Genomic DNA, 144,179 nt, shown 5'->3' with positions numbered 1-144,179 from the left:
GGAAAAGCATTATTTCAAAAGTCACGCACAACAGGTGGCCAACGTCGGGTCAAATTCCAAAGGGAACATCACCTTGTATCCGACTCATAATGATGATGTTTGTTTGCGTTGGTCCTCTCCTCTTCCTTTACAGGGCAGGTGCACCTTTTGCTCTTTATGCTAATGGCAATATGAAGGAAATGGAAAAAAGGTAAAACATATGCTTTCCCGAACCTTATCGTTTCAATTGGCTGTGAGTATTCGTTGCTCTCGTCGTCAGCAAATAATAGCACGACTCCCATCCCCCACCCAACGCGACAAAGCAGTCACATTCTTCAACTGTGCTGAAGGGCAGACTGTGATTATAATAGCATTATCATTATATACGAGCGCGTTGTAGGATCCCTTGCCATGGGACAATTTCAGGTTGTCTTTCCCAGGGGAGGAAACTGGTAAAAATGCTTACCCTTTCACAATGGGAGCTTCATGAAACCGAGCACGCAACCATAAAGTCACGAAGTCATGGCTTACAGCGACGGGATACCGTGGAAACTGGTGCGGAAAACAAATGAAAACAAATTAAATAATTGAGACGATAATGAGCGATAACGAGCGTTAAATGTTTGTGGCTCGCAGTGGAATTTCTCCTCCCTGGTGCGGGTTTGGGGTTGAAACATAATTGAAATGTTGCCTCGTCGAGGATGGTAAGGGAATGGGAAAAGTTTTAATCGGTTGATTTCGTGGATTATTGAGAATTATAAGATATCTGCTGAAACTGATTTAGAAGTAGCATCAACTAGTTAATTTTAAGGGTATCAACAGGCATGTGAACTAAGATCATAACAAAACCACGTGCAATGTTCTACAAAATGGTAACGGAAACTGTTACCCTCGTAAACATTCTGCTCTCTTCCTCTAACCGAGAAAACATTTTACCGGCGTTATTCCATACTACTACGGCATCACACAATCGAAACATCGATTGCTCTTTCAACAGCCTGCTCAATCTACAGTCCAGTAGCCATCAAAATGAAATACTCTTTGGTGCAGTGGCCACTTTGACAAACTCCGGCAACCATTTATTTGCATTGGCACTCAAACAACCCATCAGAGAGATCCACAATTTATCCATACACATCACAGCAATTGCGAACAGTATATCGGCTTTGTCGAGGGCGGACAACCTTCCGACTATGCCTCAAAGGATTCACCCGATACGAGTAAATGATGGAAATGGCAATGATGCGTCATGGATTTAAAGGCAGTATTGGAAGAAGGTGGACGAACTAGTGTGTGTATAAATAAATTATCAACGCTCATGGGACTAATCAAACTGACGCGTCAATTTTCATTTAATGTACAGCAAATTAGAGTCTATACATGGATATGACAAATGTAGAATGAAACGACTGTAGTAGTAGGCTGTCAGTCTACGATGATGCGATTTAGGATCAATATACTGATTAAGAAAAATACTAAGTTCCGGCATAAAGTCTATGCATTTAGAGGTCAGACAGAAACAATTTCTCAAAGAGTGATACTAACAAAATCTTTTCCTGTGGAGAAATGAGTGCAGAAACGAACTGGAAAATTTTGTGCAAAAGTGCTTGCGAATTTTACGCAACTACAGACGGTGTGTGTGTGTTTACGATTAGTTTTGAAGACCTTTTAACAAATTTCGCAGTCTAAAATGATTTACACTACACATGAGACCATTTGCATTCTGCTACTAACGCAGAAATTAATAGCATCCAATCAATGCTATTCTTCTTTACTTAACTTGTGAGCACTTAGTTCTCTTAACTTTTGACTATCTTTTATACAACCACAGTACATTATGATAAAAAAAGAACCGGAATTTTCATTTTAAAATTCCCGCGCTTGTCCAATCGGTAAACTTTTATTCTCTCAACGTTGGCAACACTGTTATGCACATTCTGTCAAATTTTGACGCATATCGTACGATTAGTTTTTGTTTGGCGTCTATACAAAGAAGTTGAAAAATTTTCGTGTGGCGATTTTTATAATGGATGGTTTCGGCTCGCCTTCGAAGCGCCATTCGATCGATTGTTGTGCGGTTTCGACGTCATATTCATAGATCCACACCTCATCACCAGCTATGATGCATTCGATGAACGCGGGGTCACTATCTGCGTTGGAAATCATCTCTTTGGCCACATCAACACGTTGCTGTTTTTGAATGAAATTCAGCTTTTTTGGCACCAGCCGAGAAGCGACACGTTTCAAACCCAAAACATCAGTTAAAATGTGTTCGGCTGATGCATAAGAGATGCCCAACAACACAGCAATCTCTTTAATCGGTACAGAACGATTTTGCAACACGATTTGCTTCGCCGATTCAATGTTTTCTTCAGTAACAGATGTTGTTGGGCGGCCAGGGATCTCATCATGATCCAAGCTTGTACGACCACCTTTGAAGCGTTTATACCACTCGTATGCCTGTGTTTTTCTAGACACGATTCACCAAAGGTATGACATAATCATAAATATTTCAAAATTGAAGTTTTCTGACATTTCAGTATCAAAGATAATCAAAGAATAAAACTTATGACACCAAGTAAAGCAAATAGTAGTAAGAGTAAAGCAAGTGCATCATTTCGGTCGGTTCAAGTCCATAGCTCAGTTCCAGTGTCGAAAATTCAGTTCAGTATTGAATCAATTGCGGGACGTTCGCAGAGCCACCTTTCCTTCAAAGAAGTTCGATTGCGTCACCCTGCTGCTGGTCGTTTGCATTAGAGCAAAATACAACGAAAAGTGGATAACGATGGGAACATTATGCTAAATCGGCCCTTCTAATGACTCCACATGTTATCTAAAGAAGTATAAAGATTGCTTCTTTGCAAATCGGAGATTAAAATCATCAGTTTAGTGCAAATCTAGAATAATTTGATTACTTCCAGTGCGAAATTCGCTTCAAACGAGCATTTGACTGTTTCGTGTTTGAGAAAAATGCTTTGAACAATGTTCAATATCGTAGGATATTCCACAATTTGACCTTCTGAATGCCAGAAACGAACCCCGTACTAAATGTTTATAGTTTAGTTCACTGAAATATGCAAATCAAAAATGAAAAAATCAACATGAAAATTCTTTATTTCTCTTTTTTTTCATTCATTTGCTCCGCGTTATATAATTCTTTGGTGGAATATATTTGCCGCAGTTAGTCCATTTTTTTGTACAACTGCACCGCTACAATTCTGGGAGCGAAGCAATTAAAGTTGCGAAAATCACACAATCAACTAATGCGAACGATTATCATTTTTGTTCGTATTCACGTCCTCCAGTTATGTCTGTGACATTACTCACCCGCCTTTTTGCTCAGTCTACGCCTGTCTTCATGCAGAGCGGATGGGTGAAATATTCGCTGCTTTGACTTCCGCTTGATGAAAAGTCAGCAAAAAGGCTCAGTTTGCAGTGTTTAATATCGAACCGACTTGGATTTAGTGCGGTTCGATAATGCCGTAGAGAAGGTTACTTACACATATCACAATGTATTGATTGTAAGACTTGTCATGTTTCGTAATTTAGTGTAATAAATTCGTGTATACTGTCTAGAAGATAAGTGATTTATGTAACAGTGAGCAACCAAACACAACACCTGATAGTTCATCCACGTTTAGCAGTTTCCACCACCCACCACTGGTAGCACATATCGAAGGAAGTAGACGGTCATAGAGGGTTGCGATAACTAAAATTAGTTGTACAATGGAAGTTAGTATGATGGCAAAAGGGATTGCATAGGGACCAATAGCTTAGGTGCAGAGTTAAAAAATTTACATTCGCTGGCTATTAGTCTGATTACTGCCAAACCAAAACGACGTGAAAGTTAGAAAAAAGCACGAAAAGTAAAGCATTAGACGAAGTGAGTAAAGGTTTTCGTTGAGTAGTTAAAAGCTATGAAAAATTACACAAGATAACGAGAATTAAAATCTCAAAATTGTCTCATAATTGCTAGGCTTCATCAGGATGACCAGTTATAGCAAATAGACTTTCTAAGGGTTTATTGTATGTGTAATTCGCCAAGTAAGAGACACTATCACGATCACTCTACTGCAGTAAACCTCACACTTTGATACACAAAATTCGCTGACGTACTTGATGGACAGCATTAAGTTTTTCTCTTCTTCGTTTCTCCTTCAACCGAAGCTCAGCTTATCCTCCGTCAGTTGATCTCTTGAAATAACAAAATATCTCTTTCAATTGAATAAGAGAGCAGCCTTCTATTCTCGTTCTCGTGAACATGAGTCATGATAGCTGAAATATCAATAACAAAATGAACATAAATTATTTCCGTCTCAAATAGCAGAAAATTATCGAATTAAACTTGCTGGTGATAATCGAAAACTCAAATAAGTATCGCTACCCTTTGATTATAATTCTGGCCGGAGAGAATTTTAGTTATCGAGTTGATGTCCATACCTATTCATTCGAACTTACTCACTAGGGGAAGATGGGGTTAAATGTACCCCCGGAGCAAAACGCATTACATTTTTAGAAGTTATCTAATTTTTACGAAGCAATTTTATTGAAACTGAAAGTCTAAGATATAACTACAAAAAATTAAAGATATATTAGGTGTACAGCTTTGCTTCCGCCGTTTTTTTTTCCAAAATTTAAAGCTTTATTGCGAAAAAGTGCTTACAGATGTATTATTCAAAGTATCGTCCGTCGCTAGCGACAACTTTCTCCCATCTTTCCGGACATTTTTGGATCCCGGTTCGAAAAAAGGAGTCCTTTTTTGACGCTATCCATGAAGCAATCCATTTCTCCAACTCTTCGAAGGATTGAAAATGTTGATCTGCCAGGCCGTGTGCCATCGAATGGAATAGGTGGAAGTCAGAAGGGGCAACATTTGGGAAATACGGCGGGATGGGCATGACTTCCCATTTCAGCGTTTCCAGGTACTTTTTGACCACTTTTCGTGTCGTGTTGGAGGATGACTTTGCCATGTCGCTCTTGATACTGTGGCCGCTTTTCTTTTAGCGCTCGTAGTAAATTGTTATTTATCTTTGAAGGTTTTTTCTCTTCCACAGATCATGTTTGTCTTCGACATCGAAATCACCAGTTTTAAAACGTTGAAACCACTCCCGACACGTTATTTTACTCAGAGCAGCATCACCGTAAGTTTCTAAAAGCATTCGATGCGCTTCAGCTGCATTTTTTTCGAATTGTAACAGAAAAGTAAAACTTCCCGCAAATGGCGAGAATTGGGCACATAAACAGACATTTTCGAGCGTGAATAATACGAAAACAAGAACAACTGTCACTGAAACGGCGATGACAATTCGTTAGGCACTGTACACACTCACTTTAAAGGCATTATCATCTATGTATTCTAACCAGCCTCAGCCGGTACAGTCACCTATCGGAAAACGGCGGAAACAAAGTTGTACACCTGATAACTACAAAAAAAATTGCTATGTGGATATGTGGAAAAATACACAAAAACTAATTATGTCGTTATTATATGTATGTTATGGATTAAATCCATATTTTCTAGTGTTTTGAAAACGATTCTAACTATGTAACCAGTGAACTTCTGTTCCAATCTTCAGTTTTTTCTCAATTTAGTTCTAATACAACTGATGTACTTGCAATTCAATTGAACAATCGTCAAAGATTTCGTCTCATTTTATTGGGACAAAATGATTCGAATTTTTTAGGTTAATATGCTTAGGAATTTTCCTACAAAAGTTATACATATGTTATCAGTTTAATCAATTATAGCAAACTTTACAACACCTGGAAAAAAATTCTTTCACGAACAGACTAAAACCTGTCTTTAAATTTGAAGAGAAAGCTTTATCATATTTTTTATGTTTTTCACAATCGGGCCTTTTGTCCCACGCTTATTTCGAAGTTAAAAAGCGTTTTCAAAGATTAGATATTTCATTATTTTTTCAATGTATACTGCAAATATCTGTTCGCAATTATGAGAAATGATGGTGACTGAAGATAGTCATGCATGAAACTTTAACGTTTTATTTTCATTAAGTAATTAAGATATATAAACTTCAGTGGGTGTGCATGGGAGCGGGTCATTTCGCCGAAAGCCAATTCGCCGAGAGTCGTTTCGCCGAATGCCATTTCACCGAAAGTCATTTCGCCGAAAGGGATATTTCGCCGAAATTGCCATTTCGCCGAAAGGGTCATTTTTTTAGGATCAAAAATATTTTTTTGCTTTAAATCTCCGCATGTGGCGCAGCCACATAACCTCGCCGTCGGAAGCGGCGGCCTCTGTTTTTTTCACTTCAGTTAGGTCCGAACGAGCGGTAGTGAGGTCGGATAGTATACGAACAAAACTATGTAGCCGCATTAGATATTTTTCCATCTGCACTCATTTATCGGAAAACTTCGCACACAATTGCCTGATAGCTACACTAATAAAGTCAACAAGTTATTTTGGGAATTCCGTTCTGAGGATCATGAATAAACCTACAAAAATGATTCAAGTCTCTGGATCATATCAGAAGTACGATTTTGAGTCAACAAAACGGGAGTAACCATAATCATTTTTATTTGTCTTCTTTTATCAATTCCAATTAGGATATTAAGACTAATGACGAATTCGGTAAAATTACCTTTTCGGTGAAATGACTTTCGGCGACATGACCCTTTCGGCGAAATGGCTTTCGGCGAAATGGCTTTCGGCGAAATGACTTTTTCGGCGAAATGGCATCCGTCGAAACGGTTTTCGGCGACACGACCCTGATCCGGTGTGTATTACCCCATTTTCCTAGACCAACAACGAAGGCAATGAAGCAAGTAGACTATTCGGTTTTTTCCGTCACTGCTCACCTCAATCGGATGAACACATTTTGACAGTTCAGCAGTAGAGTTTTTTTTGTTTGACTGTTGTTCACGACTAGATACGGTTTGTTTTTGAGATTTATTAAATAATGTTTTTCGATTTTTGATTAAGCTTGTTTGTAAACAATACCGCTGAACTGTCAAGGATGAATGCATGTTCATTTGTAACGTCACGACAAAAAATCTAATTTGGCGATTGAAACTGAGCAAGCAAAACTTCTAATGACTAGGTACGATAATTCAATTGACAATGAATTCAGGGAGCTTCATTTGAGTATGGTAACAAAAGTTAAATGAATGAAGAGGGATATACTGACAGTCAATGGCCATAAATTTCATTGTCATCTAATAATATGCGATTGAAACTAAATAAATCTGTATTTTACAAATTCTTCAGATAAATTTTGGACCAAGATTTTTGAGTATATTGAAAGACTTTTGAGTATATTAAAAAAAATTGTGCTGGTTTTTAACGTATCAAAATCATTATTGTGGTGTTCGCATGCTTCTTTTGTGATAGTATTGCACTATGTACAACACTATCCCTTTTTTTAACTAATCCCTTCTATTAATGTAGGTTTTACTGTGTTTACTATTTCTTGCCATTATTATAGCGTAGTTCTTTATGTTTTCTAAAATCACTTTTGATAAGTGATAGATGATGGCCTTGATCATAAAGTAAGGTAGTTAAAAAGGAACAATTGAAAAAATCAATATTTTTCATCAAATCATCATCCCGAAGCACTCCAATGCAAAAAATCTCTTGTAACGATCCCCGGTGAAGGACCAAAAAGGTTAAAGCCGGATTATATGAAAAAAACTTCCGACGTATTATCGACTACAAAATATCAAAAGTCAGACGAAGAAAAGTTTTATTTTTTAAAATTCGGATTCTAATGACTTTTTTCTCACGTTGTCTTCAAATTTCTATTCAATAAAGATTTTTGTTCCCTCTTTACAGATATACAAATTTTCCTGTACTGAAAAGTACATATTTAAAAGTTGCAATCCAATTACTAATTTACACTTGGTTCGGTTGGATAATGCCGTAGAGCAAAGAGGTTGCTTCTGCATTTTCAATGCAGGATGACATCGGTGTCATTCTCGTAAACAACTCAACTTATTTTTCAAGATAAGGAGTGTATCAAAAAGTAGTTAGCAACATTGATTATTGAATAAAAAAGTGTAAAAAACATATTTTGACATCAGTTCTCGATATGTTGTAGAAAAATTACATTTTTATGCATTTCACTGATTATATTGAAGAAAATCCTAGTTCCTGTGAAACGCTCGCACTTTGGACTTGACATTCTTCATTAAACTCTGCACAGTTACTTTTGTGACTTTCCTGGTGGCAGCTGTCCAGTTTTTTTAACTTCTGCATGTTTTGGGACACTGTACCTTCCTTCCGAAAGTGCCGCTTGACAATTGCCCAATACCTATCAATTGGCCGAAGATCAGGGCAGTTCGGTGGGTTGATGTCCTTTTCCACGAATTGTACATTATTTTTTGACAACCACTGTAGAACGGAGTTGGCGTAGTGGGCTGAAGCCAAATCCTGCCAGAAGAGAGGAGGAGCCTTATGCTTTCTGTAGAGTGACAGCATTCTCTTCTTCAAACATTCTTCCTCGCACACCTTGGCGTTAATTGTGCCCTTCGTGAAGAGAATCGACGACCGCAAATCACAGGTACAAATTGCTTGCCAGACCAACACCTTCTGCCCAAACTTTTCCATCGCTACCGTGGTGTCAGCGTCGTCCAGGTCCTGGTACACCGATTTCGTATAATATTGCGGTCCGGGCAGCGCTCGAGAGTCTTCCTTGGCGTAGGTTTCGTCGTCGATCAGAATGCATTCGTCTTTATTCTGTAGATTCCGGTTATACAGTTTTCGCGCTCTTGTTTTGGCCTGAACTTGCTGTACCAGGGACTTTTTCGGCACCTTCTGTTTTCAGGGAGTTCCGAACTTTGGTCCGTTGAATCATCCCGAAGCTGGTGTTGAACTTTGGCCAAATCCCGCGTAGACGCCGATGGGCTTTTCTTGATGTACTCAACCACTTTTAAGTCCCGGCCGGGCTGGCTGGGACCCGTTTTCCTACCGGATCGGGGCAAATCCTTCATGGAAAGGGTCTTACCGAACTTCTTGATAATATTTTTGACACTGGTGTGGTGCACTTTCGCCCGATTTGCAATTTCGTTGAACGTGATACCACTTTCTGAGCACCAAGTGTGCAGTATTTTCTTTCGCGTTTCCGGATCAATTCGACTCATCATTGAAACGATAAACCGTACCGAAACCAATCGATTGCGCAGCTGTTATTGACATGTAAACAAACATGTCACCGCAAAACACGCTGCAAAAAAATTAAGCCAACTTAACTGCTTGAATGTTGCTAACTACTTATCGATACACTCCTTATATTTATTAAGCCACATTTCGTTAACTGTATAATTCAAAGGGCTCTACTTTATAACAACTTTGAAGATTTCATAATTTGTAACATTGCTCGCTGGATTTGGGTAGCGGTGAGTAGCTCTGGAGAGTCCAACCTCCAGCTGGTGATCGACAGTGAATGGTGGATGAGATCTTGCATAAGGAGCTGTACAGGTGTCGGTGGAACGTAGCATGCTTCTTTTCGTGTGGGTCCACGAGAAACACCCCCAGCCTACAAAGACACGTCGGGTGGCTCGAATGTTGGTCATCGACTGGAGCGGCCCTCGGTGAGCGATGGCGATGAGTTTTGTGGAAGAGGGGGAAAGAAATACAGAGAAGTTTATGTTGAAGCAAAAGAGATTAAAGAAGGGATAAAAGGAAGCAATCAACGAAATTACTTTGATCGACAAAAAGATCTAATAACTCGAATTAGTCGATGCAGAAAGGTCTTGTTAGGTCTGTTGAACATGGTGGACATTGATGTATGATTATGGGCTTTGTAAGTTACGGTGGTAATGAAAATAAGAAACTTAACAAACAAATGTGCACTTCATGTAACTCATCATAAGAAAGGGATATATCTTTTTGGTATCAGAATTATAAAAAAAAATTCAATGCATGCATTCGTTTCAGTGAAAGTTTCATGGTTTAACTGTTAGATGTTACTAGCAATGTGCAGGGCCACCAAGAGAAAATGGCGGGGTAAGGGATTGTAATATTATGGGCTCCTCTGTGTATTTCCCACACCAAAACGCGACCCTCACGTGAATTGCACTTTAAGGCCTACCCGCATTCGGCCAGTGACTTTCGGCTTTGACTGAGCGTGCTGTTGGTGCATGTATTGGTAGGATAGAAATTCCGGCAAAATTTGTAGATCGGTCACAACGATACAAAAAATTGGATTAATAAGTATTATTTTATTATGAAGAATAAGAAACTCTTTTAAATCTTCAAATTTCCGGTGGTCCTGAAAAGGTCCGGGCCCGGGGAGAATCTCTAACTTTTGAAATCTCAGTTGAAGATTTGGCATTTGAAAAGCTTAGTATAACTAAAATAGATTTTCTATTAGTATTGGCGTAAATTTTCTTATCTACCATTATCATCTGCTCTCTATTTGAATATGCACCGGAGATGAAGCAATTAATAAAGTACTCCAAATATTAGACAACCAACGAAAATTCAGTTCATTTCTACTTGCTTCAAGTACAAGAAGTGGAAACAGTAACGATAAAATTAATTTGATAATAAAAATAACGACTATATAAATCGTTCCTTTGAGCTATTGATGGTGGAACTCTCTTTCGATGAAAATTAGCCCCAAAAGACCGCTTCCGCTTAGGCCATTTTCAATTTCTGCTCATCTTAAAGTGTCATCTGTACGGATTACGTCTCGGAGAAAATTCAATATTTGTCCCCCTTACAGAATACACCTTTCACCAATGCCAAACGTCGCACATCGGTCTGCAGTAAAAGGGTAAGTAGCTTTCTTACTTTCCGCTGCCATTGTGTACCCGTGTGATAGTCCCTGGCAGGTGGACGTGGAGGTTGCACAACACTAGCCAACGTCTCCTGCTTGAACCACGCGGACACAATACCCGAAGTGCTGCTGACTACAGGAGGAAAGTAGAGGAACTTCTGACTGGCGTTTGCTCCCAGCGCCTGATGGAAGAATGGCCCCTCGAGGTGAATTTTCCCTTCACAGTGCGATTTTCTGTTTTGCTGATTCCACTCTGCCTCTGTGTCTTGGTGGTCGATTATGTGTCGGCCCCAAAGGCGCTACCCTGCTGACTGCATAGCGCCTCGATACGGTTGGTCACCCCTTAAACTGTGGCCAGACTGTTGTAGTCCTGCTCCAGGAGAGGAGGCTTGCTCACTCCGTGCTGGGACACAGCAGATTTTCTTTTCCCCAAACTGAGGATTTTTTCGAAGAAAGTCCATTCATTGGTAGCTCTGAGAGGTTACAGGATTCATTGAGTTTCACTGGAGGACGATGCTTGGGTTGGTTGCGTAGAAAGCGGCTAAGGTGAGCCGTATGAGCTATTTTCAGCATGAATAACTGGTTTTGGTTGGTTTTCCTATTATGCAATCATGGTTTATGATCTAACGGTGAGAATGATATATGAGTCGACAATGAACTGGAAATCATCTCGAAAGTCAAGGCGAATATTTTCTTAAGCTACGTATTTTCATCGTTCTCATGCCAACTTCGGGAGAAAAGTCGTGTAATAATTATTATTTATTACATATTCTGCTATTATTGTGATATTATAATTAATTTTCATTTATTGTACTCTTCGACCGTCAACTCATAGACAACTTACTAAACAACAACTGGTTTCCGTTGATGGCCAGATTACCATCACAAAATTTTTAAATTGTTTTTTTTTTAAACATGACACCTCGTAGCAAAAAGTGTTTTGCAAATGGCATTAACTTACGTTTATTCCTGAGCGGTTTATGTTGAACCGTTAGGCTGCGTTAACAGTTCAACATAAACAGCTCATCATTAAGGGGTTAACCTTTTTTGTGCATGGGCCACATAACCGATTTGTAAACTTTATGCTTCGCCTTCGACTCTTCAGTGCATAACAGTTTATGTTGAACTTTTATGCTATCAAGCAGTTCAACATAAACCGTATTATGTCTGCTCAGCGGTTTATGTTCAGCTGCTTGGTAGCACTAACGAAAAATTTACATAAACAGCTAATGCACTTGTTAAAATAAACTCATTAAATGACAAATTTGATTATATAAGTATAAAAATAGATTGCGATGTAATCAATCGAAGACCAAAAAGAAACAAAAAAAATAACTCAAATCTTTACGTAAAATTAACAGCTTGGGATTCTAACGATAAAGGCAGTATTTCAAAAATGTGTGATTGTTGACGAACAGTTGTTTGATAACTTTCACTATTAGGCATGCAATACATGTTTAATTTTCAAAATTATGACAAAAAATCTAACGCGACTAGTTCCAAATTTTTAATTGACACCTAGTCCCGTATAGTCATTTTTAATGATAAAAGACTAATTGTTTCAAAGATGAGTTTCAGACCGGCAAATTACTTTATTTTGAACTTCTGAAGCAATATTGAAACAAACCCAGCGTAACTGATTTCACGATTTACTTCAATAGTGTTATATAAAAAAATGAAGATAAATTTTCTGGAAAAGTTCAACCATTCAGAACCAACAACTACTTTTACATTTATAGTGAATCATGACAACACGAATAGTAACGGTGGATGTCTGAGCCACTTAGTCAAAAAATATTATTTTTTATTCATGAACTATTCGTTGTTTTAATGGGAATATATTGGCTCTTTAAAAAGTTGGACTTTTATAATAAAGCGTTTTTTTTTTGCATTTTCGTTTCAAAAGGTTTCCGTCCCTTAATTTACGGGAATAATAGAATTTCAAACAATGGGATATGCCGCACCATTAGTATTATCTGTCATTATCTGATATCGTTCTATAAGAATTTTCTGCTATTGTAGTATTTCAGATTCCTCTCATATTTTCGTTAACAATTGAACCGAGGAGACGACACCCAAGAAGAAGCAGTAAGAGTAAAAAATTACAGCTGATGAGGTGTATAATGCCTGCAAAAAGTTGACAAAAAAGCAGAACCGAAACAATACAATTCATCACAACGAGTGAGATCGAGTTACTTACGGGCGATGAGTACGAATGACATATGACTGGCGGCTCTTTCATTTGCAAAAACTTGTCCGAATAAACTACATCGACTTCTCACCAATTTTTAAATGTTTCATACTTTTCAAATTTAAATTTATAGATAAAAAACATTTAGTGGAAAAACCGGAGACGGAATTTTTAATGCAAAAATCATTTAAAAACATTGTTATGCACGGAACGACAGAAATTAGCTCTGCGCCTAATTCGTATTACTGTTTTTGAATTAGTTGATTTCAACAACAAAATTTCCAAAATAACTATGAAATTAAAAGTTAAAGTTGTGAAACTCTTATTTTTAGAGAATGTGTTTAGTTGGCGAATATCCTGGACACAAACCAGCAATATTTCAATCCAACACGAAATTCTCATAGACAACTAATTTTGTCAATAAAATCAGAAAATTTGTTTCTATTTATCTATCACCATCATCACATTACATTGAAAATAACGTTTTATTTCTCTAATTCAACTAAAAAAACAGTTGAATGGAAATGGAGTGTGCCTTAGCTAAGAAATGACAGCACGTTTAATTGATGAATTCAACAAAAAATAGCCATTTCAACAAATATTACAAATATTTTTTTATTACTAAGGGAATGAGAATTAAAAATTATAAATTAGCGAAGGTAAGATTTGTTTAGTTGTCTTGAAAAATAACTAACTAAAATCAGAAAATCAACTAATCTTTTCGCCGAAATGCTGATTTCGGTCTTTCCGTGTGCAATAATTGGACAGATAAACTTTGAATGCAAAAAAAACAGATACGAGGTTTGTTACCTATGTATTTAACCTAGAAATGAACACATATTTGATCGGAAATGGTTTAGTGTTTTTCAAAATATTCCCCTAGATAATCACTACACTTCTGCATACGTTTGAATTAATTTTCATAACATTTTTTCCACTCTTCTTGAGGTACCCCCAAAACATCGTTTTTGAACGCCTCAACAGCTTCTTCAGGAGTATTGAATCGCTCTCCAAGCAGTATATTCTTCACCGAAGGAAACAAATAGAAATCGTTGGGTGCCAAGTCAGGGCTATACGGCGGGTGACCCATCAACTCGACGTTTTGGGTGCTCAAATATTCGGTTGTTTGAATCGATATGTGAGAGCTTGCATTATCGTGATGAAAAATGATTTTCTGTTTTGCGTTTTGCCTTTCTCATATAGAAAGGTAATGCAATCACTTGAAAAACCGACCAGTGAACATTGGCCCGGAGGGCCAAGTGTCATATTCCATTCGACTCAGCTCATCGAGCAGAGCAATGTCTGTGTGTGTGTAAATGTATGTGTGTGTGTGTGTGTGTGTGTATGTGTCAAATAATCTCACTAGGTTTTCTCGGAGATGGCTGAACCGATTTTGACAAACAAGGATTCAAATGAAAGGTCTCGTGGTCCCATACAGAATTCCTGAATTTCATCCGGATCCGACTTCCGGTTCCGGAATTATAGGGTAAAGTGTGTTCAATATTGTACACCGTCACTTTAACCGGCGAAAAAAAAACCTGTTTTAATCCACCTAGTGGTGTAATGATGCCTTTCTCATGTACATATAATATTGTGGTATTCCATTCAAAATTTATCTCTTAGATTTTTGAAACAAACCAAGAGATTGTTTGTGCATTAACTAGTATAACATACAGAATAAAACAATGCTTTGATTGCGTGAGTCATCCACATTTCCACAAACCAAAGAACCGACCACCAACTAACATGACACATAAACTCTTCTAGAACGCACTCTAAATTACGTTTGTTTGTTGTATTCGAAAATATTTTAAGTGACGGTGTACAATATTGAACACACTTTACCCTATAATTCCGGAACCGGAAGTCGGATCCGGATGAAATTCAGGAATTCCGTATGGGACCACGACACCTTTCATTTGAATCTAAGTTTGTGGAAATCGGTCAAACCATCGCTGAGAAAAGTGAGTGAGATCTATTTTGGTATATATGACCACTATTTCCGGTACTTCCGGAACCGGATACCGGGAACCAGGATAGCCGGAATTGGTTTGCTTAGTTGCCTACTGATAATGACTTTCGATTTGTGTAGTTTTGAGACCAGTTTAGAAAATTTTCTACGTGTTTTGTTTCGCCGGTTTAAGTGACGGTGTACAATATTGAACACACTTTACACTATAATTCCGGAACCGGTTGTCGGATCCGGATGAAATTCAGGAATTTCGTATGGGATCACGACACCTTTCATATGAATCTAAGTTTGTGGAAATCGGTCAAACCATCGCTAAGAAAAATGAGCGAGATCTATTTTGGTATATATGACCACTATTTCCGGTACTTCCGGAACCGGATACCAGGAACCAGGATAGCCGGAATCGGTTTGTTTAGCTGCCTACTGATAATGACTTTCGATTTGTGTGGTTTTGAGACCAGTTTAGAAAATTTTTTACGTTTTTTGTTTCGCCGGTTTAAGTGACGGTGTACAATATTGAACACACTTTACCCTATAATTCCGGAACCGGAAGTCGGATCCGGATGAAATTCAGGAATTCCGTATGGGACCACGACACCTTTCATTTGAATCTAAGTTTGTGGAAATCGGTCAAACCATCGCTGAGAAAAGTGAGTGAGATCTATTTTGGTATATATGACCACTATTTCCGGTACTTCCGGAACCGGATACCGGGAACCAGGATAGCCGGAATTGGTTTGCTTAGTTGCCTACTGATAATGACTTTCGATTTGTGTGGTTTTAAGACCAGTTTAGAAATTTTTTTACGTTTTTTGTTTCGCCGGTTTAAGTGACGGTGTACAATATTGAACACACTTTACCCTATAATTCCGGAACCGGAAGTCGGATCCGGATGAAATTCAGGAACTCCGTATGGGACCACTACACCTTTCATTTGAATCTAAGTTTGTGGAAATCGGTCAAACCATCGCTGAGAAAAGTGAGCGAGATCTATTTTGGTATATATGACCACTATTTCCGGTACTTCCGGAACCGGATACCGGGAACCAGGATAGCCGGAATCGGTTTGCTTAGTTGCCTACTGATAATGACTTTCGATTTGTGTGGTTTTGGGTCCAGTTTAGAAAATTTTTTACGTTTTTTGTTTCGCCGGTTTAAGTAACGGTGTACAATATTGAACACACTTTACCCTATAATTCCGGAACCGGAAGTCGGATCCGGATGAAATTCAGGAATTCCGTATGGAACCACGAGACCTTTCATTTGAATCTAAGTTTGTGGAAATCGGTCAAACCATCGCTGAGAAAAGTGAGTGAGATCTATTTTGGTATATATGACCACTATTTCCGGTACTTCCGGAACCGGATACCGGGAACCAGGATAGCCGGAATTGGTTTGCTTAGTTGCCTACTGATAATGACTTTCGATTTGTGTGGTTTTAAGACCAGTTTAGAAATTTTTTTACGTTTTTTGTTTCGCCGGTTTAAGTGACGGTGTACAATATTGAACACACTTTACCCTATAATTCCGGAACCGGAAGTCGGATCCGGATGAAATTCAGGAACTCCGTATGGGACCACTACACCTTTCATTTGAATCTAAGTTTGTGGAAATCGGTCAAACCATCGCTGACAAAAGTGAGCGAGATCTATTTTGGTATATATGACCACTATTTCCGGTACTTCCGGAACCGGATACCGGGAACCAGGATAGCCGGAATCGGTTTGCTTAGTTGCCTACTGATAATGACTTTCGATTTGTGTGGTTTTGGGTCCAGTTTAGAAAATTTTTTACGTTTTTTGTTTCGCCGGTTTAAGTAACGGTGTACAATATTGAACACACTTTACCCTATAATTCCGGAACCGGAAGTCGGATCCGGATGAAATTCAGGAATTCCGTATGGAACCACGAGACCTTTCATTTGAATCTAAGTTTGTGGAAATCGGTCAAACCATCGCTGAGAAAAGTGAGTGAGATCTATTTTGGTATATATGACCACTATTTCCGGTACTTCCGGAACCGGATACCGGGAACCAGGAAAGCCGGAATTGGTTTGCTTAGTTGCCTACTGATAATGACTTTCGATTTGTGTGGTTTTGAGACCAGTTTAGAAATTTTTTTACGTTTTTTGTTTCGCCGGTTTAAGTGACGGTGTACAATATTGAACACACTTTACCCTATAATTCCGGAACCGGAAGTCGGATCCGAATGAAATTCAGGAATTCCGTATGGGACCACGAGACCTTTCATTTGAATCTAAGTTTGTGGAAATCGGTCAAACCATCGCTGAGAAAAGTGAGTGAGATCTATTTTGGTATATATAACCACTATTTCCGGTACTTCCGGAACCGGATACCGGGAACCAGGAAAGCCGGAATCGGTTTGTTTAGTTGCCTACTGATAATGACTTTCGATTTGTGTGGTTTTGAGACCAGTTTAGAAATATTTTTACGTTTTTTGTTTCGCCGGTTTAAGTGACGGTGTACAATATTGAACACACTTTACCCTATAATTCCGGAACCGGAAGTCGGATCCGGATGAAATTCACGAATTTAGTATGGGACCACGAGACCTTTCATTTGAATCTAAGTTTGTGGAAATCGGTCAAACCATCGCTGAGAAAAGTGAGTGAGATCTATTTTGGTATAAATGACCACTATTTCCGGTACTTCCGGAACCGGATACCGGGAACCAGGATAGCCGGAATTGGTTTGCTTAGTTGTCTACTGATAATAAATTTCGATTTGTGTGGTTTTGAGACCAGTTTAGAAATTTTTTTACGTTATTTGTTTCGCCGGTTTAAGTGACGGTGTACAATATTGAACACACTTTACCCTATAATTCCGGAACCGGAAGTCGGATCCGGATGAAATTCACGAATTCCGTATGGGACCACGAGACCTTTCATTTGAATCTAAGTTTGTGGAAATCGGTCAAACCATCGCTGAGAAAAGTGAGTGAGATCTATTTTGGTATATATGACCACTATTTCCGGTACTTCCGGAACCGGATACCGGGAACCAGGATAGCCGGAATTGGTTTGCCTAGTTGTCTACCGATAATAAATTTCGATTTGTGTGGTTTTGAGACCAGTTTAGAAAATTTTCTACGTTTTTTGTTTCGCCGGTTTAAGTGACGGTGTACAATATTGAACACACTGTACCCTATAATTCCGGAACCGGAAGTCGGATCCGGATGAAATTCAAGAACTCCGTATGGGACCACGACACCTTTCATTTGAATCTAAGTTTGTGGAAATCGGTCAAACCGTCGCTGAGAAAAGTGAGTGAGATCTATTTTGGTATATATGACCACTATTTCCGGTACTTCCGGAACCGGATACCGGGAACCAGGATAGCCGGAATTGGTTTGCTTAGTTGTCTACTGATAATAAATTTCGATTTGTGTGGTTTTGAGACCAGTTTAGAAATTTTTTTACGTTATTTGTTTCGCCGGTTTAAGTGACGGTGTACAATATTGAACACACTTTACCCTATAATTCCGGAACCGGAAGTCGGATCCGGATGAAATTCACGAATTCCGTATGGGACCACGAGACCTTCCATTTGAATCTAAGTTTGTGGAAATCGGTCAAACCATCGCTGAGAAAAGTGAGTGAGATCTATTTTGGTATATATGACCACTATTTCCGGTACTTCCGGAACCGGATACCGGGAACCAGGAAAGCCGGAATTGGTTTGCTTAGTTGCCTACTGATAATGACTTTCGATTTGTGTGGTTTTGAGACCAGTTTAGAAATTTTTTTACGTTATTTGTTTCGCCGGTTTAAGTGACGGTGTACAATATTGAATACACTTTACCCTATAATTCCGGAACCGGAAGTCGGATCCGGATGAAATTCAGGAATTCCGTATGGGACTACGAGACCTTTCATTTGAATCCAAGTTTGTCAAAATCGGTTCAGCCATCTCCGAGAAAACCTAGTGAGATTATTTGACACATACACACACACACATACATACACACACACACAGACATTGCTCAGCTCGATGAACTGAGTCGATGGTATATGACACTTGGCCCTCCGGGCCAATTTTCACTAGTCGGTTTTTCAAGTGATTGCATAATCTTTCTATATGAGAAAGGCAAAAACGTAAAAAAATTTCTAAACTGGTCTCAAAACTACACAAATCGATAGTCATTATCAGTAGGCAACTAAACAAACCGATTCCGGCTATCCTGGTTCCCGGTGTCCGGTTCCGGAAGTACCGGAAATAGTGGTCATATACACCAAAATGGATCTCACTCACTTTTCTCAGCGATGGTTTGACCGATTTCCACAAACTTAGATTCAAATGAAAGGTCTTCCGGTCCCATACGGAATTACTGAATTTCATCCGGATTCGACTTCCAGTTCCGGAATTATAGGGTAAAGTGTGTTCAATATTGTACACCGTCACTTAAACCGGCGAAACAAAATACGTAAAAAAATTTCTAAACTGGTCTCAAAACTACACAAATCGCTAGTCATTATCAGTAGGCAACTAAACAAACCGATTCCGGCTATCCTGGTTCCCGGTGTCCGGTTCCGGAAGTACCGGAAATAGTGGTCATATATACCAAAATGGATCTCATTCACTTTTCTCAGCGATGGTTTGACCGATTTCCACAAACTTAGATTCAAATGAAAGGTCTTCCGGTCCTATACGGAATTCCTGAAATTCATCCGGATCCGACTTTCGGTTCCGGAATTATAGGGTAAAGTGTGTTCAATATTGTACACCGTCACTTAAACCGGCGAAACAAAACGTGATTAATCCACCTAGCAGTGAGATGATACCTTTTTTTATAAATCCGCATGTGTTTTTTGCATGAATATTCTTCGGTGTTTAAGTTTTCATTACATTATTTTAATGACCGTCGTTTTAAGCAACAATTTGAGATTATAATCACTCATTACTCTGTAATGTCGGAACTGCAAATACAATCGAATTTAAATCTAGAAGTGTGATAATCGATTAAACATGCCATGATATGTAAGTTCCACTTTAGAGTTTACGGTAATTTAAGGTACTTCCAGAGCCGGTATTCAGGAACCAGCATAACCCAAACCGATTCGTATGGCCATATGACGAATAAATTAAAATTTTGAGTACAACTTTGAAGCTTAATTGGATAAAATTCATTAATTTTTGTATGTATGTATAAAACTAATTAATGTTGTATATAAGTTTAATTCAATTTGAATTTTTGTTTCTGAAATTTGATTAGGCTTTTTTGAGAAAACGATTGAGCTTTGAGAAACGATTTTATATTGGAACCGGAATTCTAAAATCGGTATGGCCGAAGTCAGATAAATTCACCTGAATAGCTGTATAGTTTATTTATTTTTTTTTTATTTTCAAAATATTTGAAAATCAGTGAAGACATCTTTGAGAAATCATAGCACGAATTAAATTTTTAGGTGCCTTCTGAATCGACAACTGAATACCACTAAAACTGAAAAAAGTTAATTTTTTTATCGACTATCCAAATCTGCTAACCAGATAAACCTGATTAATTTATGTGGAATAGACATTTTTATACTAATCACCCTGTATCACCGAAACCGGAAGTTGGATCTGACTGAAGAGCAAGATGTTTTAAAGAATCTTGAAACTTTTCATTTGCATCTTAGATGATTCTTAGATTTCATTTGAATCTTAGATCGGTTCAGCCATCTACGAGAAGGATGAGTTACACAATTTTGATTTCGTTTCATATATCATCCTGTAGTTCCGGAACCAAAGGTCGGAACCAAACATAATTCAGGAACTTCAGTTTGGGAGCATACGAATTTTCGTATGAATCTGAATTTGTAGAAAAGAAATTTTCCGAGAAAATTTAGTGAAATTATTTGTCACACACGCATTTGCTGATCTCGACGAACTGATTCGAATGGTATATGGATGTTATGTTCTTCCAGCATTTATTGCTGTAAGTAGTTTAAAACAATATAATTAAAAAAAAATCTGCCATCATCTGGTTTATATATGTCATATTCGAACGATTATGTTGCCAAAAACGAGCCGTGCTAAAATCGGCCCGAGGCAAATTGTCATGAAAAAGGATGCTGTACACAGTCTTTTTGGTACTTAGAAACAATTGTATGTAACAGTATAAAAAATCGTGTTCTACGTTGCTCCCAAGCATTTATTTGCCATACAGCACTCAAAAGTTCTACTGCTGGAATAAAGGGAAAAGTCGCTTACACAAAAATTACTATATCGCCGTTAAAAATGGACGGATTTTAACAATCTATGGCTTGTTGAATAGGTATTATCGTGCGGAATCTAAGTCTGAAAACATATTCTGTTTTCAAGGTCAATTGTGATAGATACTGTCAAAAAACTGAAAATTTTGACATTAAACTTCGAATAACTCAAAAAGTAAACATCCGATCTCAAAACCATTCAATAGCGTTCTGGGTGACGGGGAGACCTTTCATTTGCGACTAATTTGATCAAAATCGGTCCAGCCATCTCTGAGATCTCGACCCCTTAATTGACAACACACATACAGACACACACACATACACACACACACACAGACATTTGCTCAGTTCGTCGAGCTGAATCGATTGGTATATGTCATTCGGCCCTCCGGGCCTCGGAAAAATTTTCGAAAGTTTGAGCGAATTCTATACCTATTTTTTATATATATAAAAACGTGATTAATCCACCTAGCAGTGAAATGATACCTTTTTTTATCAATTCGCATGTGTTTTTTGCATGAATATTCTTCGGTGTTTAAGTTTTCATTACATTATTTTAATGACCGTCATTTTAAGCGACAATTTGAGATTGTAATCACTCATTACTCTGTAATGTAGAAACTGCAAATAAAATCGAATTTAAATCTAGAAGTGTGATAATCGATTAAACATGTCATGATATGTAAGTTCCACTTTAGAGTTTACGGTAATTTAAGGTACTTCCAGAGCCGGTATTCAGGAACCAGCATAACCCAAACCGATTCGTATGGCCATATGACGAATAAATTACAGTTTTGAGTACAACTTTGAAGCTTAATTGGATAAAATTCATTAATTGGGGGTGTTTCCCGCGGACCCACACGAACCGAAAGGAAGCGGCCATATATAGCACCATTTGGAATTCATGCAATATTCAATTCACCGACACCTGCCGAATACCAGCTAAAAGCTTTTTTCAAAAATTCTAGACGACATAATCTAATGATACTATTCTAGTTTTAAGTTAGTCGTTAATTAAGATTAGGAAATACCCTTGGCATCTTAGAGCTTAAGCAGTGTGCCTGAAAATATATATTATACTATTGAAAAAAAAAAAAAAAAAAATTCATTAATTTTTGTATGTATGTATAAAACTAATTAATTTTGTATATAAGTTTAATTCAATTTGAATTTTTGTTTCTGAAATTTAAATAGGCTTTTTTGAGAAAACGATTGAGCTTTGAGAAACGATTTTATACTGGAACCGGAATTCTAAAATCAGTATGGCCGAAGTCAGATATATTCACCTGAATAACTGTATAGTTTACATTTGTTTCAAAATATTTGAAAATCAGTGAAGACATCTTTGAGAAATCATAGCACGAATTAAATTTTTAGGTGCCTTCTGAATCGACAACTGAATACCACTAAAACTGAAAAAAGTTAATTTTTTTATCGACTATCCAAATCTGCTAACCAGATAAACCTGATTAATTTATGTGGAATAGACATTTTTATACTAATCACCCTGTATCCCCGAAACCGGAAGTTGGATCTGACTGAAGAGCAAGATGTTTAAAAGAATCTTGAAACTTTTCATTTGCATCTTAGATGATTCTTAGATTTTATTTGAATCTTAGATCGGTTCAGCCATCTACGAGAAGAATGAGTTACACAATTTTGATTTCGTTTCATATATCATCCTGTAGTTCCGGAACCAGAGGTCGGAACCAAACATAATTCAGGAACTTTGTTTGGGAGCATACGAATTTTCGTATGAATCTGAATTTGTAGAAAAGAAATTTTCAGAGAAAATTGAGTGAAATTATTTGTCACACACGCATTTGCTGATCTCGACGAACTGATTCGAATGGTATATGGATGTTATGTTCTTCCAGCATTTATTGCTGTAAGTAGTTTAAAACAATATAATTAAAAAAAATCTGCCATCGTCTGGTTTATATATGTCATATTCGAACGATTATGTTGCCAAAAACGAGCCGTGCTAAAATCGGTCCGAGGCAAATTGTCATGAAAAAGGATGCTGTACACAGTCTTTTTGGTACTTAGAAACAATTGTATGTAACAGAATAGAAAATCGTGTTTTCCGTTGCTCCCAAGCATTGCTTTGTCATCCAGCGCTCAAAACTCCTACTGCTGGAATAGGGGGAAAAGTCGTTTACACAAAAATTTCGATATCTCCGTTAAAAATGGACGGATTTTAACAATCTATGGATTGTTGAATAGGTATTATCGTGCGGAATCTAAGTCCGAAAACATATTCTGTTTTCAAGGTGAATTGTGACAGATACTGTCAAAAAACTGAAAATTTTGACATAAAACTTCGAATAACTCAAAAAGTAAACATCCGATCTCAAAACCATTCAATAGCGTTTTGGGTGACGGGGAGACCTTTCGTTTGCGACTAGTTTGATCAAAATCGGTCCAGCCATCTCTGAGATCTCGACCTCTTAGTTGACAACACACATACAGACACACACACATATACACACACAGACATTTGCTCAGTTCGTCGAGCTGAATCGATTGGTATATGTCATTCGGCCCTCCGGGCCTCGGAAAAATTTTCGAAAATTTGAGCGAATTCTATACCTATTCTTTATATATAAAGGGTGATTTTTTAAGAGCTTGAGAACTTTTTTAAACAATAAAACGCATAAAATTTGCAAAATCTCATCGGTTCTTTATTTTAAACGTTAGATTGGTACATGACATTTACTTTTTGAAGATAATTTCATTTAAATGTTGACCGCGGCTGCGTCTTAGGTGGTCCATTCGGAAAATCCGCTTTTTTATCGACAAATTTTGTTCAGCGATGAGGCTCATTTCTGGTTGAATGGCTACGTAAATAAGCAAAATTGCCGCATTTGGAGTGAAGAGCAACCAGAAGCCGTTCAAGAACTGCCCATGCATCCCGAAAAATGCACTGTTTGGTGTGGTTTGTACGCTGGTGGAATCATTGGACCGTATTTTTTCAAAGATGCTGTTGGACGCAACGTTACAGTGAATGGCGATCGCTATCGTTCGATGCTAACAAACTTTTTGTTGCCAAAAATGGAAGAACTGAACTTGGTTGACATGTGGTTTCAACAAGATGGCGCTACATGCCACACAGCTCGCGATTCTATGGCCATTTTGAGGGAAAACTTCGGAGAACAATTCATCTCAAGAAATGGACCGGTAAGTTGGCCACCAAGATCATGCGATTTGACGCCTTTAGACTATTTTTTGTGGGGCTACGTCAAGTCTAAAGTCTACAGAAATATGCCAGTAACTATTCCAGCTTTGGAAGACAACATTTCCGAAGAAATTCGGGCTATTCCGGCCGAAATGCTCGAAAAAGTTGCCCAAAATTGGACTTTCCGAATGGACCACCTAAGACGCAGCCGCGGTCAACATTTAAATGAAATTATCTTCAAAAAGTAAATGTCATGTACCAATCTAACGTTTAAAATAAAGAACCGATGAGATTTTGCAAATTTTATGCGTTTTATTGTTTAAAAAAGTTCTCAAGCTCTTAAAAAATCACCCTTTATAAAAAAAGGTAAAAAAGGTAAAAAACGTAAAAAAATTTCTGAACTGGTCTCAAAACTATACAAATCGATAATCATCATCAGTAGGCAACTAAACAAACTGTTTCCGGCTATCCTGGTTTCCGGTATCCGGTTCCGGATTCCGGAAAGTGCATATAATAGTGAACCCATTTCGTTTTCTTGAGGATGGCTTACGCAATCAAAGTACTGTTTTATTCTGTATGTTATGCATAAACAATCTCTTGGTTTTTTTCAAAACTCGAAGAGAATTTATTTGAATAGAATACCACAATATTATATATAGATGAGAAAGGCATCATTACACCACTAGGTGGATTAAAACAGGTTTTTTTTCCTTATTTCACGAACAACTTCTGCAAACCAATTAAGTTAAAGTTATTACATTTAGTCAAAACAAATAGTTTTCACTCCGCTACTATACAACCCATTTCATCAAACCACATCATAATTAGCTCAAATTAACTCTGCGGGAATCAAATCATATAAGATATTAATTAACCGGAAAATTAGTTGTCTGAGATACCGATAGATCCTCACCCCCAAGTTTTAAACCTCACGTACGCTGGAAGTGAAACGAGACTTAAAAGCAGGTGCTAGCACATGCAATAAAATTCACCAATCTTGCTGAAATAAGTGTTGTTGTTTTCCACAAGAAGGTAATTTTGACGGGTTAGTTCCTGGTTTACAAACTATTTATAAACTTTAGAATGAAATACTGCTCAGAACTGACCAACTTCAACCGCAAAGCAAATTTCCGATATTGTTTCAGACTAAGTTATTCGATGAAGCGCAAAAATCAATACGGGAAAGCTGTTTCGCTTTTCCAGAAGCAGCACCTTCTTCGAACAAAATACAAAATTGTATTTTTTTTTGCGAATACTTTTGCATACCTTCACTACCCCTGAGGTACATAGCTCATAGCACAACAACCCCAGCCCAGGTTGAATCTTTCACGCCATTTGGTTTGTTATACGAAAACGAAATCGAAACATTCATTGCTCGCCCTGTCGGCGCATCTTGTGCCACGCTCAGGTCGAATGTAATACAATGCAAAAGTATAGAAGTTTTCCCTCACCGGGAACGAAATCGACACTTTCCTCGCTGCACCTCCCGCGTTGTAGTGAAATATTAAATTATTATGCAAAACACTTCCACATTCTTTTCCCCATTTTGCTCTCCTCGATCGTGAGACTACTAGTTGTACCACGAATGTTGTGGAAATTATCGCACAATGCATCAGTTTGACAAAATCATTTTTTGGAAGAGAACAAATCCTATTTTTGTAGTACTAAATCACAACACGAAGTGATCATTAGTGAACTAATACTTAATACTTAAAATTGAGTAAAAACCAATTATCATCACGGATACAAATAGTCTGCCAATTCAAATCACTTTATTGATCTAATAAATTAGCATATATCAAGTTAATACAAAACAAAAACATAAGAAGATAAAAATTAAAAGAAACATTAAGTTTCCTCATTTCCAACACCCGATTAATGGCAGAGAAACAAAAAAATGGAATTGGAGAATCTCGGCAATCCTAAATTTGTTAACTGTCAATTATTACCGAACTTGTCAGCAGAAATTTTGCTGGCCAAAACGCCCCCTTCCTGAAAATTGAAAATATCATTAGGTTGCTTTTCGATGTAAGGTTTTGCTTCGACTAAACAAGCATTTTAACCGCATAAAACGTCTAATGGTTGGTTGCTACTTAGTAATTCACTTTTAGCAGCGCTGATGTCTCTATGAAAATACAGTATACAGTATAAAAATCCAGAGAAACACAACCTATTCTTTAATATACGAATTTTCTCATAACAGTCACTCAACTGTTATTATACGCCACCTTCAATTCAACAGTATGTTTCGAGTTAAAATATTGTTTTAAAAATTTATAACGGTTATTAAAACAAAATGTAGCGTGGGGAGGATCAAAAATGTTGGTTTCCAATTGTAATTAATTGATTATGCAATTGATTTCTGATGCAAATAATATCTTCTTTATCTGCTTTTCTTCTATAGCGACATTTTAAGGGGCATATTGCATTATTGTTGTGGGACATACAACTGATTTGTTGTGAGGCATATTATACGGATGCTGGGTTGATACAACATTGCAGTGTTTCAGTAGTACACTATTGAAAAACCTGTCTGATTTGACCAATTTCAGCATCAGCCAACCAGAACTATCATTTTCTGAGCAACATTTGCCGAGGAATTTGGTTGAAACAGTTATTTTTAAAGTTAGTGCTGGTGTGGCAATTGTGTGTTTAGTAGTGAGAGTGCTATTTATTGAATAATGTTGATTCGCAAAATTAAAAATGCTCAACCGGCGGAAACTGAGAATTTACCGCCCCAAAATTCAACGATATTAACCGATCGAAGCGCCGTTTGCATATCATTGTCGGTGTTATCAGATTTCTATGGAGTGTGTGAAAGTTTACAAGTCAATCGTGTTATTCAGGCTGAAAGTCTGAAATTGATCTGCAGCAAACCCATTCGCAAGTGTTTAATTTATTTTTTCAGTAGTTTCATCTCGCTTTGTTAACAGCAATGCGAATAGGAGAAAAAGGGATACTGGTGAGATCGTTCCTAAGAGATATTTTATATTTTTCTTTTAGTCCTATATTAAATTTCTCCTGAGTATCGAAAGTCAGCTTTTGTTAAGATCAAATTGTTTACCAAAACATATCCGGATCTCTTTTCCTCTCTACTAACACATCTCCTATCCCGTGATGCTCGTGGAGATACATTGGTGACCGCGATCTCTAGAAACAAGGAGTATCGGACTAACATTTCTTCTTTTTCCTCAGTAGCACAGTCGTAGCCAGCGTCGTTATTGATCATTTAATGAAAAGTTAGGAGTGAGTGGATATGTACAGTGAAAATGACTTCCTTCTCCCAAGCTTCATTTTCTTGGTTCATTGTATATTTTCACTCCTTCGATCAATCATGAAGTGCAACTACATGCGATCTACTTCAGCTCAACTCAGCTCATTTTCTGAGCAACACTTGCCGAAGCGTGATATAGCAACACCGACGACCTCACCAGCAGTATTGTGCCGAAGAAGTCGCCGTCGCCGCCGGACGGACACACACACCAAAAGCCCGCCATTGGAAGTTGTCAGTCGTCATGGGATCGCTGCTCAGTTAATTTGTCCAAATTAGAGCGGGATTTCATTGTGTGTTCCAAATGCACCAATTGATTTCCTCCGAAATGAATTGTTTCATTTTTGGAATCCAATTGGAAATCACAATTAATTCCTTATCAAATTTCGGACGAGTTTACCGATTGTATACACCAAGAGCCATCCCAGTTCTGTCTAAATGCAGACCCTGTCGTTCGTGACAATTCAAGACACTTTTCAGTTCCATAGATAATCATTAGGAATTAGTTGAATATTCTCCATTTCTTACCAAAAGCATTAGATTCATCAAAATGGAAGTTACAAAAAATTGCCCCGTCACTAATACACTCAATTACGACGGCAAGGCTCTCTCGCAATGTGAAAATGAAAGTATTGTTATAGAACACATCTCTATACTAGTATGGGTGTAGTTTCGAAATATACCGTGCGAAACAGGGTTGCCACATTGTACAGATTAATCTGTATTTTATTTTAATACATAACAGATCGGCTGAAAAGTTCGTATCGTTTCTTTGAGAGGGCGCCACTAGAATTAAATCCATACCATTTTCAGTTAGTACCAACCTTCAAAAGATACGTGTATAAATTTCACAGCTGTCTGATTATTAGTTTGTGAGATATTGCATTTTGAGTGAAGCTACTTTTGTTATTGTAAAAAAATGGAAAAAAAGGAATTTCGTGTGTTGATGAAACACTACTTTTTGATGAAAAAAAGTGCCGCCGATCCCAAAAAATGGCTTGATGAGTGTTATCCAGACTCTGCACCGGGCGAAGCAACAATTCGTAAGTGGTTTGCAAAATTTCGTACTGGTCATATGAGCACCGAAGACAATGAACGCAGTGGACGTCCAAAAGAGGCTGTTACCGATGAAAACGTGAAAAAAATCCGCGTGCCGCGTGAGCTCTCAATCGATCAAAAACAACAACGAATTGATGATTCTGAGCAGTGTTTGGAGCTGTTCGAATTGCTCCCTCATACACCGTATTCTCCAGATTTGGTCCCCAGTGACTTTTTCCTGTTCTCAGACCTCAAGAGAATGCTCGCTGGTAAAAAATTTTAGAAGCAATGAAGAGGTAATCGCTGAAACTGAGGCCTATTTTGAGACAAAGGACAAATCGTACTACAAAAATGGTATCGAAAAGTTGAAAGATCGCTATAATCGCTGTATCGCCTCTGATGGCAATTATGTTGAATAATAAAAACGAATTTTGGCAAAAAAATGTGTGTTTCTATTAAACAATACGAGCTTTTCAGCCGAACTGTTATTTAAATGTTGCGGAAGGAAAAAATTGCTTAACACTGCCAAAATCCATATATGTTTAAAAAGTGTTTGGAGTGAGTGCAATTCCAAAATCCGATTTTGATTGGATGCCGATATGGTTTGTTTATGCTAACTTTTTTCATCATGTCTGGCATATAACGGGTGGCAACTCGTTTTGGAATTTTTTCGAGGCCTGTTGTTTTTTGTTTGTTGAGCACAAACGAGCTCAGAAAGAACTAAGAGTGTGTATGTGTTAGCTCTCTCTCCTCTTTCTGCTAGTATTTTATGTTCTGTTCATACTTGCTTAGTTTTGCTCAAAATGTTGTCGAAGCAAGAAGTATTTTGCGAGCGCATTGTACAGTTCTACGATCTGCACAGAAATCTCGGCAAATAGTATACGGTAAAACATTTTAAAAGCAAAAATGTTACAATTTCGACAGTTTACAATATCCTAAGATGCCCAACAACTGCTCGTAAGGAAGGTAGTGAAAGACCAGCCAAAATTATGGACGCAAAAGGACTTCGTTCTCTTTCTCGTGCCTTCAACAACAAGGATTCACTGAGTCAAAGTGATGCCGCAAAAAAGTTCAACTGTTCTCACCAGTACATCTGCAAAACATTGAAAAGACTCGGAATAAAGTACCGAAAGAAGACACGAGCCCTGGGATATACTGACGCACAGATTTCAACGCTGAATTCACAATGCCGCTGGTTGATTAAAAAATTTTCCGGAAAAAGTTTTGTTTTGGACGACGAAAGTTACTTCCCTCTTTCGAAGACGCAGATTCCCGCAAACGATCGATACTATTCAACGGATAGTTCTATGTACATCCGAACATAAGATATTAGTTTAAACATAAGTTTGAACAGAAAGTGATGCTGTACATTGTCATTTCATCTGGGTTGGCAATCAATCAAGATGTGTATCAGAACGAATGTTTGTAGAAAGTTTTGATCGTTCCTGAATACCAAATTTGATCCCATTTGTACCCAAAAACCACAACCCGATAAATCTGAATCAGTATCGCCCAATCGAAGATTTCTTCGGGCTTTTGAGCTCCTTGGTGTTCAAAAATAATTGGAGAGTCACAAATTGCAAATAATTGATTGGTATAATCAAGAGATGCATTCGCAAAGTTGACATGAAGGCCGTATAACGCTCCTGTTCCGACATCAAACGGAAGCTTCGCCGAACATCCGATTACGGACCGTTTTCAAATGTTCACTAATTTTTTCAACAATGAACAATGTATCTTTAATTTCAATAAATCAGATCTTCTCCAAGTATGTTTGTCTTTTTTTGACAGCTTGAGAAAGAAATTCCAAAATTTTAGTTGCCACCCGTTATATTCCAATATAGATATTGAAGGTTTGTTTACTTACCTTCAACATACTTCTGATGTTATTCGTTTTCCAAGAAAATTATAATAATAATGAAATAATAACAATTATTAGATATTATTATTATTATTATTATTATTATCATTGTTGGTTTTCCTATATTTCGAATTCGCGCCAGATTTTTTCAATACTTTTTTTTTTTTTTTTTTTTTTTTTTTTTTTTAAATAACTATTTATTGGAATATGAGTTAAAATTAAATTATTAAGATTTAAATTGGGTGTTCAGCCACAAGTGGTGACTTTTCAGCCCTGTTATATATATATATATATATGATTTGGTTATTACCATGAAGACATCATTTGCTTCCGCAATTCTGAGATTTTTGTGTAGGGAAAATTCTAAACCTACTTGTATTGTGTAATGGGGAAAAGGAACTTATATACTAACTTACTAACTAATACAGAGAGCGAATCGATTCAATTGAAGATTGCATCGATTTTTGTCGGAATTTGCTTATAATATTATGTGACATTACATCTAATGGTTCTATATTTGTGAGTCTGTGTAACTCATTTGTACTAAACCAGGGAGGACGCTTCAGAATCATTTTCAGAATTTTATTCTGAATCCTTTGAAGCGTTTTCTTCCTGGTGGAACAACAGCTTGACCAAATTGGTACCGCATAAAGCATGGCTGGTCTGAAAATTTGTTTATAAATTAACAATTTGTTTTTTAGACAGAGCTTAGAATTTCTGTTTATAAGAGGATATAAACATTTAATATATTTATTACACTTTGCCTGGATTCCTTCAATGTGATCCTTGAAAGTGAGTTTTTTGTCATACGTTAAACCTAAGTATTTAGCTTGATCAGACCATGTCAATTCCAAGCCATTCAATTTGAGAATGTGATTATTGTTTGGTTTAAGAAAAGAAGCTCTTGGCTTGTGAGGAAAGATAATTAATTGCGTTTTTGCTGCATTTGGTTTAATTTTCCATTTTGACAGATAATCACTGAAAATATTTAAACTTCTTTGTAGGCGACTGCAGATCACTCTTAGATTTCTACCTGTGGCTAACAGACTTGTGTCGTCACAGAATAGCGATTTCTGACAACCAACGGGTAGATTTGGAAGATCAGAAGTGAAAATATTATACAAGATTGGAGCTACACTCGAACCCTGCGGAACACCGGCTCGTACGGGTAGCAATTCAGATTTACAATTCTGATAGCTAACCTGAAGAGTACGATCAGTTAAATAATTTTGAATCATTTTGATCAAATAAATAGGAAACTGGAAATCAGACATTTTTGCTATTAAACCTTTGTGCCAAACACTGTCGAATGCTTTTTCTATGTCTAGAAGAGCAACTCCAGTGGATAACCCAGAAGATTTATTTGATTTTATCATGTTCGTTACTCTGACAAGTTGATGAGTAGTTGAATGTTCATGACGAAATCCAAACTGCTCTGGTAAAAAAATTGAATTCTCATTTATATGAGTCATCATTCTTAACAAGATAATTTTTTCAAAAAGTTTACTGATAGAAGAAAGTAAGCTAATTGGGCGATAACTTGATGTTTCTGCTGGGTTTTTATCAGGTTTTAGGATAGGAATTACTTTAGCGTTTTTCCATCTTTTTGGGAAGTAAGCTAATGAAAAACACTTGTTGAAAATTTTAACCAGGAGTCTCAAGGCAACATCGGGAAGATTTTTAATAAGAATATTAAAAATTCCATCATTACCAGGAGCCTTCATGTTTTTAAGTTTTCTAATAATTGATTTAATTTCATCAAAATTCGTCTCAATAATGTCATCGTGTGATAACACTTGAGTTGAAATATGATCATATTTCAGTGAGACTTCATTTTCAATAGGACTCACAACGTTCAAATTAAAATTGTGGACACTCTCGAACTGCTGAGCAAGTTTTTGAGCTTTTTCGCCATTTGTAAGAAGTATTTGATTTCCTTCCTTGAGAGCAGGAATAGGTTTCTGAGGTTTCTTAAGAACCTTAGAAAGTTTCCAGAAAGGTTTAGAATATGGTTTAATTTGTTCAACTTCTTTAGCGAAATTTTCATTTCGCAAAAGAGTAAATCTATGTTTAATTTCTTTTTGTAAATCCTTAACTATGTTTTTCATAGCAGGATCACGAGAACGTTGATATTGTCGTCGACGAACATTCTTCAACCGAATGAGCAGTTGAAGATTGTCATCGATGATAGGAGAATTTAATTTAGTTTGAGCTTTGGGAACTGAAAGATTTCTAGCTTCGATAATATAATGATTCAAATTATCAATTGCTGTGTCGATATCCGCAGAATTTTCTAAAATAGTTTCATGATCCACATGATTTTCAATGTGAGATCTGTAATCCAACCAATTTGCTCTATGATAGTTGAAAATAGAACTAATTGGATTAATTATAGCTTCGTTGGAAAGTCTGAATGTTACAGGAAGATGATCTGAGTCAAAATCAGCATGAGTAATCGGTTCACTACAAATGTGACTTTGATCTGTTAGAACCAGATCAATTGTAGACGGGTTTTTCACGGAAGAGAAACAAGTAGGATTACTGGGATGAAGAACTGTAAAGTAACCAGCTGAGAGTTGATTATGAAGTATTTTACCATTACTGTTATTTTGCCTACAATTCCACTGGACATGCTTAGCATTTAAGTCCCCTATTACGAAAAATTTCGATCGATATCTTGTAAGTTTTTGCAAATCGCCTTTAAAGAAATTTAATTGTTCGCCGGTGCATTGGAATGGCAAATATGCTCCAGCGATGAAATAAATTCCATGAATGGTTTCAACTTCGATTCCCAAGCTTTCAATAACTTTAGTATTGAAAGAAGGTAAAATTCGATGTTTAATTTGCCGTTGGACAAAAATGGCAACTCCACCACCAATTCCAGTAAACCTGTCAAATCGATGAACCACATAATGTGGATTACTTTTCAATTTTACATTTGGTTTAAGAAAAGTTTCTGTCACAATGGCAATATGAATTTTGTGATCTTTGAGAAAATTATAAAATTCATCTTCACTCGATTTCAAAGATCGAGCATTCCAATTTAAAATATTCAAATAATTATTTAACATCACTGTTAAATTTTAAATTCATTATAATATTATTTGCAAATTTCCATCCGATTTGAAATGCTTCAAAAAGTGATGAAGTCGAATTCATTTGGATGATCATTTGAAAAAGTTGATCTTGTAGGTAGATCATTTTATTTTCAGTTATATCGCCTAAATCGACTTCATTTAAAGAAGCGAATGGCATTGAAGGAATATTTGTAGGTAGACTGCCATTAGAAGAAGATGATTTGGCCGGTCTACCTATTAATAAATTGTTTTCGTTAGAAGAAGAACTGCAAGGCGGTCCTGTGTTTTGATTATTTACATTAGAAGAAATAGGAGATAGATTTCTACCTAATATACCAGCATAACTGACATTAGAAGAAGATGATGACGAGGTCGATCTACCTGTCAATAAATTGTTTTCGTTAGAAGACGAATTGGCAGGTGCCTTAGAAGAATTTTCAGGTATGTTCTGTAAATTTAAGGTCGTTGATTTGACTTGTTGTCTAAGCGAACGAGCGTTTAAAATTTTTTCCCTGACAGGACATTTCAAATAATTGGATTTATGATTTCCATTGCAATTTGAACATGAAAATTTATCAGTGGTTTCATTCATTGGACAAGCGTCTTTCGAATGCGATTTACCACAATTCAAACACCGTATATCCATATGACAATTTTTGGTTCCATGACCGAAGCCTTGGCAACGACGACATTGCGTTAAGTTTGCAATACGATTATGCCGTTTATAATGTTCCCAATGAATTTTAATGTGGGAAATGAAACGTACTTTTTCTAAAGTTTTCAAATTGTTTACATCACTTCGATTGAAGTGTATTAGGTAAAGTTCATGGGAAATTCCAGAGCGTGGTTTAGAAGTACCATTCGCTCTTTTTTTCATAAGTATTACTTGGGAAGGGGCAAAACCAAGCAATTCTTTTAGTTCATTTTTAATTTCATCAATACTTTGATCATTTGATAATCCTTTCAAGACAGCCTTGAAGGGTCTGTCTGATTTTATATCATATGAATAAAATTTATGAAGTTTTTCGGACAAATATCGAATAAGACGTTCGTAATCTTCCAATCCATCCACCAAGACTCGACATTCTCCTCTTCGTCCGATTTGAAATGAGACTTTTACTTCCGGGAGAAAAGTAGAAAGCTCAGTACGGAATGCTTTGAAGTCGGAAATCATCACCGTCACTGGTGGCATAGATTGATGTTTCTTCCCAGAACGACAAGCGTCCATTTTGGGAATTTTTGAAGAATTTTCTTCTATGTCGCTACAATCGGATTCAGGAAGAATCTCGTAAATATTGTTAGACGGCATAGGATCAACGGAAGGGAAATCCGTCCGTTGTCTTTTATTTTTACATTCAGATTCTATAAGATCGTGAATGTTATTAGAAAAATGTTGAATAACGGATTGTGATTTATTCCGTATTGAATTATTTTTAGCCTTAGGCTTGTTGCCTTTCCGGTTGGACGCAGGCATTTTTGAAATTAATGAAATTTTAAATTAAATTAACTAGGCTAAATTAGTCTTCGATTAGACTCCTAGCTAGCCTTAAAAAAGGCTGATTAATTTCTTAGTCACTCTAATATCACTCTTTGTATCACTTAGTCACTCTAATATCACTCTTTGTATCACTTAGTCACTTAGTTAGTGATTCAGGTAGCCTTGAAAAAGACTGAAGCCTTGAATCAATGAAACTCTAGGTAGCCAGAAAAAAAAAATTCCAGGAGCCAAGAGCTATACGCGTGCGGTGCGAACGACTGTTCAACACCGACTGATTTTTTCAATACTAATTGTGAAGTGCTAGTGATAATATTACGGATAGCGTTTAACTCTAGATATATTTAAATAAACTTGTTGATTAGCTTGAATTCGCGCTGAATAACCAATATTTTGCATGATTGATTTTGTTGTTTAAAACTTCTCTATATTATTATTAATATTATTATTATTATTTTTATTTTTATTAGTATTATTATTATTATTATTATTATTATTATTATTATTATTATTTTTATTAGTATTATTATTATTATTATTATTATTATTATTATTATTATTATTATTATTATTATTATTATTATTATTATTATCATTATTATAATTATTATTATTATTATTATTATTTTCATGATTGTAATAATTATTGTAATTAATTTTATTATTAATTATGATGATCTTCGATACATTCAGTTTCCCAACTCCTAACCTAAACATATTAATTTTTATTGTCGATTTGAATATTTCACCAAAAAATGTTATCGTTGGGTAAACGCAATGAAGACGGGTATTAGTCGGGTTCGGGCTAAAAAATATATGTTTTCCGGGTCCGGGTGACGAATTTATCATTTTCAACGGGTACGGGTTGGGTCCGGGTTCAAAAATTTGGTCAGATCTTGGGTACTGGATGTTTTTCGAGTTCGGGTCGGGTGAGGCTAATGATTTTTATTTTTTATCGGTACGCATCTTATCCAAGCATCTCTACATCTCAGTTCACCGCATTGTGTAGATGGGAACAAGCTCAACCTGAACAAATTTTTGGCATTTAAAGAGTGAGTTTTAGAAGAAACGAAATGTGTCCAAACGTACACCTATCCTTTTACGGATGGCTCAGTATGCTACAGTCATGGTCAGTGGCGTATCTAAGGAGCGACGAAGGGGACACCCGCCCAGGACGCAGTTTTTAAGAGGGCGCAAACTACCATTAAGACGTTATTTTTTGCGCGTCCAAGTCATCTTTCTTTTTGTTTTCAAAAGGGTCTATATCTGCGTTATTATTCAAATTTTCGATATATTATATCCGGTACTGTTAGAAAAATGAAAATGTTCTCTTTCATTCTATACGAGTATTTTATAAGTAAACGTGAAAATTACGTGTTATATACTGTTATATAACTTAACGAAAAAATAGAATTAAACATCAAAAGTTCTGGCAACACGAAACGATTTAGAAACGTTCACAAAATAAAGTTGCTCGACAAAGATCGAGTCAGTTCTTACAAGACTACTAAACTGTTTAGATCAACAAAGTTATCACAGTGCCCTTTCTCAAAGTGTTCTTTCCATTTGTGATTTCCACTTAGTGATATTTCCACTTTGACCATTTTATCCTAAGGTGAGTAGTACAGGGTGATTTTTTAAGAGCTTGAGAACTTTTTTAAACAATAAAACGCATAAAATTTGCAAAATCTCATCGGTTCTTTATTTTAAACGTTAGATTGGTACATGACATTTACTTTTTGAAGATAATTTCATTTAAATGTTGACCGCGGCTGCGTCTTAGGTGGTCCATTCGGAAAGTCCAATTTTGGGCAACTTTTTCGAGCATTTCGGCCGGAATAGCCCGAATTTCTTCGGAAATGTTGTCTTCCAAAGCTGGAATAGTTACTGGCTTATTTCTGTAGACTTTAGACTTGACGTAGCCCCACAAAAAATAGTCTAAAGGCGTCAAATCGCATGATCTTGGTGGCCAACTTACCGGTCCATTTCTTGAGATGAATTGTTCTCCGAAGTTTTCCCTCAAAATGGCCATAGAATCGCGAGCTGTGTGGCATGTAGCGCCATCTTGTTGAAACCACATGTCAACCAAGTTCAGTTCTTCCATTTTTGGCAACAAAAAGTTTGTTAGCATCGAACGATAGCGATCGCCATTCACTGTAACGTTGCGTCCAACAGCATCTTTGAAAAAATACGGTCCAATGATTCCACCAGCGTACAAACCACACCAAACAGTGCATTTTTCGGGATGCATGGGCAGTTCTTGAACGGCTTCTGGTTGCTCTTCACTCCAAATGCGGTAATTTTGCTTATTTACGTAGCCATTCAACCAGAAATGAGCCTCATCGCTGAACAAAATTGGTCGATAAAAAAGCGGATTTTCTGCCAACTTTTCTAGGGCCTGATTTTGGTAATAAAATTCAATGATTTGCAAGCGTTGCTCGTTAGTAAGTCTATTCATGATGAAATGTCAAAGCATACTGAGCAAATAATAATGCATGAAAATCATAACCTCAAAAAATCTGAGCAAATACTAATGCATGAAAATCCTAACCTCAAAAAAATCACCTTTTATATAAAAAGTGGCGACGAGGAACATTCTATAAAGTGGCATTTTTTGCGGTGTGCTTTAGTGCTTTTGTATAGCTTTTTGTTTCCGCAGGCAAGTTATCTGCAAATAGCGGCAGTCGATACCGACGCTACTAATACATTTTTTTTCATTTACATAATGAGTGGTAAGTGGATATAGGGTAAAAGTGTATCACAGTGGCAGCGTTTTATTTTAAAGAAAAGTTTAGCGCGCGTTGTTCTCTGGTGGAATTTAACCTTTTGATAGCAAGCGTGGCGTCGTTTTTTTTCTTTTGTTTGTTGAACAATAAAAGTTTCAATACAATAATAGATCCTTTGTTTTATTGGAATAATTGAACACGTTTTCAACCTCATTTTAATATTTCTTTTTTTTTCTTTTATCATAAAGAAAGTGTCGGCAGTACAAATAAAAGCGAAATAACATTACCAGCGGAAAATTTCTGGAAAATTATCATCGGCAAAGGTCGCATAATCCGGCGAAGGTCACGGAATCCGGCGAAGGTCGAGGCAAAATTTTTATCGGGTGAGATCGTTTAAATCTTCGGTGAGTCATTTTAATTTTTTTTTATTAAGAAAATCGTTTAACCATATTAGTGAAGAATAGAGTTTCTATAGTGCAGTTTCGTGTTTTTTTATATTTAAAGATGGCTAATATGGTTACGACTATCGAGCCGTACCGCAAGGGTACATCCTTCTCAGATTGGGAGGAGAGGTTAGGCTATTATTTTATAATAAACAATGTTAAAGATGATGCCAAGAAGGCCCATTTTGTGACGCTGGGTGGTCCAGTAGTTTTTTCAGAGTTAAAGTTGTTGTTTCCAAATGGCAAGTTAGTGGAAGCGCCATATGCAGAAATAGTGGCAAAACTAAAATTGAGATTCGATAAAGTAGAATCAGACTTAATTCAACGTTTTAAATTTCATCAAAGAATTCAGCAGTTAGATGAAACAGTAGAGGATTTTATTTTATCGGTAAAACTTCAAGCAGAGTTTTGTACATTCGGAGACCATAAGCATACAGCCATTGGAGATCGAGTAGTTGCTGGTTTAAGAGACAAAGCTCTCCAGCAAAGACTCCTCAATGAGGATAACCTCACACTCGAATCCGCTGAAGAGATTATAGCGACGTGGGTGATTGCGGGTTCGAACGCTAGAGTTCTTGATGTTGCTAATGGTAATATGCTAAACAGAACGACTATAGTGAATAATCCCACTAGCAGTCCTGCCATAAATGTATTGCATAGATTTGCAAATGCAACAAGAATTCAGCAAAACCAAGATCCAAGAGAAGGTAGCTCAAGAGGGCCGGTAAAAAGCCGTTTAGGGTATATGGACCGAAAAGTACATTTTGACAATTATAACCAAACTGGTTTAAATAAAAATTTAAAAAAACTTGAACGATTCCGACCTGATTTTTCGAACGCGATTTGCACATATTGTAAGAAAAAGGGACACATAAAGAGTAAATGTTTCGCTTTGAGGAATCTGAGAAAGGATACGGTAAATGTCGTAAATTCATATAATCCTGGACCCAGTGCGGATAGACATCTGAGTGAGCTGCTGAACAGGATGACGACCGACATGAAGAATCCATCCGACAGTAAGGAAGATAAAGGTACAGATGTTTTGAATTGTATGAATGTTTCATCTATTTCAGGTGTAAATAATCCTTGTGTAATTAAATGTAAAATCGAAGAAAAATGGATAAATATGGAAATAGATTGTGAGGCATCTGTGTCAGTAATGAGTAAATTACAGTATGAGTCCAATTTTTTGAACAATTTGAGTAAATGTAGTAAACAATTAATGGTAGTTAATGGGTCAAAGTTAAAAATGGTGGGAGAAACTAATGTTTCAATTGAACTGAATGGTTTTAAAAGTATTTTGACATTATTTATTGTAATTGCAATAACGTTTTTGTTCCCCTAATGGGTAGACCGTGGTTGGACGTATTTTTTTCAAAATGGAGAGATTTATTCTCGGGAAATACTATGATTAATAGGGTAAATGCACATAATTTGAATAATCTTGTGGAAGACATCAAAAATAAATTTTCTAAAATTTTTTTGAAAGATTTCTCTTCACCGATAAATCAGTTTGATGCAAATCTGGTATTGAAAAATAATATTCCGATTTTTAAAAAGACTTATGACGTACCTTTTCGTTTGAAGGATAAAGTATTGAAATATTTAGACAAACTAGAAAAAGAGAATGTCATTACACCAATTCAAACCAGTGAATGGACTTCACCGGTGATTATAGTTATGAAAAAGAATAATGATATCAGAATGGTTATTGATTGCAAAGTTTCAATCAATAAACATATAATTGCTAATACATATCCTTTACCAATAACACAAGATTTATTTGCTAATTTATCTGGCAGTAAAATTTTTTGTTTGCCTGACTTAGAGGGTGCATACACGCAGTTGAGATTATCGGAAAGATCAAAAAAATTTATGGTTATTAATACGATTAAAGGTTTATACACATATAACAGGCTTCCACAAGGTGCATCGTCCAGTGCTTCTATATTCCAGCAGGTCATGGACCAAGTTTTAGAGGGGATTGAAGGAGTTTCATGTTATTTAGATGATGTGCTTGTTTCTGGGAAAGATTTAGATGATTGTGCTAAAAAACTTAATTTTGTTTTAGAACGATTGTTAGAAGCCAACATCAAAGTAAATTGGGAAAAGTGTAAGTTTTAAGTGAATGAGTTGAAATATTTAGGCGTTATTATAAATGAAAAAGGGGTATTCGCTAGTTCGGATAAAATTTCCACGATAAAAAATGCTAAAGTACCAAAAAATACTACGGAACTTAAATCTTTTCTAGGGTTGATCAATTATTATCATAGGTTTATACCACATTTATCAGAAAAATTTTATTATCTTTATAATTTATTGAAAAAGAATACTAAATTAATTTGGGACGAAAACTGCAACAAAGCATTTGAACGTAATTATTGTCAACTAAACTTTTAGAGTTTTTTGACCCACAAAAACCAATTGTGATAGTTTCTAACGCTTCCGGCTATGGCCTGGAAGGAGTTTTAGCTCATGTAACAGATGGAATTGAAAAACCAGTTTGTTTTACGTCATGTTCGCTGAATTCAGCACAGAAATCATACCCAATTTTACATTTAGAGGCATTAGCCCTAGTTACAACGATAAAAAAATTTCACAAATATTTATTTGGAAAAAAATTCCAGATTTTTACAGACCATAAACCATTAGTCGGTATTTTTGGTAAAACTGAAAAAAAATTCAATTTATGTGACGAGATTACAAAGGTACATTTTAGAGCTGTCAATATACGATTTCGATATTCAATACAGACCGTCACATAAAATGGGAAATGCAGATTTCTGCTCTCGTTTTCTTTTAGAAATACCAGTTCCAGAAAGATATGGTGGAGAAGAATTTATTAGAAGCATAAACTTTAGCAAAGATATGCCACTAAATTACGAATTCATTGCCAAAGAAACAAAGGAAGATAAATTTATACAAAGTATTTTAAAATTTATTAGCAACGGTTGGCCAAAGAAAATGGATAGAAGTTTAACAAATGTTTTTGCCAATCAACATGATCTTGAATCGGTTGAGGGATGTTTAATGTACCAAGATAGGATGGTGATTCCATTGAAATTGCAAGACATAGTTCTTAAACTTCTGCATGGAAACCACATAGGCATCGTAAAGATGAAACAGCTTGCTAGACGCACAGTTTACTGGTTTGGCATTAATAAAGATATAGAAAAATTTGTTGGCAAATGCTTCAGTTGTAATAGTATGGCAGTATCTAATAAACCAAAAACTGAATCTAAATGGATTCCAACGACAAAACCTTTTAGTCGTGTTCATGTTGATTTTTTCTATTTCTCACACCATACTTTCCTGCTATTGGTAGATAGTTATTCAAAATGGCTAGAGATCAATTGGATGAAAAGAGGAACAGACTGTAATAACGTTTTAAAATGTTTAGTGGGCTATTTTGCTCGATTCGGATTACCGGACGTCTTAGTATCTGACGGCGGTCCGCGATTTAACTCTCATTCTTTTACAACTTTACGCCTTACAATCCATCAAGTAATGGTCAAGCGGAGCGATTGGTAAGAACAACCAAAGAAGTATTAAAGAAATTTCTATTAGAACCGGAAGTGTCTGAGTTAAATTTGGAGGATCAGATAAATTTATTTTTGTTTAATTATAGAAATAACTGTTTGACAAGTGATGGATATTTTCCATCAGAGAAAATATTCTTATATAAACCAAAGACTTTAACAGATTTAGTGAACCCTAAATTGGGTTATAAAAAACATTTGCTTTTTCCGCAAACAAAAATGATGAAAATATAGAAAATGATAGGATTACGTTTCGCAAGGAACAGAATGATCCATTAAATGAACTGATTGAAGGGGATGAAATTTGGTATAAAAACCATAACCCAAATAATAAAGTAAGATGGTTAAAAGCTATTTTTTTAAAACGAGTGTCCAAAAACATATTTCAGATTACCATTGGAAACGTCCGGGCAGAGGCCCATCGAGACCAGATACGAGTGTCTAAGGACCAATCGAATCTATCGAGACCGAATCTTCTCGTTACGGCTCCCTCGGAGAAGCTATCGAAAAGAATGGAAGGAGAAGAAGATTTTTGTGGATTTCCTGAAAGCAGTGAAGAAATACAGCCTAGGAAACCTTCGAGAAAAAGAAGATTAGAAGAGACCTCAATGGGTCAATCGATTGATGAACCTAGGCGTTCGAAGCGAAAGAAAACGGCAAAGGCTGAAAGTGATTATTTATATTTTTGATTTGTTGAAACTTTCATAATTTTGAATTCGAATAATTAAATAACATAATTGTAAAAAATAAGTTTAAATTTTATACAAAATTGTATTGAATTGTTAAAGAATTTTCTAAAAGGATAAGAGCTGTTATATACTGTTATATAACTTAACGAAAAAATAGAATTAAACATCAAAAGTTCTGGCAACACGAAACGATTTAGAAACGTTCACAAAATAAAGTTGCACGACCAAGATCGAGTCAGTTCTTACAAGACTACTAAACTGTTTAGATCAACAAAGTTATCACAGTGCCCTTTCTCAAAGTGTTCTTTCCATTTGTGATTTCCACTTAGTGATATTTCCACTTTGACCATTTTATCCTAAGGTGAGTAGTATATAAAATTACGGAGCTATTAACAGAAGAGAAAGTAAACAAAGAGAAACTCTCCTTGATTTATGCGACCATATGAAATGTTCATGATTTTTCCGGTTTTCAAGAAAGGTAACAATCTGATATTACAAACCACAGTGGAATAGCTCCAAGTTATTCGGAATAATCGTTCTCGATTTTATAACTAATGATTGCAACGACTACATATCTATAACTCAACACGGATTCATTAGGATTCGCTTTCTACGCAGATTTTTCGGCGACATTTGACAAAATAAACCATCAAATTACAAACTGCTAAGCTCGAAGGGTTTTGGTGGCAGTTTAATGGAATGGATACATTCATATTGATATTTTTCTTGAACGCGAAACACCAGTTGAATAATGCTGGGCTTAGTTTCATCACAGACTAACAAACAAGACACTCAACATGGATTCTTTAATCGTTTTAACGGTCATTTGAATATTCCTTTGGCTGGGACAGTACTCGCATATGTCATGATGGCGCCACGCTACCCTATCGAAAACAATCAGTCTGTCATATAGACTATGTTTATTTCTTTCATTTAACAACAGAGTTGCCATTCATACAGAATTATCTGTAATGTACTGATTTGTATTCGTTCATGCTGTTTTAATGGAGGATACAGATGTAATACATATTGCCAAAACTAAATACAGAGTTGTGCCTTATTCTCAACGCAATAAAAAATCGAACCCATGTTTTGTTACGATACTTACTTGCTTCTGGCCTGCCGCCACTTAATTTCGGGTGAAAATTATCAACAAGATTAAAAATAGCCTAGATGACTACAAGTTTAACCAACCAGTTTAAAAATTTTTACATTACGCAAGGGGTGTACCGACAGTAAATAGTTCGCGCAGTTCAATATAGGTGGAACTAGTGCCCCAAGAAAATTTATTTTTAGAAGAATTCACTTATGGTGTCATGTCTGTTAGAATGTGGTTTCATTCTCTTAACGTAGATGGCGGTCTGCGTACACGATGTGTCTCCGTTCATGGATTATTATAAACTAAATCCTAGTGAAATAATTAAAGAAAGCACACAAACAGGGAAAATAATCTGAAAAAAAAATTCGTAACTCTCTCGAAGTGACAAATTTTGAAAATGCACCCAGGTGAGTGTAGAACAAAAAGACTTTGACCAACGTCAAAACATAATAAGGTATGACAGTTTGCCGTGGGATTATAGGTTAAGTCAATGTTTTTGTATTACAAAATCCAAACTTTGAGCTGCTCCATTACGATTCAAATTTAATTTTAAACTAACTAAGCAAATGATCTCATTTATCCATGCCACATTGTATTAATATTTGCTTCTTTAAATTTTGTTAACACTGAAATCTGCATTACACGATAGTAGCCAAATTGGTTCGCCATGTGAACCACTATGAAAAGGTAAACTCTCGCTTGCGAAAATAAACTACGCGGTAAGAACAACTTTAGTTATAAACTGTTTATTATTTATAGTTTGGCACAAGATTTATCGTCCGGCGGGTGGCTTTCTTTCGTTTTCCTTACTCTGCAAGCGCTTAAGGGAGGGAGCTTGCAAGTTCACTTCTGATCGGAAAGCAGGTAAAACAATGTAGGCGTTTGTTATGACTGTCTGGTAGGAAAGATTTATGGCCGTCACGATCGAAAAATATTGACTGAATCAAAGAAACAATAGCTAATTTACTGTGTCAAACATCTACCGACATTCATCCACAAACCATCGTAAGTAACTATCCTAAGAAATGTTTCATCCCACCTCAAATTTCTAGTAAATACATTAATCTTCCAGACCACACTTCGGAAACCTGTATTAATTATACGCACTTCACAAGGCACTCTTCAGTGTCCTTTTCGTCCTCGAATGGCCAAACACTCGGCTTACATCATCCAAACACGATAATAGACCATGATAACACACTTCCGCTCCAATTTTCCCACTGCCGTTCGTTGGTAAAAGGAATGTAAGGCGGTAGTCGCTGTCTAACGTCAGACTATATAGAGTCAGTCCCAGAACGGAACGCCACTGAGAGCTACAAAATCCGAAGCAGGAAGTAATTTTCTCCATTAATAAATCATCGCCGTCGGGTTCAACAAAGCCAAGCATAGGCAAACCGGTTCAACATTCTAACGCCTTTTAATAGTTGCAGTTGCTGCTTTTCTTCTCTGGGGGATTAACATGAAGTTTCTCTACAAATGAAATTCACCGAAAATCTCCATCCACATACGGAGTAGAAAAACGAACCTTCATCTATTTCTAGCTATTGACTTAGCATACGGATACACGGTTTTGTCTATGGAGATGAACAGCGGGCCAAAAGCTAGTTTACTGAAATTGTAGAGCTCATTAGTAGTCGGCGAAAACAGGATTCACAATCTCAATCGACTCACCTGTTGTACAGTCCAAACTCGGCACGCGTATTGTTGGCGCACTCTCCCTTTCGGTAGTAGTAGTAGGAGGTGCAATTCGTTCCTAGGAAAATGTTCTGCCGATTTAGCGAGGCTCGAAAGTACTCGACAGCTTTGAAGTGGCTGCAGATGAATTGCACTACGGAAAATAGAACAAATGTACAAACGAATCAGTTCCTATCTCTAATCTCTAGGAGTTGTTGAAATTCTCTAAATTAAGTTGTTTAACACTGGCTGCCGTACAGTGCTATTTCGGAATTATAACTCGAGATACAAAAAATTAAATATCAAACAAGGTTCATCTGTTAGGTTGATTGAAATTTTGTACCTTTGCGCACGTTATGCTATTACATCTCTTCCTAAATCATGAGCAAAGATTTCGACAACCAACATGGAATATTTTCATTGATTCATTGTAGGTCCGCCCCCAAGAATATAATTTCATATTTTTAAAGTCGTACTTTGAACATTGCGTACTATTTTTATGTTCTAAGACGTTGGACAAAGAAGTGCGTGAACATGTAAGGGAGACCGGAGCTAAGCCAGACACTTTATGGAAATTGAAATAAAGCATCCATTACACCTAGATTTTCACGCAAGTTATCCATACCTTCGTGTAGATTCAACCTTCAGTTACAATTGTGGTTTGGAAAAATATGCATGCTACATGTACTGGTCGTTTTGCTTGAATTTATAGTAATTCCAGTTTTAATAAGTGATAAGAAATAGAACAGAAATATACCTTATGATAAAAAAAAACCGAAATTTTCATTTTAAAATTCCCGCGCTTGTTCAATCGGTAAACTTTTATTCTCTCAACGTTGGCAACACTTTTATACACATTCTGTCAAATTTTGACGCATATCGTACTATTAGTTTTTGTTTGGCGTCTATACAAAGAAGTTGAAAAATTTTCGTGTGGCGATTTTTATAAAGGATGAAAATTTAGAACAACGTGCGTGCATCAAATTTTGTGTTGCAAATGGATTTAAGTGTTCCGAAACGTTGAAAATGTTAGAAAAGGCCTTTGGTGAATCGTGTCTAGGAAAAATACAGGCATACGAGTGGTATAAACGCTTCAAAGGTGGTCGTACAAGCTTGGATCATGATGAGATCCCTGGCCGCCCAACAACACCTGTTACCGAAGAAAACATTGAATCGGCGAAGCAAATCGTGTTGCAAAATCGTTCTGTACCGATTCGAGAGATTCCTGTGTTGTTGGGCATCTCTTATGGATTAGCCGAACACATTTTAACTGATGTTTTGGGTTTGAAACACGTCGCTTCTCGGCTGGTGCCAAAAAAGCTGAATTTCATTCAAAAACAGCGTCGTGTTGATGTGGCCAAAGAAATAATTTCCAACGCAGATAGTGACCCCACATTCATCGAATGAATCATAACTGGTGATGAGGTGTGGATCTATGAATATGACGTCGAAACCGCACAACAATCGACCGAATGGCGCTTCGAAGGCGAGCCGAAACCATCCATTATAAAAATCGCCACACGAAAATTTTTCAACTTCTTTGTATAGACGCCAAACAAAAACCAATCGTACGATATGCATCAAAATTTGACAGAATGTGTATAAAAGTATTGCCAACGTTGTGAGAATAAAAGTTTACCGATTGGACAAGCGCAGGAATTTAAAAATGAAAATTTCGGTTCTTTTTTTATCATAAGGAATATTTCGGCATGTTTCAGGAATCCGATGAGAACTTTAAGTCGGAAATTATGAGTCCGATTGAGATCCACTTTTTTGTCTAGTTTAGCCCGCTCAGACAATTCACATTCGGGACGTAATTATTTTTGTTTTTCCACGTAATCGAAAGCATTCTACTGATATATCAGCACAAATAAACGTATTTAGACAGCAGGACAGCACTGTATTCAGAACGAAATGAACATGTAAAAGCACAAACCAGACCGTCATTACAATGCACAGAATAAACCCCAAAATCAGAAAGTTTCAAAAAAAAATCCAGTGAAAAGCGTAAGGGAGACCGGGACTGGTTGGCCGAGTTTTGCTATCGGAATTTGTACACTCTTTCTGGTTAGACTATTTAATAAACGGTTAATTCCGTCCTGAAGATACACCTTTTGAGCACATTCCTGGTGTTTTTTTCATACCTGAATAATAACATCATTAAAAATCAAATGCGGTGGGGCGGGGTAGGTTGACCAAGTTTGAAAAAATATGTGGAACACATAAAATGCATCAATGGAAAACGTTTACAAGTGAAAACAAAGTTAGCATGCGTCATTTTGTATTATGTAGGTACGTAAAAAAACTTCCTCACCTTTTAGTCATAATTATTTTAGATTTTAGTTTTTTAGTTCCAGTAATATTAGTGAGCTTTTTCCAGCTCTCGCTTCTAGCTTTTCCTCCTCCAGCGTACGTTTACGTTTGGTTTCATTTTTCTTCTCCTCCAATGCTACTTTCATTAGAGAATCAGTCTAAATTTGGATCATTTTGCGATTAACGATCTTGACGCATTGGCAGCAGGTTCTGTACAAATGGATGAGTTTTTTTCGAGTTTTCATCGATATGTGACGCGTTCATATGTGACAATGAATGAAACATGGATTCATCACTTCCCTGCTGAATCAAAACGATCGTCATCTGAGTGGACAGCAACTGGTGAACCTCGTCCAAAGCGCCCGAAAGCACAACCATCGGCTGGAAAGGGTATGACCTCGGTATTTTGGGATGTGCGTGGTGTAATATTTATCGACTATCTTGAGAAACGGAATGCCAATAACTGTGAATATTATATATATATATATATATATATATATATATATATATATATATATATATATATATATATATATATATATATATATATATATATATATATATATATATATATATATATATATATATATATATATATATATATATATATATATATATATATATATATATATATATATATATATATATTGAAGGCTTGAATTGCAAAGGAACTACCGCATTTAGAAAAGCAAAAAAAAAATGTTTCAACAAGACAACGCACCGTGTCACAAGTTAATCAAGACAATGGAAAAACTACATGAATTTCGTACGAATGGAATTGGAATGAATTTCGTACGCTGAAACTGATGCCTTTTTTCCGGCAAAAAATAAATCGTTCAACAAAAGTGGCATTGAAATGTTAGAGCGGTGCTGGAATGATTACGTTGCTCTTGATGGAGATTACGTTGATGAATAAAGTTAATTTTGAACCAAAAAATCGTGTTTTTATGTTAATTGCTGGTTTATAAGAGATTTAAGCAGTCCGGCTGAACCCCTCGTCCGGTCTAGCCCCGGTCTCTCCCTTATAAATAAATTGGTTTTAATAAAAACAACAAGAAAACACATTGGTTTTCTTACAAACATATTTGTATGTTTATATCTAGCTAAGTATTAAACATTCACATAGTAGCTGAGGTTCATACACTTAAGGCCAGTCTACTGATCATTTTTATATATTATTTGGATGTATCAGAGTTTAACTTCGAAAGATATCGTGTAAGCGGGAAGATTTTTCAAACTAGTCTCGGGAGATGCTCGATATGTTTGCAATCTTTAATATGTTTTTTTTATGTTTCAATTATAGAGATTTTAACCTTAAGGTCATTCGTCTCTTCGGACCAGAAAAACTTTCTGACCCTATGTGCGGGGTTGGGAATCGAACCCAGGTGGGCTACGTGAAAGGCATCGACTATCCCATCACGTTATACCCGTCCCCCGTATCTCTTTAATAGTTTTAGTATATAAAAGTTGTTTTTCTTATCCTAAAACGTACATCTACAGATGCTTCAAAAGAAGTTTTCATGCCTTCTTCGGTTTCTGTATACTAGAATAATGAAAATGGATCATATTTTCTACCGTTTCATAGAGTGCCCCCATGCTATGGTGAAGAAAAACTGATGTTAGGAATTAAACGCATCAATGAGAAAAAAAAATAGAATCCCCCCCTTAAGCGGTTTCATATTTTGGATGGGACCACGAGGAATTGAAGTAAAACATTCTGCTTTTAAGGGAAGACATCGAATTTTACCTTCCTAATATAATATAGTCCCATAGTCCAGATTCGACCTCCGGTTTCGAAATTACCGAGTGATGAGTAGGGGAGACTGGGGCTAGTTGGCCGAACGGCCGCACAGTGATGCCAAGGTGGCAGAAATCCAAAAAATAAATTTATTTTGTTCCTGCACTGTATTAATTTTTTGAATTCTCAGATAAGTGAAGGATTACAGTTTAAAGTATAAAAATTTTTGAATAAGAAAGAATCTCTCCATATCCTCTCAAAGATAGGGTATTGTAAACTTTCTTTTCATCCTTCCATACAAAATATATGGCGCAATGACGATGTTTTGCGATTAGAGTTCTATATAGGTAGGACCACGTTTGAAAAATTCCATTTCCTCAGATTCGACAAATGAATCGATCCAATTTTTGATGGTGTCGTAGTTTTTGAAACTGACCTGACAAGTTATGCGCCATGGATTGGAGACAAATGGCAACCGTATGGAACAATGTCTGATAAAAAATGGCGGCTGGGGCAGAACTTTTCGTTGCAGCGATTATTAAAAAAACTGTTACAACTTTCGAAGCATGGAGTCTTGCATTGTCATGAAACAAAAATACTACGCCATGAAGATCTTCATATTGCATCCGCTTTTCATGAAATGCTATGTCCAAACGCATTTGAGTAGCTCATAATAAATAGCGCCAAGTTGATCCCACTACATGCACTTTTTCTGTTCTCCGGAACTTTCTTGTAGTCCATATAAAAATTCTCAAATTCAAACCACGAATCGTCATTTTCCATTTTACGTTGTTTAATAAGATACTTTCACATAATAAAAATCCACTATTATTAGTAAAGCGGTAGTATTCAACCAAATATTATTTTATACTTGTGTTTGTGTTTTTTCATAAAGTCGAAAAACTTAAAAAATGCAAAATGCAGAGCATTTTCCAAAAAAATAATATTTTTGTTAAAAACAAAAAAAAACACTTTATTGATAGTTACTCTCCCATCTTCAATCATAGTGCAATAAACTACATAAGTTGTATGTTTCAACATATCAGAAAATAAAAATATTAAGATAAGCCCTTCTGAAGAAGATATTTTCAAGACAAAAAAAAAATTTTTTTCTCTGTGTATACATTTCCCACTCAGGTTTAATCATTATTTGAAACACTAGTTAAAGCTCCTAATCAATCACGAAATAAATAAAAATACACAAGTTAATTTATTTAAAAAAAAGTCGTCATTTTCCGGTCCATGCATCATGTCACTTTTAGGTGGATCGAATATTTTTTCATACATTATCAAGATGGAAATATATTCATAGACCTCAAATTATTAATAAAAAATCATCCAGCTAACGTTTATCGACGTATTTATGGTTTTTGCCAACTTTTGTATGGAGAGGCATCGCTGAAAGCTTTTCTGAAAAGGCTATTATGTGCAGTGGCGACATCTATAATGATTTTGGTGGACCATTAGATCACCCAAGAAGCGACGTAATTTTAGGTGTTTCTGCACGGAAAGACCGAAATCAGCATTTTGGCGAAAAATTTAGTTGCTTTTCTGATTTTAGTTAGTTATTTTTTGAGACAACTAAAAAAATCTTACTTTTGCTAATTTAGATTTTTTAGTTGTAATTCCCTTAATAATAATAAAATATTTGTTGAAATGGCTATTTATTTTAGTTAAATTCACCAATTAAACGTGCTGTCATTTCTTAGCTAAGGCACGCTTCATATCCATTCAACTAATTTTTTAGTTGAATTAGAGAAATAAAACGTTGTTTTCAACCAACATAAATGGTTGAATTGGTTTCTGCCATTTGCAGCTATATGGCGCTCTGTCACCGAAAAAACGTTAACACCGTAATGACTACTAGCCACTAGATGGCACACGACTACCGAAAAAAATTTCAGTCACGATTATTTTTTCTATATTGGCAGGTATAAATACGATGTTGTATTGGAAAAAAAGACATGAGCGAAACATAAACTTCTTTTTGAACATTTTTCTTCTCAATTGCTGTTTTCTTCATTCGACTTCGCGAAATTGACTATCTCACTGAAAACTTTGAGCACTCGGAAAACAAAAACCTAATACAAGTAGTACACCGGACAGCGTAGCCCAGAAGGTTGGAAGATACAAAAAACATCATTTGACATATACAATTAGAGTGCAATATTCGAAACTCACTTCACTGTTCCCCGTAAAAACATTATTACGCACAATCGCTTTAAATGCGCACAAATTCTGAATAAATACACTTTCCACTAACAGTTTAGGTCATTTTTACATATCGGTTTAGAAATTATATAATATATGATAATATAATATAATATAATATATCGTAACACATGCGAAAAACATCTAAACAATTTGCAAGCAGTTTCAACAAGACTGTCCCTTTTAGATTTTTAATGGATTGTTTTGCTTTGACACTTCTCATGAGTTTTTAGCTAATAAACTTGTTAATAAAACCAATTTCATTTTTGTTTTCTTTGTTCTGTCCTTCAGTAATGATGGTGATAGATAAATGGAAAGAAATTTTCTGATTTTAATAACAAAATTTGTTGTCAATGAGAATTTCGTACTGGATTGAAATATTGCTGGTTTGTGTCCAGAATATTCGCCAACTAAACACATTCTCTAAAAATAAGAGTTTTTTTCAGCAAAGTAAATTCTCAATTTTAACTAATTTTATGGTTATTTTGGAAATTTTGTTGTTAAAATCAACTAATTCAAAAACAGTAATACGAATTAGGCGCAGAGCTAATTTCGGTCGTTCCGTGTGTGTTGTCGTTTGTGCAGGAGCACGTTTTTTCTTTTGTCGGCACTGATGAGTAAATTTCTGTTGTTGTAAAGTAATACGTGTATTGTGGATCAATTTATATTTGATTTCCAAAAACGTGGTACTATTCGAAAGGGTATTCAAAACTTTACAAAATGGCATATTGGTTTTCAGTACAACCTTACTTTTATTTTTGTTTATCGTGATTATTCTCCAAAACATTCATTGGGGCAGCTTCGCCGAGTTTTGTGCGGGGTTGGTTGACCGAGTTGTAATTTTAGCTTAGAGTAAAGTGCACTTGGATATTCGTTAAATGTTATCCTTTTTTTGGACGGAATTGGATTGTAAGTTTATGATGATGATTTCAAGAAAAAATATACATTAGAAATAAGTAAAGGAAATAAATTAAAATCATTGATAAATAGAAATAAGAGATTAGCATCATTAAAAGTTGGAAATTGTTAATAGAAAATATGATTCCAATATTTTATGAATCAAATACTATCAAAACTTTTATCATTCAGAGTTCCTGATAGGATTTCTCGCAGATTGACCCAACTCCGAACAAAACTCGTCCATCAATATATAATCTGCTGCAGATATTAGCCAACCTGAAAATAACAGACCTCTCCCCCCCAAGGCAAGTATGCAGACTGATTCGGAGGAGCGTCAAAGTCGTGAATCGCGACTTTTCTTATAAAAGTAGCATTGGAGGAGTAAAACATGAAAAAAGCGTAAGCGTGAACGCTAGTGGAGGAGGAGGTAGAAGGGAAACTGAAAAAGTTCACTATTGCTGCCGAAACTAATTCCAGAATAGTTAAAAAGACTCAAAAACCGAGAAGGGGAGTTTTTTCTCGTACTTACATAAAAAATGATGCATACAGTCTTGTTTAACTAATGAAAACGTTTATTGGTACAATTCATGTGCTCACATATTTTTTAAAACTCGGCCAACCTACCCCGGCTCTGGGGTTTTTTTCTCCGCATTCAATTGTTAATAACTATTTTTCTGATTTTCATACAGGAATGAAAAAAATCACACAGGTGCTCAAAAGGTGTATCTTCATGACAGAGCAAAGCGTTTATCAAAATGTCTAACCAGAAAGAGTACAGAAATTCCGAAAGCGAAACTCGCCCTACTAGCCCCGGTCTCCCCTAAATACTCCCATTTCAAGAGTGCGTTTTTTAGGCGAAGATGTTATAAGGAGAAAAACTTTTTCAGTAAGCTGTTGATTTTTAGTCGAACCAATATAATTCAAATATAGCGGTAGTAAAACCACCGTAAAGAGCGATCAAAAATTTCGAAATAGAACATCACATCAATTTCTTAGAAACACCGATTTCAATTAAGTTATATTCAAGGAAAGTGCGTTTGTAATCCCATGATCCATTTAATTTCACCGATATCCAACATCGAGGTCTCGAAATACAGAGTGATGAGTGTTGAATGAGTGACGATGCAGCAACAGAATAATCTTCTTAGTAGTGAATATGATCAGTATCTATCAGGAAAAACAGATTGGAAAATTTACATGCGAATGCAATTATGTAAAACCGCGAGAATGTTACCGCAGAAACGGGACTCGAACCCGTAGCTAACTCCTAACCGAGGAAATTGTTTTACCGATTAAACTGCCCTGCATATGAAAACATATGAAGAGATAGTCCAATTGAGTAGAAGAACCAAGCATTCTTCGCTGTGCTTGGTCACCACGGCATTCTCCTGCTGTCATACCTTTATTTACGGAAACTAATTCAACAGAACACACACTACACTGCACACAAGTTTTTTCTTCTCGATCATGCTAACTCAAGACGATTCTAAGTCCTAACAAAGAGTAAAACACAAATCGTTCTTAGTAGTGGTTGAAAATTCAAAAGCAAAAATTTCTTGACATTGTGCTGAAAAAAATATTATCTAGTAATTAAATCGCTTTCAAATCGACGCTCGATTAACTTTTTTACAACTCTAAAGCTGAACTTTAAAAGGGTTTAAGAAGGATTCTAAATGTAAACTTACGGTACGCCTTTGTAGTATCATTATTAACCAGCGGAAACTCGCACCCTGGCTGTGGACTGGCACCGCTGTTCGTATAGAAATCCTGATGTCCGACATTAGTCGACGTTCCTATAATGTTTTTGTCGGTGTGAATAGCCTGCACAAACAATGCATCGCTCTTATCCAGCCGCTTCTTACTGGGCACGAGTGAAGGTTTTGTGAACGACGGTCCTGCCGGGTCCAAGCCAATAATCATCGGTACCTTGCCTTCCAGTGCTGCTCCAGCTATTCCGGAAATGTGGGCTCCCATACTATGACCAACTAATGTAACCTGTTCAATGGTGAGACCCTCCGCAAGTAGGAACTGTATAAATTTGGCCAGGTACCGCCCAACCTTCCATGTATTTCTGGCCGCCAGATTGTATTCCACCAGCGCCAAGTGACTCCAGTCTACTGCACAAATGTTACCGCCATTGTGATGGATGTAATCGCTGACGATTTCTCTCACCCAAGTTCTGTTGACGTTATCCGTCCAACCGTGAGTGAGAAACATGGTTGGTTTGGCGACGTCTATTTTGTGATGCACATTTAAGTCATTCACAAACACCTGCATGTAATTTAAGTGATCTCTGAAAATAGGTTTCGACATTTTTTATCGAATGTTTGTAATAAAATCGGAATACTTACGAATTTGAGCACCAAAAGGTAACCTCCGACCGTACCTCGTCCGTACCGAAGAAAATCTGCGATAGCGTATTTCCAAAAGCCCCAAGAACCATTCCCAATCGATTAGCTAACAATTCATCCTGATCCAACGCTTCGGAAGCTGCACGAGAGCATGAAAAAAGAAAGAAGTACAAAAAAACCAAGTTCGATATTAATCCTGTTATACATGTGACTAGAACGTCCCACCTCTCATGCCGTTACGATGTGGGTGCATGTAAGGGGCCAATGAACAAGCGAAAGAGGATTAATATCCACCCATTCAAATATTGCTCAACTGTGTGTGTACGGACTAGAAGCTTAGTCTCTGCATCAGACAGTTTGGCGGACGATGCATTCAGCTAGACCTACATGGGCCACCACCTATTCGCCCGACTCAACGAAAACTTGCCAGGAGGGTGAGTTGGATAACGAAATAGGGTAAAAATCAAAATGATATCGAACTGGACAAGGAGAAAAGTGAACTCATGGACCAAAACCTTTCACGAATGCGCTCCGGGAAGTGACTGCCCACAGTGCGAGTGCTCCCCGCGGGCCGCAGTTTTTCATCCAGCAATTGACGATACAATACGATATGTAAATAGAGTGTAAATTAAACTCATGATTTATAGTGAGAAAACAGTGAAGCTAGCAGATATGACGAGAAAAAGCACTAGCGGGTGGTACTAAATTGTTGGTAGCCTTTAGGGCGTTCCGGAAGCAATTGAACAATCTAAATTTTAGACTCAAAATTTTGAATGATAAGACGAAGAGATGCAGGGCAACATCAAAAGTACATGAGTGAAAGTGATTATAAATTCGATATGCGTTCATTAGCTTAGAACAGGGGTCAGAAACCTTCAGAGTCGAAAACCAAAAAACGCTAATTATAAAATTTTCAACCCTTCAACTGGCATATTTATAGGGATATAGTAGTTCTATTGATTTTCTATCTATTCGATATTTCAATCAACCGTACCACCTAAAAATTTGAAAAAAATAATGGGAAATGTTCACATTTTTTTTTATTTGGGAATTTTTATTAAACAAATTGAGTTTTTTGTAACAATCAAATGTTTAATATTAAATAATGAATTTTTCAACGCGTGAAGGTGCCGCGGTTTCATATTTTTTAATAATGTGAACGAGCACAATATTTCATTTCTTCTAGAAAAAACGTGATTAATCCACCTAGCAGTGAGATGATACGTTTTTTTATCAATACGCATGTGTTTTTGCATGGATATTCTTATGTGTTTTAGTTCTCATGACATTATTTTAATTATCGTCTTTTTAAACGGCAAATTGAGATTTTAATCACTCATTACCCTGTAATGCCGAAACTGCAAAACATATCGAATTTCAATCTTAGCGTGCGACAATCGATTGAACATTCCATGAGATGTAGAAGTAAGATCCACTTTAGAGTTTTTCGTCACTATTTATGGTACTTTCAGAGCCGGTATTCAGGAATTAGCATAGCCCAAAATGATTCGAATGGCCATAAATTATTACGCCAAACAATTTACATGAAATTTATAAACTCATCATCTGTAATTCCAGAATCGGATAAAATTCACCAATTTTGTATGGGACCTTAAGTCCTGTAATATTTGTTTTTGAAGTTCGATTTGGTCTTTTTTGAGAAAATGATTGAGCTTTGAGAATCGATTCGATACTGGAACCGGAATTCTAAAATCGGTGTTAAATTTTAAATTCAGTTAAATTCACCTGAGCAGTGTGTAGACATCTTTGAGAAATTGTAGTGCGAATTAAAATTTGGGGGTACATTCCGAATCCAAAAACGAATACCGCTCAAACTGAAATAAATTTATTTGGCAATCGACTATCCAAATCTGCAAACCCGATAAACCTGATTAATTTATGTGAAATGTACATTTTTATACTAATCACCCTGCATTTTCTAAACCAGAAGTCGGATCTGACTAAAAAGTAAGAGGTTTTATAGGATTTTAAGACCTCTCATTTGAATCATAGATGATTCTTAGATTTCATTTGAATCTTAGATCGGTTCAGCCATCTACGAGAAAAATTAATTGCATTATTTTAATTTCGTTTCACATATCATCCTGTGGTTCCGCAATCAGAAGTCGGATCCAAACGTGATTCAGGAACCTTGTTTGGGAGTATACGACTTTTCATATGAATCTGAGTTTGTAGAAAACGGTTTAACCATCTCCGAGAAAATTGAGTGAAATTATTTGTCACACACGCATTTGCTGATCTCGACGAACTGAGTCGTATGGTATATGGAAGTTATGTTCTTCCAGCTTATTGCCGTAAGTAGTTTAAATCAATACAATTATGGAATTACTTTCAACTCGAAAATGCTGATATCATCTGGTTTATAAATGTCATATTCGAACGATTATGTTGCCAAAAACGAACCGTGCTAAAATCGGTCCAAGGCAAATTGTCATGAAAAATTATGCTGTACACAGTCTTTTGGGCACTTAGACACAATTGTATGTCACAGTATAAAAATCGTGTTTTCCGTTGCTCCCAAGCATTTCTTTGTCATACAGTGCTCAAAACTTCTACTGCTGGAATAAGGGGAAAAGTCGTTTACACAAAAATATTGATATCTCCGTTAAAAATGGACGGATTTTAACAATCTATGGCTTGTTGGATAGGTATTACCGAGCGAAATCTAAGTCTGGAAACATATTCTGTTTTCAAGGTCAAATGTGACAGATACTGTCAAAAAGCTGAAAATTTTGACATAAAACTTCGTATAACTCAAAAAGTAAACATCCGATCTCAAAACCATTCAATAGCGTTCTGGGTGACGGGGAGACCTTTCATTTACGACTAGTTTGATCAAAATCGGTCCAGCCATCTCTGAGATCTCGACCTCTTAGTTGACAACACACATACAGACACACACACACATACACACACACACAGACATTTGCTCAGTTCGTCGAGCTGAATCGATTGGTATATGACATTCGGCCCTCCTGGCCTCGGAAAATTTTTCGAAAGTTTGAGCGAATTCTATACCTATTTTTTATATATATAAAAAAAGGTAAAACGTGATTAACCACCTAGCAGTGAGATAATACGTTTTTTATCAAACCGCATGTGTTTTTTGCATTGATATTCTTCGGTGTTTTAGCTCTCATGACATTATTTTAATTGTAGTTGTTTTAAACAGCGAATTGAGATATTAATCACCCTGTAATACCGAAACTGCAAATCGTATCGAATTTCAATCTTAAAGTTTGACAATCGATTGAACATTTCATGAGAAGTCGAAGAAAGTTCCACTTTAGAGTTTTTCGTCATTATTTATGGTACTTCCAGAGCCGGTCGTCAATTGGTGAGAAAAGTAAATCCTCACAAGTTTCTATCTCATGCCTCCCCAAGCGTCTATGATGACAGTTGATCAATAGAACGGCGTCGACTGGGTGCTATCGCCTTCTGCGTTAGTAGCAGAATGAGAGGGTGCGAAATGGCTTGTAGGTTGAAGCCCATCCTAAAGTGCAATATTTATCATAGTATATTGCAACATGTGGTTCTGTTGTTTGTTGCATTGTTTGTTATATATTGAATTGTACTATATATTGGTCTTATTATTATTATTATTATTATTATTATTATTATTATTATTATTATTATTATTATTATTATTATTATTATTATTATTATTATTATTATTATTATTATTATTATTATTATTTTTGTTATTATTATTATTATTATTATTATTATTATTATTATTGAAAAGAAATATATTTCCTGCAGTACTGCGACATCAACTGTTATATATTGTATCATAGATATTTATTTCATATATTATATATCATTATGTTATGTTATACTATATAATATTATTTTATATCATGTTATATCACAGAGAACAGATATAAAACAGACATTCATGAGAGCAAAGTCGTGTGCAACGGTGATTTTTAACGGATTTTCACTTGTGTGCTTAACACAGCTTTTTGAAAAAAATTGTACTAGCTTGAATGTTTGTTATCTGTAATTATATTATATTATATCATGTTATATTGAATTATATTATATTATATTAAATATTTTTTATATTAATTAATATTATATTATATCATATTATATTGTATTATGCTCAATTACATCGACAATATCGACAACGGAGAGGGGCAGGTAGTGCATCAGGGTATCTTACAGGTGACTGGATGATGGAGTGGATTGCCAACGTGAGTCACGTGGGGGAAGCTTTGTGTTTTTCCCTGAAGGTCTGAAATGAGTAAGACGCACCCTTCTAACATACAAACCATCAGTCGGGCTTATGCTGGTACAGCGAAATTCTTTATTATATGGCCGGATGTTCTTGCTGGAAGGCGCCGGGTCCTCAAAACCCATTTTGGCCTTCTTAACAGCAATTATATGAAAGCTATCTGATAATCAAATTCGGATCTACTGTAAGTCTACCCGCGTATACTGGTAATACCTTGAACTGATGGTGGCTTCACACATACAATACATACATTATTTATGGTACTTCCAGAGTCGGTATTAAGGAACTAGCATAACCCAAAATGATTCGTATGCCCATAAATTAATACGCCAAACAATTCACATCTTCTATTTCGGTATGAATTATAAAAACTCATCATCCTGTAATTTCAGAATCGGGTAAAATTCGCCAATTTTGTATGGGATTTTAAGTTCTTTTATTTGATTTTTTGTTTTAGAAGCTCGATTTGGTCTTTTTGAGAAAATGATTGAGCTTTGAGAAACGATTCGATATTGTAACCGGAATTCTAAAATCGGTGTAGCCGAATTCAGTTAAATTTACCTGAGGAGTGTGCAAACATTTTTGAGAAATTTTAGTGCGAATTAAATTTTTGGGTACTTTCTGAGTCGAAAACTGAATACCACTTGAACTGAAATAAATTTATTTAATAATCGACTATCCAAATCTGCCAACCCGATAAACCTGATTAATTTATGTGAAATGGACATTTTTATACTAATCACCATATTTATACTACTCCTAAACCGGAAGTCGGATCAGACTAAAAAGTTAATGTTTTATAGGATTTTAAGACCTCTCATTTAATCATAGCTGGTCCTTAGATTTCATTTGAATCTTAGATCGGTTCAGCCATCTACGAGAAAAATGAGTTGCATTATTTTAATTTCGTTTCACATATCATCCTGTGGTTCCGCAATCAGAAGTCGGATAAAAACGTAATTCAGGAACCTTTTTTGGGATTATACTACTATTCATATGAACCTGAGTTTGTAGAAAACGGTTTAACCATCTCCAAAAAAATTGAATGAAATTGTTTGTCACACACGCATTAGCTGATCTCGACGAACTGAGTCGAATTGTATATGGGAGTTGTGTTCTTCCAGCATTTATTAATGTAAATAGTTTAAATCGAAATAATTATGGAATTACTTTCAACTTGAAAATACCGCCATCATCTAGTTTACATGTCATACTCCAATGATTATGTTGCCAAAAACGAGCCGTGCTAAAATAGGTCCGAGCAAAATGCCATGAAAAAAGATGCTGTACACAGTTTGCTTGGTACTTAGAAACAATTGTATGTAACTGTATAAAAAATCGTGTTTCATTTGGGTCCGAAACAGCGCTTTATCATCAAACGCGTAAAACTCCTACTACTAAAATAAGGCGAAAAGTCGCTTCCACAAAAATATCGATATCTCCGTTAAAAATGGAAGGATTTGGACAATCTTCGGCTTGTTGGATAGCTATTATCGTGCGGAATCCGAGTCTAAAACTTTATTCTGTTTTCAGGGTCAGTTGTGAAAATTTTGACATAAAACTTCGTATAACTCAAAAAGTAAACATCCGATCTCAAACCATTCAATAGCGTTCAAGGTGACGGAAAGACCTTTCATTTTCATTTGATCACATACACACACACGGACATTTGCTCAGTTCGTCGAGCTGAATCGATTGGTACATGACACTCGGTCCTTCGGGCCTCGGAAAATTTTTCTAACGTTTGAGCGAATTCTATACCTATTTTTTATATTTATAAAAAAAGGTAAAAATACTCTTTCAGTAAAACTCTATTACAAAGAAGGGCTTGGTGTTTACTTCACTTCCTCCTAATTGACCTTTGATGGAGACGCATGGTCGATTGTCGCTTTTTTGAAAAACTCATATATTGACCTTTTACACATTTCTAAATAAATATGAAACTGAAGCATATTTCGCCGAACGTGACCAAACATTATTAATTTATTACTAAGAAAACCAGAGTGGTACCAAAATCGGATGGGTAAGAAAATCAAGATTTTTAACTTTTTTTTAATAAATACTCAAAGAATCGACAAAAAATTTAACCTTCCAAACTAAAATCACTTCTAATTTTTTTCAAAGTTTGTGGTTGAGTGGTTGATTCAAAAATCAATTAGAATGAAAATCAAAAGAACAACCCTAGCTCCGTCAATATGGTAGTTAAAGGGTTTCGCTTTCGGAGGAAGATTCCACATGCTCATTCCGGGTATGTGCTGGATTTCATTTACAATTTCTCATCATTTCATATATTTTTATTGCAATATTTTGCACTGAGGCGGCATTAGTGCTTACAGAACTATTCGGTAGATTTTGACCGATTGGCGAAAATTTTATTACCAAACGCTTTATAATAAGTTCAATATTCGAACTAATGAACGAACTGGAAGCTATTGGTACAAAACGAAGCAAAACGTTTCAACCAGTGCTGTAAAACTTAATTCAATTCAATTGAAATCGAATGTGTGCACACACTGACGAGCACTATACTGCAGTAAACTTCACATTCTAACGCACACCCTTCGCAGTCGCACCGAATGGGCATCATTCCCGTCCTTCATTCGTTTCTCTCTCTGCCAAATCTCAGTTTAACCACTGTCAGTTTATCTTTTGAAATAACAAAATATCTATATAAAATAATAATACAGAAAATGAATGTGACATCATAGAATATATCTACAGAATTTCCAATATTCATTCCAGTTGTCAAAATATTGAAAGGCATGGCCACTCCATTGAAATTGGGAGGAGGACAAAAAGTGGTTTTTCGGGGGACAAAAAAGGTCCAATAGCAAAATTAATCGGGATTCAATATGAGATGCTATAAAAAAGATAATTGAAAAATGAAACCGCACATTAATTTGAATAACTAGGTAAATATTCAAAAGAAATTTCAAGTGCCTAGAATTAATGGGGGGCTCCTATCAAAAACATTCAAGTAATCTACTAAGATCATAAACATTTTGTGCAGCACTAATTTGTCACACACATTATTCCTCTATAACTCTGCGTAAATATTTAAGTTTATTGATTTTATTAAATAATTTTTCTACGGCATTTATTCACATCCACCCCAACAGCACAAAGCATCTGAAACCATCGAAAGCAGTTCACGAACCGACTTCACTCTAAAACATCCAATTTTTCCCTATTTCATCGGATACTGCATCTGCTATCCCAAGCGAACAGAGACTATAGAGTCGAATAAGAACCGCTCGGTCAGCAGCCAGGGAAACAATATTTCCTGCCGACCAATACTTGTATGGTAATGGCTACCGATCATTCCGCGTTCGGCGTCCCGCGAATGACGGCGAATTAAAGGAGCACGCCAGTCTATCCCCAGCGGGATTCCGTTCCTGCATTCCGATTTTGAACTTCACCGTAAAGTAGACTGTGTATTGGTAAGTATAGATCTCCACTCGAACCGCGGCCATTCAAAGTTATCACCGGAGATATTCATAAAGCTCGGAGCACTCATACGCTCTCGAAGCTTCCATTGAAATTAGAGTAGGATATTTTTTTTTTTTTTGCTGCACTCACTCATATCTAACTTCCACAGTTGAGCTGAATCGACAGACTGGCACTTATGCCTGAATAGTTGGCTTTCATTTTTAGCTTGCAGTTCGTGGGCAGATCAATAAAGGAACAAATTAGGTATGAGTAGAGATTGATGCGAGCGCCGTAGACTCATGGTGCCGCCGGGGGCTTGCCAGTAGGATTGATGATTTTCTTCCAATCACTTGCAGTATCGATATTATACTGATTTAAACGTGTTAATGATAGCTTTAAGAGGTGGTTTACTAATCATATAATTTGAATTATTTCATGAATATGTTCGATAACTTTAACGCAACAACGTTTATATAGGAAAGGAAGAAATATTAGAGATTTTTTTTATTGATATGTAAACTGCTGTCTGTGCATCCAAATATATTACATATCAATATTAATCATTCCAGGGAATCCAATACAAATCGAAAAAGACATCACGGAAAAGGTTACTAATTCAACATTGTTTAATAGTTTGCGTTAAGCATGCACCAAAATCGGAAATATCAAAATAATCGAACATGATGCCCACTTAGAGGGGGGTCGCCTATAAACAATACTACAATCAACATAACAAAGCTTTCAAAGTTCTGTGCAAAATTAGAATTAAAATTATCGTCTTCACGTTCAAAAGTGATGAACCAATGTTCAACTTTTCTGAAAATAAAGCGACCTGATATAGTATATTTTCACCATTGGAATCGGAAATCATCATCATCATAAACCTGAATAAGTGGATCTATTACTAAAATCAAGAATTTGTAATACTTTCTTTGGAGATGTTGGAGAAATTCTACTTAGATTGAAAATAAATTTCACATACATGTCAATAGGTACTATTGTTTTAACAATGTATTCTCGCTCGAATTAGTGAAAGATTGTATTTGATGCCGTATTTACAGCTTTTTTTCGTACAGTGCATATGGAGAAATGTTTAATATATTTGGGGCTGTTTGATTCAGTGTACTGATTGAAAAAGCTGTCATATGTGTATAAAAAAATTTGTAGTGAACTGTGAATCTTTTTTGCCACCGCAATATTACTGTGATGTCCCTCGTGAATCTCAAGAGTGATCCATATTGATATATCATATATTTGGTGCTTCGCAACACTTCTACTACTCAAGCTGCCTAGCAGCACTACATATCTGAAAACGTTGATTTCTCAATAGTTAAAAGTTGTGCATTACGGAACTCGCTTTTATTTTGTGCGCAATTTATGTCATTCATGTAGGTCTAAGTATTTGTTATCTGAAAGATAGTCATTCTCATGTTCATTTATGTCTGCCATCTCTCACCTACTTGTTTGTACGTCATTCGGTACATATTCGCATGAGGGCGCCATGCTCGCAAAAAACATTTGTCACTTAAGATTTGTTCGTCAAATGTGGGAGCTGGATATCCTAATAACGTAATATTACAGTTAATAGTATAATAGTCTCTATGTCAGAACATGTCACAGATCAAATCGTTTACTCAATCCCGAATTTTAAATGAAACGAGACGGAAACTATGGGAGCATCAATGAAGAATATAATGTAAAAATGTATTCTTATAGTTAGATATTTATGAAGAAACGAAATCTAAGGTAACGGCTTCCTATTTCATCTCATTTGTAACGACGTTACCTCAAAAGTCTGATCTAGCCACTAAAATCATTATAATTACTCCATATATCTGCTTAATCGCCTTGCTCCACATTGAGAACTGACTCACATCGCATTACATTTATATTCAAAAAACAGCCAAAAACACTTCTGATATGTTCACTACTATGTTTCTAATTTCATCTCAATGGATTTTCATTCATCTATTTATTGGTTGCGTTGGTTCTATATTCATCATATTCATTACCGATTGCGATCTAAACAAAATATTGCACTATTACGCACTCAGGTCCAAAATGTCAGAATTCTTCTTAAAAGGGTCTAATGACAACTATGAGACAACACATGATATTTTTAGAACCAGTTTGTAATCAATTCGACATTTGAAAATTCTTGGATGGTTTTCGTTTCCTTTCGTTTTCATTTATAATTTTACTGTAATGTAAATCGGGATTGGCTATTTCAAATATATGAAAATATCAGATGCACAGCCGATGTAACACATACACTTAACTGCGTTATGTTTACCAATACACCCAAACCTCCGTTTACGAACACTTTTTATACGTTACCTCTTTTTACGTACCTCTTTCTACCAAATAACGTAATCTTTTTTTACGAACCAAATCCCAAATAACGTAAACTTTTTTTTACGAACCTACTTCGTAAAAAGAGGTTTTGTCATTCATCGAAAGCGATTTCCGACTCCATGGAAACTACTACAATATGGCTATTTTTGAAACGGATTTAAAGACTAGATTCCGGAAAATGATGTTTGAGGTATTTTGGAAATCCAAGATGGCAACTTCCGGTTGATTGATATTCCTCGAAAACCCTTACAATATGGGTATTTTCGGAACGGAATTGATGAGTAGATGTCGGAAAATGATATTTGAGGTGGTTCTGAAATCCAAGATGTCGACTTCCGGTTTATCGATATTCCTTGAAAACCCTTGCAATATGGGTATTTTCGGAGCGGAATTGATGAGTAGATGTCAGAAAACAATGTTTGAGGTAGTTTTGAAATTCAAGATGGCGACTTCTGGTTTATCGATATTCCTCGAAAACCCTCACAATATGGGTATTTTCGGAACGTGGTTAATGAGTAGATGTCGGAAAACGATATTTGAGGTGGTTCTTAAATCCAAGATGGCGACTTCCGGTTGATTGATATTCCTTGAAAACCCTTGCAATATGAGTATTTTCGGAACGGAATTGATGATTAGATGTCGGAAAATGATGTTTGAAGTGGTTCTGAAATCCAAGATTGCGACTTCCGGTTTGTTGATATTCCTTGAAAACCCATACAATATGGGTATTTTCGGAACGGGATTGATGGGTAGATGTTCGAGAACGATGTTTGAGGTAGTTTTGAAATTCAAGATGGCGATTTCCGATTTGTTGATATTCCTTGAAAACCATTACAATATGGATATTTTCGGAACGGTATAGTGTTTTAAAGGAATACCAAGTTAAAGGAAAATGGCAAAAACTTTCAAAAGATACTAATAAACCGGAAGGCAAAAACTTTCAAAAGATACTAATAAACCGGAAGTCGCTGTTTTGCATTTCAAACCCACCTCAAATATAATTTTCCGACGTCTACTTTTAAATCTCTTTCCGAAAGTACCCATATTGTAAGGGGAAAATCATCAAGGAAAATCAACAAATCGGAAGTTACCATCTTGGATTTAAGAACCACCTCAAACATCGTTTTCTGACATCTACTCATAAATCCCGTTCCGAAAATACCCATATTCTAAGGGTTTTCAGGGAATATCAAGAAACCGGAAGTCACCATATTGGATGTTAGAACCACCTCAAACATCGTTTTCTGATATCTACTTATCAATCCCGTTCCGAAAATATCCATATTGTAAGGGTTTTCAAGGAATATCAACAAACCGGAAGTAGCCATCTTGAATTTCAAAACTACCTCAAACATAGTTTTCTGACATCTACTCTTCAATCCCGTTCCGAAAATACCCATATTGTAAGGGTTTTCGAAAAATATCAGGAAACCGGAAGTCGCCATCTTGGATTTCAGAACTACTTCAAACATCGTTTTTTGATATCTACTCATTAACCCCGTTCCGAAATTACCCATATTGTAAGGGTTTTCAAGGAATATCAACAAACCGGAAGTCGCCATCTCGAATTTCAAAACTACCTCAAACATCGTTTTCTGACATCTACTCATCAATTCCGTTCCGAAAATATCCATATTGTAAGGGTTTTCAAGGAATATCAACAAACCGGAAGTCGCCATCTTGGATTTTGAAACGAGCCCAAACATCATTTTCTTGCACTTACTCTTCACATCCGTTCCGAAAATAAACATATGATGCGCGGTTTCCACAATAATCGCACAAAACTTTTTTTACGAAGTATATTCCAAATAACGTAAACTTTTTTTACGAACCAAATACCAAATAACGTAAACTTTTTTTACGAACTACCTCTTTTTACGAACCCCCGTTTAGTTCGTAAATGGAAGTTTCGGTGTATCGGAACGATACCAGTGCTACTAGATTTGCCATAATAGATGTTTCATTAGTATTTAACACGCTCTTTCAAGCAATATTCGAAACCGAAACAGTTTGATTGAAATAGAAATATCAGTAATATAATTAAACTAATGTCACGGATACCAAACAAATACTTGTGGAAGGTAATTTAAAGAAGAAAATAAATTTTCTTTTCATAACACCATGAGAAAACTTGGCAGCCTTGCGATACGAAATGAGATGAAAACACGGCTCAATCAGGTGAATTCAGTGCAAATTTTCATCTCATATTTTTAAATATTTTCATTACTAATTTTAGAAGTTTTCAATCGTTGATTAAACAAGTGAAAAGTAAACATTACTAATTACGAAGTCATCCAACATTGAATAGTGATGTAATTATGTGAAATAGTGATTGTGTTTTAAGACGAATCAATTAGTAAATATTCAGAAACATGACAAACTCTAAAACTTGAGACGAAAATATTTTCTAAAATGGAAAATGAATTATATTGTGTTGTGGAACTCATCTTTGCTTTCTATATAAAGTTGCAAATTAAAAATTCAAGGGTAAATAAAATTATAAATGTGGTCAGTTTTCGAACACTTACAGTTAAGTCAGGTTAGTTCCAATCAGTAATATTATTTCCTTAATTGATTGGAAATATTACTACGTATTGATTTAAATGTTCATAGTCATGTATTTTCAATTGTATAGCATTGAAATGTTGATTAATAGCTAGCAATGTCCTATGTTGACTACTAAAACTCTCCGGCATATCGGATTTTCCTAACGTAGGTGACGGTTTGAAGGAGTAAGCGATATATAAAGGGGAAAATATCGCTCTGATTGATCAATCGATGCAAAAGCGTAGCTATTGGAAGCAAACTCTCGTGCAATTGCGGACTCACAAGTGTGACGATTGATGGAAAATGTCGATCATTAGAAATGTTGGTTTCTTGTTCCACATCAATAGCTCGAACAAACCCATGGGGCTGATTCTTGTAGGTTTTAATGGAGAAAACGATCGATGAAGGATTTTAAACCATTTTTTATGGGAAAGTGTTAAAAAAAAACAAATAAACATTGAAAACAGTTTGGTTCGGGTCCATTGAAAGGTATGATTTGTTATAATGTGAAGAGATGAGAAAGGAAAGTTTGAGGAACAGGTATTGCTTCGTGTGATTTTCAAGATGATGTGCACACAGTTCGAAAAAACCTGTCCTAATCCACCTAGTGGTGTAATGATGCCTTTCTCATATTACTCATATTTTCTAGAATAATAATAAGAAATTGCTCAAATTTTCTATAGTTGTAACTTTTTGTTAATATTGAGATAGTTCTCTCTTCACGAGAGCCCAATATCGCTCGATAGGTTATTGGGTGGATTCGCCTCTTTCAGTATAACATAGACTCCATTCGCTTTGTACTATTCCAAAACATCTTTGGCCTAGTGACTATATGGCAAACAGGCCAAAAAAAAACGAGTGAGCGTCATGACTGCGTAGGCTTTCTTCGCAGCATATTTACTTGTTTACCGTTCCGGTAGCTTTGGCTTGCTCGTTCACAGCTGCATATAACCTGCCAAACCAAATATTTTTTAGAAAACTTGGCCTGTTTTTTTGTCCTGAAATGATCATCTACGCCGTTTCGTTGCATAGCTGTATTAAAAGACAATCCGAGAAGCTGCTTAAAGTCTCCCAGTTCATAGGTTTCATCGACAATTATCACGCAGGAAAAAATCGTCAAATATTCGCGATACAACTTATGAGCTCGGGTTTTATCCGTCCCATGCTTTTAATCATTACGGTTCGGTTTTCACCTTGAACGACTTCATACCTTTCCGGTGCTTAAAAGTATAGACGGAAACTGCTGACATTTTTATTTTGCTAGTCACAGTGCTTACCGAGATAGATGTCAAACGTGTATCGAAAGATTTAAGAACGTTATGGGCAGTGCTGCAGGAAAACAAAGCTTTTTTGTAAGTTTCCCTAATGATAATTATTTTCGCACTTGTTCTTCTTCGATCTAAAATCTTGTAGTATCACCAAAAATTATTATTACACAATAAACAGTTTATTAGTTTGCGAAACATTTCATGCGTTGATAAAGTGTTTTCAAAGATATACGTATTTATTGCAAATAAGCCTTACATGTGCTAGTAGTGCTGTGAAAATTTGAGCAGCAAAAATCAAACAGTTTAGTTTTTTTTACATTGCCTAAGTGGAAATATAGAGTGCCTAAACGAAGACGAAAAGAAGTTTTGGCAATATCGTCTAGAGACAGGACTCGAACCGGCATTCTTGCACAATCCTTGCAAACGCGTATTTCCAATTACACGAGCCTTTAATGGACACGAGCCTGTAATGGACACAGCTCCAGAACAGCACCGAATACTTAAGGGCTGAGGCCAGTAGGTCGCTTATAACCACGTGGCACGCTCTGCGTATTACATTTCTTTCCATGCTCTCTCACATATGTGCAAAATGACTCTCGATGGGCAGGGTCAAGAAAGTTTTGATATTTTCGGTTACAACTTTGAATATAATAAAGCTACCGCTTGTTTGGCAGCCTTTCTGAGCCAATTTTATTTCTCTCTCATGTTTTGTTACGTTACCAGGAAACTGGAGCAGAAAAAATGGCATCGCCATAGAAATCGACTTACCTTCACAAAAATAACATTCACTTCATTTTTATCGCGACAACACCTATGTTTTTTATGCACTAATCGCATATAATTTTAATTTTCTAAATATTGTTAGGATAGATTTTTGATCCATGCTTTTGAAGGCGAGATATTCAATGAACAAGTTGAAAGACGGCGTTTTCAGCTATGCAATTCTTCCTGCAGAAAAAAGACTTTCCCGACCGTTAAAGTCAATGAATCATTCTGAAATTTTCACAGAACTATCTAAACTAATTTTCTAAGAGATTGTTAGTTGGATTTTTTATATATTCGTCACCGGTCGAGGTCGAGATCTCAGAGATGGCTGGACCGATTTTGATCAAACTAGTCGCAAATGAAAGGTCTCCCCGTCACCCAGAACACTATTGAATGGTTTTGAGATCGGATGTTTACTTTTTGAGTTATACGAAGTTTTATATCAAAATTGTTTTTTGACAGTATCTGTCACAATTGACCTTGGAAACAGAATATGTTTTCAGACTTAGATTCGGCACGGTAATAGCTATCCAACAAGCCATAGATTGTTAAAATCCGTCCATTTTTAACGAAGACATCGAAATTTTTGTGTAAACGACTTTTCCCCCTATTCCAGCAGTAGGAGTTTTGAGCGCTGTATGACAAAGAAATGCTTGGGAGCAACGGAAAACACGATTTTTTATACTGTTACATACATTTGTTTCTAAATACCCAAAAGACTGTGTACAGCATCCTTTTTCATGACATTTAGCCTCGGACCGATTTTAGCACGGCTCGTTTTTGGCAACATAATCGTTCGAATATGACATATATAAACCAGATGATGGCTGATTTTTTTTAAATTATATAATTTTAAACTACTTACAGCAATAAATGCTGGAAGAACATAACATCCATATACCATTCGAATCAGTTCGTCGAGATCAGCAAATGCGTATGTGACAAATAATTTCACTCAATTTTCTCGGAAAATTTCTTTTCTACAAATTCAGATTCATACAAAAAGTCGTATGCTCCCAAACGAAGTTCCTGAATCATGTTTGATTCCGAACTCTGGTTCCGGAACTACAGGATGATAGGTGAAACGAAATCAAAATTGTATAACTCATTCTTCTCGTAAATGGCTGAACCAATCTAAGATTCAAATGAAATCTAAGAATTATCTAATATTCAAATGAAAAGTTTCAAGATTCTGAAAAAACATCTTGCTCTTCAGTCAGATCCAACTTCCGGTTTCGGAGATTTTTAACTCATATTCCAATAAATAGTTATTAAAAAAAACTTCTTTGTTCGACATCATACCGAATTAAAAAGACTCGTGTCAATAGTTTTTGATTGTGTGAACGAGAAATATAAGGTTTGAACGTATTAATTCCATTTACTGACTATGACCAACACATTATGCTATCATTTTTACAACCACAGGCCCTCTAGCGTTTCACTAGTAGCTGAATGAATGTGTCCAAACCGTGTAATTACTCAAGTATCATCCATTCCTATACACAACTATGACTGCATTCTACATTTCCACGGTTCTGTTGAAGATACTTTCGAAATGAAATTTTCGCCCATTAAAAACCGTTCCAACCGCAACTATTAAAAATTCAAAGTCATGTCAAAGTCACACAGCCGAACTATGTGAAACCTATTTCCCTAGATTTTTATCTCTTTTTTTTTTCTTATACAGGCAAGACAGGACAACGTTACTGTAGTCAGACAGCTATGGAAACCGCAATTTTCATTCCGACCGTCGCAGACTACTTCAACTTCTATGTCAGTAACCGGCAAATGGCATATGAATCCGAAGGAAATATTTTAGCATCCGTAAGGTTCTGCCTGGTGGTTGGGGAAGAAAAATACAACTACTTCTTGTTAAATTCTTTCGCTCGACCGGTTCCTGAATGGGCTTGCAAAGATAGCCGCTAGAGAGCAGGGAAAATAGATGACTTGGTGGAACTTTTTTTTTCGTTCACGACCGGATCCAGCACAAATATAAGATGAGATGTTTGACGAGAAATGAAATGAATATCTTATATCATTCAATTTTTTATGCAACCCGAACTTGCTAACTCGAGAACGGTTCGCTCTAATGATACAGCTTTCCCAGACGCATTGGCAGTTGACAAACTCATAAAAAGTGACAAGTAACACTCTCGCCTAACATGCATTCCCATCTACCACTTGTTGGTGGATGGTGCAACCATAGTCGAAACGCCTGCGAGGTAGACCGACTGCACGACACAAACCTATGTCTGTACACTATAATCCCTTCCGGAGCCACCAGCCGCATGATGTCAATTTGCGTCGGTCTGCATTCCGGTTTCTGTCATACGACAAATCCAAACAACGTCTCGCTGCACGGACTGTTTGATTTGACCCGACTACACGTAATTGATTTTAATTGTCGCAAAAATCGACTAAGCAAAATGAACTACAGTTGATCTCAACGAATGATTCGACATGTATACACACACACATACGAACATGCAGCATGCAGGAAAGCTCCGGAAAGGGTATTAATATTTGCGTATCCTCTGATGTCCGACTGAATAACCAAGTCCCATAGCGGATGATTGCAATTTAGATTGTAATATGTCCGCTCCGGCTGTGATACACTGACTGAGTACGACTGCCTGGTGTGATCTCTCTGTGAACTTCACCGGTTTACCATGGATGTTGTGGTGATTCTGTTCTTCAGAATGAAATTCCATTCCTACATTCATAGGTGCATCGATTCTTTGAAAAATCCAAATTTTATTGGGTGATATAATTCGTCTGGGCTTGTTCAATGCGGATGTTGCATACTTTCAGGTGTTTCATCTTAATCTCGTGTTTGTTATAACAGTTATAACGAGTACATATCCTAGCATGTCTAACTCAGCGGTGGCTGCCATTGTTCAATGGAATATAAACTTATTTCCCCAAACCTCAACTTGAATTTACCACAAACACAGTTTGTTTCAAACTCAATTTGAACTCGTGATAGTGATAAAGACAACAACTGCTTTCTATGCGGAAGGCACGCGTGCCTTGGAGAACTGTAAGTACGCTCATCTATAAAATCTACGTGTCTGGTGAGATAATGGAAACGAATTGCAATACTGGTGTTGGTAGCATAATACATGATATTGTAGAAAGTGAGGCAGCAACTGCACAGTTTTCACTTTCCACCATGCAAAGTCAAGTGGAAAACTTTAGCTAAATTGCAGTTCGCTCGGGTAGATTATGAATAACGATCCGTGGGGCACCGTTCAGGGAGCAGTTGGTAGGAAATTAGATAATTTATACGAATTAACAGATTACACAAGCTGTTAGAGTTAAGGAAAGCAATTCTTATTAGCTTAGTGTTTTTGCTACCAAGCAGTTGCACATTTGCACAACTACAATAAATAAATACATAAATAATAAAATGTACAAAGTAATGTAAGTAAATAATGTACCTCTTTTATAACACGTCACCGCAAGATATAGCATGGAACAGTGAGGTTTAAACAGTTTATCCAATTTGTTCGTAGAGGACGTAATAATTTAATTCATTTCGTTTATTTATACTCGGCATAAACCTAGTAGTGGTCGTTCGCCGGGTGCAGCCGTAATAAACTGTTCCTACTTCGACACAATTCAAGTACAGTTCCGAATCTACAGCATATATCTGTATGAAAAGCTAAGCGTATGTTTGCCAGATTGAATCGTTTATCAACAATGCTGTAGAATAAAGTCCAAAAGAAAAGTCGCGTCTCTTGTCGCCATTTCTAATATGGCAAACTTCCACGGTATTATTATTACGACTTCGTAAGCATACTGTATATCATATCAGAAAAAACCGTGCCACCAATCGGGGAAACATCACACATCTTTCAATAAGCCCTGTGACTAAATAAAAAAAACTTTTTGTTTGCTCAAAATAGATTTGTTTTTCATCAATATATTTCCTTCAAGAGCAATACAATCATACCAACGCTTCTTCGAACTTCTCGAATGCCATCGACTTGTGAATCGGTGAATTGTCTTGATGAAGCAGTGGGGTTTGGTTTTTATGCCCTTTCGAAACGTTGACGTCGATATGCGGTCGTTTTTTCTTGATTTTTGCCTTCAAACAATCTAGTAACACTGTGTATAATTCGCATTTGTTTTTTGTTTCTCAAGACAGTTGGTGAAGGTAATACCATATTCATCCCCAAATTATTGAAGTCACAACCTTCTAAGCTGACTGTTGTGTCTTTTGACACTTCGGACGTAGTTCACCACTCAAATGGTGGTCGTTTTGATTTCGAAGTTAAATGATGGATCCAAGTTTCATCCAATGTCATATATCAACGCAAAAAATCTTATTCATTACCTACGAACATGACCAAAGCCATTGCTCTGAATCATCAACACGTTGTAATTTTTGATCGACTGTGAGTAAATGCGACACCGAATCGACAAGAATTTTCTCATGGTCAAAAGTATAATTATAATCACACCGACTTCTGATATCTTTTCGGCCTCAGCTATATCACGCAATTTTTATTTACGAATATAAATAACCAATTTTTGGATTTTTCTATGTTTTCCGGATTAACTACAGTGTGACGTCCAGAACGTTCCCCAGCATCGGTGTCTGTACTAAATTCCGCATAGTAATAATGGTTCTATTCCATGGAGCAGAATCCGCATAACACCATTGAAGCCATTGCTGAGTTCGTAAAGTATTTTTTCAGTGCAGTGAAGCAGTGATAAATTAACACACGGTATTGTTTTGAATCCATTACTTTGAAAATTACAAAAGTAGTTTTAATAAAATGACTGTCATTTATTGATGAGTAATGCTATGAAATTTCACATATAGTCTTTTGAAAGTTGGTACACAAAATATGTAGTATGAATTCGACAATCATACCGTTATCTGTGTGTCAATAACACGACTTAATGAGTAATGTGTATTGTTTTTTTAATTTCCATAATAAACTGTTCACGGTTGAAAATCCTCTGTCGGTACCATGATTGAGAAATTATAAAAATCATAAAACATGTCTTCTTATGGGATCATGCCTATTATTGTTGACTCTATGAGCAAAATGATGAGTTATTACTCAAAATATGAATCATTTTGCTCATAAAATCATTAATAATAGATATGATTCCATGAAAAGACATGATTCATGATTTTCATAATTCCTTAGTCATGGTACCGGTAATGGATTTGTATCCGTGTGTAGATGCCTTGTTTAGCGGTTAACCGTCATGGACGAATTGCGTCACGCCAAATTAAAAAAAACTTATTTGTAATTCATTTTTGAATTGAAACAGGCAAGTTATTACAAAATTGATAAATAAATCCTGACATTGAACCACTAAAAAATTAAATGAAAATCAACCGCAATTTGCGAACATGTTACGTCAACTTTTGGTATTAAAGGAGTAAGCGATATATCAATGGGAAAGCATCGCTCTGATTGGTCAATCGATGCCAAAGCGTAGCTATTGGAATCTATAGGCGAGTCTATAAATATAAGCGCAATTATAGGTAACGTTTCAGTCCTACGTGTAGCATGCCAGAGGTAGGTTGTTGCTAGACAGCAAGACAGAAAGCACTATAAAACGTTCGTATGAAATTCCATGTTATGTCGTTTTCACCGGGAAGAGAAGCTTAAATATCGAAATCCGTATCGCAGTATGTACAAAGATATAATTGCATACATTTGAGATACAGACATAATTTCGTCGGCTACAACTTACTCTTTCAGTCGTAAGCCACGCGGGTCTCTGCTGTATACAGGTGGCGTCCGTAACCGTGACCGCCCGACTTTGGCCGCTTCGACGAGGGTTGGTCCTCCCAGCAACTGGTGCAGTTCATGGTTCATTCGCCTTCTCCACGTACCGTCTTCCATCCGAACTCCGCCGAAGATGGTTCGCAACACCTTCCGTTCAAAAACACCTAGTGCGCGTTGATCCTCCGCAAGCATTGTCCAGTACTCATGCCCATAGAGGATAACCGGTCTAATCAGCGTTTTGTAGATAGTTAACTTCGTACGACGGCGAATTTTTCTCGATCGAAGCGTCCTGCGCAGTCTAAAATAAGCACGATTTCCTGACAATATGCGTCTCTGAATTTCTCTGCTGGTGTCATTATCGGCAGTCACCAGTGAGCCCAAGTACACGAACTCGTCGACCATTTCGATTTCATCACCACCAATCAGAACTCGTAATGGGTGGCTGACGTTATCTTCTCTCGAGTTCCTGCCTTTCATGTACTTTGTCTTTGACACATTGATGTCTAGTCCGATCCGCTTGGCCTCAGCTTTTAGCCCGATGTACGTATCTTCCATCTTCTCAAAGTTGCGTGCTATAATATCAATATCATCAACGAAACCCAGTAACTGGACGGACTTTCTGAAAATCGTGCCACTCGTGTCTATCCTCGCTCTTCTTATCACACCCTCCAAAGCAATGTTGAATAGCAGACACGAAAGGCTATCACATTGCCGTAGCCCTCTGTGAGTTTCGTCGGCTACAAAACAAATACAAATCAAGACAAACAGAGTCTATATTCTGGGTTCGCGTGTTCAGTGTTGGTTCCTAATAAAGATCTAAGCAGATTCTCGTGCAATTGCGGATTCAAAAGTGTGACGATTGATTGAACTGTTTGATTGAAAATGTCGATCATTCGAAATTTTGGTTCTTTGTTCCACCTCAATAGCTCGAACCCCATGAGGTTGATTCTTGTAGATTTATTTTCATTAATACGTTTATTTCATTACGCAATAAAAAAAAATTTCTTCGCCGTACTATCCACCGTATATAGTACTTTAAACCTAATATGTACATCGAACACAGTCACAACGGTTAGTATTTGATAAAGCACATTACTACTGTTTTCCTTAAATATAATAAGAGCAATTCCAGAAATGTTTAGCAGATCATCAGACTCGACTTTCTCCGCTTTAGATGAAACTTTGCACATGGCTTTAGTAATGCAAACCATTACTTTTGAACCGATGGAAAGGTCAATCCGACTCGCGACTGATTTTTAAAAAGCGCGTATGTATTTTTGCATTTTACCAAAAATGCCTTTTTCAAATCGTTGTAACTCGGAAACCGTTAATCATACAAAAATGGCGTTCAGGAAGAAGTTGTAGGGAATCAATAGGGCACTCTAAAAAAATATATACTGGAAATTTTTTTTTTCAATAATTTTAAAATGAACAAAAAAAATAGGGTTTCGATTTTTTTTTTTTTGATAATTTTTATTTTACAGCTCTTATTAAAACCTACAGATTGATGGCTATCCCATCCGTGCCTTTTAAAAAATGAAGAAGTTACAGCTAAAACAATTTACAGATATATTCAAAATTTAAGTTCTCGTTGAAAGATAATCATTTGAGCAGTAGAATATTATTCTACAGGTTAAAGGCAATAAATTTGTTCATGATATCCTTTCTTCTAAAAGTTGCTGTTCTTGAGATACTTGGATATTCAATTATAACACCATTTTTTATATTTCCATGAATTGTTTGTTTGCTTGCTATATCTACAATTATTACATGTACATGAAAAATTCTTAATTATATTTAATTTTTTTTTATGTCTGACGGAGCTGCCTCGCAGTACAAAAACAGAAAAAATTTTGCAAGTCTCTGTTAATTTAAATCAATGTATAACATTAATGCTGAGTGGCATATTTTTGCAACTTTTCATGGTAAAGGACCATGTGATGCACTCGGGGATAATTTAAAGCGAATGGCTAAACTACATGAACACCCAATCGCAACTGCAAAACAATTATATGAATGGGCAGAGCAGAGACGTCGAGATGCATTCACGACCATGTCTTTTTATTACGTGTCACAAGACGAATATGAACGGGGTGTGACCGAGTGGAGTAGTGTTTATAAGGATACCACAATGATTCCAGACACACAGAAATACCATTCTTTCGTTCCGATTTCAGAAACCACAATCGTCACAAGACTGTGTTCGAATGACGATGCACGTAGTTTTCATATAATTTTAAAAAACTTAAAACCTTCAATATAATTTAAAATTATTCATGTACATGTAATAATTGTAGATATAGCAAGCAAATAAACGATTCATGAAAATATAAAAAAAGGTGTTATAATTAAATTTCCAAGTGTCTCAAGAACATCTACTTTTAGAAGAAAGGATATCATGAACAAAGGCTATAGCAGGATAAGCATGTAAAATCTGCCCCCAAAGGGAATTCATATTGTTATACCACATTCGAAAGGTCATAGACTGTATACAATTTTCTCAAAGTTTCAACCCTTTAACTGCCATATTGACGGAGCTAGGGTGGTTCTATTGATTTTTATTTTATTTGATTTTTGAAGAAACTGCATGTTTAAGGCATTATGGGGATGCTTCACAATTTTTTTCAAAATTTTTGAAGATGTATTTCTTTCATTAAAAAATACTAGAAAATTTTGAAACATATTTTTTCTCTCTTCCAATTTTTGCACCATCCTGGATTTTTTAGTGATAAATAAAGAAATTTTGGACATGTTAAAGTGGTATGTTTCCATATTTTTTAAAAATGTGGACGACCAAAAAATTTGATTTTTTTCTAAAAAATTAATAACAGTCGACCATGCGTCCCCATCAAATTCTGAGAGAAGGAAACGCATGGTGCTTTTTTCTAGTAGTTTATGCAACTCAAGCGCGGGGCTTAGAAATCAAAGTAACGAAAAGGAGGAAATGAGTTTCAACCTTTGCATAATACATACACGATCATACTCCGGGTACAACCTAGAAAGCTACAAAGCAAGAACTTACTGTTATGTGATTCATATATGAATGGTAGTAATATATGAACGTCGCGAGTATCACACATATGCAGTTCGGTTACGGCAGTCAAGAACTAGAGCGGGTGTCAGTTTTTTATGTGTTGCTGATGGATGTAATGAAAGAATAGTGAAAGAAAGAATGAAGATTTCATTACAGCGTCAAAAGTTATCATAAAGATATGTTATCGAGGGATGTCTATAGTTTTCTGGAAAAATGTGTGATAAAGATAAAATTGAAGTTTTGTGTTTGAAAACGTCAATCGAATATCTTCATGATGGTTTTCATGGTTTGTAGACTGATAGCGCTATATATTTTTATATTTATTCTAAACTTTGAAACAACAACAGATATAAAAAAATAGTGATGCGTTATTTTTCGTTTTTGAGTTATAACCTTTGCATAATTTCAAATCAAGCATTTATCGACCATGTCTATTAAAAACTTGATTCGCTGAATCGATCTCTTTAATTTTTGGGTATATTGTGTTGAAAGCTCCATATTTCCCAGAAAATATCTGAGAATACATAATTAACTCAGTAAGTGATTTTCACTCTCAGAGAAACGCTTCAAGGTTTTTACAGGTTTAATAATTTTGTTCAAATTGCGAACGGGAAGTTCTAATAAGATAATATTATCAATCCGAGAACGAGAGCAACAAGTATCGGAATATCGTATCTCTGGAATAGAAGCTTTTGAAAAGGATGTTCTGCCAAGTAATTTTGGATTTAAAGCTTTATCACGAGATGACCCAATTGAGACACACAGATCACAAAAAAGCTATTCGGGCCGGTAATAAGTCTCATTTTTAAAAGCTTACAAGTACTATATCGAGTACACTACAAATTCGACTGGATATTTGGGAATCCAGCGCCGTTGCTGTGAATGCGTTATTGGCAATAGAACTGTTGGTTGCTGTTCACACGAGGCCGCCATTATTCACTACCTTTCCTTATGCTAGGTTTTTATCCAGAATTGTGAGACCGGCGAAAATATTGTCAGAAATGCTTAAATCAGAACAGCTACCAAGTGACGATGATAATTCTATAGAATAAACGAAAAGAATCAGAGAGAAAATGTGTGCATTGAAACAGCAATGTATTTTTATAACATTTTTATCCCATTTCCTATTTAAATGAAAAATACAGTCAATAATTTTCAGAAATTTTTTCGTGACCTTTCTTACATAAAACTTCTTAATCATTTCATAAAGACAATTGAAGTTTCAATTTAATAATTGACCCTTTTGAGTCTTAGTTCTGACTCCTACTGCGTCCAAGTGGGTTATGAAATCAACCACAAAATGTATAAAAATTTCAGGTTATTTTAAAATTTATAGCAGTTCATCGTTTGGTTTAAATAATATGATATTTGAAAAATAAGAGGAATATGCTTTATTAAACTCAAATTGATGTGACTATATTAGTATTATATTAGGATAAGAATTCTATGTAAAAGTGATGCTACGGCGAAGAACAACTTATGTAAATTGCCTTAAGAAATAAACGTATTCATGGAAAAACAATTCTAAGAAATCGATTCCAACCTTCATCAGTGGCCACTTTTGATTGACACCAACATAAAAAAGAAAACATTAAATTCACTGCTGTTTCAACTCGCTATGTATTTAGTGAAATGTACAGAGCTGGCAAAAAGAAAACCGCGTTGTACGAGACCCAACAGTGCAAAACGATTTGACCATTTCATGAAACACTATCGAATGATCGAATTTTATGCAGTCACCCGCTCTAGTTCTTGACTGCCGTAACCGAACTGCATATGTGTGATACTCGCAACGTTCATATATTACTACCATTCATATATAAACCACATACCAGTAAGTTCTTGCTTTGTAGCTTTCTAGGTAATACCCGAAATATGATCGTGTATGTATTATGCAAAGGTTGATACTCATTTCCTTCTTTTCGTTACTTTGATTTCTAAGCCCTGCGCTTGAGTTGCATCATAAACTACTAGAACAAAGCACCATGCGTTTCCCTTTTAAGAGAACTTTATGGGAACACATGGTCGACTACTATTAGAAACTGCTAAGATAAAGCACCATGCGTTTCCTTCTCTCAGAATTTGATGGGAACGCATGGTCGACTGTTATTGATTTTTTAGAAAAAATTAAATATTTTGGTCGTCCACATTTTTAAAAAATATGAAAACATACCATTTTAACATGTCCAAAAATTCTTTATTTATCACTAAAAAATCCAGGGTGGTGCAAAAATTGGAAGAGGGAAAAAATATGTTTCAAAATTTTCTAGTATTTTTTAATGAAAGAAATACATCTTCAAAAATTTTGAAAAAAATTGTGAAGCATCCCCATAATGCCTGAAACATGCCTGATTTTTTTCAAATTTTTCGGAGAAGCAGTTTCTTCAAAAATCAAATAAAATAAAAATCAATAGAACCACCCTAGCTCCGTCAATATGGCAGTTAAAGGGTTGAAACTTTGAGAAAATTGTATACAGTCTATGACCTTTCGAATGTGGTATAACAATATGAATTCCCTTTGGGGGCAGATTTCACATGCTTATCCTGCTATAGCCTTTATTGCCTTTAACCTGTAGAATAAAATTCTACTGTTTAAATGATTATCTTTCAACGAGAACTTGAAATTTCGAATATATCTGTAAATTGTTTTAGCTGTAACTTCTTCATTTTTTGAAAGACACGGATGGGATAGGCATCAATCTGTAGGTTTTAATAAGAGCTTTAAAAAAAAAAGTATCAAAAAAAATCGAAACAATGATTTTTTTGTTTATTTTTTTTGGTTCATTTTGAAATTATTGAGAAAAAAAATAATTTTTTTTTCAGTTTATTTTTTTTTTAGAGTTCCCAACCGATTTCCTACAACTTCTTCCTGAACGCACTTTTTGTACAATTAACGGTTTTCGAGTTACAACGATTTGAAAAAGGCAATTTTGGTGAAATGCAAAAATACATACGCCCTTTTTAAAAATCAGACGTGAGTCGGATGGACCTCTCAATCGGTTCAAAACTTATGGTTTGCCATACTGAAGCCATATTTTTTAAAAATGTGGACGACCAAAAAATTTGATTTTTTTCTAAAAAATTAATAACAGTCGACCATGCGTCCCCATCAAATTCTGAGAGAAGGAAACGCATGGTGCTTTTTTCTAGTAGTTTATGCAACTCAAGCGCGGGGCTTAGAAATCAAAGTAACGAAAAGGAGGAAATGAGTTTCAACCTTTGCATAATACATACACGATCATACTCCGGGTACAACCTAGAAAGCTACAAAGCAAGAACTTACTGTTATGTGATTCATATATGAATGGTAGTAATATATGAACGTCGCGAGTATCACACATATGCAGTTCGGTTACGGCAGTCAAGAACTAGAGCGGGTGTCAGTTTTTTATGTGTTGCTGATGGATGTAATGAAAGAATAGTGAAAGAAAGAATGAAGATTTCATTACAGCGTCAAAAGTTATCATAAAGATATGTTATCGAGGGATGTCTATAGTTTTCTGGAAAAATGTGTGATAAAGATAAAATTGAAGTTTTGTGTTTGAAAACGTCAATCGAATATCTTCATGATGGTTTTCATGGTTTGTAGACTGATAGCGCTATATATTTTTATATTTATTCTAAACTTTGAAACAACAACAGATATAAAAAAATAGTGATGCGTTATTTTTCGTTTTTGAGTTATAACCTTTGCATAATTTCAAATCAAGCATTTATCGACCATGTCTATTAAAAACTTGATTCGCTGAATCGATCTCTTTAATTTTTGGGTATATTGTGTTGAAAGCTCCATATTTCCCAGAAAATATCTGAGAATACATAATTAACTCAGTAAGTGATTTTCACTCTCAGAGAAACGCTTCAAGGTTTTTACAGGTTTAATAATTTTGTTCAAATTGCGAACGGGAAGTTCTAATAAGATAATATTATCAATCCGAGAACGAGAGCAACAAGTATCGGAATATCGTATCTCTGGAATAGAAGCTTTTGAAAAGGATGTTCTGCCAAGTAATTTTGGATTTAAAGCTTTATCACGAGATGACCCAATTGAGACACACAGATCACAAAAAAGCTATTCGGGCCGGTAATAAGTCTCATTTTTAAAAGCTTACAAGTACTATATCGAGTACACTACAAATTCGACTGGATATTTGGGAATCCAGCGCCGTTGCTGTGAATGCGTTATTGGCAATAGAACTGTTGGTTGCTGTTCACACGAGGCCGCCATTATTCACTACCTTTCCTTATGCTAGGTTTTTATCCAGAATTGTGAGACCGGCGAAAATATTGTCAGAAATGCTTAAATCAGAACAGCTACCAAGTGACGATGATAATTCTATAGAATAAACGAAAAGAATCAGAGAGAAAATGTGTGCATTGAAACAGCAATGTATTTTTATAACATTTTTATCCCATTTCCTATTTAAATGAAAAATACAGTCAATAATTTTCAGAAATTTTTTCGTGACCTTTCTTACATAAAACTTCTTAATCATTTCATAAAGACAATTGAAGTTTCAATTTAATAATTGACCCTTTTGAGTCTTAGTTCTGACTCCTACTGCGTCCAAGTGGGTTATGAAATCAACCACAAAATGTATAAAAATTTCAGGTTATTTTAAAATTTATAGCAGTTCATCGTTTGGTTTAAATAATATGATATTTAAAAAATAAGAGGAATATGCTTTATTAAACTCAAATTGATGTGACTATATTAGTATTATATTAGGATAAGAATTCTATGTAAAAGTGATGCTACGGCGAAGAACAACTTATGTAAATTGCCTTAAGAAATAAACGTATTCATGGAAAAACAATTCTAAGAAATCGATTCCAACCTTCATCAGTGGCCACTTTTGATTGACACCAACATAAAAAAGAAAACATTAAATTCACTGCTGTTTCAACTCGCTATGTATTTAGTGAAATGTACAGAGCTGGCAAAAAGAAAACCGCGTTGTACGAGACCCAACAGTGCAAAACGATTTGACCATTTCATGAAACACTATCGAATGATCGAATTTTATGCAGTCACCCGCTCTAGTTCTTGACTGCCGTAACCGAACTGCATATGTGTGATACTCGCAACGTTCATATATTACTACCATTCATATATAAACCACATACCAGTAAGTTCTTGCTTTGTAGCTTTCTAGGTAATACCCGAAATATGATCGTGTATGTATTATGCAAAGGTTGATACTCATTTCCTTCTTTTCGTTACTTTGATTTCTAAGCCCTGCGCTTGAGTTGCATCATAAACTACTAGAACAAAGCACCATGCGTTTCCCTTTTAAGAGAACTTTATGGGAACACATGGTCGACTACTATTAGAAACTGCTAAGATAAAGCACCATGCGTTTCCTTCTCTCAGAATTTGATGGGAACGCATGGTCGACTGTTATTGATTTTTTAGAAAAAATTAAATATTTTGGTCGTCCACATTTTTAAAAAATATGAAAACATACCATTTTAACATGTCCAAAAATTCTTTATTTATCACTAAAAAATCCAGGGTGGTGCAAAAATTGGAAGAGGGAAAAAATATGTTTCAAAATTTTCTAGTATTTTTTAATGAAAGAAATACATCTTCAAAAATTTTGAAAAAAATTGTGAAGCATCCCCATAATGCCTGAAACATGCCTGATTTTTTTCAAATTTTTCGGAGAAGCAGTTTCTTCAAAAATCAAATAAAATAAAAATCAATAGAACCACCCTAGCTCCGTCAATATGGCAGTTAAAGGGTTGAAACTTTGAGAAAATTGTATACAGTCTATGACCTTTCGAATGTGGTATAACAATATGAATTCCCTTTGGGGGCAGATTTCACATGCTTATCCTGCTATAGCCTTTATTGCCTTTAACCTGTAGAATAAAATTCTACTGTTTAAATGATTATCTTTCAACGAGAACTTGAAATTTCGAATATATCTGTAAATTGTTTTAGCTGTAACTTCTTCATTTTTTGAAAGACACGGATGGGATAGGCATCAATCTGTAGGTTTTAATAAGAGCTTTAAAAAAAAAAGTATCAAAAAAAATCGAAACAATGATTTTTTTGTTTATTTTTTTTGGTTCATTTTGAAATTATTGAGAAAAAAAATAATTTTTTTTTCAGTTTATTTTTTTTTTAGAGTTCCCAACCGATTTCCTACAACTTCTTCCTGAACGCACTTTTTGTACAATTAACGGTTTTCGAGTTACAACGATTTGAAAAAGGCAATTTTGGTGAAATGCAAAAATACATACGCCCTTTTTAAAAATCAGACGTGAGTCGGATGGACCTCTCAATCGGTTCAAAACTTATGGTTTGCCATACTGAAGCCATGTGCAAAGTTTCATCCAATTCGGAGAAGGTCGATTATGGTTTTGTCACTTTTTCGTCTACTCATTCCTAGAATTTCTCTTATTAACATTTTGGTATTCATTAGTCAATTTACTCAAAAACACTGTTTTTATCAAACGATTAGATGCTTTAAAAAATATTTATTTTTATACTGTACATTTCAGGCAAGTTTCTAACAATATATAAAATTTATTCAAAGCAAAATAGCTGCCTATTGGTTAAATTAATGGAAGAGGAAGGAGGCGTACATAAAATTAAATAAAAATTGAACTGAAACTCCAATGGTCTTAATGGAATGATAAAGAAGTTTCATGTATGGAAGGGCACGACAATCAAGAATGTCGCGAAATGAGGATCCACAATTGGATCCTAATCAAATACAGTAGTAGGTTTGGATAAAGCTTTAATAAATCGATGTTAGTTACATCTCTAACTCTTTCGGTTACTATATAAATTGCAGTACAATACCTTATGTACTCTTTTTCATTTTATTATAAATTCGTTGAAATCTATCAATGTGAGTTCCATTTCGGACTCGTGGTACCTACAAAGACCTACAAATCGGTGCATTTTATGTCAGATACTGAATGTACACACAACTTAAGAACTGATTAACTACACTTTGGTGCGTCGTAATAGCAGGCTTTTGAAAATCATAATGATAATTTGATTTTATCCAAATAAAAAATGGTGTTTTTTTGCAAATCGACTTTGAGTTTTCAAATCATTCTATCATTCAGAACTAAATAATATTATAAGAAATTTTCTTATCTGATTCTAATGCTGTTTATTCAACTGTATTTCATTTGAAGATAGAAGTACTGGATCAATTGGTAAAATTGGAATAACTCATCAATAACGATATAAGATATAATAACTAATTCAGATGCTAAACAGATATTGTACAATTTGTTGATTCTCTAGATGAAATATCGTTATGATAGCACAGAAACGTCAAGACAAGATATGATGGTAAAATTTGTTATTATTTTGATCTTTGTTTGCCATTTACATCTACCCGGGAAGCGAACGATGATCATTACCATTTTGATATTCAAGCAACACTGCTCTCCACCGCCACCATTTCACTCCACACCTGGGTGAAATCTGTTTCACCGCCCTGATCATATCACTTCTAATCAAACTTTACCTATAATGAGAAAAGGTTAAATGTTTACATTTGTTTTACAAAGAAGTTAAGTGTTTTTCCTCTGGTGAAGTCCGTTAGGCATCATCCTCCTCTGCACATTGAGCTTGAATGGAATCGATCGTTGAACAATTGCAAGATATCTCACATTGTCAGATATAATTTTAAAAGAGCTGACCACAATAGTATTATTGCATTTCTTACAAGCATTGACTGGAGTGTAATTTTCGACAATGGCGATGTTAATCTTGCAGCTCAAACATTTTCCAACGTTCTGATGTATGCTGTTGACCAATATGTCCCTAAACAAATTAGTAAGCCACCCGAACAAGTACCGTGGCAAACCGTAGAACTACGATGACTGAAAAGGTTAAAAAGGACAGCATTGAAGAAATATTCTAAGAAAGGAGGTTTGTTGCTCCGGCAAAACTACGTAGAAATCAACAAAGTTTACAAAAAGACAGCTGAACGTTGTTATGCCAACTATTTACGCAGTGTACAGAGGAGATTAAAGTCTAATCCAAAATCATTCTGGAAGCACGTTAACGAGCAAAGGAAGGAGTCAGATCTTCCTTCATCTATGTTTTACAATGAACAGACAAGTTCTAGCATGCAGGAAATTTGCGAAATGTTCATGAAAAAATTCTCTGAAATATTTTCTAGAGAAATCTTAGCACCTTCCCAAATCACCCAGGCGGCACTTAACGTTCCCGTTTTGGGACAGTCAATGAATTCAATGAACATAAGCGCAAGTTCCGTAAAAACAGCCATCGCAAAAATGAAGTCTTCATACTCTGCTGGACCCGACGGTATCCCGGCAGTTATTTTGAAGCGATGCTCTAGTGGTATTATAGTACCTCTATGTCTTCTGTTCCGACTGTCACTCATGACTGGAGTATTTCCTGATATCTGGAAATCTGCTTATATGTTTCCTGTGCACAAAAAAGGAGACAAGAAGAACGTCGACAATTACCGTGGTATCACCGCTCTTAGCGCCATTCCTAAATTGTTTGAGCTTATCGTTTTGGAACCTATTTTTAATCACTGCAAGCAGTACATCGTTGAAACTCAACACGGGTTCATGCCGAAACGCTCAACGGCCACTAACTTACTAACTTTCACGACGTTTATAACGGATGCTATGTCTAAAGGTCATCAAACGGACGTTGTCTACACGGATCTCTCTGCTGCTTTTGATAAAATTAATCACGCTATCACAATTGCCAAATTGGACAGACTGGGCTTCGGTTCCAACATTCTTCGGTGGATTCAATCGTATCTTTGCAATCGACGACTGGCGGTTAAGATCAATGAAAATGTTTCCAAGGAGTTTTTTGCTTTTTCTGGTATTCCACAAGGCAGTCATCTCGGACCACTGATATTTCTACTGTATTTCAACGACGTGAACTTTTCATTGAAAGGTTCACGATTATCTTTCGCGGACGACCTAAAGTTATTCCAAATTATCAAGACTCTTGAAGATGCCTGTCTCCTTCAAAGTGAGCTTGAAATTTTCTCCGAGTGGTGTGAAATTAATAAAATGACGCTAAATACCAGCAAATGCTCGATTATCACCTTCACACGAAAAAAAACACCAATTCGTTTCAATTATTGTCTTCGAGGATCAGTGATTGATAGAGTCAATTGTGTCAAAGATCTTGTCGTTCTACTCGACGAACAATTGAATTACAAGCAGCATATTTCGTACATCGTGGCAAAAGCTTCTCGTTGTCTAGGATTTGTCATGAGAACCGCCAAGCAATTCACAGATATATATTGTTTGAAATCTCTCTACTGCTCGCTTGTACGGTCAACACTCGAATATTGTTCGTCAGTATGAAACCCTCACTTTCATAATGGAGCTTTAAGACTTGAATCAATACAGCACAGATTCGTTCGTTTCGCTCTTCGTCGTTTACCCTGGAATAACCCTCACCAGCTGCCTAGTTATGAAAGCCGTGCGATGCTCATCGGACTCGATACTCTACAAGTACGCCGAGATCTGTTCCGTGCAATGCTGATTGCCGATATTTTGACGAACAATATTGATTGCCCTGCACTACTTAGTTAAATCAACATCAACGTTCGTTCTAGAGCTCTTCGCAACAACAACCTCCTCAGAATGCCTCTACGTCGTACTAACTACGGAATCAACGGTGCCGTTATTGGATTGCAGCGAACCTTCAATGGCGTTTCTATGGGACTCGATTCCCATTTTCCTCGTAGCAGAATAAAAGCGAATTTCTTGAATATTCTTAGAAATAATCATTAGGACTTTAGTTTGTCTGTTGATTTAAAATATATATATAAATAAATAAATCTGAAAGGTCTCAAGATGCCATAAAAAGCAAAAAAAAAAATACTCAAAACATAAAATCTCATTTTATATTTTTCTTTGTACTGATCTTGTTTCCATGAGGTGATGCTTCCATGATAATTCTTGATCTGTCGCATTTTTCATGAAATCAACTTTTTTATTGACTCGATATTCTTGATCAATTTTATATTTAAGTAATGCCAACTTAACAAACGCTATTTCAATTTCATTCGATGGTTGCCAGCTGCGATAGCTGGAATCCTATCTTCCATATGACTCAAAAACCATATGCGAACTGGCCAATTTAGCTCCAGTTCCTACGTGAGAGGCATATCCTTCACAGCACACGTCCACCTGAGTGTGCCTGCAAATCCAATGAAACGCAACAAATACTCGAGAAAAACAAGATGGTGAAAAAAGTACCGCGACCGCTTCATCATATGGATGCGGCAAGGATGAAGTAATATTTGTGATTTATTAAATTCAAATGAGCACCGAGTGTAATAAAAATAAATTAGAGCACGCACGCCAGAACAGAATGGCTGCCGAAGCAGGGAGAGAGAAGACAAATATGCGGCCGCTAAGATTCCTGACTGGCTAGGGGATTGCATATGTGAAAATGCTGGATCTGTTCCGGATTACGTGAGCAGAAGATTCAAACGGATGGAAATGATTTGTTAGACTCGCGTAAGCCGGCATTTGTTTGGGTCGCTGATTGGATCGATGGAAATCGTTTGTTTTACTCTAATGAAGTTTTAATCAATCACTTGATAGCAGATGCGGAACTAACAACAACAACAAACAAATAGATATTATGTACTTACGGAAATATTCCAGAAATCCTTCCTGTCGATTAGTTTTGAATATTTCTGGCTTGTACACTTTCGATTTGTGCAGTTTAGAGTCATATTTCGTCTTCAGAACTAAAGAATCTCCTTTGATAGATTTCTGTTTTGAAAAAAATAGAAGGTGAATAAAATGTTGAGATTTTTTTGTTTTTTATTGGAAGTGATTTTTCAATTCAAGCTAGAGTAAAAGCTTCAGTAGTTATCTCATATACGAAAACCATCAATTAGAGTGAGATCTGTTACATCTGTTCGAGCATTCGCTTCCAGTTTTCGCAACGAAAATTGTTCAATACTGCTGCTATGGTATTGAACAATTTTCGAACTATTTTTTCTACGCTATTGCTCCTTAGAGCCAAAGCCTATTCGAGTACAATTGTTACAATAGCCCTAGTTAGCATACCTACTTAAATCATGTGTCGATTTTCATTTTTTAAATATTGTTCTGATCTTTGAGAGCGAGTCATTTCACCGAAAGCAGCTTTACTGAATGAGTCATCTCGACGAAAGCTATTTAAATGAAGGAGTTATTTCTCTGGATTTATGGTTTAACTAAAATATCGCTTGTTTATTTTTCAAAAAATTACAAAACGACCGTTGATGCTTTGTAATGATGTAATTTATTTCCTGCCTAGATTCCTGTAACCTCGTTTGCCCGGTCTACTCCAAGCTAGGTTTCGTTGACTGAGCTAGATCCGAACGAGCCTCAACGAGGTCGGACAGCACACTAATAAAAAAGGGGCGAATTTAGTATGGAACCTAAAGAGCTTTCATTTGAATCTAAGTTTGTGTAAATCGGTTCAGCCATCTCTGAGGAACAGCTAGAACTGCCTTCAGGCAAGCTATCAAGCAGAGCAAGGCGAACTGTTACAAGGAGTTATGCCAGTGAGCCGACGTTAACTCCTGGGGAAACGCCACCCAAGTAACAATTTTTGTTATGCTAGCTTATTTTTGACTAGTTTGCAACCAGAAATTTGAGTTATTGTTACTAACATCTAACCACTTGCGTGACTCAAAAAACGCAGTTTCTACTAGTTTCTATGTCGGTTAAAAGGAAGTTGTCGTTATGTTGTAATGCCATACTGAAATAACTTATTTTCCATAACTTGAAAATAACTTATTTTCAAGTAAACTAGTTGAAACTTTGTTGCCATCGACATTATAAACATTGAATGAATCCATAATATTTTCCTATCAACAATAAAAAGGCAATATAGTACTTGAAATTACAAATTTGATACAAGGTACAAATTTCACAACGATTTTAAAACTATCGAGCGGAATTAAATTTTAATTAACTGTTTTTTATGCCCCTTCAATCAAAATCTGTTTATGAACAATAAACAACGAAAAAACCTTATGATCAGAATGCTCAAAATTAATCCAAGTAGAGTGATTTCTCATTATTTTAAATTCATATATCGTGTAATCGATGTTTAATCCCTATATTGTTTTCTTCGAGTTTATAATAGTGCATAGAACAAAAAGGACTATTCTGCCTTACATTATTTTCGTCAAAAAGTAGTTATCCTTCTTCTTGCGACTCCATAGTGTGATCGCCATATTCAAGCCAACAAAAGTTTTTTAGGTTGCATTTCCGTTATCATTACATTGGGAAAACCTACCGATAGCTATCTGAAGCAATGCAGAAATTGTATTTTATAATCTTATAATATCTGAGTTATTGCTACATCAATTATCCGTAACGATTTACATATACGCTTACGTATTTATAATGGTTTCGCAACCTTTTTTCAACTAGTAGCTAAAAGCATAGCTGTGATTAAAGATATGTTAGAATCAAGTAACGATTACTTACAAATGATAGCTACTTCAATGTTTATGCTATGAAGAAACACTGCCGTCACCTTGTTTTAACCAGCATAAAATAAATAACATGTTCGTGCTCTTGTTGCAACATAGTTGGACTAAGTGGTATCAGAACTAGTTACGGGTTGCTAATATTTGAGTCAAATAAACTTATTTTCAACTAGTAGCTAGAAGCATAGTTGTTATTAAAGATAAGTTTGGATTAAGTAGTGATAGCTTATAATTTATAGTTAATTCAATATGACAAAAAGATGTGGTGATTTTAAACCTAAATAACTATTTCGTAACTAGTTGTGTTATGAAGAAACATTGATGTCACCTTGTTTTATCCAGTATAACATAAAAAACATATTCGTGCTCTCGTTGCAACATAGTTTGGACTTAGTCGCATCAGAACTAGGTGTGGATTGCTACTTGGGCTACCGCATTGTAATGGCTATGCTGAAGGGCCCAATGACGCCAGTCGAAATGTTCCCAGACACACTGACGGGTATCGTGGAGGGTTTATTTCTAAACACGGTACGACTATGTGGCCACCTACGCCGTACAGCGAGGGCGGTGCGGAATTTGCCGTAAACCGACTGGTCTGAAACGACGAGCTCGTTGCCGTTGAAGGTGAAGAGGGCTCCCGGTCTAACGTGACGTTGAAGGCAGCGATCCTGGAGTTTCCAGATATGTTCAGGTTAGTGTTGCAGAAATGCCTGGAGGAAGGCAATTTTCCGGATATATGGAAGGCCCAAAAACTAGTGCTGCTGCCAAAACCAGAAAAGCAGCTGAGAGATCCAGCATCGTACAGGCCGATCTGCGTGTGAGAGGGCTGTCCACGATGCAGTTCGGTTTCCGCAAGGGAAAATCGACGGTGGATGCAATTCGGACCGTCGTCGAGAAGGCGGAAAGGGCATCTTTATGCAAGCGGAGAGGAAATCGCTACTGCGCCGTGGTAACGATAGGTGTTAAAAACGCGTTTAACAGCGCCAGTTGGGAAGCTATCGCCGCAGCCTTGAATAAAATGCCAGTCCCCGACTATCTATGTAGAATTCTAAGCAACTACTTCCAGAATAGAGTCCTTGTGTACGAAACTAACGTAGGGCAGAGGTCGTTTAGAGTGACAGTAATTGTTCCACAGGGGTCAATACTTGGCCCAACGCTCTGGAACGTAATGTACAATGGTGTGTTATCACTGAAGTTTCCGGCAGACGTCATTATCGTGGGGTTCGCAGACGACGAAATGCTGGTATCGGAGTCAATAAACACTGTCGAAAGATGGGTAAATGGAGTGAGGCTGCAGATAGCCCATCATAAGACATAAGTTCTCGTAGTCAGTAACCGCAAAGCAGTCCAAATGCTGGAGATCACGATCGAGGAGAAGAGAATGCCGGCTATGCCTGCGGAAAGGCGGCGAAGGCGGTTAATACAATAGCGAGGATTATGCCAAACGTAGGCGGTCCAAGAAGTAGTAAGAGGCGCCTCTTGGCAAACGTTGCAACCTCAATGCTTAGGTATGGCGTGCCACTCTGGGCTGTGGCGCTGAAAACTAAGAGAAACCGTGGAAAGCTGAACAGTGTGTTCCGGTTCATGGCTATGAGAATCGCGAGTGCCTACAGAACAATCTCGTCGGAGGCTGTATGCGTTATCGCTGGGATGATACCCATCTGCATCACCCTAGAAGAAGACGTCGAGTGCTACCGGTGAAGGAAAGCTAGGAATACGAGAGCAGCTGCAAGAACGGACTCGAAGTGGCAACAAAAGTGGGACAATGCGGCGAACGAAAGGTGGACCCACCGACTGATCCCAAACGTGTCGGCGTGGGGAACAAGAAGCATGAAGGGATAAACTTCCAGTTGACGCAGTTTCTGTCCGGGCATGGCTGTTTTCGAAAGTATCTGTTTCGGTTTGGTCACGCGTCTTCCCCTCTTTGTCCGGAGTGTGTGAACGTGAAGGAAACACCGGTGCACGTCGTCTTTGAATGCCCTAGGTTCGAACAGATACGCAGAAATATGCGCGGCGTGACAGTCGACAACATTGTAGAGGAGATGTGTCGCGACGAAGACACGTGCCACGTTGTTGACAGAGCAGTAACGGGGATGATTTGCGCGCTGCAGAGGAAGTGACGCGAAGACCAGAGAGCGCCGAACAGTGATCCGGGTAGGAATGATCCACCGACATGACTGAGTCGTCCGTAACAACACATACTGAAGCGCAGAGCAATAGGCGGCCGCGATCACCGGCCACTAAAGGACCAGCGAACAAGCGTTGGTTCGGGAGTTTTTCAGTCATCGGGGAACTCTCCGTCGGTGTAGTCTAAATCCTTCGCGTGGGATTAGACGAGTAGATTGCGACGTATCACTGGTATGGATCGTCTGGGCGAGTGAATCGGAAGCCTTCCTTCAACCGGAATCACTGGAGCAACTCAGGTACCCTGCCGATCGATCCGGGTATCGGAAGCGACGGTTACGGGAGAACTTCCATCGTCGGGAAATTCTCCGTCGGGGTAGGGTAGATCCTTCGTCGAGGACTAGCCGAGTAAAAGTCACAGCACCGAAGTCGAGTCGTCGGGGCGCCAGTGAACCGGATAACCGGCTCCAACCGGAATCATCGGACCGACCTAGGCACTCCTTCGAGTGTTCCGGTGACATAATCATGAATCGGGATCGGGAGAACTTCCTTCGCCGGGGAACTCTCCGTCGGTGTAGGTTAGATCTTTCGCCGGGGACTAACCGAGTAGAAGCCACAGCATCGAAACCGAGGCGCCAGTAAACTGGAAGCCATGCTCCAACCGGAATTACAGGACCAACCTCGGCACTCATTCGAGTGTCCCGCGTGGCAAAATACGAGATTCGGTGTCGGGAGGGACTCTTTCGCCGGGGAGCTCTCCGTCGGCGTAGTCTAGACCCTTCGACGGGGATTAGATGAGTAGATTGCGACGCAGCTCTGGTATGGATCGTCGGGGCACCAGTGAACCGGAAGTCATCCTCCAACCGGGATCACTGGACCGACCCAGGCACCCTGCCGTTCGAACCGTTCACGGGTTTGGGAACGTCGGTCCGGGGAAACTTACATCGTCGAGGAACTTTTCCGTCGATGTAGGCTAGATCCATCATCGGGGATTAGCCGAGTAAATCGCGACGTAGACCAGTCCTGGGTAGTCGAGGCGTCAACGAATCGAGAGTGGTGGTGCTTCAGCACAGCCCCCTGCCGAAGTAATACCTTATGGTAGCCTCGGCAGGATGAGGGGAACGAAGCTTAGGGGGTGTTTTAGGTCAGGTTCGACTCCCACATACCAAGTTTACTTGTGTGCAGGTAGTTTGACGATCCGGCGGTTTCACCTCCTACAAAAAAAAAGAAAAAATTCATACATACACACACAGTTTTTTTTGTTTTCCATGAGATGTAGATGTACCAGCATAACCAAAAATAGTTCGTATATCGATGAATTAATATGTTGAATAAATTGTAAGCAGTTTGTTTTGAGGCCAGCTTTCTATGACGGGTTGAATTTCAAAAACACGTCACCCTGTAATTTCAAAATTTGGAAGTCGGATTCGGATAAAATTCACTAATTTTGTTTTGGCCTTCTTTCAGCTTCTCTATTCCTGATAATTTCGGATATGAAATTCGGAAATCGATGTAGCTGAAATCAGTTAAATTCGCCTACTGTATTTAAAGCCATTTCATTAGATTCGAACTTTTTAGAAATCAGTGTAGCCATAGTGGTGCGTTTAGCATCAAATTTATCTCTGGTAGAACTGAAATAAATTTATTAGGTCGTCGACTCTCAAAATTTGTGATAAAAATTTGTGATAAACCAGATAAATTTATGTGAAATTTTACAGTAATCACCCTGTATCTCCTGAGCCAGAAGTCGGATCTGATTAAAACCCAACAGTTTTCATGGAAACTTTTGACCTTTTATTTGAGTGTTGGATGAACGAAATCGGTTCAGCCATCTACGAGCAAAATGAGTGACAATATTTCAATTTCATTACGCATATCATTCTGTATTTCCGGAACCAGAGGTCGAATCCAAATGAAATTCGGAAACCTTATATGGGGGAGCATCAAACTGTTCATATGAGTCTAAGTTTGTAGAAATCAGTTAAGCCATCTCCGAGAAACATTAATGAAATAATGAAATTATTTTTCACACACAAATTTGTTTATCTCGATGAACTTCTTCGAATGCTATAAGGGTGTAAGAAGCAGTGATGCCAGATCTGCAGGTTTGTCTGTAAATCTGCAGATTTCGGACATAGTGCTGCAATTATTGTGGCAAGCAATATAAATCAATATTAACATGAAATTGTTTCGAATTTGAAAATACTGCTATCTTTCTAATGCTACCTTTCTAATACCTATGCCATGTTCGAACGATTATGTTACCAAAAACAAACCGTGCTAAAATCGAAACGTCATGAAAAAGGGTGCTGTGCATAATCTTTTAGATACTTAGAAACAATTGCATAAAACAGTATTGAAAATCGTGTTTGGCTTTGCTCCGAAACATCGCGTTTTCATTAAGCACGTAAAACTCCTACTACTGAAATACGAGAAAAAGGCGCTTTGACAAAATATCGATATCTCTGTTAAAAATTGACGGATTTTAACAATCTATGGCTAGTTGGATAGCTATTACCATGCGTAATCTAAGTCCAAAAACATATTCTGTTTTCAAGGTCGATTGTGACAGATATTTTCAAAAAACTGAAAATTTTGACATAAAACTTCGTATAACTCAAAAAGTAAACATCCTATCTTTATTTTAAGACTAGTTTGATCAAAATCTGTCCAGTCATCTCTGAGATCTCGACCTACATTGATCCACCTAGCAGTGTAATGATGCCTTTCCCATAGTACTGCATTCCATCAAACAGAAACCGGAAGGCGATCTGAATAGCATCAGGAGTTTTGTTTAGGACCATCTGCCCTTTAATTTGAAGCTAATTTTGTGAAAACTCGAATTCCATATTGATGATTTCGATCGATATAACCGAAGACTGTGTGGCAATCAAACATGTAATATAACCTACAAACAGTTTCATTACCAATTTAAACGGTATTTTAAGTGATTTATATCGTTGCTTCAATGGATTGAGCTTGGAATAAGGTTTACTCACTTCTTCAGTGAGACTCAGTTGAGTTGAGTTTCAACCTATTTCGGATTTGATAACAATATAGTTTCAACTTTTTCGTTTATTGTTTGTCTGTGATAAAATTATTTTCCTAAACAAGAAATTAAGTTTGTTTCGTGGCTCAACGTGTGTGTTTTTAATTCTCAAAAATCGGTAATTTAATTGATGCTCTAATCCTAATAATCGTAAGGTGTCAATTTAGGCTGATTCCAAGCCTCTGTGATCCGTGTTTATACTTCTCTCTGTTTAGGTGCCATGGCCAATTGTACAGTAGACAATAAACAATGTCGTGTATGTTCCAGCCAATTAATCAATTTCAATTTCTGTCCGTTATCGAACACCTCCATCACCACTGACAGCGGAAATAACTATCCCATTTATCTCGCACGAGGCTTTTCTTCCGTACTCCCGAGGCGAAGACGTGCACAGGAAAATCTGTTCCACCAAGCTGGAGAAGGAGAAGTGACACAATGTGTTCTGACGACCGGTGGCCATTTTTCGTCTTTTCTTGACGACGGAAAGCATCCAGAACACCTCAAGGCATGGTTATTTCTTGTCTCCATCGACTGCCGTCGTCCCGTTGGATATAAATCCGATTATAAAAGATCGTCGTCTTATTATGTGAAATATATTGCAATTTATTTTCATTCGCACGTGGGGCGCTGTCATCTTTCTCGACTTCCTCCGACAGGATCGAGGGTGAACTGATCAATTTCCGTCACCCTGCCTAAGTTGTATGATTGTATGTAGCCGATGTCAATAGTGAGCTTGGAAGCCGTTATCTAACAAAAATGTCTAGAAACTGACATTTCATCTCCAGAAAAGCTTAACTAGCAAACGTCGAATGTGAATCGAATTTAAATAAACAAGACACCACCCTAACCAACTCTACCTTAAAGTGATGCCTGCTAACTTAACCGGTTGAACGAACATCTTTAAGAACCGGAAGCCATATGATGTGGTTAGAGAGACGCTTTGGGTGAGGGGAAATGCTCCTGCAACAAGCCGCGGCCTGGCTTTAGATGGGAAGCAGCCCAACAGGTGTGCGAACCGAAGCAGATTTTGTGGTTTACCCGCAGTCGCATTGTCCACTACTTCGGCTTAGTTGCCTCAGGAAGAACGAGAAAATATTGTGTCCATTGTCAGTCTAATATATCATTTAACGGAACTACGATGGATGGGTAAAGAGTGTTGAACGGTGCGGGCACTAACGGTTCCATAAATCCGTCGGTTTGCTTTGTTCAAGCTTTTAGCTTGTGGGTGGTAGGTGACTGTCACAGACTCTACAGACTTGACAAACTTCACTGTGTTCTATGAAAAATGCGGTTGATTAGCGAGTCTTTTGGATTGACAGACACATTAAATTTACCTTTTTACATGAACCTGATCATGAAGATGAAAGACCTGAATAGAATGCTGTCTCATTATCACAATTTATTAAAATTATATTAGTTCCATAAAAGTACTAATCTAATGACAATCTAAAAATTAGAGTAATTTCACACTGGCGACATATTATTTGAAGCAAATTAAAATACTTTGCACTAACATTTGAAAATTTGTTGTTTTATTAGCATAGATGTATTTATTCATTGAGTAAATTACATCGCTCAAACACTTAATACATCACTCAATTATGGCTAACTAAGAACATCACATTTTCATCAATGCAATGTACTTCAAGAGCAATACAATCATTACAACGCTTCTCTCACTTCTCTATTCCGTGATTGTAGAAAGATTTGTCTTTTGTCTCAAAATTCACATTCCACAATTGCTTCTTCATTTGTGGTATTTTTGCTTTTCGCTACAGAAAGGTAACAGAATTACTGGTAAAACCAACTTTTGGCCTCGGAGACCCATTGTATTATATACTTTTCGACTCAGCTCGACGAGATCAGCAATGTATGTCGCATGTAACGCACTTTTATTCTTACCGCTCATTTTTTTCAGAGAAGGGAGACCCGATTACAAAAAAAAACTTAGGCTCGTTTTAATGCTACTATTAGTTCATTAAACAGGTTTGAAGTTCAAATGGCTGTCACTGACGATTCCGGGGATACGATGGTATAAGTGACGTTGACGTAAAAACTCATTACAGCTTCACCTTTCCGGATATGGATTAACTGATATCAATAATTTTAGGCTCGTTCGAGTCTAAAATTGGACTGTAGGTCCATATCGAAGATCATATGGCTGGCACGTCAAATTTCGGAGATATAAATACAAGTGACGTAACAGTCAAATTGAATACGTGAATACGTCTTACTTCACTTTCAGGCGCCTTTCCGAAATTCAAGAGTGGACAGCCTTTTCGAAATACAAGAGTGGACAGAACTTAATCGTAATTCATTTCTCCATACCAGCGGAAATGTATTTAGGCAGTTCAGCACCCAAGTAACAATTTTTGTTATGCTAGCTTATTTTTGACTAGTTTGCAACCAGAAATTTGAGTTATTGTTACTAACATCTAACCACCTGCGTCACTCAAAAAGCGCAGTTTCTATGTCGGTTAAAAAGAAGTTTCTATGTCGGTTAAAAAGAAGTTGTCGTTACGTTGTAATGCCATACTGAAAAAACTTATTTTTCCAGATAATTTGTTTTCAAGTAAACTAGTTGAACTTTGCCGCCATCGAAATTATAAACACTGAATGAATCCATAATGTTTTTCTATCAACATTAAAAAGGCAGAATAGTATTTGAAATTACAAATTTGATACAAGGTACAAATTTCACAACGATTTTAAAACTGTCGAGCGGAATTAAATTTTAATGACCTTTTTTTTATGCGCCTTCAATCAAATTTTATTTATGATGATATGAACAATAAACAACTAAAAAACCTTATGTTTAGATTGCTCAAAATTAATCCAAGTATAGCGATTTATGATTTTTTTTAAATTCATATATCATGATAATTGTAATACCACAATCCAAATCCAAATATTTATTTATTCGAGTTTATAATAGTGCATAAAACAAATATGACTATTCTGCCTTTCATTATTTTCACCAAAAAGTAGTTTTGAAAATATTTGTCGAAATGACTATTTTTTTAGTTGAATTCACCAATTAAACGTGCTGTCATTTCTCAGGCACACTTAATATCCATTCAACAAATTTTTTAGTTGAATTCGAGAAATAAAGCGTTGTTTTCAACCAACATAAATGGTTAAATTGGTTTCTGCAATTAGCAGCTATATTGCACTCTGTCACCGAAAAAACTTTAACACCGTTATGACTACTAGCCACTAGATGGCACACTACTACCGAAAAAAAATTCAGTCGTGCACGGAACGACCGAAATTAGCTCTGCGCCTAATTCGTATTACTGTTTTTGAATTAGTTGATTTTAACTACAAAATTTCCAAAATAACTATAAAATTAGTTAAAATTGAGAATTTACTTTGCTGAAAAAACTCTTATTTTTAGAGAATGTGTTTAGTTGGTCAATATCCTGGACACAAACCAGCAATATTTCAATCCAACACGAAATTCTCATTGACAACTAATTTTGTTATTAAAATCAGAAAATTTGTTTCTATTTATCTATCACCATCATTACTGAAGGACAGCACAAAGAAAACAAAAATGAAATTGGTCTTATTAACAAGTTTATTAGCCAAAAACTCATGAGAAGTGTCAGAGCAAAACAATCCATTAAAAAGCTAAAAAGGACAGTCTTATTGAAACTGCTTGAAAATTGTTTTTATGTTTTTCGCATGTGTTCGATATATCTTTATTTAAATTTCTAAACCAATATGTAAAAATGTCGTAAACTGTTAGTGGAAATCGTATTTATTCAGAATTTGTGCGCACTTGAAGCGATTGTGCGTAATAATGTTTTTACGCGGAACAGTGAAGTGAATTTCGAATGTTTCACTCTAATTGTGATGAAGTTTTTTTGTATCTTCCAACCTTCCGGGCTACGCCGTCCAATGTACTACTTGTATTCGGTGTTTGTTTTCCGAGTGCTAAAAGTTTTCAGTGATAATGAAGAAAACAGTGATTTAGAGGAAAAAAATTCAAAAAGATGTTTATGTTTCGTTTATGTCTTTTTCTTAAATACAACATCGTATTTATACCTGCCAATATAGAAAAGACAACCGCGTCTGAAATTTGTTCGGCAGTAGTGTGCCATCTAGTGGCTAGTAGTCATTACGGTGTTACCGTTTCGGTGACAGGGCGCCATATAGCTGCAGATTGCAGAAGCGAATTCAACCATTCATATTGGTTGAAAACAACATTTTATTTCTTTAATTCAACTAAAAAATTAGTTGAATGGAAATGAAATGTGCCTAAGCTAAGAAATGACAGCACGTTTAATTTGTGAATTCAACTAAAAAAAAATAGTCATTTCAACAAATATTTTATTATTATTAAGGGAATGAGAATAAAAATCTAAATTAGCAAAAGTAAGATTTTTTTAGTTGTCTCAAAAAATAACTAACTAAAATCAGCAAATCAACTAAATTTTTCGCGAAAATGCTGATTTCGGTCGTTCCGTGTGGTAATCTTTTCTATATTGGCAGGTATAAATACGATGTTGTATTGGAGAAAAAGACATAAGCGAAATATAAACTTCTTTTTGTTTTTTTTTTTTTGTTTTAAATCGCTGTTTTCTTCATTCGACTTCGCGAAATCGACTCTCTCACTGAAAACTTTGAGCACTCGGAAAACAAAAACCGAATACAAGTAGTACACCGGACGGCGTAGCCCGGAAGATTGGAAGATATATTTATTTCTGATATTACATCCTTCAAGATTTTATCTGATCAACAATTCTTCTCCATGTAACTCGATCCATGGCTGCTTGCCTCCAACCACGTCGGCGCCCGATACTATCCAGGTTTCGCTCCACTTGGTCCAGCCACCGTGAACGCTGCGCTCCTCTTTGTCTCGTACCTGCCGGATTAGAGGTGAACACCAACTTGGTGGGGCTGTTTTCCGGCATTCTCACGACATGCCCCGCCCACCGTACCCTTCCAGCCTGGGCTACTTTCCGGATACTTGGCTCACCGTAGAGTTGCGCTAGTTCGTGGTTCATTCTTCTCCTCCACACTCCATTCTCCTGCGCACCACCGAAGATCGTTCTCAGCACCCTCCTTTCGAAGACTTCGAGTGCTTGCAGGTCCCCCTCGAGCATTGTCCACGTTTCGTGCCCGTAGAGAACCACCGGTCTTATCAGTGATTTGTACATGGTGCACTTCGTGCGGGGGTGAAGTTTCCTGGATCTCAATGTTTTGTGGAGTCCATAGTAGGCACGACTTCCGGATATAATGCGCCTCCTGATCTCCCGGCTGGTGTCGTTGTCCGCAGTCACCAGTGAGCCAAGATAGATGAACTCGTCAACCACCTCGAACTCGTCGCCGTCGATCGTAATACTGCTGCCCAGACGTTGCCTATCGCGTTCAGTTCCGCCAGCCAGCATGTACTTTGTCTTAGACACATTTATCCTCAGTCCTACTCGTGCCGCTTCGCGCTTTAGTCGGGTATACAGATCTGCTACCGTCTCCTTGTTTCTACCGATTATATCCACGTCATCAGCGAAGCACACGAATTGTCCGGACTTCGTGAAAATCGTGCCCCGCATGTTGAACCGCGCTCTTCGCATAACTCCTTCAAGTGCGATGTTGAACAGCAGGCAGGACAACCCATCACCTTGTCTTAATCCCCTACGTGATTCGAACGGTTCCGAGAAACCGCCCGCAATCTTGACACAACACTGTACACCATCCATCGTAGCCTTAATCAGTCTTGTCAGCTTCCCAGGGAAGCCGTTCTCGTCCATAATTTTCCATAGCTCTACACGGTCTACCGTGTCGTATGCGGCTTTGAAGTCGATAAACAGATGATGCGTCGGGACCCGGTACTCACGGCATTTTTGGAGGATTTGCCGTATAGTGAAGATTTGGTCGTTTGTTGATCTGCCGTTGATGAACCCGGCCTGATAACTCCCGACAAATCCATTTACCAGTGGTGATAGGCGCCGGAACAGGATCTGGGATAAGGATCTGGGTAGGCGGCATTTGACACTGTGATTGCCCTGTAGTTTGCACAGTCCAATTTGTCACCTTTCTTGTATATCGGGGTGATGACCCCTTCCTTCCACTCCTCCGGTAGCTGTTCTCTGTCCCAGATCTCTTCGATTATTCGGTGCATGCATTCCGTCAGTTTCTCCGGTCCCCTTTTGAAGAGTTCTGCTCCTAGACCATCCTTACCAGTTGCTTTGTTGTTCTTGAGCTGTTGGATAGCCTCCTTGACCTCGTTCATAGTGGGCACTGATACATCTCCGTCGGCTGTAACACTGACATAATCTTCCTCCTCCAACGCCTGATTGTCCGCCTGTGCACTATTCAGATGTTCATCGTAGTGCTGCCTCCACCTTTCGATCACCTCACGTTCGTCCGTCAGGATGCCACCTTCCTTGTCTCTACACATTTCGGCTCGCGGCATGAAGCCGTTGCGAGAGTCATTCAGCTTCCTGTAGAACGCCCGTGTATCCTGAGAACGATACAGCATCTCCATCTCCTCTCTCTCCGACTCTTCCAGGTGGCGCTTTTTGTCCCGGAAAAGGCGAGTTTGCTGCTTTCGTCTCTGTCGATACGATTCCACGTTCTGACGGGTGGCTTGACGCAACATCGCTGCGCGTGCTGCATTCTTCTCGTCCAATATCTCCTGGCATTCGCCGTCGAACCATTCGTTCCGTCGACTCCTTGGCACGTATCCCAGGACGCTCTCCGCAGCATTGCTGATGGCTGCTTTAGTTCTGGTCCAGCAGTCCTCCAGGGGAGCATCATTGAGCTCCTCCTCCGCTAGTAACGCTGCTTCGAGATGCCGATTGGAAGATACAAAAAACATCATTTGACATGTACAATTAGAGTGCAACATTCGAAATTTACTTCACTGTTCCGCGTAAAAACATTATTACGCACAATCGCTTCAAGTGCACACAAACTATGAATAAATACACTTTCCACTAACAGCTTACGTCATTTTTACATATCGGTTTAGAAATTTATACATGAATATATCGTAACACATGCGAAAAACATCTAAAAAATTTGCAAGCAGTTTCAACAAGACTGTCCGTTTTAGCTTTTTAATGGATTGTTTTGCTTCTCATGACACTTCTCATGAGTTTTCGGCTAATAATCTTGTTAATAAAACCAATTTCATTTTTGTTTTCTTTGTGCTGTCCTTCAGTAATGATGGTAATAGATAAATAGAAACAATTTTTCTGATTTTAATATCAACATTAGTTGTCAATGAGAATTTCGTGTTGGATTGAAATATTACTGGTTTGTGTCCAGAATATTCGCCAACTAAACACATTCTCTAAAAATAAGAGTTTTTTTCAGAAAAGTAAATTCTCAATTTTAACTAATTTTATAGTTATTTTGGAAATTTTGTTGTTAAAAGCAACTAATTCAAAAACAGTAATACGAATTAGGCGCAGAGCTAATTTCGGTCGTTCCGTGCAGTAACAATTCACATGTACGCTAACGTATTTATAAGGGTTTCGCAACGGAAAATAAACCTTTTTTCAACTAGTAGCTAAAAGCATAGCTGTGATTAAAAATATGTTAGAATCAAGTAACGATAACTTACAAATGATAGTTAGTTCAATGTTTACGTTATAAAGAAACACTGCTGGCACCTGGTTTTAACCAGTATAACATAAAAAACATGTTCGTGCTCTTGTTGCAACACAGTTGGGTTAAGGGGTATCAAAACTAGTTACGGGTTGCTACTATTGGAGTCAAATAAACTTATTTTCAACTAGTAGCTAGAAGCATTGTTGTTATTAAAGATATGTTTGGATTAAGTAATGATAACTTATAATTTATAATTAATTCAATATGACAGAAAGATGTGATAATTTGAAAACTAAATAACTATTTCGCAACTAGTTATGTTATGAAGACACATTGCTGTCACCTTGTTTTAACCAGTATAACATAAAAAACATTTTCGTGCTTTTCTTGTAACATAGTTTGGACTTAGTCGCATAAGAACTAGTTGCGGATTGCTACTTGAGTTTCAGTAGTATGAGATACACACAAATAACTCAATTTTTTACGTTTAACGGCTTTAACCTACACGGACATAATTCTTATTCTAGAAATGAGCAAAACGTGTCATGATTTGTGAAAAATAATATATTTTCATATTATGATAATACACCATGATTAAAACTTCTTGGACCATGATCCATTTGAACTGATTTCGCTGAAATTTGAACGTAGCGCACTTGACGTTGTTGGGTATAACTTCGGGCGTGTTTCTGCTAAAAAATTCTATATCATTTCTAAGAGTATTATTTAGCAATTGCGGGAAAAAGTATTTTTGATTTTTTAAATGAAACCTGGCCTGAATTAAGTTTCAAGTGTAATTTTCAAAATTGAATAAAATTGCACAAAAATTATCCGTACCAATCGATTACAAGGTATATTTTGTGGAAAAATTTTCAAATAATTTTTGCTGAAGCTATACTGCCCATACTTGCATATCAGTCCCATATGGAAAATCGGCATATCGAGAAAAAGATGATTAAAAATTTTATTTCCGATTTTTTTTATTAATTGTGCTACCTAATGTTAAATCATGGTAACATATTGTTACATAAAATATCGGTAATACACCTTGCAACAAATGAAATATTGCAACAAATGAAATTATTGAAATTTGCACTGAATGGGACTGACATGCGGGTACTTTGCATATGGGACAGTCATGAGTTGGTATTTTTTTTCACATTTTACTGAACAAACCCTCAACTTTGATTGCAATGCCTGAAAGTATATTGAGGATAGATCTCATTCCTCGAACTTAAATAAAATCTATAATTGTATTTGAATACGGAAAAACCAGCGATCGCAAAACAACTAAAATATTATAAAATCGATTTTTATTGGTTAAAATTTGGTACAACTAATCGATAGTTATTTTAACTAAACTTTCATTTTTGATTTATCGTGCTGGCAGTTTAGCAATGACACCCAGCAAAGACACGCACCACAAACGAGTAATGAAACTTTACAGTTGAGTAATGACATACACCCTAATGCTTATGACAGACATGTGATATCGGTATCACTGTACACCATGAAATCACATGTCTGTCACCCTGAATCACGGTGATATCACGCGAGCATCATGGTACAACGGCACGGAACCACCCGCGATCCCATTTCAACCAGAATATTAGTTGATTTTCTGAATTCGATTGGTTAAAATTTGGTACAACTAATCGATTGTTGTTTTAACTAAACTGTCATTTTTGTTTTTCGATTAGCAGAAACAATGGTTGAAACAACTAATTTAACTGTTTGAAGAAAAAAATGCTGTCAATTAGTGAGGACACATACCTTTCAATTTCAACAAATATTTTAGTTGAAATAACTTATGTTGTTATTGAAACAAAATTCTGTTAGTTGAAAAATAAATCCGTTTTATTTGTTTTAGACATTGCAAATAGTTTGAATAAATTATCATTACGAAATCAGAACTGATCTGATCTCTAAGTGATTTTGATTTTTGTATGATCATGATCATGTCAAGTCGAGATCAGTAAAGATCTAAATTTTAAAAAAATACTTCTGATTCGATCGGAAATGATTGATGTAGAAAAACGTTTTTAATCAGCAAAAGTGCCCGGAGGGGCGAGTGCGAAATTATTAAATTTACCTAAAATGAGTATTGGAAGATGATGCCTTCAAACGGTTGAACTAAAGTTATGCACTGATAATTTTAGTCAATTTATATGAGCTTAAGTGCATCAACCGCTGGGAATTGGAATTTTGAGACGGCAATTCAAACGCGCCTTTCAATCGCAGCGCGTTCTGTGTGTTTGAAACCCTTCGCTCCTGTTACTTTTATAAATTATTATAAAATTCATGTCAAAAAGCGTTTTATTACCTATTTTTATATATATAAAAAATAGGTATAGAATTCGCTCAAACTTTCGAAAATTTTTCCGAGGCCCGGAGGGCCGAATGACATATACCAATCGATTCAGCTCGACGAACTGAGCAAATGTCTGTGTGTGTGTGTGTGTGTGTGTGTGTGTGTGTGTGTGTGTGTGTGTGTGTGTGTGTGTGTGTATGTGTGTGTGTCCGTATGTGTGTTGTCAACTAAGAGGTCGAGATCTCAGAGATGGCTGGACCGATTTTCATCAAACTAGTCGCAAATGAAAGGTCTCCCCGTCACCCAAAACGCTATTGAATGGTTTTGAGATCGGATGTTTACTTTTTGAGTTATACAAAGTTTTATGTCAAAATTTTCAGTTTTTTGACAGTATCTGTCACAATTGACCTTCAAAACAGAATATGTTTTCAGACTTAGATTCCGCACGGTAATACCTATCCAACAAGCCATAGATTGTTAAAATCCGTCCATTTTTAACGGAGATATCGAAATTTTTCTGTAAGCGACTTTTCCCCCTATTCCAGCAGTAGGAGTTTTGAGCGCTGTATGACAAAGAAATGCTTGGGAGCAACGGAAAACACGATTTTTTATACTGTTACATACAATTGTTTCTAAGAACCAAAATGATTGTGTACAGCATTCTTTTTCATGACATTTAGCCTCGGACCGATTTTGGCACGGCTCGTTTTTGGCAACATAATCGTTCGAATATGACATATATAAACCAGATGATGGCAGAATTTTTTTTAATTATTTTGTTTTAAACTACTTACAGCAATAAATGCTGGAACAACATAACATCCATATACCATTCGAATCAGTTCGTCGAGATCAGCAAATGCGTGTGTGACAAATAACTTCAATTAATTTTCTCGGAAAATTTCTTTTCTACAAATTCAGATTCATACGAAAAGTCGTATGCTCCCAAACAAAGTTCCTGCATTATGTTTGGTTCCGACCTCTGGTTTCGGAACTACAGGATGATATGTGAAACGAAATCAAAATTGTGTAACTCATTTTTCTTGAAGATGGCTGAACCGATCTAAGATGCAAATGAAATCTAAGAATCATCTAAGATTCAAATGAAAAGTTTCAAAGTTCTATAAAACATCTTGCTTTTCAGTCAGATCCAACTTCCGGTTTCGGGGATTGTATAAAAATGTCTATTCCACATAATTTAATCAGGTTTATCGGGTTAGCAGATTTGGATAGTCGATAAAAAAATTAACTTTTTTCAGTTTTAGTGGTATTCAGTTGTCGATCAGAAGGCACCTAAAAATTTAATTCGTGCTATGATCTCTCGAAGATGTCTTAACTGATTTTCAAATGTTTTGAAACAAATGTAAAGTGTACAGCTACTCAGGTGAATTTATTTGACTTCGGCCATACCGCTTTTAGAATTCCGGTTCCAGTATAAAATCGTTTCTCAAAGCTCAATCGTTTTCTCAAAAAAAGCCTAATCAAATTTCAGAAACAAAAATTTTAATTAAAACAAACTTATATACAAAAATTAATTATTTTATCCAATTATGACTTCCGGTTCTCGAATTACATGATGATGAATTTTTAAAATTCAAACCGATATAGAAGATGACAATCCCGAAAAGCTTCAAAGTTGAACTCAAAACTGTTGTAATTTATTCGTCATATGGCCATACGAATCGGTTTGGGTTATGCTGGTTCCTGAATACCGGCTCTGGAAGTACCTTAAATTACCGTAAACTCTAGAGTGGAACTTACATATCATGGCATGTTTAATCGATTATCACACTTCTAGATTCAAATTCGATCCGATTTGCAGTTTCGACATTACAGAGTAATGAGTGATTAAAATCTCAAATTGTCGCTTAAAACGAGGGTCATTAAAATAATGTCATAAAAACTTAAACACCGAAGAATATTCATGCAAAAAACACATGCGGATTGATAAAAATAGGTATCATCTCACTGCTAGGTGGATTAAACACGTTTTGCTAATGCATGAACATCATCATCGGTATCAAACAGCTGGAAGTAAAACAGTCTGCTGGAAGTAAATCAATGATCGAATTTGAAGCATAATATTTTTGCGCATACCTGAAAGATTACGAGATGATCATTCATTCACATTTTATAATTTGTCACCAAATCTTTTCCATCTTGAACAAGGTTAACTTTATCACAACACCGCTGTAAGATAAACACTTGTTATCATAATTTTCTCAAATCGAATGAACACGATTTCACCAAACGCTTTAACCATCGATGTTGTTTTCATTGACATTTTGAAGCGACGCGAACAGATTTCAACTAAAAAAGTTGTTGATTTTGCATTGCGATTATTGTTTGGCTTTCAACTGTCTCCGGCATTTGACAGCATTCAAGACAACATATTTTTCAACTACTTGAATATATGCAAATCAAAAACCATGTTGGTTGAATCAAAAAGAAATTAGTTAAATCAACTATCGCAAAAATCAAAAACTGCGATATCGCAATTTTATGATCGAAGGGTTCTCCGTGGGTGATTTCCGTACTACGGTCATTCATCGTTGTACTGAGCAAAATCACATCAGTGTTTACTGCTACCAGCGCCATTGGTGAGCGGCGGTGAACTCATGAAACAATATTTCCTTCGTCTGAGCATCAAATAATAAACAACCATCGTCATATTTTTAAAAAAATCTCGGTAAAATGCTAACAAGCATCATAAAACATATATTTTATCAACGTTGCAGCATCACACCAAGAAATGTCAATAAATTTGGTGAAGTTTTGAAATACAAATAGGGAAAATAATATATTCATATTTGCACATAAAAACAACACTATTGAGTAACTGTTTTCTATTCAATAGCAAGTAAATTTATTGTTGCAATGGATGATTGACGATGCATAAATTTTCTACGATTTCAATCGGTGCAATTTTCGTGAGTTAAGTGCTGAAATTATACCAATTAACTGGGTAAAGATACGGGCGCATGGCACTTTGGATGAAGCAATAGAGAAATTCTATTATGAATTAGATGCAATTTTTCGATATCTCGTGCCTAGAAGAAAACGCAGATATCAATCTAATAAAAAACAACCTTGGTGAATGGAGAGCTGCGTAACCTCAGGAATCGTCTAAGGAAAGCTCGCAAACGATTTTTCCGGACAAAAAATCTAGATGATAAATTGCTCGTTCGTGATTTGGAACACCAATTTGAATTATTGAACGCATCGTGTTTTCGGTTGTACGTTTCACGGATGGAGATCAGTCAGAATCGTATCTGAGTAGTTTGCCGACGTATTCTTTGAGTATACCTGCTACTGCTTTTACTGAACGCGAGGTGTACAACAATCTACGACAAGTCGATGGATCGAAAGGGCCAGGATCTGACGGGTTACCTCCGACGCTCGTGAAGGAATGTTCTTCTGCTTTGGCTTTACCTTCATCTCTGCTTTTCAACCGCTCGCTTGCCGAGCACTATTTTCCAGCGAAGTGGAAAGAAGCTGTAATTGTTCCTGTTCACAAAACTGTAAACGTGCACGATGTCACCAATTATAGAGGAATTTCTATCCTAAGCTGTTTACCAAAAGTATTCGAACGCATGGTGTTGGATGTTCTTTGCCCATCAGTAAAGCACATTACTTCCACTGATCAGCATGGGTTTGTCAAAAAGCGGTCTACTACCACCAATTTAATGAGCTACGTTTCTTTATTGATAGACAAACTTGAAAAACGACAACAAATCGATGCGGTGTATTTTGATTTTTCAAAAGTATTCGACCGTGTTCCTCATCAGTTCGCTGTGGAAAAATTGAGGCGTAGTGGATTCCCTGTTTGGTTAACAAATTGGATTCTATCATATCTCACGGATCGTAATGCTTCCGTACGAATCGGATCTGCACTCTCGGATTCATTTCACGTTACTTCGGGTGTACCGCAAGGGAGCCATCTCGGACCACTTCTTTTCGTGTTATTCGTGAACGATCTTTACCGTGAATTGTCGTCATTTAAAGTAACGTATGCTGACGACCTCAAAATTTATCGCATCATTACAAGCCTTGTGGATTGCTGTGCTCTACAAATGGATATTGACCGAATCCTTGATTTGTGTGACAGAAACGGCATGACAGTAAACGTTAAGAAATGTAATGTGATCACTTTCTCACGGGCACAGTCTCCAATTATTTTCGAATACTCCATGATGATGGCTTCAGTTGAACGAGTTTCGTCTATTAAAGACTTGGGCATTATTCTCGATTGCAAGCTTCGTTTCATCGAACAGTTTTCATTCGTTACTGCGAAGGCCTATGCAGTTTTGGGACTAATCAAACGAAACACTCAAAACTTCAACGACGTGTACTGCCTCAAGACAGTTTACATCGCACTAGTACGCAGTATTCTGGAGTATGGAGTTACAATTTGTGCTCCGTATCACGGTATTTACATCGATCGGATCGAAAGGGTGCAGAAGTGCTTCGTCCGATTCGCACTCCGAAGACTACCTTGGATAAATCGTCCTCAACTACCTCGTTACGAGAATCTCTGTGCTCTCACCAACCTACCTACTTTACAAAACAGACGAATACTCCTTCAACAACTCTTCGTGTTCGACCTACTGAATGACAACATTGATTGCCCCATACTACTGGAAAGAATTAATTTTAACGTTTCGGGAAGATCATTGCGAAGAACGGATTTTCTTCGTCGCTCACTTCATCGCACACAGTATGGCCAAAACAACCCAATGGATGTCTGTTGTTATCGTTTCAATACCGTGTATCATTTATTTGATTTTAATATGAGCAAAGACACATTCAAATCGAAAATAATATTTTTAAGTCAACATAAGTGTGTATCAATAAAGTAAAAGTCTGTGCGATAGGTCACCTCTAGTCGAAGACAATAAAGAAATAAATAAATAAAAAATACAATGATTCATATTTTGAATGAACATGTGGTAATAATAAACGATAAATATCCAATACATCAATAAACCAATTGTGTAATCATCGTGTTTATTGATGACCAATCGAAATTCCATCTATCACAATGGTCCCCTATATTCACTTCTTGTAACTCTGAATCTTCTAATTACTTTGTCTTATATCATTAGATTGAATGCCGTTGGATAAAAAAAAACTTGTTTTTAAATTGTCTTGTCAAAGAGTCTTATTTTTGGTATAAATAGGGAACAGCGAATCATGTCTTTCAGTAGAATTGGTAAATTGAAGCAGAACACGTAGCAAGTAACATATTCAATTTAATAAATACTTGTAGTAGTTTTCAGTGTTACTTCATAAACTTCACAACTTTAAACTTCTTAAAATCCTAATAAAACCATTATGAAATTATATTCCAGTCTAGTAGACCATTTTTCATAAGATTTATGAAGCAAAATTATGCATCAAGCCTATGTCAAATCTATTGCGGAATGATCTAAAATTCAAGAATGTTTCAAGATCAGCTGTTACGCTGATACAATTTTCCTGGAATATGTGTGTGCCATGCCGATTTCGATGGTCACAAACTAAGAATATCTTAGATTTATTTATTACTTTGGAACTCAATGTTAAAAGTTTATGCGCTTTTATTTTTATCGTGAATATGCGGGTGAAAAAGGAATTAGGATTGAACATCTTGAAATTTATGCTGATTCAACAGAAGTTGGTATGATTTACAAACAAAATTTAGTGATTCATCAGCTTTTTGGTTGAAATCGGCGTCGTTGCATAAAAATAGTGTTCGTGTTTCGAAAAGTAGTTCTAAATGCCTTTCATATTTCCTCCATTTTTTATTTTTATTCGATGTCAGTGAGTGTTACAGCAGAACATCAAAATTATGGGCTTAAAATTTTCCCTAATGCTAATCACATTTGAACAATGAAGGAAAAACTCCTGTATCCCAGAACAAACGTGTCATAAATGTACCTTAAACCCATAAAAATTGATATGAGTGAAACTGTCATTCGATGAACACTCACACATAAAATTAGTTGGATAATTCAGAGAGGCATTGATTATATCTGTCATAAATCAATTACTAGAAATACACCTCAAACCGCAAAAATTTTTGGTTTCTATATTATCGAGTTCTTCTGAGTTGTTTCGTTTCACTGTATATTCATTCTGTGCGCAAAACATGTCTGTCACCTTATCGTTGTACGCGTACAGCGTTGTACAGAAATCACATGTCTGTCAGTGGTATAAGAGGGAATGAAACGTTTCAATGAGGTGTCACTCGTGCAAATGAGCAATGACACAATCCTAGAAAAGTTATCTGTATGCACGAAAGCAAACAATATTTAGTTATTTGACCTTAAGACACCTATTGCAATAAATATTTTTTACTGTTAGTCTTTTCGAGGGCAGCTAATCGGTCACCGCTTGAACTCACAGATGATATAGAAATACAACAATAGATTATAATTCGAAAGAGGGAATTCACCAGCAAAATGTTCACAGGGCATTAAAAAATGACTCGCTGGAAGAGCTTTTTTGATTTCGTTTTCAAACATGTTGCTGATAAACCTAATGCTACATATGCACTTTCAAGAAAAGACAAACACTATTACTTTATTTTAGCAGTAATTCTTAAGCGTTAAGCGTTTTTAATTACTTTTAATTTTAAGTTCATGTTAATGTAAACTGTCCGAAAATACATAACTCGAAGATGAAATTAAAACATTTATACTGTGGGAACACCTATGTTTTTCAATTAACTTTTGTATTGTTATGTAAACTTTCACTTGCATGAAACGGCCACTACATAACTGACATAAATGATGCCATTGAAAATTTCCAATATGAAGAGGATTATTGTTCTGCGTTTTGCTGTCTTCGTTCTCCGCTAAGTGACAGTATTTGAATATATCAATTTCTTTTACCTGAGTGGTTATGACAAAATCAGCGGATATGTTAGTTAAATCAATAACATTTTAGTTGAAACAACCAGGGCGTGAAACAACAATTCCAGTATTGTAATTTTGTGATCTGCGGGTTCTCCGTGAACCTTTGACATAATGGGTATGATGAGAAAAAAATCAAAAAGGACACTTGACCAGAAATAGGATTAAAATTCTCGATCAAAATGTTTGAATGATATGCAGTATCAAAATTCACTAACTTAATCCGTCCGAAATTATATTAATCGGTGTTTAACATTCGAGCAATCTGTTTGTTGCTACTGGACAAAAACTCAAATACAGGTTTTCAACTTATGCTTCAGCAAATCCGATTTAAATTTACATTTCGCAACAAAAAAGTTTTTTGTTCCACGGTACACAGAAATCGTCTTCCGGGCACATTTTTCTTCTAGTAACTGCTGCCTAAACAAAATACCCATTTCCAAATCTTGGTATAAAAACTGAAGCAATATTTTCGAAACCCTTTGAAAACAAGGCAAGCCTTTTGTTCCTACATACGAAAACCATACTCTTTTGACAAAGCTTATTTCTTTTTCGGAAGGTGAAATATGAACAAACAAAAACAGCTGCTTTCTTAACGGAAATGTGTGCAGCTTTGACATCAAAACTCAATTTGGCTGTCATCATGATGCACTTTGGGTTACATTTACCATCAACCAACTGCAACTAGTGGGAAGAAAAGTACTCCTGATCACGTTCGCCCGGGTCAAAACCAGGTAAGACGTGCAAGTTGCATATAGCTGGCAATGCAAATCTGCAACTATCTGAATATTCTTTAACTATGCACATCTGCCGCACATGTTCGTCTTAAAGTTCGTGGTATCAAAATGCGGAAAGAAAATTGGCTAGAATAAGAAGTTCAAGTTGTTGGGCACCGTTGAGTGGGGTGAAGTTGCCTGATCATTATTAGATTCGAATTTTACGCCATCTCACGGATCAATAGATATTAATTTAGTATAAACTATGAATTGATAACAAAGAATGCAAATTCTGGTTTGTGTTAATATACAGTACAATACTCACCACTACGCTAACTTTTGCACCACCAGCACCGTAACCGGACATCGCATATGCACCTTCCATGCCGGTCAGCAGCATTCCAAACACCGATGCAAGTACGACTGCTGCCACCGCTGGGTGGAAAACATGTGTGATTATGCTGGTGACGGAAAATATGCAGCTTCTACGCGAAATGTTCAGAAAGAAAGAAGAGAGAAAAAAAGTTCCTTCAGATTAGGTGCAACCAGTTTAGTAAAGTAGAACAGCTAGTGAATTCTCAGCAGACGGCTCTACCAACAGGAAGAATGATTTATGCGAAAATCCTGACCATTCACAAACCCGGCACGTTGTGAAATCGGATGGGTCCTGAGGGCGCTTGGTCGTCGAGATGAGAAAATATTTGAATAACGAGATTTTGAACACTTACCGGTGTCGGAGAATTGTACTGGTTCTGCTAGGGCCAACCGGTCGTGTCATGGTTCGGGAATTTTTTTTTTTCGTTTGTTTGTTTGCTCTGACTACTTGTGATGTAGACTGGTTTTCTTTGGCATTTCGTATGTTTATCTCGGACAAGAGTACTCAATAAGCTCTGTATATTGTTCTAGCACTTTCCGATCCGACGCTTGTGTGGAACTTCTAGGTATGCTTGAAACTAACTTCAACTAAGCTCTATCAGCACCTTTAGAAGTATCAATGCAAACTGTAACACATGAAAAGCAAATATTTTTGATTAGTACACTTAAAAGAAGATTTCTTTTAATTTATTTTATGTTCGCTAACTCCGTCGTTCGATGACATCTTCAATGAACTACGCCAGAGCCAAAATAAGTATTTAAACTAAGCTACACCACAACTCCGTTTATTATCTCGAAACGATAACTGTACTATGATCTAGTGAACAAAAAATTTATTCTAGTCATAAAGACGAATGACAGACACTGATATACGAACAGGTAAAGTTATGCGATTAGAATGTGCAGATAACTGGTTCTTTAGCAAAAATGTTGAAAAGCAGTTTCGAATAAAACTATTATAGATCGTTATCACCATAGCCATCTGTCTTCTTTTTCTATCGTAAAAAGTGACGAGGGCGATTTCTAAGGTTGCTGAACCCAATTTGAACCCATTACTAGAACTGTCGATTTGTCCTTTTTTATGAAACTTTAACCAACAGGCTCTTGCAACCACCCCAAGTACACACATAAAAAAAATCCACTGTTCCTATTGTTAACGTTGAGAAATTGTTAAACTTCCAAACTACAAAGCAGAACATAGCTCAAGTGACGCTCGCTCGTAAAATATCGTAACGCAATAAAGAATCAAAAGAATATATAACTAGTTGTAGATATATAAACTTGAAACAGAGCATCTTCTAGTCAGATTCCAAGTTTGTGCTATGGACGCATGGACGCCAGCATGGAAATTCTTTTGAAATGGTATTCACACCAGGATAAACGATTGAATATTTCATGCTACTGTGGAAACTTCATAATCAATATAAAGCCGAATCGATAACCGGAAGCCGTAAATTATTTCAAAGCATTCCGAGAACAATTGTGATCAGCCTATCTGTTTGATCAGCATGAATATCGACTTTTCACCGACAAATAAAATAAACCAATTTTTTGATGAATTAATTTGATTGGAATAAGTTTTCATTCACATTGTTTAGATTTGAGTTAGGCGCTCAGTCATAATTGGTAACTTTTCAGCCCTACGATAAACATGATTTGGTTATTACCATTAGTCCATTTACTTCCGTAATGTGCAATGGGGGAAGGGAACTTATATACTAACTTGCCAACTAACTAACATAAAAACAGCGAATCAATTCAATTTAAGATTGCATCGATTTTTGTCTGAATTTTCTTATAATATTATGTTCTATATTTGTGAATCTGTGCAACTCATTTATACTAAACCAAAAAGGACGCTTCAAAATCAATTCCATAATTTTATTCTGACCTTATTTTTATGCAATAATAAAATATAGTTTTTAAGCCACACTGCGTTGGGCACACCGAAGTTTTGAAACGTATTCTTTTTGGTGAAACAACAACTCCAAAAAGCATGGCATGTCTGAATATTTTTTCAAATGTCAATAATTTTTTTCCAGGGGGCGCTATAAATGTGAAAGCTAAAAAAATCGAAATATTGTTTCGCATGAATAATTGAGTTTCATTTCAAATTAGGCGTATGAAATCGCAGAACGGAATTCTAATGATTGATCACATTATAACTCATTTAAGCACTCCGCCTTCACTCGACCATTATTTTTACTACAGGTACTTGAGCTCCCACTATTTTTGAAAATGAAAATGAAAATCTACACAGAAAAAAGTTATGAATTTTGCAGATGACATAATTCTACAAGCGATACAATTCATAACTACTTAATTTTTCAAATGACACAATATTCCACTAGCAAAGTATTTTACACGCTCCGAGTGTAATTTGTACTACGGTATCCATGGCCGCAGTATAGATTTATTTATTTATTTATTTATTTATTTTTTGTACCAACAGATTACATTTATCCAAATCATACATATTGCACGTTATCGTAAACTAATCTATCATGCTATCTTCTGTAAATATTTATAATTTAACCCTCAATTCATAAGGAAAGCTGGCTGACGAAAAATCTTGAAAATAAGTTTTATATGCATTTATATGCATCAATTATTCAACAAACAGATATGTGCTTCTGTGGTTCAGTCGAGTTATCGGTGAGCTATGATCTAATGTTTATCGGTTCAAGTCGCGCTGCTATTTATCGACTTTTCTTTTTATTTCATTCGAGTAGAAGACATGTAATTGTCAAATCACACAATTCTACATGTTCTTGAATATAAATTTGTGTTAAATGCGACGCTCCATTTATGTGCATCTTATAAAATGTAAAATCACAAGATTTTTTCGAACTGTGTATTCAATCATATGTTAGAAAGTGGGAAAAAAGTACCTGTAGTCGAACATGGATAAAATTTAGCAATTCATTTCTGGCATCTTAAGAACTTCCATCTCCGAGAAAAGTGAGTGACATTGTTTTCACATTTTTTATGCATCCCACCCTGTTATTCCGGAACCGGAACTCGGATCCAAATGAAATTCCGAAACTCTATATGAGACCATAATACATTTAATTTAAATCTGAGTTTGTGAGATTCGGTTCATGCATATCATCCTGTAAATCTGAAACCGGAAGTTGAGTCCAAATGAAATTCTGGAACTATGTATGACCATAAGACCTTTTATTTGCATCTAAGTTTGCTAAAATTGGGTCAGCCATCTCCGATAGAAGTGAGTGACACTAATTTTACATTTTCGGTGCATATCACCCTGTTATTCCGGAACCGGAAATCGGATCCCAATGAAATTCAGGAACTTTGTTTAGGAACATGAGACCTTTCATGTGAATTAAGTTTGTGAAAATCGGTTCGAGAAAAATGAGTGACAATATTTGTTACACACATACACACACAGACTTTTGTTCAGTTCATCAAGCTGAGTCGAATGCTATATGACATTCTACCCTGCGGGCCTCGGTTCAAAAGTCGGTTTTCACAGTGATTGTATAGCCTTTCTATTTGAGAAAGCATAACAAAATAAATAGCTGACTTTTGAACCATAACAATTTTAAAATCAAAGGTACTTTAGAAATTTTTCAGAAAGGTTTAGTATATGGTATGAATTGATCAATTTATATTAATTATTTATTCAAAAAAAAATCATTTCGTAAAATATTTAATTTATTTTTTTAAATTTTTGAATCATTAACTATGGATTCCACAGCAGGATCACGGGAGCATTGATATTATCGTCGACGAACAATTTTCAAACGAATTTGGTTTGAACTTTGAGAACTTCAATTCAATTAACTTCCATTATGTAGTGATACAAATGATCTCTTGCGGTAGCGAAGTCAGCAGAATTTTCCAGAAAATTTTTCTTGATTTACATTACTTCCAATCTGAGATTTGTATTCCAATTAATTGGTTCTATGATAGTTGAATATAGATCAAATTCTATAAGTTATTGATTTATTTGAAATTAATACTACTGGAAAGTGATCTTAGTTAGAGTCTGCATGGGAGTGTGTGTGAAATTTATTATTAGTCAACGTCGATGAGAAACCGATTGCCATTCGAGGTGTGCTACTGTTATTTGTTTGTTTGCATTAAAAGATGTAGATGCCTTCTATAAACCAGGAGTGACCAGGAGCTGAATAAATTTACCAAATTTGAGGTACAGCAATGGAGCATTTGAAAAATGTTGGCTGACATAGCTAATAATTGGATTTAAGATTCCCATCACAATCAGAGAAAGAATTTTTTATTCCTTCAACAAACGCTTTTTGAATGAGAACTACCATAATACAAACAGTGTATTTTTGTAACGTGACCAAATATTACATTGTGTTAGGTTCGCAATTCTACTATGCCGTCTACTATATTCCCATCAAATATGTACGTGGAACATAAAGCGTTCTATTTCTAATATTTTTCAATGTACTACTTCATTTCAATTGGAATGTGTTAGATTAAGTTTCAGAAAGATTTCAGAGCGTGGCAAATCAATGCCTTTCGTTTTTTTTTATCACAAGTAAAGGGTGATTTTCTTGCTGGTATCTATATGGCAACACTGTTTTTGACAGATCAAACGTGAATTGTGTCTTGTGTTAATGTCTCATTTGTTCAGTTTGGTCTATAATTTAATCATGAATCGACTTACAAACGAACAACGTTTGTATATTATTGAGATTTTTATATCAAAATGCTCGGTTAAGAGAGTGTTTATTAACAAAATGTGTTAGACGACGAAGCTCATTTCTGGTTGAATGGATACGTCAACAAGCAAAATTGCCACAACTGGAGTGAAGACCAGCCGGAAACATTGTAAGAGCTACCAATGCATTCCAAAAAAGTCACTGTTTGGTTTGGAATATGGGCCGGTTTAAAAGGCGACGATTGGCGAGACGTTACTGTTAATGGCGACTTTCAGTTTCCAACTAACTTAATTGTTTGGTACATTTCAGGTCAGCTATCAGAATTGTATGTCTGAATCGCTACCAGTGCAACCAGATAACTCAAGTTTCAAGCGTGGATTCAATCCGAGGGGGGGTGGGGTACATGAAATTTCCGCAATCGAAATTTTTTTATGCCTTAAGTCTTAGAGTTGCATGAAACGTCGAGATTTAGTGTCATCTTGAAAAAAAATCAAAAAATCGACTTTCTGGTACTTAGAACAAAATCTCAAGAGTCACAGAAAACCGATATTTCCAAAAAAAAAATTTTTGAGATGACACTAAATCTCGACGTTTCATACGATTTTAAGACGTTTGACATGACAAGTTAAGTTACTAGAAGATTTCTGCTTGCTTAATGACCCTCTGTCACGTCTCACCTTCCCGTTCTATATATTCACATCCTTGCTCTCCCTTGAGTACTATCATTCTATAATTTTCATTGTCTGTTTCTACAAAAAAATGGTCTCTGGTTAGGAGAATATCCCAAAAAGACTAATACCTTTCTATAAAGAAAGGCAAAACGTCACCAAATACCCCGAAAACAAGCCCGCCAAAATAATAATGTCACCAAATTGAATGATTTATAACTGAAATTGTCTGATCAAGCAAAATATTCAGGATTGAAGTATGACTGTTCATATACTCTGTCTTAAGGACAAATTATTAATTAATGAACAAATGTTCAGTTCCACCATGTTTTATGCAGTGCCAGTTTCATCCTGTTGTAGTTGAAGCAAAATGATAACGATTCGAAAAACCCTAAATATAATTTTTGAAAACGATCTTGAAGCGTCCTTCTTGGTTTAGTGGAAATGATTTGCACAGACTGACAAACATATAATTATTAGTTATTTAGGATTTTTTGGCCCCGCATGGGTTCTGTTTTTATACTAAGTGCACATAACTATTTTCACTGTTTACGATTCGCCTTCGGCTCATCAGTGCTTCGGCAGTTTATGTTGAACTGCTAACGCCTTGTAAAGTTGATGCTATATACAAAAGACTTATTGCACCGAAGGGCCATGTCTTTACTAACGTGCCGACAGAAAACAAAACTAACTCACTGCTCAGCGCTTTATGTTGAACCGTTAGGTGGTGTTGGCAATGCAAAATACACTGCTGACGTAATGATGAGCCGAAGGCGAAACGTACAAAATGATAGAACTATTATATACAATGTCACCCAGCAAATGCCGATAAAATTCGAAGCAAACTTCCAGTGAATCAATTCGCTGTTTAAATTAGTTTATAAGCATCTCTTTTCCAATGAATAATTCAATTGGCAAAACTATTTTCCAGGATGGGAGAGTGTTGCGAGCTCAATATCCGTACCAGAGTATTTTTTCGCAAACTTTCATTTCCGCTATTTTATGATTCGGCCTTTGTAAAATCTACTTCTCGTTCAAATCCGGAAAAAAGTCAAACTCAAACCTGGATCACTGATTCATCAGTAGCACTCAATAACAATAATTGCGTAGTGATTGTTTTGTAAGACAAGCAAACACGAACCGTTCTGTAATCTGTTTTTTTTTTTGTTTTTTTATCTACACAGATAGACATTATGAATTTTACAGGTGAGATAATTCTACCAACTTTTTTGATTCTTCCGGAAACAGAAACGAGTATACTCAAAGCCAACGTACCTTCCTAATTGAATAATACGGAAAAGAAAGAATTATTATATCTTATTGTATTTGGCTTGATTTTTCCGTATCATGTATAAAAACCCTTCTTAATCCACCTAGTGGTGTGATAATGCCTTTCTCTTCTTTCATAACAGTCTCATGAAAATATATTTCATACTTTTATTAAATAATTTCGAATACTAATTTTGACACCAATTGATTCAGATTGATTCCTGTAGTTCACAAAAGCATACTTCAGTGTTTATGTAACACAGTCAGCATCATTTCCCCAAACTAGTGCTTGACATTTGCGTTGCCTATTTGTATGATGCTAATCTAAAAAAAACCTATCACCAGAGGGGGGAGTACATGAAATTTTCGAAATCGAAAAAAAATTTTTGATGCCAAAAGGCTTAGAATTGCATGTAACGTCGAGATTTAGTGTCATCTCGAAAAAAAATTTCAAACGAGCCCAAGTTTGTTAAAATCGGATCAGCCATCTCTGAGAAAATTGAACGCGTTCAAATATCTTCTAAAAGTGCACACACACACACACACACACACACACACACACACACACACACACACACACACACACACACACACACACACACACACACACACACACACACACACACACACACACACACACACACACACACACACACACACACACACACACACACACACACACACACACACACACACACACACACACACACACACACACACACACACACACACACACACACACACACACACACACACACACACACACACACACACACACACACACACACACACACACACACACACACACACACACACACACACACACACACACGCAGCTCCAGCGTGGTCGATGGCATTGACAACAGCAAGGAACCGAGCCCAGTTGAACCGCACTTTCAGACTGATGGCAATGCGCGTGACAAGTTCGTACCGAACAATATCGTCAGACGCTGTGCACGTGATAGCCGGAATGATCCCCATCTGTCTGCTACTGGAAGAGGATAGCCTATGCTACAGGGATCAAGGCACAGGAAGAGCCCGGAGCAGAGAGAGAGCCAATACGCTCACTAAATGGCAACAGCAGTGGGACAACGCGGAGAAGGGAAGGTGGACGCATCGATTAATTCCTAACCTGTCGTTTTGGACAACTCGAGTGCACGGCGAGGTAAACTTTCAACTGACGCAATTCCTGTCTGGACATGGCTGTTTTAAGCAATATTTGCACAGATTTGGCCACGCAAGGTCGCCGTTGTGTGTTGAGTGCCAGGAAGCAGAAGAAACGCCGGAGCACGTAATATTCAGCTGCCCACGGTTTATCCAACCGCGTAGCGAAATGACTGCCATCGTTGGCGCCGATGTCAGTGTGGAGAACATCGTTCAAAGGATGTGCAGTGACGAAGGAAAATGGAACGCGGTGAACCGGACAGTTGTTCAGATTATGTCCACACTGCAAAGGAGTTGGCGAGAAGAGCAGCGTCAAATGACCTAGGTCCAAAGACGAAAAATGCCGGACTGTTTTCGGCACCCTAAAAAGACGGACGAAGCGTGTGGAATGTGGCTCGGTTTTCTGGACAGGTTTCTTCGCCGGGAAACTCTCCGTCGGGTAGGCTAGACCTACCACCGTGGGCTAGTTGAGTAGGCTCGTCGTAAACCGGTTTCGGAACGTCGGTTTCGAGAGAACTTCCAGCGTCGGGGAACTCTCTGTCGCGGTAGGCTAGATCCTTCGGCGGGGACTAGTCGAGTAGCCACCACAACACCGACTTGTGTCGTCGGGGCGCCAGCCAACCAGAAGCTATGCTCCAACTGGAATCGCTGGACCGACCTCGGCACTCTCTCGTGTGTCCCGAGTGGTGCAACAGGGTACTCGGTGTCGGGAGAGCCTCTTTCGCCGGGGAACTCTCCGTCGGTGTAGTCTAGATCTTTCATCGGGGATTAGACGAGTAGATCGTGGCGTAGCACCGTTAAGATAGTCGGGGCACCAGTGAACCGGAAGCCATCCTCCAACCGGCATCACTGGATCGACCCAGGCATCATTACGGTCGGGCCGTAGACGGGTATCGAAAACGTCGGTTTCGGGAGAACTTCCATCGTCGGGGAACTCTCTGTCGGTGTAGGCTAGATCCATCACCGGGGACTAGTCGAGCAGACGCCACAACACCGATTCGAGTCGTCGGGGCATCAGCGAACCGGACGCCATGCTCCAACCGGAATCGCAGAGCAAACCTCGGCACTCCTTCGGGTGTCCCGCGTGGCGTAAAAGGGGAAACTCTCAGTCGGTGTAGGCTAGATCCATCGTCGGGGATCAGTTGAGTAGTGCGGCGCGACGTAGCGGCGTTGGGCTGTCGAGGCGCCAAAGGTGGATCGAGAGGGATAAAGATAGAAACTCAGGAGCTCATTTTCTCCCAAACGAAGAAGTGCATGAGCACAGCCGAGATGTATATAGAGAGCAGGAGCTCATTTTCTCCCAAACGAAGAAGTGCATGAGCACAGCCTCCCCCGAAGTATTGAGCTTAGCTTAGTTCCGGGGGGATCAAGGCAAGATGTCCAAGGTGTTTTAGTGGGTAAGGTTCAGCCAGTCCCACTCGCTGGTTCACAATAGCGGTAGCTTGACAACTACTGAGCGCGTGAACTGGGAAAGTACATAAGTAGGTATTTCACCTTGTAAAACAAAAAAAAAAAAAAAAAAAACACACACACACACACACACACAGACATTTTCCGATCTCGTCGAACTGAGTCGAATGATATATAACACTATGGGTCTCCGAGGCTCTGTTCGAAAGTCGGTTTTTCTAGTAATTCTAATACCTTTCTATAGAAAAAGGCAAAACACGCTGCTGAAAATGGAATTTTTATACTTATCGCATTTGGACGAAATTTGGTGGTATTATATGGGGTTGTAAGGTTGATGTCAGAGTGAGCGGAGCGAAGCGAAGCGGTTCAATGCGATGTACTGTTTTCGCATCGCATTCACTCTGACAGGTTTGCTCTGATCAAATGCAACTAGCTTGCAAGCGCGCCTAGACGCATCGCGTGGCACTTTCACTCTGACAGCAACCTAAGACCTTTCATATGAATCTACGCGTAGCTACGCTTGTGAAAATAGGATGAGTGGTCTCTGACACAATCGATTGCACGTTTTAAGTTCATTTTGCACATTTTGAAATTCAATAACAACTTATAAGACTACTTTTTCTTCATTTTTTTGCACATTTTACTCCGTTACTCCCGAACCGGAAATTCAATACGGGTGAAATTTAATAGCAACCTATGGGATCAAGGGACATTTCATTTGAATCTAAGTTTTTGAAAATCGGTCGAACCACCATCTCCAAGAAAATCATGTTTTACATACTCACACATAAAGACACACACACGCACAGACCTTTGTTCAGTTCGTCTAGCTGAGTCGAATGGTATATGACATTCGGCCTCGATTAAAAAGTCGGTTTTCAATTAATGAAAAAGGCAACAATATAAAACAAAATATATGATATGATATTTTATGATATTTTGAAAATGTTAGACCCTACGAGCTCCCTAAAGTAATGTTTCCTTCGATTTTATAGACAAAAAACTTTAAACGCGTTTCTCCCGAGAGTAGGTTTTGAAAGTCCGTGTCCATCGTCATTCAAAAGCTACTGTACTAATCTTTTTTAAATTTTGCAAGGTTTCTGGGAAGGTTTTACAGTTACACGGATTTTTTTTGTAACAAACCGTAGTTTGGACTTAAAACAACACCAAAAATTTGAAAAATAAAAGAAAATTTAACCGAAACGCTGAGGTCTAGAAAAACATTTGCTATATCTATGCTGCTTTGATTTGTTGACTATTGATTAGTCTGCGCTGAGATACAGTGAACACCGCAAATCATGATTTTTAAGAAGCATTCTCAAAAATACCTCTTCATCGACTTATTTCCCAAATGTTTTTTATGAAAAAATTACAAAACATTGTTCGAATGATGCTTTGTATTATACAAAACGATTGAACTTATTTTGTTCGACGATAGTTCCGAAAAAAAATCTTTTTTTTTCATCATTAAGACACAAAAATTGCTCTAAAAATATAATTCTAAAACTGCTTTCAAATAATGTAGATGTATGAATTTTCTTAAGCAAATTGGCGAACGTCAATTAAAATGTACATGTTTATAGTTCGATCATAAATGTAAGACTCTTACGTCTTGAGTGAAATTCATTTACCACATTCATGAATTAACAAAATACCTTCTACGTAATTACATCCTCACTCTTCGTGTATATACGTGTATATATAAGTATACTAGGTTTGCCAAATATTGTTTGTATTTTCAATAACTCAATAAACACAACATATTATCAATCGAAGTTGTTCGAACATGTGGATAAACACATGAGAACAAAAACTCAGTCGCACGGGAATTCACCAATCAAAAATTCGTTGAAAACCCAAATATTCCAGCACCCAGCTATTTTACCTATCAACTTTATCTCTCTTTGTTATCGCACTTTTCTAATTCAGTACAACAGAAGCAACACTCGCGAACAATGAACTTTTCGGCTGCTGCAACGATGACAAATCACCTTCGACTAATTGAACTTGAACTTGATCTTGCCGCGGCGCGCGTTGGCTCACAACTGTCCGTGGCGCCTATCCGCAAGCATGGGCCACCGGTCTGACGGGCCCGAAGAATAACTAATTAACGCTTCACTTGACATACTCTCACTTCGGGAACCTAACGGGATGCTATATTCAATATGGCCCGTTGGTGCCCGTCGATGATCAATAAGCTGAAACTTGATTATCTCAGACTTAAAACTTAAGATGTTTGTTATGTAAATTCAGTGCCACTTGCACCAGCTTAGTTTGGAAGTAAAAGAACGACCACAGCACTAAGAATTTATGTCGTTATTACCTCATCGAATATTGTTTGTCTATTGCCAGTATGAAAGGTGAAAACATGCATCATTGGTACCATCCAAAGACGAGAGCGTAGAGAAAACCATCAACTCTTACTTCTTCAAATAAAGGTTGTCTATGCGGATGGAAGACGATTAAAAAACCCGTTAGTGATTGCGTAGTTATATGACATGTGAATATTATCATCCTCTTGCATTGCCGTTGCATTTAATGTACATATTCTAGAGTTCATGTCTCCACCTGTTCTGCACTTACCCAGTAGTTGCTTTGTTTGTTCTTTCGATTTCAACTCTCTCTTCCTGAGAGATCGTTGATCTTTTACTGCAGCGGCATGTCTTCGTCGCTGACTACATATCATTAATTAAATTCATGCCGACTTCATCACATGAATCTCTAGCTTTCACAGTAAATCTAACTGTGAAAGTTTCACTCGAAATAAAGAGAACATTAAGATATGATCCAAATTTGGAACGATTTTTTCGTCATTTGATTCCCGTTTCTTTTATACGAAAACCATTCTTAATTTCACGCTGGCCACACAAATTAGGTCGACTCCAGCCGAAACGTGCAAATTAATTCCCTTTCTCTGGTCTACGCGCACACGCAATGCGACCGATTTCACCGAGGTTTTTGGAAGTTGTTATCGCAGCATCCTACGCTACCAATATGCATATGAAGAAACGCTTTTATCACCCGTGCCCTTTTCGTTGTCTTCTGTATCATTATACCTGTCTCTGTTCAATACGTTGTATTCAGTGGCTAAAACAAACTATATGTTAATAATTACATGTGCCAGTTTGAGATGTGGTACGGAATTATGTGTTATTAACTGATTCAACAGTGAATATTTGGATGATGAGCTCAGTGATTTTATAAGGTTTTCACTATGAATATAGTCGGATTGGAAAACACTTCGTGTTTTATATTAATTGTAGATTTGATTTTAGCTGTGAAGTGAAATGAATTCGTTATACAGACAGATTTTAACTTTCTTTCTTAAAGATAAAAAGCTACTACCCGCCCCTAGTAACCTTGAAAAAGTACACCCGCTTCTTACTAGAATCGCTGTTAGTGTTTCCGTACAGTGGAAAATTTAGGTTTACTTCATTTATAGCCTAGAGACTGCAAAAACTGACCTTTCAACCAGGGACGAGTTGTCAAATGGCATTCGCGATTGCTGATTTAACTATTTCTTTTTTGGTTCCACCAGTATGGTTTTTGATTTACATACACGGATCGACCGAAATTAGCTCGGCGCCTAATTCGTATTACTGTTTTTGAATTAGTTGATTTTAACAACAAAACTTTCCAAATAACTATTAAATTTGTTAAAATTGAGAATTTACTTTGCTGAAAAAAACTCTTATTTTTAGAGAATGTGTTTAGTTGGCGAATATTCTGGACACAAACCAGCTATATTTCAATCCAACACGAAATACTCATTGACAACTAATTTCGTTATTAAAATCAGAAAATTTGTTTCTATTTATTCATCACCATCATTACTGAAGGACAGCACACAAAAAAAACAAAAATGAGATTGGTTTTATTACCAAGTTTATTAGCCAAAAACTCATGAGAAGTGTCAAAGCAAATCAATCCATTAAAACCCATCTTAATCCACCTAGTGGTGTGATAATGCCTTTCTCTTCTTTCATAACAGTCTCATGAAAATATGTTTCATACATTTATTAAATAATTTTAGACGCCAATTGATTCAGATTGATTCGAGTAGTTCACCAATGCATGCTTCAGTGTTTATGTCACACAGTCAGCATCATTTTTCCAAACTAGTGCTTGACATTTGCGTTGCCTATTTGTATGAGAACAGTGATGCTAATCTAAAAAACCCTTCTTAATCCACCTAGTGGTGTGATAATGCCTTTCTCTTCTTTCATAACAGTCTCATGAAAATATGTTTCATACTTTTATTAAATAATGTTGGACACTAATTTTGACAACAATTGATGCAGATTGATTCGAATAGTTCACAAAAGCATGCTTCAGTGTTTATGTCACACAGTCAGCATCATTTTTCCAAACTAGTGCTTGACATTTGCGTTGCATATTTGTAATCAGTGATGCTAATCTAAACTATAGAGAAAGGCAAAAAGCCTTCTTACTCCACTTAGTGGAATTTTCATATATCTTGAAAAATCACCATAGGGGGGAGTACATGAAATTTTCGAAATCGAAAAAAAATTTTTGATGCCAAAAGGCTTAGAATTGCATGAAACGTCGAGATTTAGTGTCATCTCGAAAAAAAATTTTGTTGAAAAAGTCGACTTTTTGGGACTTCTAAATCCTTCTTCTTTTCTAAATCCCAGAAAGTTGATTTTTTCAAAAAAAAATTTTTTTTTGAGGGGACACTAAATTTCGATGTTTCATGCAGTTTTAAGAGTTTCGGCATCAAAAAAAATTTTCGATTTTGGAAATTTCATGTACTCCCCCCTATGGTGCTTTTTCAAGATCGAAAATTGTCAAACCTTTACCACCGGGCAGCACCCCTTAAGCATGTCCAATTTAGGTCAAATTTTGCATGAAGGCTTTTTTCGAGGTGCTTAAACTTTTGAGCACTAGAACTTTACGAAAATAGAGTTGATCCCAAAATTTTGGCACCCTTATATATACAAGAGCGGTAAAAATCAACGTGTTTTGTCGGTTACGTCACTTATACAATCATATTTCTGGAACCAAAAGTCACAACCATTTGATCTTCGAACTTGATCAATGGCACGACAGTAGCTTTCAAACGAGCCCAAGTTTGTTGAAATCGGATCAGCCATCTCTGAGAAAATTGAGCGCGTTCAAATACAACGCTTTTTGTCGGATACGTCACTTATACAATCATATCTCCGGAACCAAAAGTCACAGCCATTTGATCTTCGAACTTGATCAATGATCCAATAGTAGCTTTCAAACGAGCCCAAGTTTGTTGAAATCGGATCAGCCATCTCTGAGAAAATTGAGCGCGTTCAAATACAACGCTTTTTGTCGGTTACGTCACTTATAGAATCATATCTCCGGAACCAAAAATCACAGCCATTTGATCTTCGAACTTGATCAATGGCCCGACAGTAGCTTTCAAACGAGCCCAAGTTTGTTCAAATCGGTTCAGCCATCTCTGAGAAAATTGAGCGCGTTCAAATATCTTCGAAAAGTGCACACACATACACACACATACACACACACACACACACACACACACACACACACACACACACACACACACACACACACACACACACACACACACACACACACACACACACACAGACATTTTCCGATCTCGACGAACTGAGTCGAATGGTATATAACACTATGGGTCTCCGAGGCTCCGTTCGAAAGTCGGTTTTTCCAGCAATTCTAATACCTTTCTATAGAGAAAGGCAAAAAGCCTTCTTAGTCCACTTAGTGATGTTTTCATATATCTTGAAAAATCACCATAGGGGGGAGTACATGAAATTTTCGAAATCGAAAAAAAATTTTTGATGCCAAAAGGCTTAGAATTGCATGAAACGTCGAGATTTAGTGTCATCTCGAAAAAAAAAATTTTTGAAAAAATCGACTTTTTGGGACTTAGAAAAAATATGAAAATTTTTATAAGTCCCAGAAAGTTGATATTTTCAAAAAAATTTTTTTTTGAGATGGCACTAAATTTCGATGTTTTATGCAGTTTTAAGAGTTTTGGCATCAAAAAAAATTTTCGATTTTGGAAATTTCATGTACTCCCCCTATGGTGCTTTTTCAAGATCGAAAATTGCAAAACCTTTACCACCGGGCAGCACCCTTTAAGCATGTCCGATTTAGGTCAAATTTTGCATGAAGGCTTTTTTCGAGGTGCTTAAACTTTTGAGCACTAGAACTTTACGAAAATAGAGTTGATCCCAAAATTTTGGCACCCTTATATATAAGAGCGGTAAAAATCAACGTGTTTTGTCGGTTACGTCACTTATACCATCATATATCTGGAACCAAAAGTCACAACCATTTGATCTTCGAACTTGATCAACGGCCCGACAGTAGCTTTCAAACGAGCCCAAGTTTGTTAAAATCGGTTCAGCCATCTCTGAGAAAATTGAGCGCGTTCAAATACAACGCTTTTTGTCGGTTACGTCACTTATACAATCATATCTCCGGAACCAAAAGTCACAGCCATTTGATCTTCGAACTTGATCAATGGCCCGACAGTAGCTTTCAAACGAGCCCAAGTTTGTTCAAATCGGTTCAGCCATCTCTGAGAAAATTGAGCGCGTTCAAATATCTTTGAAAAGTGCACATACATACACACACACACACACACACAGACATTTTCCGATCTCGACGAACTGAGTCGAATGGTATATAACACTATGGGTCTCCGAGGCTCCGTTCGAAAGTCGGTTTTTCCAGCAATTCTAATACCTTTCTATAGAGAAAGGCAAAAAGCCTTCTTAGTCCACTTAGTGATGTTTTCATATATCTTGAAAAATCACCATAGGGGGGAGTACATGAAATTTTCGAAATCGAAAAAAAATTTTTGATGCCAAAAGGCTTAGAATTGCATGAAACGTCGAGATTTAGTGTCATCTCGAAAAAAAAAATTTTTGAAAAAATCGACTTTTTGGGACTTAGAAAAAATATGAAAATTTTTATAAGTCCCAGAAAGTTGATATTTTCAAAAAAATTTTTTTTTGAGATGGCACTAAATTTCGATGTTTTATGCAGTTTTAAGAGTTTTGGCATCAAAAAAAATTTTCGATTTTGGAAATTTCATGTACTCCCCCTATGGTGCTTTTTCAAGATCGAAAATTGCAAAACCTTTACCACCGGGCAGCACCCTTTAAGCATGTCCGATTTTGGTCAAATTTTGCATGAAGGCTTTTTTCGAGGTGCTTAAACTTTTGAGCACTAGAACTTTACGAAAATAGAGTTGATCCCAAAATTTTGGCACCCTTATATATAAGAGCGGTAAAAATCAACGTGTTTTGTCGGTTACGTCACTTATACCATCATATATCTGGAACCAAAAGTCACAACCATTTGATCTTCGAACTTGATCAACGGCCCGACAGTAGCTTTCAAACGAGCCCAAGTTTGTTAAAATCGGATCAGCCATCTCTGAGAAAATTGAGCGCGTTCAAATACAACGCTTTTTGTCGGTTACGTCACTTATACAATCATATCTCCGGAACCAATACTCACAGCCATTTGATCTTCGAACTTGATCAATGGTCCGACAGTAGCTTTCAAACGAGCCCAAGTTTGTTAAAATCGGTTGAGCCATCTCTGAGAAAATTGAGCGCGTTCAAATATCTTCGAAAAGTGCACATACATACACACACACATACACACACACATACACACACACACACACAGACATTTTCCGATCTCGTCGAGCTGAGTCGAATGGTATATAACACTATGGGTCTCCGAGGCTCCGTTCGAAAGTCGGTTTTTCCAGCAATTCTAATACCTTTCTATAGAGAAAGGCAAAAACCCTTCTTAGTCCACTTAGTGGAATTTTCATATATCTTGAAAAATCACCATAGGGGGGAGTACATGAAATTTTCGAAATCGAAAAAAAAATTTTGATGCCAAAAGGCTTAGAATTGCATGAAACGTCGAGATTTAGTGTCATCTCAAAGAAAATTTTTTTTGAAAAAATCGACTTTTTGGGACTTAGAAAAAATATGAAAATTTTTCTAAGTCCCAGAAAGTTGATTTTTTCAAAAAATTTTTTTTTTGAGATGACACTAAATTTCGATGTTTTATGCAGTTTTAAGAGTTTTGGCATCAAAAAAAATTTTCGATTTTGGAAATTTCATGTACTTCCCCCTATGGTGCTTTTTCAAGATCGAAAATTGTCAAACCTTTACCACCGGGCAGCACCCCTTAAGCATGTCCGATTTAGGTCAAATTTTGCATGAAGGCTTTTTTCGAGGTGCTTAAACTTTTGAGCACTAGAACTTTACGAAAATAGAGTTGATCCCAAAATTTTGGCAGCCTTATATATATAAGAGCGGTAAAAATCAACGTGTTTTGTCGGTTGCGTCACTTATACAATCATATCTTCGGAACCAAAACTCACAGCCATTTGATATTCGAACTTGATCAATGGTCAAACAGTAGCTTTCAAACGAGCCCGAGTTTGTTAAAATCGGTTCAGCCATCTCTGAGAAATTTGAGCGCGTTCAAATACAACGCTTTTTGTCGGTTACGTCACTTATACAATCATATCTCCGGAACCAAAAGTCACAGCCATTTGATCTTTGAACTTGATCAATGGCCCGACAGTAGCTTTCAAACGAGCCCAAGTTTGTTAAAATCGGTTCAGCCATCTCTGAGAAAATTGAGCGCGTTCAAATACAACGCTTTTTGTCGGTTACGTCACTTATACAATCATATCTCCGGAACCAAAAGTCACAGCCATTTGATCTTCGAACTTGATCAATGGCCCGACAGTAGCTTTCAAACGAGCCCAAGTTTGTTCAAATCGGTTCAGCCATCTCTGAGAAAATTGAGCGCGTTCAAATATCTTCGAAAAGTGCACATACATACACACACACACACATACACACACACACACACACACACACACACACACACACACATAGACATTTTACGATCTCGACGAACTGAGTCGAATGGTATATAACACTATGGGTCTCCGAGGCTCCGTTCGAAAGTCGGTTTTTCCAGCAATTCTAATACCTTTCTATAGAGAAAGGCAAAAAGCTAAAAGGGACAGTCTTGTTGAAACTGCTTGCAAATTGTTTAGATGTTTTTCGCATGTGTTACGATATATCCATATATAAATTTCTAAACCGATATGTAAAAATGACGTAAACTGTTAGTAGAAAGTGTATTTATTCAGAATTTATGCGCATTTGAAGCGATTGTGCGTAATAATGTTTTCACGTGGAACAGTAAAGTGAATGTTGCACTATAATTGTACATGTCAAATGATGTTTTTTGTATCTTCCAACCTTCAAGGCTACGCCGTCCGGTGTACTACTTGTATTCGGTTTTTGTTTTCAGAGTGCTCAAAGTTTTCAGTGAGAGCGTCGATTCCGCGAAGTCGAATGAAGAAAACAGCGATTTAGAAGAAAAATTTTCAAAAAGAAGTTTATGTTTCACTCATGTTATTTTCTCCAATACAACATCGTATTTATACCTGCCAATATAGAAAAGATAATCGCGACTGAACTTTTTTTCGGTAGTAGTAGTAGTGTAGTGGCTAGTAGCCATTACGGTGTTAACGTTTTTTCGGTGACAGAGCGCCATATAGCTGCAAATTGTAGAAACCAATTCAACCATTTATGTTGGTTGAAAACAACGTTTTATTTCTCTAGTTCAACTAAAAATTAGTTGAATGGAAATGAAGTGTACCTTAGCTAAGAAATGACAGCACCTTTAATTGGTGAATTCAACTAAAAAAATAGCCATTTCAACAAATATTTTATTATTTTTAAGGGAAATAAAATTGAAGAATCTAAATAAGCAAAAGTAAGATTTTTTTAGTTGTCTAAAAAAATAACTAACTAAAACCAGAAAATCAACTCATTTTTTCGCCAAAATGCTGATTCCGGTCTTTCCCTGTATATTCATGTAAATGAGAAATGTGTTGTTTTGAAAACTGTCGAATTCCAGAGACAGTAGAAAGCAAAATAAAAATCGCAAACCATTTATTTGTTTGAAATCTGCTTGCGTTGCTTAAAAATGTCATTGAAAACTACATTGATGGTTATAGCGTTTGTAAAAATGGTATGCATTCACTGAAAACCCGAAATCAGCATTTAGGCGAAAAAGTTAGTTGATTTTCTGATTCTAGGTAGTTATTTTTTGAGATAATTAAAAAATCTTACCTTCGCTAATTTAGATTTTTTAATTCTCATTCCCCTAATAATAATAAAATATTTGTTGGAATGGCTATTTTTTAAGTTGAATTCACCAATTAATTGTGTTGTCATTTCTTAGCTAAGGCACACTTCACTTCCATGCAACTATTTTTTAGTTGAATTAGAGAAATAAAACGTTGTTTTCAACCAACATAAATGGTTGAATTTGCTTGTGCAATTTGCAGATATGTGGCGCACTGTCACCGAAAAAACGTTAACACCGTAATGACTACTAGCCACTAGATGGCACACTACTACCGAAAAGAATTTTTCAGTCGAGGTTATCTTTTCTATATTGGCAGGTATGAATACGATGTTGTATTGGAAAAAAGACATAAACGAAACATAAACTTCATTTTAAAAATTTTTCTTCTAAATAGCTGTTTTCTTCATTCGACTTCGTGAAATCGACTCTATCACTGAAAACTTTGAACACTTGGAAAACAAAAACCGAATACAAGTAGTACACCGGACGGCGTAACCCGGAAAGTTGGAAGATACAAAAAACCTCATTTGACCTTTTTAATGGATTGTTTTGCTTTGAAACTTCTTATGAGTTTTTGGCTAAAAAACTTGTTAATAAAACCAATTTCATTTTTGTTTTCTTTGTGCTGTCCTTCAGCAATGATGGTGACAGATAAATAGAGACAAATTTTCTGATTTTAGTCACAAAATTAGTTGTGAATGAGAATTTCGTGTTGGATTGAAATATTGCTTTTTTGTGTCCAGGATATTCGTGAACTAAACACATTCTCTAAAAATAAAAGTTTTTTTCAGCAAAGTAAATTCTCAATTTAACTAATTCAATAGTTATTTTGAAAACTTTGTTGTTAAAATTGACTAAATTAAAAAGAGTAATACGAATTAGGCGCAGAGTTAATTTCGGTCGTTCCGTTTTCAATTTGAACAAATTCAATTTGAAGATATGGCGTAAGGCAGTGTTGGTGATGGCCGAAAATTTGACAGAAGCTGCTATATTGCTATCTATATTGTATACAACATTTTCAATCCGGTAGAAGATGCCAAAAGAACTCGAGTCTCTCAATCAGAGCCGGTGAAACATGTTAAGCCCAGGTGGGTAGTTTTTCGATTTTTAACAATATTTTGTTTCGTTATTAATTTGCATGAAACGTGTAAATACGAAGTTTGAAGCGTTTTCGGTATTTTGTTTTAAAACGAAATTGCACATTTAAGGATTAAATACGCCATGAAACTACTGTCGGTCAAGTCACTGATGTGCATAACACATTGCTCAAAAACCCCCAAGACTGACCCAAATGTCAAACTTACCTAATTTTTCGAAAGAACCAACCTTCAGATGTCAAATTTTCACCTTGATCTCACCGTGGCGTTACTTGTTCATTATACTTGATTTCGACTGGGGTGATAATCGTGGAAACTGTGAAACGGCTGTCTCAGTCTTATAATACAAACGAATGTTGTTTACTGTCCGACGTTTCGGCCTTTGATGTAGGCCTTTTTCAAGGAAAACTGGAAAATTTATTGTGTTACATTGACAAAAACATAGAGCGTTGAACAAATAATACAATGTAAAAACTTACTAAAGTCTATCGTTTATAGTCAAAATTTGTCGATGTCTGACGCTACGTTGTCTGGTCAATTTTAGAACATGCTTTAAAATACTACGAGAAAATGGTCATTTACTTAAAAACTGAATCAAAAGTTATTTAAAAACAATTCTTACTATTGACTGCATAACAAATATTTTGCTTGCATAAATCACGTACAGTGTCACAACTACTTAGTTTAACGACTATTCTGAAGCTTTCATCATGGTGATCAAAAACAATGAGCTTATCAACGTTATTAGGTAACGTTGTCGTTGAAAAAGCTCAGCAAAGTGCTGTGTAGAGTACGGTAGTATTGGTGTTTATCGGAGAGTTTTCATTTCTTATCGTATTTGATGGATTTGATAGAATGTAGAATACCAGCGTAAGTGGTGTTGAGGCCTTGTACATCGGTGCGATGATTAACTGTTTTGGTAGTATTGGAAATATGACACATTTCCAACAGAGGTAAAGCTGTAGATCGCAATGATCTCTACTCCGACCGATTAAAGATCCTGTTGATCCATTTAAACAATCAAACGTCATCTATAGCATTCCCTGTAATGACTGTGAAAATGCATACATTGGAATGACAACCAATCAACTGAAAACCAGACTCAGTGGTCATCGATCCAACATTAATCAATTTTTAAAATTAACTGAAAATCCACCACCACACGCAGATGTAGAAATATCAAGGCTAAAAGAAAAAACAGCACTCATTCATCACACCATCAATGAAGGACACAATTTTGCATTGGAGAAAACAAAGATTATAGATCGATCATTGCGATCTACAGCTTTACCTCTGTTGGAAATGTGTCATATTTCCAATACTACCAAAACAGTTAATCATCGCACCGATGTACAAGGCCTCAACACCACTTACGCTGGTATTCTACATTCTATCAAATCCATCAAATACGATAAGAAATGAAAACTCTCCGATAAACACCAATACTACCGTACTCTACACAGCACTTTGCTGAGCTTTTTCAACGACAACGTTACCTAATAACGTTGATAAGCTCATTGTTTTTGATCACCATGATGAAAGCTTCAGAATAGTCGTTAAACTAAGTAGTTGTGACACTGTACGTGATTTATGCAAGCAAAATATTTGTTATGCAGTCAATAGTAAGAATTGTTTTTAAATAACTTTTGATTCAGTTTTTAAGTAAATGACCATTTTCTCGTAGTATTTTAAAGCATGTTCTAAAATTGACCAGACAACGTAGCGTCAGACATCGACAAATTTTGACTATAAACGATAGACTTTAGTAAGTTTTTACATTGTATTATTTGTTCAACGCTCTATGTTTTTGTCAATGTAACACAATAAATTTTCCAGTTTTCCTTGAAAAAGGCCTACATCAAAGGCCGAAACGTCGGACAGTAAACAACATTCGTTTGTATTATAAGACTGAGACAGCCGTTTCACAGTTTCCACGGTTACTTGTTCACTTATGAAAAAATGGAAATAACGAGTTCTGTATGCTGATAATGCAACGGTTTGAGAGGTGTTACCCGCACTCGGATCCAGTGAAAATAAAGATTCGTGTGTATTATGATTTCAAACGATGCAATCGTCAGAAAAAGTCAAGCAAGTTTTGATAATCGCGATGAATGAACGCAAAATAGAAGTTCGTAAAATTAAATATGCTGAAATGGTTAGGACATTAACTGGAAGCGCTTTTATGATCTTACATGAAAATCTGGGCATATAAAAGGTTTTTTCCAATCTAACAAAAGCAACAACGAATTAACGATCCAGAGAGCTGTTTGGCACTGTTAAGTCGCAATAAAAAGGATTTCTTTCGTTTGTATAAAACAGTCAACGAAAATTGGATCCACCATTTTTCTCCGGAGTCATATTAGCATTCATACGGAGAAAGTCGTCCGAAAATGTTACAGGTAGCTGGAACAATCTTGGCGTCAGTTTTCAGATACTCGAGGTATTGACTATATTGAAAAAGAAAGCACCATCTAAAGTGATTATTACATTGAATTATTGATGCGTTTGTAATGCGACATCGAAAAAACCATTTTTAACCAAGACAGTGCTCCGTGCCACTAGCCAATGAAAATAATGGCCAAATTGAACGGATTGGTCTTCGTTCTGTTTCCTCACCCACCATATTCTCAATAACCTAGCCCCCAGTGACTACTTGTGTTCGTTACACATTGAAGTGTGAATCACTAATTATTTAAAATATATAGATTCATCTACTCGAATCGCTTCGTGAAAATATATCCAAGCAGTATGTGTAATGATATCGAAAATCAGTTGAAAAATAGTTGAGATGTAAATGTTCAAACCATTGATCGTATAGTTTCATTTCCTGTATTTTGAACTTGCACCTCGGTATAGCAAACAAGGACGTAGCCCTACGTCAAAAGATTTTAAGTAATTTTATTTTTTTTATCGGTACTTTCCAATACACGAGTGATTCATTGATCAGATGCTTAAGCTCGTCTCCTCTGGTTGGAAAGAAGTAAAAGTTGAGTTACTAAAAGATTTCTGCTTACTCAAATGATCCTTGTCACATCTTACCTTTCTGCTGTATATCTTCACACCATTACTCTACTAGCTGAGTATTAGGGTTCTACAATTTTGATTTTATTTATTATTCCGAGTTACATTAAAAATATTCATATTGTTATAAATAATACTTATTCTTAAATCTTCGATATTCATGAATTACTATTGTTTTTCGTTAGAAATTTCAGGTGGTTAATTACCTACCTTTGGAATTTACAGGTGGATAGTACTACCCACCGTACCCACCTCTTTTACCGGCCCTGTTCTCAATGCATGAACCGTGAGAGAATTTTAATACATTTTTTCGCTCCACTTCATACTCTGAGTATTTCACGCCCTTAAATTTTACAGTCTGATAATGATCGTTGCTGTGTTTAATTTCCCAAGAGAGAATCGCAAGTTGACAATTATCGCAGAAAATCGAATCGATGATTCAATTTGATGATTCTCATACTAGGTTGCAATATTTCAAAACCCTTGTGTGGAGCATTCACATACATTTTCATAGACACAACTTATACAAAGATTATATGCACATAGTTAAAATAAGCGGCAATAGTAAAATGATTCTATCGCAATTATCAACTGTCTGTATCGAAACGGATCGCGAAACGAGAATGAGCGACCGTTTGTTGCTTCAGAGAGGATCCCCACAGCAGCGTGCTAACCTTTGATTCTCAGAAATGTCATCGAGAGAAATTCGCTCTCGCACTGGTGTCGATTCTATGTTAAATGAGACATGCCGGGTTTTTGTAGTTGCGATGATATCCGTCTCTCTTTGATGGCACTGATTCAATCGTGTGAAGAGTTGCCAGTGAGCGTTCTTTGATACGATAAAAGCCATCGTTGGCGTAAGGTATTTATTTACACGGCAATATATGTATGAAGATTTCTTAGTAATTTCACACAAAAAAATATTTCAATATAACATACAATTTATGAGCAATTCAACCGCAAATGACAGATTTTTACTGAAATTTTATGTTTGTATTTTTTCAATTTACCTCAACTTTTGCATATGCGTTATTCATGGCCAAACGAAGCAATTTGCATAATAAATTTTCCCTTCTGACTCCAGCCTTACTTTTGAGAAAGGACTAAACAAAAATTTATTGAAATATTTCAATAATATATGTTTCATATACTGTGGGTACAATCAATTTAGTGTCTTCTGCAATGTTTTAGGTAATTATGAGAACTATGTGAAAATATGTAGTAATGTTAAAAAAAATTTTAATTTCAAAAAGTACACTTAAAATTTAAATATCTAAAAATTATACTTATGGAAGAACGCTAAATTTCCAATGAATAAGGTGTAATCAAAATTTTGCTATACGTTAAGGTTTTCGAGAGAAAAAATGGGTTTGAAAAAAAACTTCTCGCATGCAAAAGTACCATCAGACCTGCTTAACAACCTATTCCATGTATCATCCAAACCATACTCCTTAACGTTTGACGATATCTGGTATAGTTGGTTTATGGTATTCTTTAATGCGGGTTGTTTACAGACCATTCTTGAAACAGTAAACAAATTGTTAAGCAAAAGTTGTATTCATGTTATGATATGGTTTTTAGAATGTATAAAATATATGAGAAAGCAATCAGAAAATATTTTTCCCAGTTCTCTGATATAAATATATGTACCTGATATTTTCTTAGGATAAGTCTGTTGTTATATTTTTCCTGATCTTTCAAAAATGTACCTGTTGGTTATTACAGGCACCCATGTCTGTATATAAAACAATCTGGTACTTGAGCTTGAGCGACCACCCCTGGTTGCTACAACGTTACTGATCGGGATTAGCTGAAATTGTACAGGGAATTTCTAGATGATCCAACCTAGGACTGGTAAGTCATCCTTCAATGTACATCTTCTGGTAGCCCCAGAATTCATTGATCAGTACCGGCGCCGGCCAGGCCCGAACGTAGATCGTCTAAGTAATGGAGAGGGATGTTAGTCCAATACTTGTTGTTACTAGAGGCCGTATATACTACTGCGCACTCCACAAGTGTCACGGGAGAAGGATATTTGTAAATTTCAGTAATGATAGTATTCGCGTGCGACCTAACATAGTATGTTCTGGTTTCAAGATGCTCGGATGCACCACTAAATTCACTGGCTTTCCGAGTGAAAGTTTCAACAATAGCCGATACTGAAGTCCCGAGGAGTCTTGGTTAACAGTTCTTATTCGTGGAAACTGAAGGAAAATTTGAAATACTATTGCGTAACAAATAAAAACTTCCTTTTTGCCTTTCTCATATAGAAAGGTTATGCAATCACTGTGAAAACCGACTTTTGAACCGAGGCCCGGAGGGCCGAGTGTCATATACCATTCAACTCAGTTCGTCGAGTACGCAAAATGTCTCTGTGTGTGTGTATGTGTGTGTATGTGTGTGTATGTGCGTATGTGTGTATGTAACGTTTTTTTGCACTAACATTTCTCGGAGATGGCTGAACCGATTTTCACAACCTTAGATTCAAATGAAAGGTCTTGTGGTCCCATACAAAATTCCTGAATATTACTTGGATCCGACTTCCGGTTCCGGAATTATGGGGTAAAATGTGCAAAAAATTGTGAAAATAAGTGCACTAACTTTTCTCAGAGATGGCTTAATCGATTTTCACAAACTTAGGTTCAAATGAAAGGTCTTGAGGTCCCATATAAAATTCCTGAATATTATTTGGATCCGACTTCCGGTTCGAGAGTTATTGGGTAAAATGTGCAAAAAAAAAGAAAATATGTGTTTTAACTTTTCTCATAGATGGCGCGACCGATTTTCACAAACTTAGGTTCAAATGAAAGGTCCTGTGGTCCCATACGTTATTCCTGAATTTCATGCGGATCCGACTTCCGGATCCGGAAATATAGGGTAAAGTGTGTTAAAAATTGTACACCATCACTGAAAATGGGGAAAAACCTTGAAAAATTTTCTAAATCGACCTCAAATCTTTCCCAATTTAATGGTTTTTATCAGTAGACGGTCAAACAAACCGATTTCGGTTATTCTTTTAAGAATCGAAGAAAAAATTTTTTTTTGCCTTTCTCATATAGAAAGGTTATGCAATCACTGTGAAAACCGACGTTTGAACCGAGGCCCGGAGGGCCGAGTGTCATATACCATTCGACTCAGTTCGTCGAGTACGCAAAATGTCTGTGTGTGTGTTTGTGTGTGTGTGTATGTGCGTATGTGTGTATGTAACGTTTATTGCACTAACTTTATGGGGTAAAATGTGCAAAAAATGAAAATATGTGTTCTAACTTTTCTCATAGATGGCGCGACCGATTTTCACAAACTTAGGTTCAAATGAAAGATCCTGTGGTCCCATCCTGAATTTCATCAGGATCCGACTTCCGGATCCGGAAATATAGGGTAAAGTGTGTTAAAAATTTTATACCATCACTGAAAAGAGCGACAAACCGTAAAAAGTTTTCTAAATCGACCTCAAATCTTTTCCAATTGACATTTTTTATCAGTTGACGGTCAAACAAATCTATTTCGATTATTCTTTTAAGAATCGAAGAAAAATATTTTGAAGAATACCACAGTATTATATATGATAGTTTGATTGATATGAGAAAGGCATCATTACACCACTAGGTGGATTAAAACAGATTTTTTTCTAAATGGAAAAACCTGCTACGAAATAAACGAGTGAGTAGGATTTAGACAAAATAGTTGATTCATATTCTAAAAATTTTTATAAAATCATTTTGAAGCACCAAGCAACGGTCCACAGATTTCACGCGCGACTTGATTTTTTTTATCTCCGCTTTATTATTTTAATTATTTATTAAATTTAATAATTGGGTATATTGGTTGATCTGGGCAGCCGGCTACCGAGAGGAAGTTATTAATTTATCAAGTATTTTTTACTATTTATTCAATATACCGATATATGTTATCTCTGTTATTAGCTTTGTAATATTAACGAATTTGGGCAATAGTTGATGTTGCGTCGCACTAGTTTTACTGGCGACACTGTTTACCAACACTGCCTTCTGCAGATAGTTGGTGCTACCGTTCATAGAATTATGTCAGTTTCTCAGGCCCTTCTGGCAACTCAGTTTTTCATTTTATCTTCTCGCTCTGTTCACAATCATCAGACCAGTCAGTCTCAAATAAACCTGCATTAGAATCGGACCGTTTTTGATCTATCAAAAAGTCCGAAGTGTATCGAACAGCAGAAGTGAAATACACTAGCAATAGTCAGTGAATAAAGTGACTCAAACGTTAAAATAGTGTAGTTTTTTTATTGGCAAGAGTCCGCCAAGGTTCATCCAGTTGTGAGTTTTATCAGTGCAGCTGTTTGTTTGTGGCTGTTCGTCTTCTGCTCCTTTGGCTGCTTTGGTGACCGCTGTGGCTGTTTGCAGAACCCGTTAGTTGCATTGCTGTTCGCTACCGGTGTACTGCAGTGCGAATGCAAGTAAGGTCGACCGACAAATAGCTGCCGTCGCTTCGCTGAAATATCCTGGTGAGGATTTAATTAAACACAACGTAGGGTCCCGGCTAGCGCCAACATATTTTGGTGCCGTGACCAGGATTGATTCGGACCGCGTCATTCTGCTGCAGCCATTTTGCAATTCGGAGCCAGGCGTTGGATGGAATTTCGGATCTTTGCTGCTTTATATGTACAAGGCCTAAATGATTGGGCATAAGGTAACGACCTGTCCAGTACATTTCGTGGGTATCGCAGGTGCCTTTTAGATATTTTTTCCTTTGTTGCATGTACGTTACACGTTCCTGTAATTGTTCGTATGAACAATTGTTGCCATTATTCGCGGAGTTTGCATTGTGTTGGCCACCAAGCGCCATTATTCCTTTGTAATTAGGTTACAATCGCTCCATTGTTCACTGTGGCGTCCCTAGCCGTGGTGAATACCATTAGCCGCGCGCCATTTTGTACGCTACTGCTGCTGTGGTTCCGGCCGATTACTGGAAATCTGTTCTGCGGTTCATCGGTTCACTGCACATAACCGGATTTTGTTGCTGAAATTTTTACTGGATTTCGGAAGCCGTCCCGGGCTTTGAAATCTCAAGTTTGTACGGACTGTACTAATTCAAGTTCCTGTTGGCTGAAATATTATACAAGGCACATTTTGCCTTGAAAAAGGTGAGCCTCTTTCCAAGTTTTTACCACCCTCCTGTGGGTCTACTGTGGTCTTTTGTTCTGCAGGTAACTTTGTATAAATTGGACCACGTTTCGCGTTACCAGCATACAAAATGGCAGACGACCAACAAAGGAACCAGTTACTTTCGCGAAGAGATACGCTGCTCACTTCTCTGGGTCGGGCAGAGGTTTTTGCCGAAGAGTACGTTGCTGCGAGGGACGAATCGCAGGTACCTTTGAGGCTGGAGTACATCACCAGCGTTTGGAACAATTTGGAGTCAGTTCAAGCGCAACTGGAGGACAACGAAACAGATCAAGAGGGTAAGGCGGAGCATGCTGCTGTGCGCGCTAATTTTGAGCCACGGCTTTTTCAAATAAAGGCATCTTTACTTTCTATGCTGACTCCTCTTCCTAACGATCGTAGCCCTCAACCCCCGCGTGTTTCCTCCACTCTCTCCGGCATCAAACTGCCAACAATTTCGTTGCCTGAATTCGATGGCGACTACATGCAATGGCTTCCGTTTCACGATACCTTTTTGGCGTTGATTCATTCCAACTCTGATGTTCCGGATATTCAGAAGTTTCACTATTTAAAGGCAGCTGTCAAGGGGGAAGCTGCTCAGTTGATAGAATCGATTGGCATTAGCTCCGCAAATTATTTATTGGCTTGGCAAACGTTGGAAAGCAGGTATTCCAACGATTATTTACTGAAAAAGCGTCACCTACAGGCACTATTCGATGTTCCGAAGATGAAGAACGAGTCCGCTGCGGCACTTCACGGGTTGGTGGACGAATTTGAACGCCATACCAAAACTCTTCGACAACTGGGAGAACCAACCGAGCACTGGAGCACGATTTTGGAGCATCTTCTTTGTACCCGCTTGCACGACGATACAGTGAAGGCATGGGAGGATCATGCGTCGACCGTCAGCAATCCGGATTACAATTGTCTCATCGATTTTCTTCAGCGCAGAACACGAGTTTTGGAATCCATCTCAGTGAATCATCGAACACCCGATACGCAGTCTACTGCCGCTTTATCAGCTCAGCCGTCGAAGAGATCGTTTCATTCCCAGATCCGTCTTTCGTCTTGTGCCTCTACAGCTAATTCAGCAGTGACGGATTCTCTTGAGAAGTGCATCCTATGCAACCAGTATCATTTGTTGATGCGATGTCCGCGCTTCAACCGACTTTCATTGAGCGAACGCCAGCAGTTAGTTAATTCCAAACGTTTGTGTCGCAATTGTATGAAGTGTGATCATATTGTCCGTCATTGCCAGTCGAGCTTTAATTGTCGAAAGTGTAATCGTCGTCATCACACACTTCTGCACCCTGAGCATCCCAACGGATCAAGCCAAGTCAGTCATGAAAGTGAGCCTACCGTTCCAGCTAGTCCAGTTTTCAATTTTTCGCAGTCTAATGGATCTTCTACAGCTGAATCTTTTAAGCAATCCACTGTTACCGCCACCGAGAGTCCCAGAGTTGAAGTCAGTAGTGCAGTTCATCAACCACGTGAAAGCGTTTTTCTTCTCACAGTGATCGTGAAGGTTATCGACGTCTTTGGTGTAGAGCATCTTGCACGGGCACTTCTTGATAGTGCATCTCAACCGAACCTTATAACCGATCGTATGGCACGAATTTTACGTCTTCAAAGGCAAAAGGTGAATGTAACTGTTCAGGGTGCCGGCAAACTTTCCAAGCCTGTGTGTGAATCCGTCTTCGCTCAAGTTCAGTCTAGAAAAGGAGAGTTCTCATGCAATGTAAACTTTCTGGTAATGGATAAAGTTACGGCGAACCTTCCATCACAAAATATTTCGATTGCAGAGTGGTGTATTCCGAAGGATTTGTTTCTCGCAGATCCATCCTTCAATGAAAGTCAACCAATTGACATGGTTTTAGGTGCAAAGCATTTTTATTCGTTCTTCCCGAGTGCTGCTCGTCTGCAGCTAGACAAAAATCTCC

The 144,179-nt window shown here is 36.7% G+C and overlaps 2 protein-coding genes across 2 annotated transcripts in view; one reads left to right on the top strand and one right to left on the bottom strand.

Annotated features, from left to right (window-relative positions):
* Positions 1–42,591: 42,591 nt before the first annotated feature.
* Positions 42,592–124,813, bottom strand: LOC131440033 (phospholipase A1 3-like). Its single transcript, XM_058611124.1, has 8 exons — positions 124,675–124,813; positions 113,977–114,249; positions 113,574–113,733; positions 88,748–88,871; positions 54,699–54,837; positions 54,033–54,640; positions 45,183–45,339; positions 42,592–45,120 (listed from the first exon to the last, which is right to left on the bottom strand). Exons 2-8 carry the CDS (start codon positions 114,024–114,026, stop codon positions 45,039–45,041), a joined length of 1,320 nt encoding a protein of 439 aa, XP_058467107.1. The 5' UTR covers positions 114,027–114,249; positions 124,675–124,813; the 3' UTR covers positions 42,592–45,038.
* Positions 124,814–142,330: 17,517 nt separating this feature from the next.
* The window catches only part of LOC131440032 (uncharacterized), a 5,367-nt gene continuing 3,518 nt past the window's right edge, over positions 142,331–144,179 (top strand). Inside the window, exon 1 of the mRNA XM_058611123.1 lies at positions 142,331–144,179. This exon is cut by the window's right edge and continues 3,518 nt beyond it. Within this exon, the coding sequence (XP_058467106.1) occupies positions 142,331–144,179 (1,849 nt within the window).

Source organism: Malaya genurostris, unplaced genomic scaffold, assembly GCF_030247185.1.
Source record: "Malaya genurostris strain Urasoe2022 unplaced genomic scaffold, Malgen_1.1 HiC_scaffold_5, whole genome shotgun sequence".
NCBI classification, from domain to species: Eukaryota; Metazoa; Arthropoda; class Insecta; order Diptera; family Culicidae; genus Malaya; species Malaya genurostris.
Note: the sequence above shows the minus strand (reverse complement) of the source record. Positions and strands in the feature narration are given on the sequence as shown.

Bases quoted from the DNA above. Each gene is read 5' to 3' on its own strand.
- LOC131440033 (XM_058611124.1), bottom strand. From the start codon at position 114,026: ATGACACGACCGGTTGGCCCTAGCAGAACCAGTACAATTCTCCGACAC. The intron at 88,872-113,573 runs GTGAGTATTGTA...TTTTCAAAACAG, and splicing joins GTGCAAAAGTTAGCGTAGTG to AAATCTATCAAAGGAGATTC. The intron at 54,641-54,698 runs GTAAGTATTCCG...ACCTATTTTCAG, and splicing joins ACCTTTTGGTGCTCAAATTC to AGATCACTTAAATTACATGC.